The sequence below is a fragment of the Lycium ferocissimum genome, chromosome 2 (assembly GCF_029784015.1).
Source record: "Lycium ferocissimum isolate CSIRO_LF1 chromosome 2, AGI_CSIRO_Lferr_CH_V1, whole genome shotgun sequence".
NCBI lineage: Eukaryota > Viridiplantae > Streptophyta > Magnoliopsida > Solanales > Solanaceae > Lycium > Lycium ferocissimum.
The window spans coordinates 51,167,469-51,286,047 of NC_081343.1; the positions used below are offsets into that span (position 1 = coordinate 51,167,469).

Consider the following 118,579-nt stretch of genomic DNA (forward strand, 5'->3'; position numbering starts at 1 on the left):
TACAAGCAAGTTATATTCATGAAAACCATGGACAGCAAGTGCCACTTATTTTACATGTTCAAGTTTTTGGGAGTTGTTTTAATTACCAGGGAAGGCTTCGGATAACTGAAACTACGTAGCCACCGTAGGATGAGGATCGCTCCACCCATGTCCCGGAAGATCTCTCATAATGACTGGATCCTTTCATATTTTATTAAATCTCATGTTCCCTGGCAAGGACTGAGTGTTCTGCGGGCGTGACGCAAGCACCAGACCATGTATCGGTTATAAGTTATTGCTCTCCCTACTTATGATATTTTTACTCATGCTTTATATTATATATGTATTCATGTTCATACTCATAACCAGGTTTCAGTTTCACGTTCAGTTCTTATCTTTATTACTTTATGTCCCATGTTATTTCATTCAGTTGCTTTACATACCAGTACATTCAATGTCGACGTCCCCTTTATTGCCGGGGCTGCATTTCACGATGCGGTACGTATTTACGGGGACGCGGCATCTGCTCAGTAGGATTTGCTCGTATCAGCTCATTGGTGAGCCCCATCTCATTCGGGGTTTAGTCAGTTATCTTTATTTTACTAGTCATGCATTTAAAGGTATCTTTGGAGAGCCTTGTCCCGGCAAGTACGTTTTCCAGTCAAGATTCATGATTAGAGGTTTCATAGACTAGTCAGTTTAGTTATGTTAGACATGCAAGGTGTTTAGCCATCTTTGGCTCAACTCATGTTATTTCCGCATTTATGATTTAAACAAGTATTTCATTAAATTATTATGACATCTCATGTTTTATAAAGCTCATCACGTTCATGCTATATTTCCGCTCATGTATGCCTCATGATGATTCAGCAAGCCATGTGATTCGCTCGGTCACATGCAGTATGGCACCGAGTGCCGTGTTTCGCCCAGGCCATGGTTCGGGGCGTGACAATAATAACTTAATTACAAATCATACCAGATCTAAAAATTTAAAAGCCCATTTTCCCTTGACCTTTTCACAACCGCCACCCTACCATTGCCCTTTTCCTAGCTGTCACCCTTCCCTTCCCCTTCTCCCTCTTCTGCTCAACCTCTGCTTCAGATCTAAGAATTATAATAGGTGCCTATGTCCAGCTATGTTAGAACCTCCACAAAGATAATCGCAAGATGAAGGAAATATAGTTTTTAACTGGTATTCAACTGTGGAAGTGGCAGCAATAGAGTTTTGCAAAGAAGAATGTCTAATTATTACCGATAGCTGCTCTTTTTCGGATTCATTGATTGAATCTTCAACACCTATTATCTTCTTGACCCGTTTCATTCAATTACTCAAAAAATTGAGATTCTTTAACACCGAAGGTTCTTCCTTTTCTGCTGATATACAAATTTCTACACGACTAAAACGCCTCAGTGCAATTGCAGACAAGAGTATTATTATACAGAGGCATATCTTTCCTTTTTGGTGTGCTCCAATTTGAGTTCCCATCACAAGGATTTAGCTTAAAATCCCAATCTTTTTTCCCCAACTGATCAGCAATTTCTTGAAGAGCTTCAACTGCAATTAATCAAAGTAATGGGTATCAAGTATCAACTTTTTTTTTTTTTTTTAACATACATTACCTAAAAAATAGAAAAGTTAAAATCCTTTTACCTTCATCTTTAGGAAGTTGACCAGGTTGTGCTTTAATGTTGCTTGCAGTAAAACAAATGACTATGGTAAAGAAGATGAGAAACAAATTGGAGTATCTTGGCATGGTCTTTTAGACTTCAAAAGCTTGAAAATTTAGAGGAATAATCATATGAAAATGGTAAAAACAAAGAGATTTTATGGGTGCTTAGTTTTTTTTTTTTTTTTTTTTTTGTTTTTTGTTTTTTTTTGTTTGAGGAAATGAAGGTGCTCTGGAAAAATAAATATAAAAAAATGAAGAAGCTCGATTATAAATGAAGAAGACAAGTTGATGAATATGATTTGAAGTTGAGAAAAGGCCATAAATAGTCCCTATCTATAAGAGTAGGTCTAAAACGGTCCCTTAACTATACACTTATCGATTTTAGTCCTTTAACTATTCAAAAACTTATTAAATTTAGTCTCCATCTATTTTTTATACAAACAGCGTACAAACCCATAAACCTCCGTGAGATTAATGTTAAACCATTCCTCAAACTTGTCTCTCTCTCTCTCCCCGCTTCTTTTTCCTCAAGTTCATTCTTTAACCTCAACTTTTTTCCTCAAGTTCTCTTTCGCTTTTCGTAACTGACAGAGTCCGTCGATTTTGTAAAAAAAAAAAAAAAAAAAAATTGAAAAACCGACAGACTCCTGTCAATTTTTTTTTTTTTGAAAATTGAAGAATGAAATTCAGGAACTTGGAATCGAACCCGAGTATGTTCTTTGGCATTAAAGGGCTTTACCACTAGACTACTGATATTCTTTGTTCATATACTTACATTGATTTAATTTATACTTTTTTTTTGCTCTAAAAACCAACGGACTCAGTCGGTTTTTTTATAAAAAAAAATTAAAAATAAAAATAAAAGACCGACCGACTCCATCGATTTATTTTAGAAAATAATTATATTTTTTTGCGCATTTTTGTGCAAAAAATAACGGACGCAGTCCGTCAGTTTTCTTAAAAAAGAAGATTAAAAAAAATTATTGAAAAAACCGACGGAAACCGTTGGTTTTTCCGTCGGTTTTTGCCAGTTTTTTAGTAATGTTTGAAAAGAATGGTTACAGAAATTGTGTGCCTGAGTTTATTTTTTCAAATTTTAAAGACTCGAGAGCGACACCAGTGCCAGAATGCTCTTTTTTTATTTTTTATTTTTAACAAGAGGAACTTGAGGAAAAAAAAGCGGGGAGAGAGAGAGACAGGTTTGAGGAATGGTTTAACATTGATCTTGCGGAGGTTTATGGGTTTGTACGTTGTTTGTATAAAAAATAGATGGAGACCAAATTTGATAAGTTTTTAAATAGTTAAAGGATTAAAACCGTAAGTATATAATTAAGGGATCATTTTAGACCTACTCTCATAGATAAGAGACTATTTATGGCCTTTTCTCATTTGAAGTTATAGGGAAACGAATCAATGATGATGCTTTTTTATTATTGTCAGTGTTTGTTTGTTTGTGGCCTCATGTGGTAACGAAGACAACTTGGACAAGAAATTAAACGTCTACATAAACTGCATGAGTATGGGGTCCCCATTTCATATATATATATATATATATATATATATATATATATATATATATATATATATATATATATATATCTTTGCGCAATAGGCCGTCCAAACTCATGATAGAGAAATAATAATTTTAATTTAGAAAAAATATAGTTACTTGTGTCATATTTTTTTACTGCATAATTAATTTAATCTAATGGTAGATTAATCATTTCTTGTTGATAAGTTTTGTGGATAAAATTGTTCACAAAATCTTCTTTTGCAGTTTAAAAAATCAATTACATGAGAACTCACTGATTCAATACGAATAAAATATGACATCATACCATCACCAAAATTCAAGGTAGTTTGAACTTCTTCAAAGTGATTATTGAAATATATGTTTCTCTAATATTTCCCTCGTCTAATTTATGTGGCACCGTTTGACTTGGCACAAAATTTAAGAAATAAAGGAAGATTTTTGAAATTTATGGTCTAAAATAAATCTTAGATATTTATGTGTCAATAAATTATTTCATTTAGGGCAAAAGAAAAATTTTCAACTTAAGTTGTTTCTAATTATCAAAAGGTGACCTTTTTTAATAGACTAAAAAAAAAAAATACCACATAAATTGAAACAGATGGAGTAAGAGATAAGAAGAAATCCACAAAAAATTACACATCTTACAAAGGCCCACGTAAATTGTGTTAAGAAAATCAATGATAGAAAAATGAGAATACAAAAGAAAAGTAGCATCTACGTGGAGCAATTTTATAGGGTCAAATGGTATGTGAGGACGACAACTCTTTTGGATTAACGCTTATATATAATAGTAATATATATATATATATATATATATATATATATATATATATATTTTAAAGGGAAAATGCACTTTTCTTCTACATAAAGTTACTTTACTCCCTACTCAAATAATAAGGTTGCACATGGCAGATACTACTGCATGTGCATAGGGGCGGAGCCGAGTAGGGATAACTGATTTATCCGAACTTTCCTTGATTTTCTCGTGTGTTAATTTGAAACTCTCTTAGTGAAAATATTGATTTTGCCACTTATGTGCAGCAACTAAATTCTATGATAATGCACATATTAAGTTTATATTTTAGAAAGGAAAAAAAAAACAATCTCTATTAGGAGTTATGACTTGGGATAACATGTTCATCTATTTCCTCCCACGAGTATAATTCTAGTAGTTACTTGGAATGAAATCTATTGAGTTTTAACCATTGTTGAAAAATGTAAAGAAGTCCTTCTGATGCAAACTTAAAGGTGCACGTGGGTAACAGGAGTAAGAGCCCGTTTGGATTGGCTTATAAGTTACTGAAAACAGCTTATAAGCTGTTTTCGCTTTTTTTTTGAGTGTTTGGATAGCCAGCTTAAAGTCATTTTGTGTTTAAAATAAACTCAAAAAAATAATTGAGTCCGTTTGGCTTAGCTTATCTAAAGCAGCTTATAAGCTATTTTCAGCTTATAAGTTGCTTTTTTTAAGCCCATCCAAACAGGCTCTAAGTATTGTAATATGCATGAAGCAATTCTGACAATTGTATTCCAATAGGTCCAAACTCTGCAGTTTTCACACTATGCTTTTGCCATGGTCTTTGAATAATCTTTTAGACATCTCAAGGTACATTTTACTAAGGGGTGCTGCTATTTGGCACAACTCAAAATGGCATAACTTGGCACAACTCAATTAAAAAGTCTGTTGTGCCCTTAATGAAAAATTGACTCCATAGTTGATATTTCCCTCCAAATCTTTTTTCTCCAAGACAAAGCATTTATTACACTTAGCATGCTTAATCTTTTTATTCTTCCAATACTTAGAGATCATAAATTGATATTTTATAAATATTTTTTTATTTTTCCCTCTAAAATGTTTATACATACGAAAAATATATTTGGCTAAATATATTATATCAAGAGAAGAAGGGCAATACACGTCTTTGTACGTATACGACGTGGCACCAACCCCACTCTTTTGTTCTGTATTGTTTTTTCGATGGCTCAATTTTTCTGTGCTAGCAATCTTATACATATAGACATACACCTAATTTAGTTATGCAGTCAATCTATTTATACGGTCTAAAATACAAACTACGTGTTAATGTGCACTATAAATATCTTATAAACAATAGAAGAAAAAAATTAAATTAAATAAAAAACTTGTCTACTTCTTGACGAAATTTCATTTATTTTATAAGAAAAAATGATTGATTGAATCAAAACTTAGTAAAAAATTTTACTCAATTCGATATAATTTATTTAGCTATATTGAAATAATTTAATGTTTTAATTAAAGTCAATCATAACGTTGACTGCTTGTTTCATATATTGTTTGCCATTTTTAAAAAATTAATTAAATTAAATAAAAACTTGTTAATTGTTCCTCAATCATATATAATAGTACTTATCTGTATTTTTTTCTAAATTAAATATTTCATTCAAAGTCAAACATAATGTTGACTACTTGCTCCATCCGCTGTTTTTGTAAAGAAAAGCTGATTGAAGTAAATCAGAGCTTGTTAATTGTTACTCAATTATATCTAATACTTAGCTAATTGAGATAATTTAATGTTTAAATTAATGTCAATCATAGTATTGACTACTTGTTACATCTATATTTTTAAAAAAAAATAAAGATTGAATTAAATTTACTCTATCATGCATAATACTTAGGTAAATTGAAAGCAATTCAATTCAATTAAAATCGACCATAGTGTTGACTGCTTGGTACATCCGCTGTATTTTTTTGATTGATTGATTTAGATTTGAACATGCTTATTGTTACTCAATCATATCTAATACTTAGTTAAATTGAGATAATTCAATATTGCAATTAAAATCAACCATAGTGTTGACTACTTTTTATATACATTTTATCTTGAATTGAATCAAAACTTAGCAAACATTTTACTCAATCTTACATAATACTTAGCTAAATTGAAGCAATTCAATATTTCAATTAAAGTCAATCACAGTGTTGACTACTTGTTATCCACACTTTTTTTTTAAAATAAAAAAAAATGATTGAATTAAATCTAAACTCACTAATTGCTATTCAACTCTATCTAGTATTTAGTTACTTGTTACATCCACTGTAGTGTTGACTATTTGTTACGTCCACTGTTTTTGTTTAAATTGATTGGATTAGATATAAACTTGCTAATTATTACTCAATTCTATCTAATACATAGCTAATTGAGATAATTCAATGTTTCAATTAAAATCAACCATAGTATGACTACTTGTTACATCTTTTTTTTTTAATTGCTAATTGTTACTCAATCATATATAATACTTAGCTAAATTAAATAAATTTAATTAAAGTCAATCATAATGTTGACTACTTATTACATCCACTATTTTTAAAAAAATTGATTGAATTAGATCTAAACTTATTAATTGTTATCAATTCTATCTAATACGTAGCTAAATTGAGATAATTCAATGTTTCAATTAAAGTAAACCATAGTGTTGACTACTTGTTACATCCACATTTTTTTTAATTGATGAAATTGAACCAATAGTATCAATTTGTTTTACCCAATCTTTAATAAGTAATACTTAGTTAAATTGAACCATTTTGATATTTCAATTAAAGTCAACCATATTATTGAGTTGTTACATCCACTTATTTTTTCAAAAAACTGATTGACTTAAATTAAAATTTGTTAATTGTTACTCAATTATATCTAATGTTTAGCTAAATTGAGTTAATTTAATGTTTCAATTAAAGTCAAACATAAAGAAATAAATGAAAAAACAAAAGATGAAGAGAAAAGAGGGTAAATGAATGTTGGTCATCAATGTTAAATATGAACTCCGTTTCATCATAATCTTTAAAAAAAAAAAAAAAAAAAAAAAAAAAAACAATAAAAAGAAATAAAAGAAAAATATAAGCTTCTCCCGTCTCTGTGATGACCAATGAAAAAAATGAAGAATTTATATACATGTTAGTATGTACTTTTATAAATCTTTGTTAATAATTTTATTTTTATTTTTACTACAATATTTTTTTATGTAACCACATATATAGCCTTATATCAAAGAGTACAGGGGTATATAGATCCGAGGAATTGGAAGAAGATATGCCTTCCAAAGAAGATATTTTTGAATAGTATTTTTTTGAAAAAATAGGCATGCAAAAATTTGTCTATACTGTATAAGAAAAAAAGCAGGTTGTATACTAGGTTCTACTTTTTTTCTTACTATAGGTAATTGGTCTACACCTATTTGATGACCAATAAAACAACAAGAAATAAATAAATAAATTAAAAAAATAGGAATATACGTGTATATATATATATATATATATATATATATATATATATATAGGTTGTATAATAAGTTTTACTTTTTTTCTTACTATAGGTAATTGGTCAACACCTATTTGATAACCAATAAAACAACAATAAATAAATAAAACATAGGAATATACGTATATATATAGGTTGTATAATAAGTTCTACTTTTTTTTCTTACTATAGGTAATTGGTCAACACCTATTTGATGACCAATAAAACAACAAGGAATAAATAAATAAATAAATAGAAAATAGGATATACATATATATATATACTAGTTACGGAAGGCCCGTGCTAAGCCCGAGCCCAAACTCAAAATATAAAAATAATTTTTTTTATTAAATAAGATAATGTGTCACGTTTTTCTATCGCGTAATCAATTTAATGTATTTGCAGGTTAATGATATCTTATTGATAAGTTTCATAATTATTAAAGTTTCTTCGTCATACAATTAGATGAGTTTTAACAAAAAAATTATTTATGAGGAAGAAAGTTAAGTAGAAAAGTTAGTGAATATCAAAGGGACAAAAGTGATTCGATATGCTATAATAACGTGATAAAGTATGATAATTACAACATCCGAAGATCATAAATTGGAAAATATTTTCGTATTTTTGCGAATTTGTGAACTTGTGATTTTTATATAGATAAAAATAGATTTGTTTTGATATTTATTAACTTTTCACTTATTATTTTGTGTCAAGGATTTATGGTAGTTAAATGTGATTTTTAACCTTAGTTTTAAACGAAATTCAAGAAATAACCTATATTTATTAAAATGAACCTCAAGAATCGATAAAATTTAATTCTTCATATATACTTTATATTTAAAAATATTTTAGTTAACCAAACAAGAGATTTTAAAGATATCCCGATCTTAACTGATAACAATGTCTTCATTTTCAACAATATATGGCATCATTTAATAAATTTTACTTTCTATCTTTATAATAAATCATAGATATTTCAAAAGCGATATATAAAATTGTTTATAATTTTTTTTATTCAGTTAAAATTACATTCTTAAAATTTTAACTAAAAGGATAATTTAACTAAATTACCTTATGTACATTTTTTATTCTCAGTTGATATTAATCTGTCTTTCACCATATTAATCTCTCTCCATGTTTATAGAGTAAGGGTAAAGGCGGAAAAAACAATTAATTATATCTTGATTTTCTAAAATAACAAATATTTTAGATAAAATAGTCAAAAAGACTAAATAATTCTTTTAAAGTAAATCTTGAAATTGTCTTAATATAAATCTTTCCAAACACATATGAATCATTCAAGTATAAAAAAGTAAAAGAAATGCCTACATGCAAGTTAAAGAGTTTTCTTAATATATTTTCAGATTCCATAATACAAATATAAATTAAAAGAAATGCCTACGTGTCAAAATCTAAAAACAAACGAACCAAGAACATGAGAGAAAAAAATCAGAGAATAATAAGCAACAAATGAAAAAGGAGAAAACGAGAGAGCAACAAGAAGCCAAAATATCTAGCAAAGAAATAGTTGTCTTTTAGATTAATAGATAAGATCAGTAAAAGAAAGTAACATGGGAAATAACGTAAGAGGTCCTACAAATTTAGTAAAGTAGACATACGTAAGAACAAAAAATAAATTTAACTTTAAAAATAAATTTGGGACCTAGAAGTAATTAATTGAAAAGTTTGACATTAAATTGAAAATTTATGTGAGGACTACAAATACCCTTTTATTGTCCCTTATATATAGTAGTAATATATATATATAAGAAAAGTATACATTCAAAAAGAATGCACAGTTTTCTCTAGTGATTGTCATTGGGAAGAAAAATGTAATAATGATCTTGGGTGAAGAGAGTAAAATTTGAATGAATTTGAAATTTGCTTAAAAAAAATTCAGAAAGGGCATAAACGTAATAGACTATGATGGCATTTGTGCAATTTTTGTCAAAAGTCTACTTGAATTTACATTAATACTCCTAAAAAGGTGGAGTTGTGCCATTTGTGATTGTGTCAAATATATTTATCCTTTACTAAGATACACATGGCAGCTTATATCAATTGTCTACCGTAGTCAACTTTAATTGGCAGTGTTCTCTCATGGTTTTTAACGCCCCTCTGTGCCGACCAGCCGCGAGATCTCTCCCTTCTTTTTTTTACTTTAATTGATTTGTCTTTTTTTGATTTATTAAAGTTGCCTGTTTTGAAACCCTTGGCTATGATATTCAAGGGAACAATTTTTAGGACGACTTTAATTTTTAATGTACTAGAAGAATGAACGTGTACTATCTTTACAAATGAGGAAAGGTCACCATTAAACTCAAATTCATAAATGTTATAAAACTATATAATTGAAAATAAATAAGAGAAGCAAACTAATAGCTTTGTAGAGAGAAGGGAGAGATTATATTTCACTTGTTGATGGTATTTCAAATGAGAAGGCAAAGCTCATATTTATAGAAGTATTTTGCCTCTCAATCCACAACATACAACTTGTGCAAGTGGTCCTATACAACTTGCTACAACTAAAATACAATTAAGATACAACTTGCTACAATTAAGATACAACTTGCAAGTGCAAGTTGTATGTATCACTTAATGTGCAATTGGTATAATTTACACTTAATAATACATCCAAATATCAATCTTGTAAAATAGTTCATAATACTCCCCCTTGGATGTTTTATTAATAGATAATGTGTTTCATTAAAACCTTACTAGGAAAAAAACCCAGTAGGAAAAAATCCTAGTGAAGGAAAAAGAGTACACGTATCTAGTAATACACATTGCTAGCTGTCTCATTAAAAACCGTATCAGGAAAACCCAAATGGGACAAAACCTTATTTAAGGGAAAAAGAGTACAGCGCGTATTTACTCCCCATGATTAAAGCATCACATAATTCTTGAAGATGATGTACTCCGATCTTGTATACCAACTTATCATATCTTAAGGTTGACAGAGCATTTGTGATCACATCTGTCAAATGATCATTTGACTAACTGGTTGATGATCTGCATCTTCATTCCTTAGATAGACTTGCATCATCACCATATAATATTATTGGAATCACGCCAAGTACATTCTTGACTTGCTTAATAAATTGTTGTTATCCTTCTATGATTTGACTATCATGTAAAACAGCATGATACGACAGTAATCCTTCATGCAAATAGATAACATATCTGGATCGAACTCTTATATTGATGAGATGAATGCCCTATATATCCAAAACACTTGACAATATTTGTTAGGATAAAAACATTCATGTCAGGGCTTTCATTGACAATATGCAATTGATCTTATTTCAATATCTCTATGAAGGAGAGAAATTATATCATGCTCATAGTTATAGCAAGATAAATAAGTGCATCAATTGCACAAATATATGGTACGTCAGGACCAATATAATTTTCTCATTTCAACTTCTTTTAGCAGATAATCTACTACTTTTGGAAACTCTTCAAGAGCTCCAGAAATATTCAAGTCATCAACTTGTACAATAATATGAAAGGTTCTGATTATCATAAAGAGACAAGGGTAAACATGGTCATCTTTGTACCCTTCGTCAATGAATATTCACTAAGGTGATTAAAACACATTCACCTTACCTGATTTAATCCATATAACTATTATGAACAAGTTCCCTAAGAACTTGTATATGCTTCAGTCATTTGGATCATTCAGAAAATTTTGAATTTTATCAAGTAAGACATATAGATTGTGACAACATCCATTTAGTAGTTAAATAGCGTGACATCTTCTGATGTCTGGACTGCAGGTCCAATAAGCTTTACGCTTACCAAGATGTATCATATCACTTGGTTATTATTTCTATGTCGGCATGCTTTAAGAGACGTAGAACTCAGATCCTCAGTATGTTATACAATATTGCTCGCCATATTGTATCAAAGATATCATCGATGAGATATCATTTTGTATCGGTTCGCAATTCGACATAACTTACTAAGATCTCATCACTTCATTATTTTCAGGTACCTGAACCTCCCATAAGGTTTCATGAAGTGTTATGTCGTAGGCTCTTCAAGAGTACATTGTCTCCTTATTATGATCATTTTGATCATTTGCTTATCCCCCTTTTCAAGGATTATTACATTTGGAGCCGATTGGTCTACCATGCTTCATGCATCTTTTGTAGACTCTGTCCTTCAAGGACATTAGGAGCATTTTGCAGATGAAATATGAAATAGCTGGGTCAGCAAATGCCTCTAGCATTTGACTTGAATTATCTGAGGATCATACTGATGATAATTCACAACATATTTCTTAGCTGCATATTCTCTCCCCCTTATGTTACAAAAACCAACACATATCCTCATATTCTTTGGGAAATCCATTTGTGTGCATCATGGTATATCCATTAATTATATACCGCACACCAAAAGCTATAAGATGGAAATATCTAGTTCACGACCACGAACCAATTATGAGGGAGAATTTATCATAATTTATTGGTCTGAAGCATACATGCATCGTTGTATGCAATATATAATATCTCAAACTAACATCTGAAGCTCTGTTCTCATAAGCAACGGTTTAGTTATATTATGGAGGCATCCAATGCCAAACGAGCTTAGATTTAAACCAACATTATCATGATGAATTGTCTGATTACATATGCTGGAAATTGTGCTTCCAACTCAATTATTTTGAGCAAGCAACTTCATAAATGTCAAACTGTCAGTCGACAATAAACTTACACGTGACCGTCTCATAGATGCATCTATTTAAGACATCACATTGCAGGTGAAGGGACCCATATTCACCTTTTATATTTTTCAGAATTTTAGGTGATTCAGTCCCAACATTAGCTGGTGTAATCAACTTATCATGAGAACAAGCAACACAAACAAATTCTTGAAGAATCTTCTAGTTCTTCAATATATTTTGAATACTCAATTCGCACATCAGATTTAAATCAGGACAACCAAAATGGTATTGTCAATTGATAAAATTATCTATACCCATAAACTTTAAGTTTACCATGATGAGTGCTATTTATTTTATTAAACTTCTAGTTTACTATTGCATGAGATTTTATGTCATAAACTTTCGGTTTATTGTGACATGTGATCCATCATGCTCGGATAACGTTTCATATACATATTTCTTACCCGTAGTAACTTAAAGATATTCAATATTCCGATCATTTGTAGTCCCAATATGATAATCACTTTTATTGCTAGTAAACTTCAGGTTTAGTATAATCTGTGTTCTGATCGTAACGATTATGATCTAGGACAAATGATGCTATCATATATATCCTCTTCGAGAGACTTTAATTTATTTATCATAATCAGATACTATTTGGACACTGCTAGTGTCATGATACTTATAGACAAACAATTAGTTCTTCTGGAGCCCTTAATCATTAGTTTCCACAACCGAATATTTTTTAGATACTTCTGATATCACGAAAGAAGATTTGGTTAGACACTACTGGCGTCACAAAAGAAAACTGTAATCAAATGAAAATTTAAAGACAATTTAAACTATAAATTACGAAAAGTAAACGTTAAGCTCTAAACTTTAGTATTGCAAATATCTTCTTCAAGGAGATTAGCTATTAACATCTGAATGTTTTGTAAAGCAGCAACCATCTAGTAATCACATCCTTCAGCAAGAGATACATCAATGTTTATTTCCTTCAAGGAAATCAATAACAACTAACCATAATGTATTAATGTGGTTATAGCAGAAAGCATTCTACTCTGCTCCCTTTTGCCTTAAAATGATACTTTAATAAAATTATTCAAGAAGTTTCTACGTACGACAGGTACGAGTTGCAATGCATTAATTTCATACCACAAAAATAACATGAATATCCCTTGTTATTTTATATCTCCGGGAGTGGTATTTCTTCATTCACTTCAGGGAATGAAACTTGATAATTCAGATGTGCTTGAAATACGACGTTCATCACTAGCTCGTTATATTGCTCAAGCACAAGAAGACATTGCTTCGGAATAATTTTCAGATATTTACTAATTCTTTCTACTTCTGGAGTAAAGTTTCAGGATTTTACTACTTCAGGATTAAAGTTTAAAGTTTTACCACTTCGGGAGAAAAATTTAAAATATTTTACTACTTCGAGAGTAAATTTTAAAGTTTTACTACTTCAGGAGTAAATTCCATAATTCTACTACTTCGGGAGTAGAGTTTAGGGTATTAGTATTTCAAGAGTATATTTCAGAATGTTTACTACTTCAGGAGTAAATTTCAGAGTTCTACTACTTCGGGAGTAGATTTCAAAGTTCTACTACTTCGGGAGTAGAATTCAGAGTCATACTATTTCGGAAGTAGAGCTTGAAGCTCTACTACTTCGCGAGTTGAGTTCAAAGTTCTACTACCTCGGGAGTAGAGTTCAAAGATCTATTACTTCGGGAGTAGGGTCCAGAATTTTGCTACTTTGGGAGCAAAATTTTGGGTTTACTACTTCGAGAGTAAAACATAGAATATTCAGAATATTTCTTCTCAATTATTCTACCTCTTCTGGAGATGAGTCGTGATATTTTCAAACTAAATGCACGTTTATATTTATAGGCTTTACTACATACTATTACATTCACTTCAGGGAATGGATCTGTATTTGTATCATTTATCAAAAGTTCTCATTTTTCAGGAATGAGACATATCTAGATGTGCCTTAAGTATATCAAATTATGATATCTTACAACCTCTTCTAAGAAATTGCTACTTCAAGAGCAAATCAAGGCATATATATAGTGTAGAGAATCTTCCTCTAACATATCTTCGATTGTAGTCACAACGTAACAAGCCTACGACGAAAGTATTACCACTTCAGATAGGCATAAATGAATTTAATCATAATGGGACTTAAAAAATATCATCACTTCTGGTGATCATATATTTCTTGTAAACTGTTATTTTTAGCCATTAAAGGATATGAAATTAGTATCATAATCCCTCTTAACAATATTGTTCTTCAGGAATAACTTTGAGGCATAAATAATCAAATGAACCATTTAGGTTCCGTAAACCAAACGAATCCAACGTAATTAATATTATACTATTAGTAGCAAAAGACAAAGCCGGGCTACCAAAAAGAGTATGAACAATTGAACGTATGCCACATATTCGTGGGTCCCACCACTGTAAGCAATATTAGTAGAGAAAATTACTTACCGTAACACATCTGGAGGAATTTAGCATTAATTTAATTTCTTCCATCACCGTAAAAATAAAACAGCAAAAGAGAACTTCTCATTTGTTTCCATTAATGCAACGTGTGGTATCTTCAAGTCTCTGGTAGTGATTCAAACAAATTCCACCACAAATTTTGTTTTGACAAAGTGAATAATTATCAAGTAAGATATATACTTATCTTGCACTCGTGTCAAGCTCCATATGATATGCTTTCCCATATCTCTATTATGGTACTTGATCATATTCAGCAAATTGTCGAGATGAGTTTAATCTCGAAAATCTCTAAGAACTGTACTTGAAATAGAAAATTAAACTCAAAATGGCAGAGTCTCGTGCTAATAACGTGTTATAAAACTATATAATTGGAAATAAATAAGAGAAACAAACTAATAGCTTTGTAGAGAGAAGGGAGAGATTATATTTCACTTGTTGATGTTATTTCAAATGAGAAGGCAAAGCTCATATTTATAGAAGTATTTTGCCGCTCAATTCACAACATACAACTTGTGCAAGTGGTCCTATACAACTTGTGCAAGTGGCTACAACTAAAATACAACTAAGATACAACTTGCTACAACTAAGATACAACTTGCAAGTGCAAGTTGTATTTATCACTTAATGTGCAATTGGTATAATATACACTTAATAATACATCCAAATATCAATCTTGTAAAATAGTTCATAACAATAAAACTGTAGTTTGAATTGTGAATTGTGACTTTTTGAATTTCGGACTATCTCATCCAAGACCGTTGACTTTTCCTTGTACAATATAGGACATATCATCAAATATTTGCTTCAGTTGGTTGTCTTTTCTTTTAGGACAAAGTCGGCCCCCTAAACTTGTCCCCAAATTTCTTATAGCCACCTAAACTGACGTTTGTTCCAATTGAAATCCTGTATTCATAAAAATTTATACCCATTAAACACTTTTCTTGATGTGGCAAAGTGTGTGTAATACACACAAGAGAGGCACGTGAAAGACATTATTTACCCTATTTTTCATTTTTTTTTTTAGTTTCTTCTCCTCCTTCTTCACGTTTTCTCCTTACAGCCGCTGCTGATGTCGCCACCACCGGCGAACTCCAGTCCCTCCACCACGAACCACTGCTCCCTCATCCGCCCCTCTCTTCATTTTCTGTCATCTTCTCCGCCTTCACCGAAGAAGCCATCTCCGCAGAACCACAAGCAACCACGACACCAACACCATCGGCGAACTTGTCTTCCTGCTCAAACCTTCCCGCAACTAATTTCCCATCCCCCATTCCCCTCATCCTCTCTATCTCTACCATTCTTCTTCTTCTCTTTTTTTTAATTTTTTAATTTCTTCTTCTACAATTCTTCTTCTTCTTCTTCTTCTTCTTCTCTCTCCATCCCCCATTCTTCTTGCTTTGCCATCTCTCTCTATGTCGTCTTCCTTCTCTCTTTTTTAATTTTTAATCTCTACCATTTTTAATTTGTTTTTATTCATAATCAGATCTAGATATTAAAAATCCGGCAAAGCTTCATGTTTGGGAGTGGGAGCTGCACTGGTGCCGGCGCTGGTGGAGCGGGGAGTGGGCCCGATGGAGAAAAAGTCATATATAGATATATGCAATTCAATTTTAATTCTCCTACACAAATTTATTTCCTCCATGCACTTTAATTTGTTCATTTTTTACTTATCACATTCTTTGAGAATTAATAAATTGCACGTGGATATATGTCATAGTACTGAATATTTATTCTTTTCTCATGTATCCACGTTTGCACTTCTATTTTAATTCTCCGACACATATTTATTTCCTCCGTGCACTTTTACTTGTTCATTTTTTACTTTTCACGTTATTTAAGAATTAATAAATGAAGTACTCCTTCCGTCCCATATTACTTGGCCACATTACTATGCTTGACTTTTTACGTTCTTTAAGAATTAATAAACATGAAGTACTCTCTTCGTCCATATTACTTGGCCACATTACTAAAAATATATGTCTATTTTTCTATTCTATATTTATCTTCTTTTCTATTTCTATTACTCCCATTTTCTTTCTTTGTCAATACTTTAAACGTGAAGAGAGGACGAAGAATAGCAATGCAAATTTGCACCAAAAGTTATTTTAATGCTCCTACACATAACTTGTTCACTTTTGACTTTTCACGTTCTTTAAAAATTAATAAATTAAGTATATATTTTATCATAATATCCACATTTATTGGTATGTAGTCTCAATACCCTTAGAAAATTATTTGAAAAATGAATAATTAATGTGAAGGGTAAAATAAGAGGAAGAATTTTTTTTCCTTGATATTTTAACATCGACAAGTAAAAGTAAAGGGAGGGAGTGACATTTATCCCCGTTTTCCTTCATTGTCAATACTTTACTTATTTACTCTCTTTGCGATTCTACGATTATTGTTTCTTTACATTTATAAAATGTATTACTTTATATTTTCATTTCGTAATTAAAATTTGGTGATTAATGATATAACATATATCTTTCTAATTTTGATTTTTTTGTAACAATTAATATAAAAAATTATAATATTTTTTTAATTAATTTAATAAAAATATTTTAATCCAATATATATAACAAAATGATTTTTATGTTTGGATCTGAAGAGTTACTTAATTGAAATGGATATCAACCTGTCGGTATACATATAAAATATTAAAGAATTTAAAAGAAAAAATTTAGAATCAAAATATTAATTTTTTCTCATAGTCTTACTAATTTTCTTTTACATCAATGAATAACTTTCATTGTCATGATAATGATAAAAAAGTTCCGACTGTTTCCATCTAAAAAGACTTTTAATGTAATTGTACATGAAATATATTTTGTATATATAATAAATAAATATTACTACTGAATTCCCAAAATCAACGAAACTCCATTGAAAATCTTCCTCGCGTGTTCAACATACTCCTCTGTCTTGTCGAAATTCCATCCCATCGTATTACCCCTTGTTTGGATGGTGGTTTCCCATGGTTCATTAATGTATGGTTTTGTATGAAATCATGTTTGTTTCCATTATTCTTAAAATTATGTGGTATGGTATTATAAACCCGTGGTTCATCCCATAGTTATATAACCATGAAAAGTCCCACTTTTTGTAACCACGAATTTAGTGATTTTTCCGTGGTTACATATTTCATTTCCCCATTATACCCCACCCTCCACCATCCACCCCACCCACGCCCCCCGCCCACCCTACCACCCACCCCCACCTTATCCCCTGACCACCCATGTCACCCCCCTACCCCTCCGCTACCCATCGCCCCCCCCCCCCCCCCCCCCCCCCCCCCCCCTCCAACACCCTACCCCCCCTATCACCCACTACCCCCATCCTCATCCCTGACCACCCACCCCCACCCTCATCCCACCCGCCCCCACCACCACCCCACTCACTACCTACTTATTTTTTAAAGTTTCTATTTTATTCTCTACCTGAGTTTTATTAATATATATAAACTAATTTCTAATTAAGAGTTAAGAATATTTTAGTAAACTTACAAATTATTATACAGTACCATACAGTCAAATCAAATAATACAAATGTTATTAAACCACAACAAACCATACAATCTATCCAAACATTGTGTTAATTAATATAGTACAATACAATACAACACCATATTGTACCATACCATACTTTACATTAATGAACCATGGGAAACAACCATCCAAACAGAGGGTGGTTTTCCGGTAAGTTCCTCCGTCCACTCTTTTTAATTTTGGTATGAATATATGAACCCAAGTACAGATGTTGTTCTGATAGATTATTGTAGGATTCTGTTTTCTTTATTGGGTATATTATTCCACTACTTTTGATGGGTATATGATAGGCTTGGTAGTTTATTGTGGTATTTTGTACTTGTGTGTTCGTAATGGTTGATTGAAAATTAGTTTTCCATCTTCTTATTATTGGTTTTTCCCCTTCTTATTTTGCTTGACTCTACCCCTAATTGTTGGTATTTGCTTCATGTTAGGACTGAAGAACATCCAGACAGGCGCTTGAAATTTCAGCATATAATGTAACTTGCGATAAACTTGACCGTATGATTTTATTAGTATTTGTATTAAAGGTGGATCCAGCATAGCAGCAGTAATTGTACTTCAGACACTTTGTCGAGCTTGAACTATATATTTGTAGACAAAAAGCATATGTGTGTATCTAAAGAACGAATTTTGTGCTCTTTCAGAAGGTTAAGGATTTTGTAAACAGAGCTCAAAGATTGTGCAAAAAATTACATACAAACACAGCTCCTTCACACATTACTGTAGGAAGCTTAGAAGATCTAAGATGAATTTTGTGTCCTTATAACGTATTTGTATCTATGGCGGATCTAGCATAGAGGCATTGGTTGCACTTGTACACAAACACATAGTATTTAGACATATATCCATATATGTTTATCGGACTCTGCACTTACTGGTTTTATGGCACAAAATAATTGTCAAAATTACACGGATTCCTTTGTGTTTATTCCGCTCATATTCTTAACTACTGATTTCAGTATAACAACTAAGAAATTGTCATGTTAGTTTTCCTGGTCTTTCTTTATTTTAATTACAAATGTGTACGAAAACTTTATGCATAGGTTCACACACAGATGCACTATTACCGACATTGTCACGGTGAATTGTATCTAAACAAAAAGTTGCGTTGAGACTTTGATGCAGCCAAAGTGCATAGTTGTGAAATTTTTAAGAGTACATATCTTTTTTTTACATTTTAGTGGGATTAAATTGCGATGACGGACAAATCTCTGTCTGTTTTCATGACCATATACTGGTATTTGTTATATAATTCTAAAGCTCGGTTCCATTGTTTCGACTGCGTTGGCTGAAATTCTAAAGCTCGGTTCCATTGTTTTGACTCCCAAATACTTTCTTGATGTTTCACATCACTCACCTTACCTGTATGCTTGAAACTAAGCAGATCTTTGCTATTAACATGTCCTGTGAGAGTATAGGATTAGTACTCAGTTTCTTTAAACAGGGAGAGACTAGCTACTTTTTATCTTGGGATGTCATCCAAGCTTACTCCATTGTAAAGATATTGGATCTTTCGCCACTATGAGTAGAACCTAAGTTAGGAAATACCAGTCTTCTCATCGCTTTATTTCCCTTCTTTACTATCACGGTGATGGCTAATGTTAGTAATAGCAGCATTGTCAGTACTCACCTAGGAATATATTATCAGACATATTCAGTATTCAACAACTTCAGCAGATTCTCTTGCGAAATAGAACAGAACTTTTTGTACCCTTTGGGAAAACTGTTCCATGGAGGTAAGTCCGGACTTGAAAACGTGCCAATAGAAGCAGAAATCTAAGCTAATGCAGTATATTGACGTATTTATCTACATTCTAAATGAACCAAATAATCAGGACACCCGAAGTGCTCTGGTGCAAAACATGCTATTAAGTTATCCCATCTTCAGAATATTGGAGAAACACTTATCGAGAAAACTTGTTATCTCGACAAAAGCTGCAACTTCAGTAATACAATGAAAACCCAAGTGCTAGAAAGAAGAGGCACCGTAGGATATGATCAAGAAAACACATTGATTGATCACTGAACCAAAGATGTTTGACAACAAAATTGGAATTAAGGCAAGGGTCTGAGGAATCACCGATAATTATATTACTTACAGAAGTATCCAATAAACTAGAACAAACATATTGCACCAGCATAGGCTCACATTTATATAATAACAATTACTGACCAGAAAGTCAGAGTATGCTATTGAATTTTGTCAAAGGAAGGTTTTTCAGGTGAAGTTGTGACAACATGGCCTAAAGCTTTGTAACCCTCAGGTGGAATGGGCAGCCAAATATCGCCATGATTAGTACTATTTTTATTCTTGAATTTTGATGACTCACTATTCCAAATAAGTGTGTAATCAATTGGATTCTTTAGGATTTCACCAACATTGTCTTTAACCCTACAAGTACCCAACCAAAAAGTGGTTGATTGTTTGGTTGGCAATAAACAATTTCAATTTTAATATGCCTCCCACTCTTTTTTTTTTTTTTTTTTGCTTTCAAGTAATATGGGGATAGGCAACACTCCTTTGCTTGGGCCATCAAGTTTTGTACCATTCTTATCCATAGTTTCTCGGGAATATATAATTCTTAAGAGATTATCTGCTTATGTCCTTGAAAATTTAGATTATCTGCTTATGTCCTTGAAGATGTAATTCGATCTTAAGAGACTATTTGCTTATGTCCTTGAAACATTTCTTCTTTCTAATTTTCTTTTGTATTGGAAACAGGTGCGACTTGAACCAATTTTTTGTGTCTGAGAGTAGAAAAATGGGAGTGTTTGCAGGGTGTCTGCTTTGCGACTTCACAGACACTCATCAAATTTTACTTTTCGGAATTAGTAAAGAGAAAATTACATGTTGATTGGTGTAAATTCAGCTGACGTGGCTAACCAAGACATATTGGGATGATTCGGAAAGCATTTCAAGTAAGTGGCTCTTAATATGATTATGTCATGCTCTGCTTTGAATAGGTTCTAAATGTATAATAAGTTATTACACTGTGGCTTTGGTGTTAGTAATTTAGCACATTTACTATTCCGCACGTACAATTCATCTTGGCTATGGTGTGGTGAGTATATGCTACTGAAATTTGGAAGTCAGCTTTGTGAGTCGGGCTTTCATAGCACTGAGCAGAAGTGTTTGTCCTAAATATTGAGGCTATTTACCGGAAAACCAACTCATACTAGGGTAGCATTTTATATAAACAAAGAGTACAAAAATCTGCAGAGGGTTAAATCATGTTTTAAAAAGTGTATCTGTATCGATGTCCAGGAACCTTAACAAAACTCACTAATATGTTAATCATGAAATGGGAAATACTTTGCAGTGACCTCTTCTGCTTGGACAAGAGCGTGGTATTCTGCGTTTGACCAGAAGATGACGACAATTACTATTACTCATGGTGCTTCCACTTCTTGCACAGTTGCAGCCATTAATATGACCATCATCACAACAATGGAGGAGGATACACAAAGTTTATGAACTTAGCTGGCCATATGGAGTGTGTGTTCGTTTGGTTGTTTTGTCTTTGGGTATGTGGAGGGAAAGCATTTATATGTAGTCGTGTTTAATTTGTATATATAATAATGGTAAAGTTTTGTCTCCAGTAACGGGAGTGTCCCGCTTACAGGGGTTGAGAGTATTGATAAAAATCATAAAGAGAAGGAAAGAGAAAAGCCTGCCTTACTGGTTGAACTTGTCCTTAATGAAGACTACACGGTGAAAACTGGGCAGAGGTGGTTTCAGAAGTAGAATACATAGAGTCTGAGAATTTGAATGATGTAGAAGATGTTGACACAAGCCTCAAGGTAATGATTCCTGAAATAGTTTGATGTTGCATTGTAGTATTTTGTATATCTGTTTGCCTTCTTTATATTGGTTACACAAGTCTCATTATATGTCTTTGCCTCTGCTTTTTCATTTGTAGACGCTGTTGACTGGGCTAGAGTCAAAGGACTGGATTTTAGTGTGTGAGACTCTCAATGATAGATAGGAGCATGTCTTGAAAAATACTTGTGACCTGATTGTGCCTTTTGATCTTTGCACAGGTATTGATTTTTCTTCAACTAAAGCAAAAGCAGCAAGCAGAAGACATTGTAAATTAGGCTTGATGGAAAAAAATATTTTGGCATGCTGCTTCCATTTAAAGTTGAATTGCTATCAGTTGATTAATTTGACTACGCTTCCTTTTGTTTTGTGCTTGTATATATAATAATTTTCATTATATATAATTGCGGTGGGGTACAAACACAGCTGCCCCCACTTGTACAATGAGCTTCACAAATTGTACACGCAATGAGTGCTTGTACCATGAGCTATATAACTTGTACACTTTATGTAACTATTTTTATATCCCACGTAGACATGTCATAGTACTTAATATTTATTCCTTTCTCATATATAGACGTATGCACTTCAAATTTAATTCTCCGACACATTTATTTCCTTCGTGCACTTTTACTTGTTCACTTTTGACTTTTTGTAATTATTAAATCCCACGTGGATATATGCCATAGTACTGAATATTTATTCTCTTCTCATGTGTACACGTGTGCACTTCTATTTTAATTTTTCAACATATTTATTTCCTCCGTGCACTTTTACTTGTTCACTTTTGGCTTTTCACATTTTTGTTGAATATTTATTTTCTTCCCATGAGCTTCACAAATTGTACACGCAATGAATGCTTGTACCATGAGCTATATAACTTGTACACTTTATCCAACTATTTTTATATCCCAAGTAGACATATGTCATAATACTTAATATTTATTCCTTCATGTATAGACGTATGCACTTCAAATTTTAATTCTCCTACACAAATTTATTTCGTCCGTGCACTTTAATATGTTCACTTTTGACTTTTCACATTCTTTAAGAATTAATAAATTCCACATGGATATATGCCATCGTACTGAATATTTATTCTTTTCTCATGTATACACGTGTGCACTTCTAGTTTAATTCTTCGACACATAGTTATTTCGTTCGTGCACTTTTACTTGTTCACTTTTGACTTTTCACGTTTTTACTGAATATTTATTTTCTTCCCATGTTTCTAATATATATAAGTGACTTGGGGGTACGAACATTGCTGCCCAAACTTGTACCAAAAGCTTAACAAATTGTACACGCAATGAATGCTTGTACCATAAACTATATAGCTTGTACACTTTACACAACTATTTTTTAATCCCACGTGGACATTTCAAATATGTCATAGCACTTAATATTTATTCCATAGATGTATGCACTTCAATTTTAATTCTCCGACACATTTATTTTCTCTGTGCATTTTTACTTGTTCACTTTTGACTTTTCGCGTTCTTGAAAAATATAATGTGTGTGTCCAAATTACTTGTTCATTTATAAAATCAAAATAAAATTAATCCTTTCTAATAAATATTCTTGAAAATAGTCTATTGGAGAGAGACTATGACAAATGTCTAAGTGGATAAAAAAAGTAGTTGGTTAAAGTGTGCAATTTATATAACTTTTGATACAAATTTGCATTGCTATTGTTCGTCCTCTTTTCACGTTTAAAGTATTAAGAAAGAAGGAACTTTACTTATCTTACTCTCCTTTGCATTCTCTGATTATGGTTTCTTTAAATTTATAAAATGTATTACTTTATATTTTCATTTCGGAATTAAAATTTGGTGATTTACGATATAACATATCGCATTTCTAATATGTCATAATACTTAATATTTATTCCATAGCCGTATGCACTTCAATTTTAATCATTCGACACATTTATTTTCTCATATTTTTTAATTAATTTAATAAAAATATTTTATTAGTTTTGCTTTAAAAAAAAACAATATATACAATAATGGTTTTTATGTTTGGATCTGAACAGTTAATTGATTGAGATGGATATCAACTTGTCGGTATACATATAAGATATTAAACAATTTAAAAGAAAATCTAAAATCAAAATATTAATTTTTCCTCACCTTCTTACTAATTTTTTTTTTTCACATTGATGAATAACTTTCATTGTCATGATTATAATAAATTTTTAAAAATTATTTACAAAATACAAACCGTAAAGACAGGCTAATTAAAGTGAATAAATATATTCGGCCCGTGCATGTTTTATATATATATATATATATATATATATAAATGAGAGTTGGGTGGACGAACAATGCACAAATATATTGTACCAGAAGTATTATAGATTGTACGGTATTGTTGGGCCTCTCTTTTTATTCATCACACTTGGACCATCTCATTGCTCAACACGTGTATTGTACTGCATTCAAATTTCCTCTTTTCGACGACACGTTTTTACCCTTTTTATTTGAGTGGGCCAGTTGGCTTCCACTTAGCTTTTATTTCCATTTTCATCGTGCTTCTTCATTGCATGATTCTGAGACTTCCTCTATTGTTTGCTCTCAAGATGCTATGTTGAGGCTGAGCTCTCTATTCAGTACACTTGTGTGTTCATTTTCTTTTCCTCCTTCATCTGATGTTTTTGAAACTTATTTATTGCAGTAGATCATATTGTCGTGATCTTTCTTATTGAGTTTTCTCTGTTTGCCCGTTCCACCACCCTCTTTCCAAAAGGTTAGTGATGTTTTGTCTCTTCGGTTAATCATTTGGGTGTGTCTGTATTTATGTTTCTTGGTTTGTTTTATTTTATTTCTATAGGAGGTACTTCGTTGGGTATATGATAAAGAAAATATGCATCTTCTTTGGATTTTGAATAGGAACTCGAGTCCCGTTCTGGGTACCAGCAAGGCAGAGAAGCATTTTGGATCAATAAGTTGACAATTTCATGATTCAAACTTCTTTCTTCGTCCGCTACTGCTATTGCCTTTTTTATTTTCTTTTACCCTCTTCCATATGTCTCTGTTTGCTTATCCATGAAAAGCCTTTGCATAATTGCATTTCGCTTCTTTTTTCACAATAAGTTTTGCTTAAAACTTAGCGGCTAACAACAATTCAGAAACTTATGGATGAATGATCTATATAATGGAAATCGCTCTATTCCTTTTTTGCTATTGCTCTAAGCCCATTCTTTTAGAAGTACACTCTTTATTGATAATGAAATTATTCATCTCTAATCAACTGGAGGATTTGACTGGTTAAATGGTTTCCAATTATGCGTATTTAACAAGAAAATAAAAACAACACAAGAGCTTAGTTCTCAAATGGTTTCCAATACGAACATGTGCCTTTTAATTTATAAGAGAATAACTAAAGTGAACTCGATGTCCTGATTCTTTTTTCTGATTTCCGGCAATAGAATATAGTTCTTGGTGATGGAAGAAATTTGGATATGAATGAAAAGTGTGCCTATGAAAAACAAGTATGGATGAACACAAAAACTGATAGTTCATAATCTTTTGAATAAGTGGTAAGACTTTCTTACAGTATTTAGTAAGTGCAATTCATATGAGCAAATTAGTATTGTGTAACTGCTATCCTTTTGGTTCTACATTTGTAATATAGTTACTAAGCTTGGAGTTCTTAGTGAGCCCCATTATAGCCTCGGTGTACATATTTCTAACAAAAGAGCTTGCAGAACTAATTAAGAAAAAAGAGAGATACTTCATTTTAATATTTATTTGTATTTGCGATTTGCTATAGAGTAGAATCAATCCTTGCTGCTTCAGTTACGAGCTTGATATAGCACAGGATCATGTTTTTAATTGTTGTTGACTGACATTTATAATTTTAAGCTGTAACAGTTAATTTCGCTACGTTTTTCTTGAGGTGATTGATTAAAAATATACTAAGAAAAGCCAACGAAAGATATGGTCTTTTTTATTAGGACAACAACCGATAAAGGCCATTTATGCCAACTGCTTGATTTCTGGATTGAAAATTTGAAGCTCTTTAACAAGGCCAAAAAAGTTATTTAAAATTGCTAAGTCAAGATTACTCCTGTCTCAGGTCATACCGACTCTCTTTGTTTTTCCATCTCTATGTTCTTATTTGTTTTTCCATCTCTATATTCTTATTTGTATCTTCAAATCTATGTTTTCTTTAAAATGAATGAAAGGAAAATGACCGATAGTTGTCTACATTTCATCATGTTTCACCTAACACAATCACTTTTTTTAAAACTATGTCCCCCTTTTTTGATTCAATATCCTGATTACCCTTGGAAAACTAATGAAAGCACCATTTTTTACTTGAAGTATAGTGCTTAAAAAGGAAAATACACAAATTAGGATGTAGTGATCCTTCTCTTTGTCAAATTTTAGTTGTGAAGCTCATTTATCTTATAGTAGTACTTTTTGTTGGTGATGGAAATGAAAATATGTATCTTATTTCTACTATGAGATGGATAGCGGCAAAAGAAAAACAAGGAGAATCATATATAGCTGGAGAACCCTCTAACACCTACATTAGCATAGAGATCTTGAAACTTTAACTTCTTTTTTGGAATATTCTTCATTTTCAGCTTGCCTGCTTCTTGATGTTTCATTGTCACAAGTAAAACTGAGGGATAAAGGTTGTTTTATTTAATTTTCTCAAGATAATCCTACCACAGCACAGTAATTCAAGAAAGTCAGAGGGCTGATATTCATTTAGTGAATTCAAGCAGGAAACATGATCCATAGAATGTTACTACTGCTTCTCTAAGTTGGAATGCTTATGAAAATCAAATATTTTGCACTTTTTTTTTTTGGAATTTTGAAGTTGGAGTTCTGTTTGGCTGTAGTTTTTGCAAAGAATATTTGGTTGTTTGAATATATTGAAAGTGAAAAAAGTGAAAACTGAGTTTTAGGTGTTTTCCAAATACAACTTCAAGTTGTATATGGAATTTTCATGGCCAAACCTTGATTTCCAAATAAAGTGAAGAAAATTTCCGGAAAATAAGTGAAAAATTCTCATGGCCAAACGGGTATTAAGTACCTATAAAACTTAAGTTGAATTTAGTGGTCATACAGTTTGAGCATTTTCCTTCTTTGATATACTTGTGTGAATAGAATTGCGTCTTGCTTACAGAGTTTGAAGCAAACATTTTCTCCTTTGCTATAATCTCTTCTGTCTAAATGTTTTTTCGTTCCTGTACTAATGTGAAGAGAAGAAGCATCCAAGAGCACTACAAAAATAGGAACGTGGAAAAGTCAAAGCTGCATTACTGCTCACAATTGCTAGATGAGAGGCTACTAATATGTTAACATACATGTAATGAATTTTACAGTGGTTCTAGGTTGCCGCTGATTTGGAAGAGTCCTTAATTAACAGAAATTGGTAGCTTTGCCTTCGATCGTCTGAGCATGGGACTCTACCTGGTAGTGCAATAACTGAAGCTGAGTAGTGGAAGGGCCATGAAAACTGAAGCCTACCTCCACTAGCTACAAAAGCCAGGATACCCTTTGTGTGAGCCTTACATTGGTAGAGTTCAATACGTATTCGCCATTTGACTGTGCCAAAATTCAAAGCACTTTAGAAGTGGGTAATCTCTCACCTTAAAGTCGCGGGAAGCTATAATTTTCCTCCTTTGCCTAATGAAGGCACAATTTTTCTTTTGTTGCTCCCAATTGCGCTGCTATTGTGTCTTTGTGCTCAAATCTTGATTCCTTTTTTTTTTTGTGGGGGGGGGGGGTTTAGTTTGTCTTTTCAATTCTAGAGAGATTTCTTTACGGGTTCAGCTTATTTTGTAAAGATTTGTCTTCCATGTATTGAACTATTTTGCAGTTTGTGTTGTGAGTACTCTAAGCATATGCATTTTTGTATTCTTTACTCTTTCATATATATATATATATCAGAGTCGCTTCATGTACAACTTTTTTTAGGTGATATTATTATTCTACCTTCACTTGGTCCCTGTATACTGTAATTAAAAGTTATACATTCAAGCAACACTATCATGTAAACTAAAATTGTTGGGCCCGTGCAGCGCACGGGCAGCCCCTTCTAGTACTTTATAGAAATGACACTTGTGGTGTACGAACACCGCAATAAATCATTGTTCGAAAGGAAATGTAAATTGTACGAGACTTAGGAGGCCGAACACAGCAAAAACAAGTTGTACTCTGCTCATCCATGGTTGGACCTTTAAACCCCAAGTCCAAAATATCAGCTCTTCTCTTTATCATTCTGACAAGTGTACTTTTTGGTTGACACGTGTTTAGTACTTCTATTTGAGTGGGACAACTGCTTCCCACTTCTATTTCCTTTTCTATTTTCTATTCCTTTTTTCACATTTGTGATATTGATTTTCAGTTTCCACTCTCATGTGGACTGTTTCTATGGCCTGTCTGCCAAATGGTGTCTTAATTTTTTGGTATTTTAATTTTAGTTATCTAATCAAAATTTATGACTTATTAGCCATTCTTCTTTGTTTGTCATTTTTGTTGCAGATAGTGGTTCAAATGCTAATTCAGATTCACATGTAGATTTATATCCAGATGATTTTAGATTTGTAAGGAAGTCAAAATATGTTGATGAAGAAAGGGAAGAGAATTCGAAAAAGCTGAAGGAGAATAGCAGCTCAATATTAAAGAAGTTGATGAGTTCATATTGTCAACAACTGAGGTTTGCTTAATTTTGCTTCAAGTTCTTGGTCAGAGGTTTGGTTTGTCATCGGAAAAATTGTGAATGCTAACTATGCTTTTGTATTTTTAGGAGAACAATAAAATGAACCTTGAGTAGGGAAATAATATGATTGATAAAACATATCCCATTTTCTCGATCAAAGATGGTTTCATTTGAATTTTTATAGGTGCTTAGATAATTAGCATGTCTTATTGGATAGGAGTACTCTCTAACCAAGTTTTATTACGTGGTTCAAATAGTATATGTAAGAGGCTTGATTTGATCCTCCTCTTTCATTCTAGATGGGAGTTTGAGTGATTTTTGGAAGAAAATCCCATTTCTTCTCCTCTTCATTTGTGTGTAAAGCTTATAACGTTGATGATAGAATGCAACTGTTGGCATTCTAGAGTAGGAAGTCACAGTACTTCTAGATGCTCTATTACATTCACATATTTGATAGCTATATGAAATTGAGTTGACACATTACTTCATCTGTGTTTATCTTCAAGGTTGCAAAATGTGAATTATTTGTTTCATGACTTAACAAAATTCCACTCCATAATGGGAAGCTGATAGTGAGTGGAAGAGGGTTTTTGGTCAGTGTTGATTTGTGTTCTTAGTAGTAGATTGTGTACTTAACTTGCAATTCTTAGTTATGGGATCTTTTTATGGTTGTTGACAACTTTCATCAAATTATTAGACACATCACCAGATGCATTTTATAAATATTCTTTTCGCAGGATTCCTGTAAAATCATTAAACCTTTTCTTTAATTGTTGATGAGTTTGACTGATTGATAATTTCTCATAGGCAAAATATGAGGTGCATATGAATGTATCAGTTATGATAGGTACCTTACCCTTGAAAGGTTCTCAAAAGTGACAAGAGTGCGCAGTTCTTTCGTTATGGAGTGTATATATGTCATTGTACTGAAGTCGGAAGTCCATAGTTCTCTGTTTGTCTCTATGTCTGAAATTCAACTAATATCTTCTCAACGGAGGAACTATTACATCTGTTGATAAATGATAACGATGGTATCTTCGAATGAATTGAATCTGTCATCAAGCATTACTATATTATGAAGGTTAAAGATTTTTGTAAATGTGGGAAATTGAAGACTATGATGTGCGACTATTTGAATGTATGTAAAGGCAAGTTTCGAAAGAATCTGATGATCTTTTCTGAAACCTACTATACTTCACTTGACAAAATTATACTGGAATTGATATGCTGTCATTTCATTCGGTAGGATGATGAATAAGTTGACAACAATGAGAACTTGGAACTCTTGGAAAGATCTATAATCTGACATAGATGATGATGGAACAAATTAGGTACCATTTCCATCTCATAAATTGGCTATGACGTGTGAGCTGTCCTTTGCAGAATCCAAACTCAATTCCCCGTGTCGCAAGATATCTATAAAAGAATAGTTGCCTCTGAATTAGGTAAGTTTGTTGCTAATACATAGTTAAAAATTATTTGTGATTGCTTGAAAGTAATAACCTATATTTATTTTTGCTGGCACTTTGGACAAGGCAGGCCTAACCTTAAACTCAACTCTGCCTATGCTTGTAAAAAGCTATACTATTAACTGCAAATTTTTGCCTGCTGTATATATATAGCTAGGAACTAATAATTTAAGTAGAATAAAAAGCTACTACTACTACTTTAGGATGAAGTTGCTTTAAATCTATAAGTTGAATCAATAAGCACAATGATTAGTTACAAATCAGATATTTTTTAAACTAATTCATAGGCACTTAATCTCCTCTAGACAAAATGTTAGTGATTTTTAGTTGGAATGATTTCATTGAGGACTTAAACGTGACTTACAATACCTCAAATGCTTGCACAACCTTTAATACTCAATATCACAAATAAAAATACAGTACTTCAAAGGTTTGAAGAGCCTCTATATGTCAACATGGTATCTCCTTCAAAAGATCGAAAGGTAGTAAAATTTCTTATCTTTATTGGACCGGACACTTGCAGTTAGCCCGGGGAAATCAGATGGAAAGATGGGAAACATGTCTTATTGATCCGACAATTATCAATTGGTGTGATTTTGGTAATCCATAGCTTGGTGATTTGCCACAGAAGAAGGAAGAATGATTTGAAGCTCAAGAAGAGAGGTAAGGCTGGATATAAGTCACTACTTTGTCCCGACCCATTTGAGATTTAAATAGAAGTGAAGAACTGTCTTATTGGTATGGTTTTCGCAGCTTAAACACAATCCACTCAATTTCATTTTGGCAGGAAAATGGGGATACAACGACAATTTGAAGATGGATTACAACAGTGGTAGTTGAAGAATTTGAGATGCCAACGATCTATCTAACCATAACCAAAGCTACCAATAACTTTACAGTTACCAGAAAGATTGGAGACAGGGGCTTTGGTCCTGTTTACAAGACAACAACACTTCACCGAAAGCATAGATCAGATGAAGTCTAGATGACTTGTCAGAAGCTTCCTGGTCCACCGGCGTTAAACCTTCATCTTTAGTTTCAGTATACAAGTTGTATGATAAACACTGCCAGATAAAGCTTAACCTTGTAAAACCAGAGGAGACTTGGAAGGTAACATTGGGAAGAAGTGTGGGAATAGAGGAAAGAGCCTTTTGGTGCATGAACCTGTAGGTATGGTGAACTTCTGCAACAGCTTAACAGGTTCTACCGTTCTTATAATATAAGGATAATTAGCTGACTGATAGAAGGGACTATTTTAGTTTTAGTGTTTATACTTACATGGTGCCATTCAATATTATCAATTATGATGTATATCCAATTTGTCTCCATCAAAACTTCTTAGCCGAGGATATCAGGGAGTTCAAGTCAGATGTTGAAACCCCAATACTCTAATTCCAATGCAACTTCAATTGCTTCCAGGGAGAATTTAGGTACACGGGAGTTCTCAGTTGATGAAATTTGCCAAGCAAATGAAAATTTCTCTGCAGTACACAAGATTGGTGACGAGGGGTTTGGTACAGTGTACAATGGAAAGCTTATGGATAGATTTACTTGCATTAAGTTAGAATGTTGAAAATATATTTTCTTTAACTCTTTGTTTAATTATCACTCCAATGATGGTACTTAAAAAACCTTTCATATATGTTGCTATTTACAGTGCAATAAAGGTGTCAACCGGTTCGGGCTAACCGGTTTTAACAGGTAACCGGACCGGTTAAACCGGAACCGGAACCGGTAGAACCGGTTCCGGTTAACCGTATAATTGTTTACTGGTCCGGTTCCAATATTTTAGGAACCGGAACCGGTTAAACCGGTAAAACCGGAACCGGACCGGTTAAACCGGTGAAAATAAAAAAAAAAAAAAAAAAAAAAGGAAAGAAGCTCGCTGGGCCGTTAGTGTCCGTTAATGGACCGTTTGGCAACGGTCCATTTGTAAAAAATGGCCGTTGCCAAACGGCCATTTTGTTAATTTTTGGCCCCCAAATTTTTTTTTTTTTTTACACTTTAACCCATCCCCCACCCCTATATAAACCCTTCTTCATTTTCATTTTAATTCACACCAATTCACTCTTCTTCATCTTTCTCTCAAATCTCAATCTCTCAATTATAATTATTTTGCAATAACTAGCCACAAAGTCTTATTATAGTTTCAACTTTCAATTATTAATTTTGCAATTATAATATTGTTGGTGGAGTTGGTGATTTTGCAACAATCCGAAGTATTTTGGTGGATTTGCAATTTAGCCGCCTTGACTTTGTTGGAAATTAATCCGGCAATTTGGTACCTTCGTTCCAACTCTATCTTTATTTTTCGCAATTTAATTCTAGCAATTTAATTTACGCAATTTAATTTGTTGTAATTTATTTGATTGTGATTTAAATTAATTCTATTTAATAATGTCAAAGAGATTAAGACGTGGTGCGGTAGTAGTAGTCGTATTGTTAGGGGTGCGCTTAACGAGGAAACATTTGTGGAAGAAACACCTAATTTAGGTATTGATGTTGGTGGAAATAATCCATTTTTAGGTCGTGAGGCAATGCAACAACATTTTACCGACACTTTTAATGAAGACTTAAATGATGATGATGAAACACAACCCCCCGAAAATCCCATAGAGATACATGTCCCGCACAATCACATACACAAGACAAACCGCCTAGAACTCGTAAGCCATAGCTAAAATTTGGAAATTTATGACTAAGAATAGGGAAAACCAATCGTACTACATGTAACATATGTGGACAAGTATTTAGTTTTAAGCAAGGGCGGTAAGGATGGTGGAACGGGTACACTAAATGCTCGTACTTGAGAACCAAACATATGGATGCTTGGGGAGAGCAAACGGGTTCAAATGTGGGGGGGATTCAAATGACGATAAACCCACGAACCGGTAGAAATTTTAAGTATGACAAGAAAAAAAGAACGCGTAGAAATAGCTAAAATGGTAGCTTATGATTGTTTACCATTTTCCTTTCCCTCGGGTTTGGGGTTTGTTACTTACATTCAACGTTGTTATAATCCGTTATTTCGAGGGTATTCCTAGAAGTACTTGTAGAGCCGATGTTATAGATTTGTTTAAAAAATATAGATTTTATTTGCGCCACGTATTTAATTCTTTAAATTGTAATGTTTGTCTTACCGCTGATTTGGGTCTTAGTATTAACCATTTAGATTTTTTTGCTATTACATGTCATTGGGTTGATGACAACTGGGTTATGCAAAAAAGAATTATAGCTTTTTTATATGACGAAGGAAAAGGTCGTCACGATGGAAATTTTTTAGCCTATTCAATGTCTACTATTATGAGATTTTTAACATTTATAGAAAAACACTTTGTATTGCTTTAGATAATGCTTCTAATAATACAAAGGCAGTTGGTCTTTTAAAAAGAGAAATAAACCCTCCTCTAAAAAATATTTTTCATGTAAGATGTAGTTGTCACATTTTAAATTTAATTGTTAAAGATGGTCTTGTGCATTTTGATGATTCTCTTCTCAAAAAGTTAGAAATGTCCGTTGCGTTTTTTTTGTAATGCTAATAGGGGAAGAATTAGAGATTTTAAGAATGCTTGTGTGGAAAATAACCTTAGACCTAGGAAAATTCAAGTAGAAATTGAGACTAGGTGGAACTACACTTACATTATGCTACAACAAGCATATGAGTATAGGATTCCCATACAACAAGTTCACAACAAATATAATACTGATAGTCAGGATTGGTTAACTTTTATGCATGGGAAGATGTTAAAGAATGTATTGAACTCTTAGAAAATTTTTATAATGCAACTCTTGCTTTTTCTAGACAATTCTATCCCACGAGAATCGGAATTTTAGCCTACTTAGCGGAAATAGCTAGAGTTTTACAAGAGTATAAACATAAACCCGGTTATCAAGCGGCTATTTTTGAAATGATAATCAAATTTGAGAAGTATTTTTTTCCCATCCCAACTTTATTTATATTGGGTTCCCTTTTAAATCCTTGTTTAAAATCTGTTTTATACTAAAAATTTGGTTAGTCAAATTTATACATTTTTAGAAATTGAAAAGGGAGTTCAACCATCTTTATTTGAAGCCGAACTCGCTATTGATGAAGAGTTTAGAAAAGTTTTTACTCATTATTCTAGTTTGGAAGAACGTGCAACACCCGTTGCTCCACGCCCTACTACTTCTCAAAGTAGCAAAAAGGGCTTGTCGGGTTTAAAAGTTTTACATTCACAGCCAACTTCTTCTTCTACCGCAAACTTTGATGAATATAACTTTTATTTGATGCACCCAAATGTAGATATCAACCAACCTTGGATGAGGTGGACGTCTTAGCATGGTGGAAGAAGTACAAGGCAAGCTATCCCGGTACTTTCAAGAATGGCTCGAGATATCCTTACGGTTCAAGTATCAACCGTATTTCGGAGAGCGCATTTAGCCAAGGAAGACAGCAAATTGGAGACCATAGATATTCATTATCCGGCTTTAGCTTGCAAGTACTAGTGTGCATTCGAGATTGGATTAGATCGGAGCGACGCAACCAAAACTCAGAAGCGGAGGAAGGCGAAGAGGAAGAAATTGAAGATTTGATAGCTAGTGGACTGGACCAAATGGAAGACTTTGAAGATATTTTCATGACCGAATATGATGTGGGGGAAATTAACGAAATGGTTCAAAATTGGTGATTTTATTATTCTACTATTTTTGTACAACTCATGTATTATTTGCAAGTTAAAAAAAATACAACTTGCAAATAAATGTTATCCAAGAATGAATAAAAATATGGCTCATTGAGCTTACTTCTATTTACTTGTGTTCATATTTTTACTTTTATTAAGTTACTTATAGTATATAAGTAAGTATATATAGTATATATATTAAGTTATACATATATTTAGTATATATATTAAGTATATATAGTATATATGTATATATAGTATATATATTAAGTTATACCTATATATAAGTATATATATATATAGTACATATATATATAGTTATACACATATTTAGTATATATATTAAGTATATATATATATATATAGTATATATGTATATATATTAAGTTATACATATATTTAGTATATATATTGAGTTATACATATATATAGTATATATATTAAGTTATACATATATATAAGTATATATAGTATATAAGTATATATACTATATATATTAAGTTATACATATATATAAGTATATGTAAGTTATACATATATATGTATACGAAAAACACTATTCTCGTAGACATTGACTTGACACGTTAGGTCGTTAGTCAAAATATTTAAACTTTAATTATAAAGTTGTATAACATATGTAAAAATACCTACAATATACAAATAAATACTATAATATATATATATAATACAAAAAAAAAAAAAAATATATATTTAAACACTCCAAACCGGACCGGTTCCGGTTTGAGTTTAAAACCGTGAACCGAACCGGAACCGGTTAAGCGGTTCCGGTTTTTTAACCGGAACCGGTTAAGCGGTTTCGGTTTTTTAACCGGAACCGGCCGGTTACTTAACCGGTTCCATAACCGGTTCCGGTTGGAACCGGTTGCCACCTTTACTTGAGTGCAATAACAATTAATGTTAATAAAAGTTGTTTACAATCATTTACTGAAAAACTTTAGATAAATAAATAAAATGAATTATGTTGGGCCCGTGCATCGGACTGGCATGCTCTGCTAGTAGAATAAATATATTATAGAAAATTGACTGATTTCTCCTAGTTGAAGTAAACTTTTAATACTAACAAATAACAATAATACAAGTAATAATATGGATCAAGACATATTTTTAAATGTTAAGAAATAAGCGAGCGATGCAGCGGAACCGATCAGGATGCACAATAATAATGCAAGAAAGCAATAAACGTAACGAACACAAGATTTACGTGGAAACCCAAGACGGGAAAAATCACAAAAATCAACTATAAGGTGAGGAGTACAAAACGATCTCAACAGGGTGTCTAAGCACAACGAGATCAAAGGAAACGAAAGATTACAATCTCTCAATTAAACCTCTCTCTAACCTAAGTGTGGAATATAGTCTTGTGTGTAGTCTTGATAGTTGTTCTCTTTTTCTTGATGTTCTGGCCGAAAATCTCCTCTAAATAGGGGTTGAAGACGTTCAAAATCCCAGTTGGAATGAGACAAGCCAGTCGAATCCCAGTTGGAATGGGACAATTATCGAATCCCAGTTGAAATGGGACAATTTCAATAAACCCTTTCGGGACATATTCTAACAATCTCTACCTTGGATCAAAATACATCAACTTCAACACTCGTCACCCCATAAAGCCCCGAAGGGAAATTTAAGCATGAAGAACACCAACTAAGTCTAAGCAATGCTTAAACTTAGTAATAGCAAGCGGCTTGGTTAACATATCTGCGAGATTCTCTGACACGTGAACTTTCTTTACCACAATCTCCCCCGCAGCAATAGTATCTCTGATAAAGTGGTATTTAACGCTAATATGCTTGGTCTTCGAGCGATGAGAATCGGCCTTGGTAAGATGAATAGCACTTTGGCTATTAGAAAATACAACGGTAGTATCCTGTTGAACACCAAAATCAATAAGAAGACCTCGCAACCATGTAGCTTCTTTAACACTTTCAGTTGCAGCGATATACTCAACTTCGGAAGTAGAAAGGGCTGCAATAGACTGTAATTGTGCTTTCCAAGATATAGCACCAGAGCACAGTGAAAAAATGTAAGCAAAAATGTGCCTCCTACTATCGAGATCACCACCATAATCAGAATCAACGAACCCAACAACATCATAAGATGATTGATGCCTAGGCTCTATCAAATACCAAACCAATATCAACAGACCCTTTCCATAACAAAGAATCCACTTCACAGCATTCCAATGATCCTTTCCAGGATTATGCATGTATCGGCTCACCATGCTTACCTCAAAAGCTAAATCAGGTCTAGTGCAAACCATAGCATACATAAGGCTACCAACAGCACTAGCATACGGGATAGTAGACATCCTCTCAATGTCTTCCTCAGACTTAGGACAAGAGTCAGCAAACAGTTTGAAATGAGCAGCAAACGGAGTAGAAACAGGTTTACAATCAAACATATTAAACCTATCGAGGACTTTCTCAAAATACTTCCTCTGAGAAAGCTTTCCAGCTTTTCGATCCCTATGAATCTCCATACCTAGAGTCTTCTTAGCGGCACCAAGGTCCTTCATCTCAAACTTATAATTAAGTTGAGATTTTAACTTGTTGATCAAAGACTTATCTTTATAAGCAATCACCATATCATCAACATATAATAACAAGTAAATGAAGGAACCACCAGAAAACTATCGAAAATACACACAATTATCATACTTACTACGTGTGTAGTCTTGCCCAATCATAAAGGAATCAAACCTTTTGTACCACTGTCTTGGAGCTTGTTTAAGGCCATAAAGAGATCTTTTCAACAGACAAACAAATTGCTCCTTGCCAGGAACAACAAAACCCTCGGGTTGCTTCATATAAATTTCTCCTTCTAACTCTCCATGAAGAAACGCAGTTTTAACATCAAGTTGCTCCAACTCCAAGTTAAAAAGAGCAACAATAGCAAGTAACACTCTAATGGAGGTATGACGAATAACAGGAGAGAAAATTTCATTAAAGTCAATACCTTCCTTTTGGTGGCAACCGCGAACCACTAAGCAAGCTTTCCATCTTGTTTCTTCAACCCCGGGAATACCATCTTTTAGTTTGTAGATCCATTTTGCAGTCAATGCACGACGGCCTTTGGGCAGCTCACATAACTCCCATGTATTATTTTTGTACAAGCTTTCCTTGCATAGCCACTAACCAATTTGAGGAATTAGGACAAGAAATTACCTTAGAGTAAGTAGAAGGATTAACTCCTTCGGGAATTTCTTGTGCAACTGCAAGAGCATAAGCAATAAGCCCATCATCATCAGTGTCAGCATATCGAGCGAGCTTCTTTATAACTCGTCTCGGTCTATCACGAGCAATAACATGATAATCCTTCATCTGTGGCTCGACGGGACGTGTGGTACTAGCACTTGGCTCATCAACAGGAGCCTCCTCGCTGGCCTGAGGAACTGTAGAAGAAATATGGCCAACTTCGTGAGCTTCATGGCTCACTTATACCTCCACCTTCTCACTGGCATCTTTCATATCATCATTCCAGTAGAGGAAACAACAGACTCTTTCCCAGAAGATAACATAACAACCTCATTAAAAGTTACATCCCGACTCTAAATAATTTTCTTGGAGCTAGGACACCACAAACGATATCCTTTAGACTCAGAAGCATAACCAAGAAACATGCACTTAATAACCCTGGAGGCTAGCTTCCCATCATTAACATAAGCAAAAACAGTGCATCTAAAAACTCTAAGAATAGAGTAGTCAACGGGATTACCAGACCAAACTTCTTCAGGAATTTTAAAGTCAATAGATGAATGTGGATACAAATTGACAAGGTAACAAGCCTTAGAAACGGCTTCGGCCTAGAAATCATGATGGTGCCATAAACCAGCATTTGAGAGCATACAACGGGCTCTCTCAAGTAATATTCTATTTATACGTTCTGCAACTCCGTTCTGCTGGGCTTATGAATGAGAGCCTTATGTCTAGCAATATCATAAATAGCGCATAACTCATTAAACTCATTACTACAGAACTCCAAACTATTATCATTCCTGAGCTTCTTAATTTTTCGGCCAGTCTGGTTCTCAACAAGGGCTTTGAATTTCTTGAAATAGGAACGCTTCACTTTACTGTCTTAGGAAATAAACCCATACCTTACGAGAAAAATCCTCAATGAAAGTCAACATGTAGCGTTTTCCTCCAAGGGAAGGAACTTCGGAGGGACCCCGTAAATCCAAATGAATATAATCAAGAATGCCCTGTGTACAGTGTTTTGCTATGGAGAAACTAACTCTCTTCTGTTTCCCAAAAACGCAATGATCACAAAAGTCAAGTTTACCCATACCGGTTTTACCAAAAAGACCTCTTTTGCTCAGAATGGTCATACCTTTCTCACTCATATGGCCCAGACGCATATGCCATAAATGGGTGAGATCATCGTCAGATAATGAAGTAGAAACCGGTACAGAGCCCGTCACAATTGAACCCTGCAGGTAATAGAGAGTCCCACGTCTTGTTCCTTTCATCAAGGCCAGAGCACCGTTTGAAATCTTGAGAACTCCACCTTCAGCTGAATATTTACATCTAAGAGATTCAAGAGTACCCAGAGAAATAAGGTTTCGTTTCAAGTCAGGAACATGATGAACGTTGGTCAAGGTCCTGATAACACCATCATGGGTCCTAATTTTTACAGTACCAATCCCAACAACGTTGCATGGGGCATCATTCCCCATTAGGACAACACCACAAGCTTTCTCATATGTTGAAAACCGATCCTCCCATGAGGACACACGTGATATGTACATCCGTAATCAAAAACCCATTCAAGAATTTATCTTATCAACAAGAGACGCCCATCAAAACATCACCTTCGTAATCACTTTCAACAACTCCTCGCTTCGCCGGTTGTCATAAAGATTTTGTTATTTTCTTCTCTCTCTAGTTTATTCTTCAATTTATGACAATCACCAACTACGTGGTTAGTCTTCTTGCAGTATTTGCAGAATTTATCATTGTTGAATTTATCTCCTCTAGACTTGGACCTAAAATTCTTTCTATTACTCCCTCTATCATGAGATCTTCCTCTAACAGACAAACATTGTCCTTTGCCTTCAGAACGCACTTCAAAATCAAATTTTTCTTTGGACAACAAATTTGATTTGACATCCTCATAACTCAGTGTTTCATTACCACCATATAGCATGATTTCTTTAAAGTGCTTATACGTAGAGGGTAAGGAGACCACCAACAATATTGCTTCATCCTCATCTTCGACCTTAATGTCTAAATTTTCTAGGTCAAGAATAACAGAGTTAAACTCATCAAGATGATTTTGAATGGGGGTACCTTCAGCCATAGAGAATGTGTATAACCGTTTCTTCAGACGAATTTTATTTGCGAGACTTTTCGTCATGTATAGTGACTCTAACTTCAACTAAAGGCCTGCAACAGTAGAATTATGGATAACTCGCGAAGAATCGTCTTAGATAGACATAGTTGGATATTTGAAAGTGCCTTTTCATCCAATTCCTCCAATTGATCATCTGTCATAGACTCTGGTTTCCTGGATTTCCTAAGAAGAGCCTTCTTTAATCCGTTCTGGGTGAGAACGGTTTGCATCTGAACTTTCCAGATACCGAAGCCTATCTTGCTGTCAGACTTCTTGATATCGAACTTGGTTACGGTAGACATCTTGGATCTTGAACGCTCTGATGCCACTTGTTAAGAAATAAGCGAGCGATGCAGCGGAACCGATTAGGATGCATCATCACAAGAACAATAATGCAAGAAAGTAATAAACGTAATGAACACAAGATTTACGTGGAAACTCAAGACGGGAAAAACCACGGGGCGCGAAGCACAGAGAAATCAAATATAAGGTGAAGAGTACAAAACGATCTCAACAGGGTACAACAAGATCAAAGAAAACGAAAGGTTACAATCTCTCAATGAAACCTCTCTCTAACCTAAGTGTGGAATATAGTCTTGTGTGTAGTATTGATAGTTGTTCTCTTTTTCTTGATGTTCTGGCCGAAAATCTCCTTTAAATAGGGGTTAAAGACGTTCAAAATCTCAGTTGGAATGGGACAAGCCAGTCGAATCCTAGTTGGAATGGGATAATTTCTATAAACCCTTTTGGGACATATTCTAACACTAAATTTGAAGCTTTACAAAAAGAATATCCTGGGAACAAAAAGAGGTTTTGAAACTCTTAAGGAGAAAAAAATTTATCTATGAAATTTAAAATTATATACAATAAATTGCTTAAATTTTTAATTACTGAAAAAAAATGAACATATTATAATCTATACTAATTGAAGGATATTTTTACATTTTAAAAATATATGCAATGACTCGCTCATTTTTTACTGTTAATTTAATATCAAGGGGATATAGTTTCCCTTTCAAAAGGCGTTAGGGGTTTTGTTTCCAAAACTCAAAAGGTTGGGAAGGTTAACCGGAAACAATGATTGATAATACATTTCTCCAATTATTTATCATTCTTCATTTCTAATTTCTAGTTCCTATAATTTTGCAGATTTTGTAAATAGGATAATAATATGGATGTCCATAACTTCTAAGAGTTATTTCACCATTATGTGTAGTTATAACACATCTCCACTACTCCCTCATTCATCTCCCACAACTCCATATTCTTCCCCACCTTCTCAAGGGGTTAATGCCATATTTAAGATAATGTTGTAACCCCCTCTCTATGTGGTAGTATAAATAGGGGTATGATATGTAATGTACTACACACTTGAAAGAAAAGAATAAAATCATCTTTACATTGTTTTATTCTATATTGTTTTTCTTGTTCTAATATTTTATATTGTTATTTTGAGCTTGGTTTTGCAACATATTATCGGCACGAAGCTCTCTAATTCTATTTGCATCGTTAGTTCGAGTTTGGTTTTCTTTCAAGTGAAGTCCTATTTGTTTGTTAAGATTCGATAAATATTCAGTGGCAGATTTATTTGTTTTAAACATGCTTACATTTGGTTTGTGACCTTTCTGTGAATACAGACTAGATAGCATCATAGATTTTTATTTTTTTTAACTTGCTAATATAACTTCAAAACAGAATGTTAATTTAGAACTACCTGCTAGTTTCAATTTGATGCAAATTTGCTACTTAATGCCACTAACTTAAAAGTGTAAAGCTACTGTTTGAACTACGAATTTCTAAACATATGACAGTAACACTAATCACAAAAGGGTTGGATGGTAGTACCGTCCGTGATGTCATTTAGTTTACTCTGATACATGATATATTAACTGTACGAGTAATTTTTACATTTGTTCTGCATACTGTTTGTGAAAAAGAAAAAAAAAGTTATTGGTTTGTAGAAATAAAGATATTATTTTGAGATTATGTTATTTTGTTATTTCTAACTCAAATATTTTTATGATAGTTTTGATCATCATGTCGAAGCTTGAGTTTATGACACTTGATGTATCCGAAAAGAATTACCTATCATGGGTACTTAATGCTGAAATTCACCTAGACGCCAAAGGTCTTGGTGCCACTATTACTCAGGATAATACAACATCGAGTTAGGACAACGCGAAGGCAATGATTTTCCTTTGTCATAATCTGGATGAAGGATTGAAGGTTGAATACCCGACAGTGAAAGATCCACTTGAATTGTGGACTGGTTTGAAAGAAAGGTATGACCACATTAAGGTAACGGTATTACCCAGGGCTCGTTATCAGTGGATTCACTTACGGTTACAGGATTTTTCCATTTAAAGAAAAAAAAAACTAGTACAAATTCTGTCTTTGAAGAGAGGAGATTAAAGGGAGAATATGTTTCATATATGACAACACTTCTGCAAAGCTCACTTTAGAGTTAGCTGTGGCAGAAATTGTAACGTAAACTCCTTCCAAAGCATTACTATTTCTTCTTTCTGATTATTCTAAAGCATCAAAATTAGGGTGTCAATTAAACGAAAAAATGACAGAAGCATAGAACAGGCTATGACCAAATATTAACTTAGTGTAGAAAGCAATAATTAAAATATACATTGTGGTAGGATCAACATTTCCTTCTTCATCGTTTTTCCTCTTTTAGAATACAACATCGAGCAAAAAGAAAGACTTATTTAGAGGTAGATGTAGAAGGGAAGGTAGAAGAAGATCGATCAGTATCCTTTGTGTCAGTTGAATGAAAGGGTGATCGGTTTTCACTAGAATTAACTTGCGTCTCATCATATTTGTCTCTTAGTCCTTGAATATTAAATTCATCACTGTGGACGGTTGAATCTAAGTTAGACTCAATAACATCAAAACGACCTTCAAGCATGTTCACTACTGCAGACATGTTTGGCCTTAGTGCTGGAGATGGATTAGTACATAGTAAGGCCACTTTAATCATCCTCAATGCCTCCTTCTTGTTGTAATTGGAACCTAACCTTGGGTCCACTAGCTCCAAAAACTTTCCTTTTCTTTGTAAAACCAGGGCCTGAAAGAAGCACAATGATTGAAATGGAAAACTTACGAAAGATACTTTTTGGTCTATGCATTTTTTTTTTTTTGAAATACTACCAAGTCTACTTGATCAACACAACGCATTCGTTTATAATAAAATGAAGTTCTCATCAAGCAAACGAAGACGTGCTTTAAATGTTCACTATTCAGGGAACTGATATTATGAGATGCTGATTTCTTACCCAATCAAGAAGACAGATACAATTCTCATCACGATTATATTTCATGTTGTTCTTCCCAGCAACTAGTTCTAATACAACCACCCCAAAACTGTACAAGTCTGCTTTATGTGTTAAATAACCCCAGAGTGCATATTCAGGGGCCATATAACCTCTGCAAAACAAAGTAACAAGTTACTCATGCAAGCTTGACTGAACAGGAGTTTCTTAAAAGGCTTAAACTAATACTATTTACCTCAACACTAGGTAAAAATGGACAGCAGAAGTAATTGTTACTCCTTCCATTGTAAAATTGACTGCCGTAGTTCGACTTAGATGATTATGAAGAGAATAATGTAGATGATTGATTATGAAGAGAATAATGATTGACATCTACTAGCTTATCATAGTAGTAATATGATGGGACTTTGAAACAGTTCAGATCATGTTAATAAGAAGTTTGAACATGGATTTTCAAAAGACGAGTGGCTTTAAAGAAAAATGTAAAACGATAAATAACCTTTTTAATCTGTTGAACTCTTGGGATCAGTAAGGTGCTAGCCATAACCTTTTGGAATTATATAACGAGGAGTAAAGATTACATTCAGGAAAAAGTGAAGTAACTGATACGACCTAAAATGGAAGGATGACATTCAAAAGGGAGTATTTAGAACAATTAAAATTTGATTAATCAATTAGAGTAGTTTAGAAACTCACATAGTCCCAGCAACCCTGGTGGTGACGTGTGTTTTCTCCTCATCGTGAAGTTTGGCCAGACCAAAGTCCGAGATCTTTGGATTTAGGTCTTTGTCAAGAAGTACATTGGTTCCTTTGATGTCTCTATGAATCATCTTCAGAGGTGATTCTTCATGTAGGTAAGCCAAGCCTTTAGCTATGCCAACACAGATCTTTTGCCTAGTTGGCCAGTCAAATTTTGGTCGACAGTCATCAGGACCTGCAATTTACTGTGAAATTGAAACTAGGCCCATACTCACACGAATTCACACACACATATATATGCACATAGATGAAGATATAAACTTGAGAACATTATTGGTGGAGAATGGGATCACAAAACTTTTTTTGTTTGGCCCAGTGTCCTTTTTCACTTGTACCTAAGTAATCCATGAAAATACCACTTACCAAACAAAGCATGAGATAGGCTATTGTTCTCCATGTACTCATAAACAAGTAAAAGTTGGTTCCGTTCAACACAACATCCGTAGAGTCGGATGAGATTTGGGTGATGTAAACCTGACATCATGCCTATTTCATTTACAAATTCACGGTTCCCTTGTCTTGACTTGGATGAAAGCTGCTTGACCGCAATTATAGTACCATCTGCTAGTGTACCCTGAGCGTTAAAAAAATGCATGAAGTTCATAAATGTTTTGCGATAGCATCCATTAGGAATTCCACAGGAGGGGGGTAAGAAGGAAGAGTTATTAGAATTCCTATACATATTCACCTTGTAGACAGCACCAAATCCACCTTCACCAAGCTTGTTTGCAGAATCAAAGTTACTTGTGGCAGCTTTAATTTGTCTGAAAGTAAATATACCAGTTTGCAGATCTAGTCCTCTTAATTCTACAAAACAGTAAAAGAACAAGTTTAGGATGTTAGTTTCGCACAAGATAAATGAAAGAACATTTTGGCTTGAAAAGCATAAAAAAGGTTAATGGAAAGTTTGCACCTTCAAACCCATATCTATCATCCTTGTCTTCCCTAACCTCTAAGCTCTAACTAGTGAAATCATGAATTTGAATAGCATATAAGCATATACGTTTAATGTGGCAGGAAGTTTTCCAAAATAATAACTACACCTAGTATTGCATTTGTACAATGATTCACATCCACTTCAATTTGCAAAAAACCACTCTTTGTCACTCCATTTTGATACAACTCGAAGAACCACGTAGAATGCGACAGACAAAAGTTCTAATTACATTCTATTTGTCAGGCATAGACAAAAATTGAGGTTTAGAATCACCTGGTTCCATCAATTTCCTGTTTCTTCTTTTCCTCCAAGCAACAAAGAGAATCATCAGAATGAGAGCTAATGATGACATCAGCGCTGCAGCTACAATTCGAATCCTCTTTTTCTGATTAGAAGAGGTCTCTGGCCGAGGAGGGGGCTTGAAGTCTAGTTACAGAACAAAAAGTTCAAGAATGTTAGACGCCCTGGAATTTACTTGTATGCCAGAAATCATAGATATTATGCATAGCTTATTCAACGAGACAATATTTAATCAACATCTTCTAGAGCTTCAATTATATAATCCTAGTCTTGTACGGATTCCAACTCCGAAAAGGTCTTAACTTTTACATAAGATGCAAGGGTGAGTAACTTTTTTGAAAAAGACTGAGTCTCGCTATGTGACAAGAAGAAGAGAAGAGATGCTACATATAAGAAATGAAAGTGAAGACAGAGAGTATTACTAGCTTCCAGAGAGATGGCAGATACTAAAGGACCATAGCTTCCTCTGCTTGGGATTGCTGTAGTTCCTTTCCCAGCATACTGAAAGCGCACCTGTACAGTTTTATCTTTTACTGTTACATTAAACTTTTGTTGCAAAGCTTTATCAACTCCTCCGGCTATTCTTTCAATATCAAAATCTTTAAGCTTCAATTCGTCCTGCACCCAGTTAAACTAAATCAGCTGAAAGTTAATTGGATATTTTACCACATTCTAGTTCTCTGATATGTTGGTTCACCTGTATGTATACATCAAATATCCGTTTTCCAAGACTTTGGAAAGATCGGTTGTCTCTGTAAACAATTTCTGCGAAATGTAGTGTCAAACTGTAGCTTCCATTTGCTAAGCAACGTGCAAAGTAAGTCAAAGATAAAGGGGAGAGGTGAGCTGTCATGTAGAGCTGAGATTCGTCTCCCTTGATAGCAGATACATTATCTGCTTTGTAGTCATTCAAGGATATGTTACTACCCCAGAAGTGTCCTGTACTGCTGGCTCCCCAGTTCCCTTTCCAGTAAACAAATTTTGCAGCACCAGCTGAGTCTTCATCTGCTTCATAAGTAGTGTCTCCAATAGTTACTCTTCCTCCACCACAATTTATGTGCAACGAGTACTTGTCTGCGATATTCAAACCAGAGAAAGGTTACTGGAGATAATGAATATATTTCAGAAATATAAGACAATGACAAAACTGTTCAGTTCTTGTAGATTGTCGTAAAAACTATCTAGTGCGCCAATGTTTTCCATGATCTAACTAGTTTACCAAAGGAACCAAAATTATGCCTTGCTAGTTCTTCCTATTTATTGTCAACAAGAAGCTGATAAACTACTGCATAATGGAACAATATCAAACACAAGACATAAATAGAGAGGGTAGAATTCAAAGCTCTGCAAACAGTGAGTACTCACCCTCTGAACATGGTTTTATTGACAAGCACTTCCCGTTCTCTCTGAAGTAGTTGAAAGAGGTGTCAGAAAGGATAACTCCTTTTCAAGAGAATAATAGTCACCAGTTTATTTGAAGTTAAGCACTTACACAAAATTCTCGGCCTTAAAGCTTCTGAATAAGTTTCTGATAAGAAAAGAAAACCAGACATGGAATCATATGAACCGAATATACGTAAAAGAAGATAGGAGAAAAGCGTACGAAACACAAGGATCATACAGGTTGTCCCGACAGGTAGATGGTTCTGAGCTCTCATCGAACTTATTGTAGGAAAGGTCTATCACGCTGCATCAAAGGTGTCCGACATGGTTAAGAGTTCATCAAGTATTTTCAATCTAATGAGAGGGACCTTCACTTAGAGAAGACAGATTTAAATGTAATTAAATTAATGACAATTCAGCTAGTTAAATCTCAATATCTTTATTTATTGCCTATCCATGATCCAACTCATTTCACAAAAAACTTACGAAAGGCCAAGACTCAAGAACTCAAGTTCTGGACTAGAGAACTATGAATGACTTTTTAATCTGATTCTCTATGCGAGCAACCACATTTACTTGTGACATTTAATGCTTCCTTCTCTATCTGTCACCCTGTTATATAATCCTATGCTGAAGCTATACATGTCCTTTTCTAAATTGAGTTCAAAAGAATAACTAGTGTATATGCAAAAGCAAGACAAAGAATTATACTTACTATCTCATATCTCGAGTAATAAGCCACTTTGGAATTCGCCCAACAAAAGCATTGCCAGTCAGATACCTAGCATGCAGCAAATATTTGATTTTTAACTAGGAGATCTCAAATTTGAAATGCAATATCTGTATTACATGTTCAAGAATATGACCCCATCTATCAGCTAGACAAAAAAATGGAAAGAGATCTCCAGCCAAATGAACACTCATTTTGTATGCAGCTCATGGAGAGAGTACTACTGAGCTATAGACAAACCATCTAACATCAAAATCTCAAAACTTCGTGGGCAAAAAATAAGAAATATCATGTAAAGGCATTTGCCATCTAATAATGTTTTGGTCATTAAGGCTATTTTCTGCTTTCCTTCAAACAAAGAAAAGGGCTTGGGCATTTGGAAAGGATACAGAAAATTGATGGATGGACCATCAACACTCATATAGTAAGACTAGTATGATGAAACAAAGATGCAAAAGAAACATTTCCACATATAATTATAGGACTCTTCATGTTGTTCTGACTTACATGGCCTCCAATTTAGTCAGGCCTTCGAGATTTGCTATTCCTCCTTCAAGCTTGTTGAAACTCAGATCTCTGCCAAAGAACAATAAACAGAGTCAAAACCAAACCAATGCTCAATCCCATATGGCTGAGCCAAATATAGCACAATTGTTAAAAGCTTAATTAAGTCTGGATAAAGGATAGAGAGAACGATAGCTCCGATGACAGGTTTGTACAAGAAGATCATTTTATTTCAAGAAAGTAAGAAGAAAGTAAGAACATTGCTCCATATAGAGAAAGTGAGGTATATTGTTTGCATTTATTCAAGATTCAACAACCCTCTGCCTCTCCTATTCAAAAAGAGGAGGTGTAACGACCCGTTTGGTCGTTATTGCTTTTTCGATGCTTTTGACCATTTCCCGAGCTTTGTTAGCTCACATTTGACCCAAGGGGACCGTGGACATGCTTCCCGAGGTATTTGGATATGATTTGAGTGACTTTGTGGGAAATTTGGGCTTAAAACGAAAAAAAATTGACTCAAAGTTGACTTTTGGGTAAACGGACCTTTTTGGAGAATCCATCAATTCTGAGAAGTCCGGATGGTCATTTAGAACTTGTATGTATATTCGGTTCGGTTCCCAATGCACCCGGGTGCATTTTGGAATTTGGGTTGGGAAATTAGTTTTGAGGTATCAAGTTTTGACTCGGTCAACGAGACCTCCGTTAGGAATTCTAAGGCGACGAGTGCAATCGTAGCGTGTTTTAATGTATGTCTGCATATATGGTTTGTGAGCAGATGAGCTCGGGTGATAGTCGGGATTTCGGGTTGAATTAGTGAAAACTTGGGAGTTTCTAGTGTCTGGTGCCCGCTACGTGGCGGACCGCGGACCGCGGCCGTGACCGCTTAGCTTGTGTATTTTTAGCAGACCATGAAGCGGTCATGCGGGGCATGCGGAAGTGGTGCCGCTGAAGCGCTGGAGGGGCGCGGAAGAGGGTGACGGCAGTCAGATTCATTAAATGTGTGTTAAAAGCCCTAAGTCTTTCATTCATTACCATTCCGACTTTAGAGCTTGTTGGGAGCATTCAAGGCTATTCTTCATAGAAAATCATTGTGGTAAGTTCCTTCACCTTCCTTTCCATTCCTTGTTCCATTAATCACCTTAGGAATCCATTAATCATGCAAGTTTCATTAAGAGCTTGAGGATTAAAAGAGGGTTCAATGGATTCTTCATTCCAGGCTATTAAATCTTGATTTATTGATTGGTTTAGCTTTATTAAGCATGGAATTGATGATTAGAATCTATTATTGCATGATTCTTTCCTAATTAGAGGCTATTTTATGGAATTGGAAGTTAGGGTTTATACCCAAATTTGGGGATTTTGCCTAGAATTCGAATTTAAGTGATTTGTTAGTTCTTCTAGCTTATAATTGATAGGAATTGATCACCTAGAACATTAATTTCATTTTGAGACTTATAGATTCCTAACTTCATCTCTTTAGTTCATAAACCCTATTTGATAGGTTGGGATTTGAGTCTTGAATAGTAGTAAGGTTGAATGATGTTTCTTCTTGATTCTAATTTCATGATTCGGATACGATTAGACTTCAATTATCTCGAGGCTCAAAGGAAGGGAAAGACTAAGGTTTGACTATTGGGGACTTTGTTGTTCGGCTCTCCAGGTAGGTTACGGTTTACCTTATGGTAAGACTTCGATTAGCGAAGCGTATGTTTAGATGATATTGTCGGAGAATGCATGTAAATCTTCGGGTATGAAGTTGGGTTGGATATTATCTTAGGTTGGGCCTTGTTGTATGATTTGGGGCTAGCCACCCGTTGTGTTGTTGACTTATCTTGATCTATTTACTTATTGGCTCATTGTCACGTTGAGACGTTGTGTATTTGTGACTAGTGATATATCATGACTATGATATTGCGGTACTTAACTTGATTGATATTGGATGAGAATTGTGATTCCATTGTGGCATATTGTGTAGCCTTATTATTGATATTACTTGTGTGCCCTGTGTGGTATTGTTAGGGATGGAATTGGTTGTTAATATTACATCGCATCATATTCATACTCATTTCCATGATACATTGATATTGCATGGTTATGGTACTGATGATGATAAGTGAGAGAGTGTAGCCTCCGAGGTCTTTGCCGGAGAGCGTAAAAGAGAGATAAGAGTCCGTGATCGAGAGAGTGCTCGTCGCCGAGGTTGTTGCCGAGACGAGTGGTACATGGACTTCGCGGGTCCCCCATGGGTTGTGCTGCTGAGATGTGATGTTCCATTGTTGGAGTACATGTGTACGGTGCATATGGATTGCATTCATCATACATACATTATTGCATTGCATTGTACCTTTGGTTTCCTGTGATATTGTTGTGATATGGTTGTGATGTGCTGGTTCGGATTGGTTATACTGAGACTTGGCATTGTTGGGTTTAGATGCTATGACATAGGCGATGACCTGTACCGAGGATATGGATTTGTGTTGACTTGTACCTTGTTGTTTTACGTGTTTATCTTGCTTTGTTGTCTTTATATACGTTAGCCAGTCTTAGTCGGCCTATGATACCTACCAGTGCTTATTGTTTGTACTGACCTTCACTTGTTGCATTCTTTTATGAATGTAGAGTACCAGGTTGGATCCACTTCTACCCCTCATGGCTGATATTCGAGGATTGCTGATTCGAGTCTCTTCAGGGTGAGCATGAGGACGTTCGCTGTCGGAAGACTCCTCCTATTATTATGTATTGCTTTTTATTCTGAGACATGATTTTGAGACTATTTATGTATTATTATTTAGACTTATAGTATTTTGTTTAGATGCTCTTGTATGACCAGACCAGATACTGAGGTGGATTTCTTTTACTTCCGCACTTATTTATGTTATATTGTGAGACTTACGTTATTTTACTTTCTTCCGCTATTTTCTATTATTGTGAATGTTGAGTGAAGGGTTGGCCTACCGAGGTGGGAAAGATAGGTACCCGCACGACTTAGTTAAATTGGGTCTTGACAGGAGGCTTGCAGAAGGAAAGGAAGAAAACGAGAAAGTCCTGAGGAGGGTCAGACATGCACAAACGTCTGGTTTTAATGGATTGAACACAGCTTGTATAACAGGAAAAGGAAAAAAAAAAAAAAAAAAAAAAAAAAGAGATCATTAAGGAAAAAATTTAAAATAAATTCTAAAATACATTGAAAGTAGCAGACTTACAGATACCGTAATTTGCTCATTTCAGCTAGCAAATCAGGAATATTCCCTTGTATATTACAGCTTCTCAAAACGCTGCAATCAAAACAAAGTTTCAGAGAAATAACTTTCCTTTGATAAAGGAAGTGTTGGAATCTCCACTTGCAATCCTCAAATTATTAAGTACTCACAATTTAGTCATGCTAGTCATGTTTCTAAGTGGCGGAAATTCTGAAGCACCTCCCTTCAGGTCACTGATTCTTCTGTATATGCATCATCTGAGCGTTAATTATCTTGGTTTCAACTTAGCTTAATCATAAGAACATGGCAAAAAGCAAAGTAAAGTTTCAGAAAAAAACTTAAACTTACAGTTCATTCAAACTGGTCAAAACAGATACACTTGGGGGTATTGGTCCTTCAAATCCAGAACCTTCAATCTCTCTATTAAAAGAGCATATACTACAAATTAGTTTCTACCGAACATTTCTAACTTGTACAAATATTACCAAATGAAAATACTCACAGCATCTGTAGGTTTTTCCAGCTCTCAAAGTTAGGCAGTTTCCCAGCAAAGCTGTTACTGCTTATCCTACTGTCTTGATGCCAAAAGGGAAAGCCAAGAATTCAAATTAACATATGTGGAAAAAAAACTTAGAAATCTCATCTTAGATGCATATTCAAATGCACTTACAGGTCAATCAATTTTGTCAGATTATTGAGTTCCACTGGCCACTCTCCTGTGAAATTATTAGCACTGAGATGACTGCACCAATCAAAATTCATAGAATTAGAATGAAATCCAGCTCACACTTGATCTGCTCTTGTAGGAACACACTATAATTTAAAGGCAACCACTCCTTCATTTAAAGAGAATAAGCTATTGGAAAAGGTGTCCTTGCTAAGCATGGGTAAAGTAAAACAACTTTGAAGAAGCTGGGCTTCAATCAGTAACACGCAAAGCGATTTACGTGAGCAGCAGTGTGTTGTTTGAATTTGACTTTAAAAATGAAAAGGGGGAGACAAAAAGACCCTTCTGTTATTTGAGTACTTGGACTCCTCTCTTCATATGCTTAGTGATCTCTTCATTGTCTCTTTCTTCTTCTTCTTCTCGGGTTCACTATGACTCTTCTTCTACTCTGTTTTTCCTAGATTTGCTTCTTTCTTATGTTTCTTGTCCTTCTGTGTACACATTATCCTCCCCAGACCCCACTTGTGGGATTACACTGGGTATGTTGTTGTTGTTGTCGTCTTCTCCTTCTGTGTTGGTCTTCTTCTTTTCCACTTCTATATTTGCATTTTTTTCTACTCTTCTCTCTCATCCTGTCAAAACAATTTCTTTCTCCTTTTCTTGTTTGTCCTCTCTATTTCATTTTCTATTCTGACATCTTTATACATGTACATTAACCATGTTTAGTAAGAGTTGTTTGAATTAATTTAGTTATTGCTCAATATGATATTGAAAGTAGTAGTGTCAAATTGTCAATTGCAGTTTTGATATTACAAATACTAAATCTCCATATATTAGGTAATATATTGTTTCTTCCCTAAATTATATGCTTTACTTTGTGGAAGGTACACGGTATCTCGCTTCTCACTTAATGCTCTAAGAAGCAAGTCGATTTTTTGCATTTCTTGCTTAGACAAGCGAGATGTGTTTATCATCAAACATGACAAGCCCTCATTGACGACATAAGCTATGACCTAATAAGGTTTCCTCATGTCTTGATGGACGGTGACCAAGTATGGAAGCATAACTCTCTTCATCAAGAAAAACACCACTGCCTTTAGACCTTGCAAAGAACTGCATCCTACAAAGGTGCTTAGACTAGAATCTTAACCTCGCACAACTAAGAACCCCTTTCCACCTCAGAGGTGGTCCTTAGCATAAAAAGTGGCTCTCAGGTCTCCAGGCGACAATGGTTGGCTCTCAAAACATCTCATTTTGGATTGTCATAGTCTTCTCCCTCAACAACCATCTCCTTTCTATTTCTTAGCTTCATTTGAGTTTTAATTTACGATCACATCTTCCACAAAATACAAACAGTAAATTGACTTATTAAATTAGTTAGGAAAAAATAAGAGTAAGGAAGACTTACAGAACCTGTAAATTGACCAGATTCCCTACTTCTACTGGAAGCGATCCATTAAACAAGTTAGTTTCCAAAGACCTGAAAAATTATGATGACTTCAGGAAATTTCAAGTATTCATGTACAGTTGGTCCATCTGAGAAAAGTGGAAGCAAGGGAGCTTACATAATCGTAAGTGAGCTCATATTTCCTATGGAATTTAGGATTGGTCCAGATAGCCGATTATTAGAAATAGCCCTGAAAACATTCAATTCATGAGAGTTCAAATCAAACGTATACATTTCAATGCCTAATAAATAAATTGCCTCACATGAATTCCAGCTTGGTTGATGCCCATTCAGGGGGGATTGTACCACTTAAGTAGTTGCGGTTGAGATCACTGCAGAAAAGGTAAAACCAGAATGATTATAAAAAACGTAAAATTCGAACTGATTTTCTAACAATTGTTCTGGATGCTCTCAGTACATTTTCTTCAGAAACGGTAACTTCGCCAGAGATGCAGGGAGGACACCTGCAAGATCCTGTCCTTTGAGAAATCTGTTAAACGATTAGAGCAGCTGTTGTCAGAATTACTAGAGATATTAGAAATAAGCCTGTCCAGTTTACATGATCTCAATCAGTTTCATAATGCTAAGTGACTATTAAACAAATAATTCCACAAAAATATCCATGCTCATCAATGTGATATTTGAATATTCACATAAAAAAAATGACATTCTAACAATAACCTAATACCATCTTTTTATAAGCTTAAACGTAATACCATTTACCAAATTTTATTTAATCAGATATCAACCAAACCAGTAGAAATAATCCAAACTAATAAGGCCCTCAATTTCCTTTTCCCTGACTTGTGATCTTTGAAAAAGAAAATCCTGAGGATTTTCCCAATATACCTAAAATTTGGTCGTGCCAGTTTAATCTGGACATTTAAGACCAAACATAAGACAAGAATATTTTTGAGCTGCTTCAAAACAGAAAATTCAGTAAAAGGTCTAAACTGAAACAGCTTTAAAGTTGGCAGAACTCTACTATCACAGCAATTTCATAACTTCATCAGATTAACCATGAAAAAAAAATGTACTTCAATTTATTTGTTTTACTTTCCTTTTTAGTCTCTTTCCTTTTGTGGCAACTCTTTAATTTCAAATTTCCATATGACATGTTTAGGACTACAAGATTAAAGGTCATTTTGATACATTCTACATAGACCACAAGATTAAAAGTTTCTCCCTATTTTCTTAAAACTCCATGCCAAGTCATAACCAAACAAACAAATTGAAACGTTGGGAGTATCACTTAACAAAACACATTTATTTGAGATAGAGAAATGGAGACTTACATGCTTTCAACATGACAAATATTACCAGGGAAAGTGCAATTGCAGACAAGAGTATTATTATACTGAGGCATATCTTTCCTTTTTGGTGTGCTCCAATTTGAGTTCCCATCACAAGGATTTAGCTTAAAATCCCAATCTTTTTTCCCCAACTGATCAGCAATTTCTTTAAGAGCTTCAACTGCAATTAATCAAAGTAATGGGTATCAAGTATCAACTTTTTTTTTTTTAACATACATTACCTAAATAAAAAAAAAAAGTTAAAATCCTTTTACCTTCATCTTTAGGAAGTTGACCAGTTTGTGCTTTAATGTTGCTTGCAGTAAAACAAATGACTATGGTAAAGAAGATGAGAAACAAATTGGAGGATCTTGGCATGGTCTTTTAGACTTCAAAAGCTTGAAAATTTAGAGGAATAATCATATGAAAATGGTTAAAACAAAGAGATTTTCGGGCTCTTTTTTTTTTTTTTTTTTTTTTTGAGGAAATGAAGGTGCTCTGGAAAAATAAATGGAGAGGACAAAAGTTGATGAATATGATTTGAATTATGGGGAGAAGAATCAAGGATGATGCATTTTTATTATTATTAAGAGTTTGTTTGTTTGTGGCGTCAGCCGTCATGAAGACACCTTGGACAAGAAATTAAACGTCTACATAAACTGCATGGGTATGGGGTCCCCATTTCATGTATAGGAGAATTTTCTTCTACATAAAGTAATTTTACTCCCTACTCAAATAATAAGGTTGCAGTGGCAGATAGCACTGCGTGTGCGTGTTCATCCGAAATCTCTTCGACGGAAAATTAAATTGTTAAGATAATTTTTTAAGTATCTAGTAAATATTGAATCTCTTTGATTTTTTTGTATGTTAATATGAAACTCACTTAGTAGAAATACTGACTCCGCCACTCACAGGAGCGATCCTATGTGGTTTCAAGTGGGTTCATATGAACCCACTTCGTTAAAAAATAACACTGTATATACATGTATATTTAATCTGTTTTAAAAAACTATATATGTATATATAGTGTTATTTATATATTTCTTATATATTGAACCTCTTGGTAAAAATTCTAGGTCCGCCACTGCCGCTCATGTGCAGTGCAGCTACTAAATTCTATGACATTGCATGCACATATTAAGTTTATATTTTAGAAAGAAAGAAAAAAAAAAAAGAAAAAAAAAATCAGTCTCTATTAGGAGTTATGACTTGGGATAACATGTTCATCTATTTCCTCCCACGAGTATAATTCTAGTAGTAACTTGGAATGAAATCTATTGAGTTTTAACCTACGTTGAAAAATGTAAAGAAGTCATTCTAATACAAACTTAAAGGTGCACGTGGGTAACAGGAGTAAGTATGGTAATATGCATGAAGCGCATCTGAAAATTGTTCCAATTGGTCCAAACTCTGTAGTTTTCACACTATGCTTTTGCCATCTTTTACACGTAAAAACTTAATATATCTGAAGGTATATTTTACTAAGATACACATGGCAGCTTATATTAATTGTCTACCGTAGTCAACTTTAATTATTATCAACTTGTGTTCTCTCATGGTTTTTGACCCACCCCCACCCCCACCCCACACTCTGTGCCGACGGCTGCGAGATCTCTCCCTTCTTTTTTTACGTTAATTGATTTGTCTTTTTTTGATTTATTAAGTTGCCTGTTTTGAAGCTCTGACTATGATATTCAAGAGAACAATTTTTAGGATTACTTTAATTTTTAATGTACTAGAAGAATGAGTACTATCTTTACAAAAGAGGAAAGGTCGCCATTAAACTCAAATTCATAAAACTTTAGTTTGAATTGTGAATTGTGACTTTTTGAAATTCGGACGATCTCATCCAAGACCGTTCACTTTTCCTTGTACAATATGGAACATATCATCAAATATTTGCTTCAGTTGGTTGTCTTTAGTTTTATATCAACCAAATTATATGATTAAACAATTTGTATTTACGTTCGTCATTTTGTTTATACTGCAATCGAACCCAAGTTGGATATAGATTGCTTTTCTCCGCTTTAAAATCTTGAACATACAATATATCTTTCCAATAATTTTTTGGATGACAATTTTGCAGTTGCAATTTACAATTGAAAAGGCAAAATACATAAATAGTTTTTCAACTTGCCACCAAACCCTTGGTAGTGAGCACTCCTCCCGAATGGGATCCTACACGGCGTGAATCCGGATATAGTCGAGGTTAGACGCAACAATCTACCTAACCGAATGAAAAATAAGAAAGAAAAAAAAAAACTTGCCACCAACCAACGATACATATTAACTTTATTTGTAATTATTTTTACGTCTATCAAGTGTACCTCGTGGTCAATATATTCAAGCTATAGATTTTTCACATACTGGATGAAAATGTAACAGTTAGAATTGGTGAAGTCTCTAGTTTCATACTAGCACGTAACTATTAATGGCCAATGTACCGCAAGATGATTTGGTTGTTGTTGTACTATATTCATTGGTGGTTGTGATCATTGGTATAACTAGGACCAATTATTGAACCGCGTTAGTCTTAAAGAATTTTATAATCCAGTGGATGATCAATTTAATATGATGCGTGCTACTTGATTCATACATATCAGTATTAAGGAAAAGTATTGACCTGTATAGACTCCTCATTATTCAATACGGACTTAGCAATTAATATATCCGATTGTTCTCTCCTTCAAAAATATAAAGAAGGTCAAAAGAGAGATAAAATTAGTGAGTTCTCAACGCTGACTAATGACCATTGGATTTGGAGTCCCGACTTTTAAAGGTCTAATCAAAATATTTCATTTTCAAAAGATCTCCAAAATCAATTAGACTTCTAAATATGACATGAGAATAGAATAAATACGTTACGGAAAATTGACTAGTTGAAGTAAACTTTTAATACTAACAAATAACAAGATGGATCAAGACATTTTTAAATTTGCAGCTTTACAAAAAGAATATCCCGGGAACAAAAAGAGGTTTTGAAAATCAAAAGAAAATCTTAAGGAGAAAAAAATATCAAAAGTGGTTTTGAAAATCAAAGAAATCTTAAGGAGAAAAAATAGATGTATGAAATTTAAAATTATATACAATAAATTGCTTAAATTTTTAATTATTGAAAAAAAATGTACGTATTATAATCTATACTAATTGAAGGATATTTATTTACAAAAATACATGCAATGACTCGCCCATTTTTGACTGTTAATTTAATATCAAGGGGATACAGTTTGCCTTTCAAAAGGCGAAGGGGATTTTGTTTCCAAAACTCAAAAGGTTAAGAAGGTTAACCGGAAATCTTCGTTCAAATGATTGATAATACATTTCTCCAAAAATTTATCATTCGTCATTTCTAATTTCTCGTTAATATAATTTTGCAAAAACTGTTTAATTGGTTCGTTTCTAATGTTTTCTGCAGAGGGTCGGGGGGGGGGGGTGTCAGTACTTTATTTTTTTTACTCTAAATAAGAGTTTTTTTTGTTTGTTTTGTTTTTCAGTGGGTGTCTGATACCCGCATTGGAGCTCGATTATATTTGAATTCACGCCGCGTAAGGCCCATCTCTGGGGAAGCGCTACTTAGGATTTTTCTATACCGTAACTCGAACCCGAGACCTCTTGTTAAGGAAGGACCAACCCCATCTGCTGCACCACATCCTTTTGGTGGTTAGATGAGAGTTATAAAAGTTTAAAATGTACATAGCTTTCATATGATTTAAGGGTACGAGGAGAGGTTACTATGAAGCTTGTGATCCCTCAGGCAGTATTTAAATTTTATGATTGGGTAATTGCAAGTAATTTTCCCCTAGATAGATTAATGAAAGATACCTCATTCAAGTAACTGTTCAACTGTCCTTTGATTTTTCATGAAAACAAATAAAGGAACACGGATTTGCTTGTCACTTGTCGGCCCAATAATGTTGTTCTAACTTAATCTACACAGCAAAAGTCGGAATAAGTCAATTGAATGAAGCACTGGGGGCCTATAAGATTATGATTTTTCGAAAAATCCAAATCCGGAAATGTTTTAACCAAACATTTTATTTTTTGAAAACGCTATGTCTTCCATGTTTGTTCATGGCTTCTCGGAGAAATAAAAATACATTATACGGCATCTATATATTATTAAAAAGAGGATAGTTTGTCCTAGGATTTTGACAAGTGGCAGCGTAGGATAATGATACGTGGTAGTTTTAGGACAATAAATAGTTATTAGTTAATAATTAGTTATTAGTTATTGTTTTTTAATTTAAAAATAATTAAGACAATGCTAAAAAAGAATTTTAAAAAAGAAAACATTAACATTGAATATTTAGACAACGATGAATTTGAATTAAAAATCAGTTGTTTCGTTGTTAAGAGCTCAAGTAAAATTGCACCATTTTGTCTCCTATATATACGTATAGTTATCCCATCTTTTAAGCTTTTAAAATTTTTAAAATTATAAAAAACATGTTTTTTTTGGGTTCCTTCTTTATAGCAAATGTATTTCCAGAAAAATATAGGCAATAAATAACATGCACGTTCTGTGGCTCCTTCTTTGTAGGAACTAAAACACAAATTACTGTTTTTCCTTTTTACTTTATTTTTTAAATAATATGTACTAATCAAAATCAACTCAAAGCAGTTTTAATTTTTTAACTAGAAATTAATTATAATTGTTCTTAAAATTTATCATTCTCAAGATTTAACCTCTGTTATACCCCATTTAAACGGGCTAAATTCGAGTACAACATATTGGAGATTCCTCTTTGTTTTATTTTAAGGAGTCGCCACCTAATTAATCTTAAAGTGAATTAGGGCACCTAATTATTAACTAAGATAAAGCTAACTAAACCTCCGTTAATGGTCTGCTTAATTTTCAATTCTAGGTAAGGGTTCTAATTATCCTAAAGGGAAGGGGTCAGGCATCCTCTAGGATCCGTTAACTACGGTTTACCGGCCAAACTTAGGTTAATTAATTAAGACTAAATGTAGTGTTTAAATTTTAGAAAATGGCTTACAACTATTGCTAAAGTTTTAAAAGGAAAATGATGTTAGTCAAAATAAGATTTGCAGAAAGCATAACGATTTGTAAAAAAAAAGGACTTTAGTTGCAATTTTAAAATAAGACTTAAAAATGTTATTAAGGCTTTAAATGAAAGTAATAATGATGCTTTTTTAAAACAATACTTGTAGAAAATATAATGATTTGTGTAAAAGAAGATTTTAAATGCTATTTAAAATCTTGGACATATTGCTAGAGCCTTGAATGAAAAGTGTAGTAATGTTATTGAAAATAAGACTTGCAAAAAAATGTAACAACTCACCTATGAATAATAGCCTTTTAGCAAATGCGAACTTTAGATAAAATTTATATTATATCAATATGGTGATGTAAAAATACCTAGGCTTATTTTCTTAAAATGTGATAGAAATGTTGTGATTTTTCTTTCTCTTTTACTAACTTTATTTAACTATATTCAGCTTAAAAATATATATGATTAGATGAATCTTGGAAACAAAGTTTATAAAATACTTAAGTTACCATTTACATATTAGTGACGTTTCGAAATTTTAAGATAGTAATAACAAATCATGATTCCTTAGCTCGAAATATGTAGTCGTGCTTTTGAAAATCAATTATTCTAATGAAGACAAATACTATAAATAAAATAAAATGGATGAAACTTTGGAATTAATCGTTAATTTTCCTTAAATTAACTACTCGTTGTTAAAACTAATTCCCATACTAATCCCCCTATAATTCATCTAAGCTAAAATAAAACAACAATAAAAACAAAGTGTTAGTCAACGACATAAGATTAAATGCACAAGATAAAATGAAGGAGTAAATATAGTTAAATGGGCTCAGCCCATTTTAGGCTGCTATGATCAGATTGCTGTTGGGCTTCAGCCCAGTAATTTCCTTGTATTGCTATGGGGTATTGCTGCTATATGGGCCTAGGCCCATAATATTTCGTATATACTTGTTGCGGACGGGGAGAAGAAGGACAGAGAGATCATGTTGGGCTTTCGGCCCAACACAGAATGCAGGAGAAGAACGAGTCCCTCGGACTCGTATGCGATGGTCATGCATAAAATGAAAAGAAAAGGATTAGTATATAATAAAAGACTAAGGCCTAAATAAAGAAACTAAGTATATAGCTTGAATTAGCGCACAACCCAATAAAAGGACACTTAGAGAAAATATTCAAGCCCAAAAACGAGAGCTAGCAGCTGAAGCTAAAACATATGAAACAGATAAAATGGGCAGTGAGGTCCAAATACCCAACAAAACAGTCAAATAAAAATAGATGCAAGCCCAATTAAAATAATAGCAGTCACAAGGATGAGGCAGGCCCAAAAACATGTCAGAAATACAAAAGAGACAGTGAAGTAGGCCCAAAAACAGTAGGGCAGTTCCAGCTTTTCAAAATAAATGAGTTATGTATACATTACGTATATGTGTGTATACTTCACGTATGCACATTCATAGGGATGTTTAAATGGTTAGTATTGGAAAGCCTTTGCCCTGCTCGTCCTCCCGATGTTGCACAAGTTCCAAGGGATTTCATGAATCCCGTGCACGGCTAACACCGGGAGGGTTCGAAGCTTAATCCATAATGACCAATCAACCTCTCCACTAACGTGTTTCGGTAAAAGTATACTACCGATATACATAAATATATACTTAATCGGACATGGTATGTTTATAACGTAAATGTAAAAATTGACAAATTCGGAAAACATAATGCGCCTATAGAACTAAAATTTATTTCCGAATCACAACGTGAAATTAAATGGATCAACTAATGGTCATACGTCCAATGACAATACCCGAAATGGGGAGCTTAGACACTGCCAGTCATGGGAATTTTAAACAACAAGATAGTGATACTAAACATCCACACTAGATATCTTTGAACTTAGATAACGGAGGAACAAAGAGACTTGAATATAACAATCAAACACGGAAAAAAAAAAAAACCAGATTTGAATAAATAACTAGGATGGAGAACCGTACGATCGGAAAACTCATTCGTTTGATTACGGACCTCGTCATTTATGCTCGGACAAATCATAACGGGATTCTAGTTGCTTTAAAACATGTTTCATAAAAGTGCACAACTAAATAGGGACAAGTTCAAACGCCTAGGCTCTTAAAGGAAGGTCACTTCTAATTTTATACTCGTAGGACGGTGGAGTAAAATGACAATGTACGATGCCCAACACAAAGAGAAGAGGCTAAAATGCATTGAAACACCTGCTAATTTACATATAACTCAGAACCCCTTTTTAGCATGTAATGTCTTATGACTTCCATCCCTTTCCTCCTAATTGATCGGTTCTAACAAGACAACTTTATGGCACGCAAATGACCCACGCGGCAAAGAAAGGAAACTATTCATCAAATCAGAATCGGCACGTAAACAGACCCACATACATTAGACCAACACATGTAAGACCATTTGATTAAAACAACTTGAGTTAAATAGGAAGAGCACAACTCAACATCTGAACCAGTTAAGACCAAACTACCATACCTAACATATGTAATTGCGTGAGCAGATTAACATAACAACTAAATCCTACGGGATCGATTAAGCCCGAATTAATATCGACATGCCAACAATTTGTCCATTAAACTAAACCGTTTGAACTAATCGGATGTTTCAAAGCTTACACATCGATTACGAAAAAACATAAATAAAACAGAAATAAAAAGGGGAAGGGAGAATTACCTTCTTCGAGTACAGCGAAGTGAGGCTTCGAGTCTCCGATCTATCCTCGAACGCTCAACCACCGGATTTGCGCGCACTCGGATTCGAAACAGCGAAATGGGAATAAAATGCGTAGTATTTTGAATCAATATCAAAAGGACTTATGCCAACTAATATTTTAGAGGAATTTGGGCGGCTGACCAGATCTTAATTTCTATGGAATTTATGCGACTAAAAAAAAACTCTAACTTTAGGGATTTTCCCGGCGGCTAAAAGACTTTATACTTTGGGGGTTTCATGGCGACTGCTCCCTTTTTTTAGGGGAATTTCCAGGCGGCTTTTCTTTCTTTTTTTTTCACATCTGAAAACCATTATTTTATAGGGCTAAAATTAGGGTTTTGAGGTTCGAAATTGGGCGGGCTTTAAGATTCCAAATTTCAAATCGAAAACGTTGGGAATCCTTTTCTCTGTCATCGATCAGAAACACGCAGAAAGAAAACAAAAACCATTAAACACTTTTTACCCCGAAAGTGGAAAGGAACCAAAACAAAAAAAGGATCTGGGCTCATAACGAACAAAACTCATTAATTGTTTTCAGATACAAGCAGAAGGGAAAGGAGAAGGAAACAAAACCTTACCCTATTCAACGGCTGAAAACTGACGAGGAAAGGGACAAGCATTGATGATTTTTCCCAAAATGGCCATGCAAGATGGGGAAGGCGAAATAAGCACGTGATTTGGCCATTTTGGTCGAGCGTGTAAGAAGGAGAGGAAGAGAGAGAGAGGAGCGGAAGAGAGAGAGAACGAGGAGGGTGAGAAGGAGGCGGCTGAAGACGAAAAGAAACCTAAATCATTTGTTTTATGTTGGGCCGGGTCGGGTTTAACGGGTAATGGGCTGGGTGGATGAAAAATATGGACTGGGTATTAAATGTGGGCTAATCCGAAAATATGATGATTAATTGGGTTGATGAATTAAAAGATGGGCTAATATAGAGAAATAGCTTGGCTTCTAAATTTAAATAAAAGACTCATTTTAACTAATTATATGCTAACATGTGTTAAAATATTATCTCATATAAAAGTATGTATTTATTAGTACTCAGATAAAAATAAAATGACGTCGTCATAGCCGTGCGATAATATATTTGAAATTCAACAGTAAGTAAACATTATTATTTAATTGCGAGAAAATAAATGCGGTGCGTGTGCATAAGCTGTTAAAAATGCTGAAATGACAAACGCGGATTACCATATCTAGGTAATAATAAAATAGCAATGATGATGATAATAATAATAATAATAATAATAATAATAATAATAATAATAATAATAATAATAATAATAATAATAATAATAATAATAAACAATAATAATAATAATGATAATAATAATAATAGCGGTAGCGATATCGTAATAAAATAAAAGATAATAACAGTAGTGACTACAACAGGATAATAAAATGCCGGTATTAATAAAAATTAATAATTATAGTAAAGTATAAATAATTAAGTTTGCCCAAGAATGCTAGAAGCGTAAATCGTTATTTTGGAGGAAAGGCGGGACAAAATTGGGTGTCAACAACCTCAAATTTAGAATTTGGGTCTCCACGTTTTGATTTTACTCGCCTTCTATTTAAATTTGAATTGAGATATAAAAATTGAAATAACTTACAAACCACGTTTACCTTTACACGTACGGAACGCGGTTGTAGCGCATTATTGTAACACGAAATTTAGAAACCACCAACTACACTCCCACTTCCCCAATTCTCTCAAGCACTTGACACACCTATATATATATATATATATATATATATATATATATATATATATATCATATATTCAAGGATAAAGCACGTTTGTTTCATCAAAAAAAGAAAAAAGAAGATACAATACAATGAACAAGAAAAAGAGAAATACAGACATGGAAATACCCACACCAAGCACATATAAAAGAATCACTTGACAAAGCACAAGAAGTTCACCTGCACACACTCATAGCCCCTCACGCCATGTCGCCATAGCTTCGTCCAACAACACCATAAGTCGAGGTCGCTGCTCGAGGTTCATGATTAACGCTTTGGTACCAGTATTGGAAGTTATTTGATATATAAATTATTTACATAACCAGATAAAATTACTTTTGTTAATAGATTATAATTTCACTGAGTTTATTTTCATGTGAATAAGTTAAAATATGTTCTAATGTCCAATTTTTATGAAAACCGAATTTGAAAAAAAAAAAAAAAAAAAAAAAAAAAAGGAAAGTCAAACATCTCAAATTTTATTTTCTGTGTAAACTACATATTGTTTAGTGTTGGACAAAGGCTCGATCAATGCTGCTATTTTATTCGCAATAAGACAATTGTTCCAGACGTGTTAAGCTTTAGAACGTACATGGTTTATTTTCAGTGTTGAAGAAAAAGAAGATTGTATTGTTTAAATTGTTTGATTTCTGTGGCTGAATAATTAATCAACTCATTGAGTTTCATCGGGAGTTACGCCTTACGAGGATTTATTTGATGAATAAATGGTTGTCAAAATAATCATCAGTGACAAAAGACTTGTGGCTTTAGTAATTTAAAGACAAATTAATTATAGTTCAAGTAAATAACGGCGATTATTATAGTTTTCATATGCTTATATCTCAATATAGTCTTTTTGGTCATACAGGATCTTTACAATGGATGAAAAGATTATATGTCATGCACATCAAATTTCTCAGAATAATTGTCAAGGTATATTGTTCATGCTTAATTTTTTTTTTTTGTTTTATAATTACTTTTTAATAATATATAGACTGTTTACAATTAATATTACATTTATCTTTGTCACAGATATAATTAAGGAATCTAAAGTTTTCATAGATCGTATGTATACAATTATCTCACAAAAGCGAAAGGAATATTTGAAAAATCAACAAGCAAAATGGACAACTGAATTATATATAAAGGAGTTTTACTAGATCGATCATTCGTGTAAAGAATGATTGTGAATATTATGTATATATAAGACTCTTAGATGTGTCCACCGTGTGATATTAGATTTAGTATATATATACATGTATGTTTGTCCATGTATTTGAATTAATATTACATTTATCTTTTGCACAATAGTGCATTTTGCATGGTAATAGTAGATGGGCGTAGAATATTACAATGGAAGGAACCATATTTGTAGTATTTCTTAAGCTATGAAGTAATATGATCGGGTAACGCTACCAATATTTTTTATATCTATCTGAATTGATGTTTTATTTCCTTAAATAAATTGATGTAAGAAGTGTTAGAAGCATAAGAGTTTATGTAAGCAATTTTTTTTTTTAATATATATGTTAGCAGTTACCTACTCTAATGCTTCCATTCTATCTTCTTTGATGTGAGTCCTTTTTTCCGTATCCGAATCTTGCCAAAAAGGCACCATCTTTGTACTTCAGGATTCGCGTTTCTTTATTTTCTCTTTTACTCCTCACATAATATAATTTTTGGGTTCTTGCATACTTTGTTTTGTAGATGTTGGTGCATGAAGCAATCCACATTTATCCTAATTTTATTCGAAAAGCTTTATAATATATATGTATGCTAAAGATGTAACCATTGATAATATTAGTTGTGTTTGGGACCCAAATGCCGAATTTGCATAAGCAAACCATATTCGTGATGAGGGTTTATTCCCCGGCTCAAGGCCAAAGCCGCTAAGGCAATGGCTTTGGGCGCCCATTTTTTTGTTAAGTTTTATGGATAATTGTTAAAAAATTAATGTGATCTATAGTACTTTTATGTAGTTTTCAAATATGTAAATTATTTTTAAAAAAAAGTTACAGATTACATGTTCGAATTCACGATAAAACTAAGAAAGTTTTGACTCTCGAAATCCAAATTATGTCACATAAAGTGAGATAGAGGGAGTACACAATTTTTATATATTAAAAAAAGAAGACATTTTTTCAGTACATGATTGATTAGCTATATTGTCAATTGGCTTTTTTTTTTTAGAATAAATTGATTTGAAACAATTGCTAACAACTTTGCATTGTTTTTTACGATTATGAAAGAGTAAGTAATGACATCGCATCTAAAAAACTAGAAAAGTGGACTTTAGATAAAAATATATATCACGATCTTTCCCTTTTTAAAAAAAAAATTAGGCCCTCTTTCTGAAGTTTGACTTTAGGCTTCCAATCTTGTTGAGACGACCATGAGTTTATGGAGATGGAGTTTTATTGACTTTATTAACATGATAGAGCTCTATGTTTTATTTTAGAACAAACAAGTAGCAAAGTTTATGGTATTGCCCGATTGCTGAAAAATGTCTCTATAAGTGGAATTGTGTTGAACTTATATCAAATTCAGTTTGTTTATTTGATTATTATAAGTGTTCATGTGGATGCCATTTTGCAAAGATCTAAACACAAGCATAAACTCAAAATTACATAACTCAATTACGTTATTCGAGTCGCTTTACAAGTAGCTTTTACAACTTAGTGTGCAATATTTTGTGTACTAGAAAGTGTTATTAACGAGCTAATTGAATTGAACAATAAATGTGCTTCGCCAGAAGTTTTTTAATTTTATTAAAACTTATATGACAATATATACTGGTAAGTGCTAGCTTACGGGATCTCTTCTTTTAGGAACTCTTGATCTGTTACAAATTATTGATAGATTTTATGATAAAAAAATGATCTCCCTATAGATGTTTCACTATAATATATATAAAGAAAAGACTATTTGACTTTGACATGAAAGAAGAAATTTTTTTTGAACATGAATTGAGAGAATAAGTTTTTCTTACATTTTAACTAAAGATAATAAATTTTCACGGATAAAAACTATTTTCACTATATTAACCGATTACAGTAAAAAATTATGTCCTTTGTTGTTCATATTTCACACATATATATATATTTTAAAATAGGGGAATTGAGTATTAATTCGAATTTCAGCATAAATTTTAGAATTAGATTTACGCCATTGACGTCGCTAAAATTTTATTACATAAATAATTAATTTTCACATTTCATAATTTATTATTTTAAATATATTAAGCGGTATGATAAAAAATATTATTAGATTCAAATAAATTAATACAATAATCCGTTGCTTTGTAATCTTAACTGAATACTGTGAGTAAATTATGAACTCAACTCTTAAAAAATTATAACGATTCATCAATAAATTAAACCGCTAAATTTTATTGCACATAACATAAGATTACTATAATTTTAGATGGAGGAAGTAATTTTTTCCTTGCCTGTTAGCCTTCTTATCAAAGGTTGCGGATCGAATAGTTTAACATTATCAGCTAATCAAATAATAAAAATCAAATCGAAAAACTCTAGATATATTGTATCCGCTTTTGTGATTGCATTTTTGAACCTTTAAACATTTAATAATTTATTCAATATGCAAATTGATGAGTTATCGATTAGAAGAGAGAAAGTAATTTTGTCTAACAGGCAAGCAGGGCTACCTTTTCTTCATGGACATTGAGTTAATTCTCTTTTTTTTTTTCTTCTTCTTCTTCTTGTGTTATAAAAGTGAAATGTAGGAATAGGAATAAATATTGTTAAGGAGTACATACTAACTGTTTATATTATATTTAAGGAGTGATAGGCAAGGACATAAGTGAAAAACGAATAAACAATCGTATGATATAAATTACTTAAAAATGCAAACGCAATAAATATGAAACAAGAAAAATAAAAAGTATAAAAAATTATACTGTAGAAATATATATAGAAGGATAAGGCATATTTGAATTTGAGAAGGGAAGGTCTTTGATTTATGAGCAGAAATATCATACTCTATAGATAGGGCCACCGATTGAAATTTTAATAGATATTGAATAAAAATAAATACAATTTAAATTCATATTTAGGTAATATCAATAATTAAAACTAAAATTCAGTATCTCAAATTGAAAACTAAATATAAGTAATTCAAAATCATTATTTTAATTATAGGTAAAAACTAAATAAGAAATAATGAAAAATATTATAGTAAACAAATGCATACAAGAGGATAATACGGATTGTGTGAGGATATTTATGATTTTGATTAATTTATAAAATAAATAAAGTAAATAATTAAATAATGTTTAGAGTTATTATTAACAAATTTGAACAATAAACTAAGCTTATAAATTAGTTTGTTTTTCATAAGTATTAACTACTATAACCTGTCGAAGTGCTAAATATGCTAACATTCTCTCATATAAGCTTTATAGTATTACTTTATAACAAGGTGCATCTTCAAATTGTTCAATAAATCTGTATATTCATGATTACGTTTATCAACTCACCGCGCATCGCGCGGGTACGTATACTAGTATGCATTAAAAAATCACTATTCTCCCACTAAATTTCTCATTAAAAAATGTATAATGGCTATTCCGGAAAAACCTAAATAGTATTGCTTTTACACGTAAAAATTAGGAAGTTTTTCAGTGTTTCAAAGCGAACCAGTTACCCACTATGTGTTTCCTCAGTGAGCTAGTTCGGTGAGAATGAGGTGGGAAAATCATTGAGTTTTTCATTGAATGTCGGTGGGAAAAACTTCTATTTCTAGCAGTGATTACTCTCTCTTACTATATGAATAAAGACGGTTTTGTTGAAGGAAATAAGTTTAACATAGGTAAAATTAAAAGGGAAATAAATGTAATTTACTCTGAAAATTATGTTGATTCACTGTCATTATTGAATTTGAAATGGTAGAATCTATGGGTAAACGTCACTACTTGTTAAGTTCGTTCTTTTGCTCTCTTCAACAAATAATTCATTTTTACCTGGGAAGGAATAAAGAAATTCAGAGATTTTTTTCATTAAAAGGAGAAATATCAACGATGAGGTGAATATTATTAATATTGCGTTACTATCTCTATCTAAAGTTTTTTTTTTTTTTAATTAATTTATGGTAATACTTTCCTAAGCCATTAGAAAGTTCTGCATGGCGGACAGACCATTGTTACAAACATTTCATATTTCCTTTTCGAAAAAGATTAGCAATTGAATTTTCTCGATACTTGGAAGCTTGCATTTTCCTATTTTTTCTAACAACCAATAATTCAAAAAGCATATTATCTTGTCCTTCTTATGATTTTTTTTTTTCTTTTCAATTTCACATCAAGATCATGTTCATCAAAGACCTTTTTTATTTATTCATCAAAAGGTTATTATTATGATGAGACGTTTAGACACTGACCTCAACCTCTATATTAACTACCAAAAGGTAAATACATAAAGGATTTACAACAATGAGATGCCCTATATAGTACATGTAGGAGAGTGGTAGATAAAAATACATAAGAGTATACCCTTAGTAACAAGAAGTATACATCAAAGAGGTTTATACTACAATCATCTGTGTTGAGCTTGACTTATCCATCAAGTGGTTTCAATTCAACCTGTTTGGTTCTTTCCAACATTGTACAAAATTGTTTCCATTCATTAGTGACTGGAAGTGTATTGAAATGATTGCTCACCTGTAGTAGCATTCTTGACCGAATCTGGAAGAGTAGTCTCGGAATAGAAATCTTCTCTCCGCCATATCTTTGTGCACATCTTCTTTTCCAGATTTTCCAGTAAATAATGGTGGAGAGTGTTTACAATGTAAAAACATGTACCTCATTCTTAGACATAACCAGCCACCACCTCATAAGAGTTAATTTCAAACCTGCCAGTGCAGATAAAGGACCCTTTTCATTTTCTTATTGAACCAAATGCGAAGAGGCCATGTTTCTCTTCAATATCGAGGACACAAGCAATATTATTCAGTCCTTAAAACCAAGCATCTGCCAGCAGTATTGAGAAAGTAAAATAGAATTCCAAAGGATAGATCTGAATATTTAGTAGTGCACTTTAACTTTAGAGTGCATATTAGTTAAGTGAATTCAGTGTAACAAAAAGCTCTCATGTTTCAAAAGTCAGATATATGATCAATCATGCTACTCCTATAAGAAGGGAAAAAAGAATTGCAGCAGAAGAAGAAAGAGTGTTACATCCTTAGCCTCAAAACTGGAACATATATTTACATTATACAGCTGCAGCAAGCCTGCTATAAAAATTTGAACAAATTGCTTAATTACAAGTTTAAATACCCGTGGAGTGCTCTTGTACCTCAAGAACACAACAAGCTGGAACGAGCCAGGGTTGACATGAATGAAATGATATTATGTGTCCGTTTGATTTTGAAACTGAACTGTATCGAAGAGATTAGTAGTAGATGCAGAAGAAGAGCCTGTGTCAGTTCGTATTGTCATGGTGTTTTGAGTTTGGCTTCCAATTAACTTCTGATTTTTCCTCTCTTGATGAAAATCTTTCATCGCTTTAAACCTCAGGTCGTTGGAGTAAGTACTTGCCTCTGGAATTTCTTCTGGAATGGCAATTCGTCCTTCAAGCATAGCCACTGCCTCGGACATAATAGGTCTGAGTGAGGGAGTGGCACTAGTGCACAAGAGTGCCACTTTTACTATTTTTTCCACTTCTTGTTTGTTAATATCAGAACCCAGTCTCTGATCTATAAGCTCATCTATACTCCCACTTTGTTGCAAGCGACAGGCCTGTAATGGTGTAGCTTTTCAGGCACAGCTAGTAATTTCAATAAAGGAGTAAATTGACGAAGACAAAAAGTAGAATATCTTTATTTCACCATCAAACTTTCAAGCTGAGCCTTGTTAACAGAGAAACAGCAAGCAAACAGGGATTAGATGCATACCCAATCTAAGAGACAAATGCTATTGTCGCTCGGCATGTAGTTATTGTTATTCTTTCCACTAACAGTTTCCAAAAGTACAACTCCAAAGCTGTAAACATCTGCCTTGTTGGTCAAATAACCCCAGAGTGCGTATTCTGGTGCCATGTATCCTCTGCAGGTGGTTAAGATTAGAAGGTTTATCAACATAAATACACTTCAGATTTCTAGCTAGATATGAAGTGACCTTACAGCGTTCCAGCAACTCGAGTACTAATATGAGTCTTCTCTTCTTCAGTTAGTCTAGCTAGTCCAAAGTCGGAGATTTTGGGATTTAGCTGTCCATCCAGTAGCACATTGGTAGCTTTGATATCCCGGTGTACGATTTTTAGGCTTGATTCTTCGTGTAAAAAAGCTAGACCTCTTGCTATTCCGACACAGATCCTAAATCTTGTAGGCCAGTCCAATCTCAATCGGCTGTCCTCTGAACCTGAAAATTCACCACTGAGAATCTTAGCCAGAGGATAACTATATTTCTACATAAAGAGAAGGACATGAAAAGCTTACCAAACAAAACGCTGGCAAGGCTATTATTATCTAAATATTCATATACAAGCAGTAACTGGTCTGCTTCAATACAGCACCCATGAAGCTTAACAAGGTTGGGGTGTTGCAAACAAGAAATCGTGCTAATCTCATTCAAGAATTCACGGTTGCCTTGCTTTGATTGAGAGGAGAGCTTCTTCACTGCAACTAATGTACCATCAGGTAATTGACCCTACACCAGATCCGTTTGTTAGATTCCATGGGTTAAGAAGACAGAGCCAGCGCACAGTAGCTTAAGACAGATAAATTTTGAGCAACATATGTATGACCGTGCATAGACTGAGAAGGGTTGGGGTAATGTAATTTGAAGGTTTACATGCTTCTGGAAACAGCACCAAGTCTCGTAAGCAGAGGTACAACATGACATGGAGTCCAAATAAAAGAACAATCACCAGTCTTCCAATTATTAGCATACCTTGTAAACAGGACCAAAACCACCTTCTCCAATCTTGTTTGAAGCGTCAAAGTTTTTAGTGGCAGCTTTTATTTGTTTAAGAGTAAAACAAACCATCTGCAGCTCTACACCATTGAGATCTGTCCAAAAAATATATAGAAATGAGTTATTGATTTTTGTGTTCTCTTGTGATAAATAAATTCTTATCATTGCATTATATTTTTTTTTTGAAGAAGAAGAAGAAGTAAGAATATTATTAACAATAAGGGCATTAACTAGCCCGTATACAAGAACTATACCAAGAATTAGGAAATCCTACAAGAATTATCATTGCATTATATCTACATGGCTTTCTTCTCTGATATGGTAAACCCAACCCTCCTAAGACTGGGGGGGTAGGGGGTGGTTGAGTAGCCGTGGATTTTTCCAGCTTTTCCCCTTGATGACTCTAACTTTCGGACTAACAGTTGGAGGTGGGAGGGTCCCCCAACTACCAATCAACTCTTGTCCAGCATTGACAGTTTGACAAGGTTTATGAAACACAAAATGAAGGGATACATTAGAGTCATCAGACTAGTAATAATAACAAGGCATGATAACCTTGAAAGCTTATAGTTATGTTGATTGAAAGGTTTTGAAAAAGATCAAATATTTACTGACTGTAGATAAAAAAGGTACAATAATACATTTACCATTCTTAATATTCACGTACCAGTAAGATTCGGCACCGTGAAGATGTGGTTATAGCAGTAATTAAGGTGTTTCTAGATTTGATACAATAATGATGAATCTCCTAGGTTTTCATCCCAAAAAAAAAAAAAAAAAAAAAAACTGAATCTCCTAGGTCAATCAACGTGTTAAGCTATTACATTAAACAAGGTTTTTGATTTTAAGACCCTCAATATGAACATGTTTGTGTTTTGATCACCTTTGGATGTACAAAGAATTCCATCCACCGAGCAGATTAACTACTATTTAAAATTGCAACTTTAAAAACTTTTCATGCTCACCTCTTCTTTTCCTTTTTCTGCATAGGCAGCCTTTCCACCAAAGTATGGTCAATACGAAAAATGTGATACATGCAGCCAAAACTCCAACAATAATATAAATTATTGCGGTCTTTCTGTCCTTGTTTGAACATAATTTGAAATCTGTACCAAAACAAAATGAAAAAAGGGTAAATCAGTGCAGCTAAGGGAGCAGAACCACTAATGCAGGTCAGCATTCATTTAAAAGACTGAAGAAGCTGTATGCATTACAAAGTCCATCTTTCTACAGATTCATCCTCTAACTCAAGCATAGACCAGAACATAGATTCCAAGCTATGGCTCCATTTACAAGCCTTTAGGACATCTCCACTTGCCAAATGCTGTCAATTCATTTTTTCTCCACCTTTTAGAAATTTCATTGGTCCTAATTATTGCATCAAAATGATGAATAAGAATATATTTTTCCATTTGTATTTTACCATAATTTTGAGTGAAAAACAAATAATTGACAAGATAAGGAGGCCAGTCAGATAAAATGAGAAACATGCCAGGGAAACACCAAAATTCAGTTTCTTGTTCAAGAGAACAAGAAAGATTTACTCCTTCAGTTCAAATCCACCCAAAAATAAGAAAAAGTAAGTAGATACATACTTGAGTCAACCGAGATAGCTGATATGAGTGAACCATAATGTCCCCTAAGAGGAATGCGGGCAGTGCCCTTGCCAGCCCAATAAAATCGGATCTCCAAGACACTATCTGTTACAGTGGCATTAAAGTATCTGATCACAGGCCTTTGGACTCCACGAGCTTCCTCTTCAATATTAAAGTCCTTCCAAACTAGTTTCTCCTAAAACCAAAAGAAGATTAGTCGAGAATGTGAATCAGCTAATAGCTCTAAAAAGAACTTCATCATTCAGGATAAGCACCTGGATATATATATCAAAGACGCGCCTTCCGATACTGTTATATGTACTGTCATTTTTAAATATTATCTCAGCAAAGTGCAGACTAACATTGTAACTCCCATTCTCCAAGCAATAACGGAAATAAGTAAGTGAAAGTGGAGAAACCCGTGCTCTATTGTACAGTTCAGGCAGGTTAGTTGATGGTATAGTCTCAATAAAACGTGTATTTTGATCATTAGCATCATCCATGAAGTCTCCGGTGCTACTAAATCCCCAGTACTTATCACTGCGGAAATATCTTGCTGAACCACCTTCAACCTGAGCATCTCCGTCATAATCAATTAGTCTATTGTTTTCTTTAATAGAAACATCATTTCCTCCACAATTCACATGCAAGGAACAACCATCTGCCACGAAAGCAAATGGATTAGGATGGCTAGAGAGATATATCCGGAAAGTCTATGAAAAAAAAAACATAGACCCTTATTACAACACGAAGCAAAGACTGCCAAAATTGTGATGCTTAGAGATATATAAATGTCACTTATTGAAAATCTAATAACAAGAATTCAGTAGGGATACATGATCTCAAGAGTGTTGGTCCAAAAAATAGAAATATTTGTAACTGACAGCACATTCTTTGCTAACTTGCAGGCAGTATCTGTCAGGTATTCTTTTTAATCGGTTGATATGTTTTTCTGCACGTGTAGTAGGTAAGGAAAAACACTTTCAAATTAATTTATTTTCTTCTTTTGATAAATTATAGCAAACACTTCAATATCAAAAAAAAAAAAAAAAAAAAAAATTGTCAGTGAGGACAAATATACTTACATCCTGGACAAGTTAAATGCTCTGCACACGGAAGAACATTCTTACTGTAGAAGAAAGCACAAGAGAGATTGGCCTTAGATATATGCTCAGAAGGGAAGAAACAAATGTTAAAGTAAAGCATTCATTTCTCTATTTTAGAAGCTGTAAAAGCTAATATGAGAAACAAAAAGAATGAGAGGATCCATCTTACAGAGTCCCTGCTGCTGCAGAGCTCTTGTACAGGTTTATGTAATAATTCCTGTCATAGGAATAAGTATCAGAAACATATGATACATTGTCAATAAAAACATTAAAGAGATACGAACAGAAGGATTCACTGACGTGTTTTGCCGACAAGCTGCTTGGTCCGGGCCTTGCCAAGTAAAGTTATTGTAGGAAAGATCACTGTACATGCAATTAGAAATCTTAGATGTCAAAATCCGAAGTACTATAATGATAAGAATGCAATCCATTAGCATTTAAGAGGTGAAAAAGACAAAGAAGCTGTGGAACTATACACAGAAACACTAAATTAAATATAATAATTTCCATGATATTGCTATTTAACTATGTTTCTGCAAAATTCACACTCTGCATATATGATGCCATGAAATGTTTACACTTTCATCTCAAACCAATATGAGACACAAATATTTAATAAAAGAGAATAAAGACAGATATTACACGTACACATTTATTCCGTTCTTCAAGATTGAGGCAGGTATATTTCCAATGAGCATGTTACCAGATAAAAACCTATTGAAGCAGTAACACAGTAAAGTAACTATTAATGTAGGAAAATAGTGAATGTAACTTTTCATGCATTGGTAAAAAGAACAAAATATATTTTCACTTGATATAAAAATAATAGTAATACTGCCATCTTATGAGTACTTAAGAAAAACAAAATTTGGCATTGTACTCACACAAATTTAAGCATGCTTCTTGCACTTATGTCATCCGGAATTGTTCCCGCGAGCTTATTAAAACTAACATCCCTGCAGTAAGTTCAAACATAGAACACAAGAAATAAGAAGCTCTTTTCTCTGTCTGGAGTCTTATGAAGGGGCAAAGGAGGAGGCCCATTTATAAATCATAAAACCTTGCTGGAGTTACATGAATGTCATAGTACCTTAGTAACATTTAGATTAGAGAAGACGGTGTATTACTATACAGACAGAAGAAAGAGGATAAGAAACAAAGTTTAGACGATACTGAAGTTTTGGCTATGATGAACACTTCTTTTTTTTTTTTTTTTTTTTTTTAAGGATGGAACACTTTGTTTTTTGCTGTTGACAACACCTTCAATACGGATACTTACTCACCATGCTTCACACAGTTTATGGCTCGTAGATCACATCTATGATGATTGTTATATACATGATCCAACTTCTATTCCAGCTCCAGAATCTATAGCTATTAAAATCGGGTATATTCACAAACTGGCTGGAGAGGAAATTGTATTCAGCTGCTCAACCTTGCAGATTATGTTTAGGAATTTTCGTATGTGCAGCACTCTCATTTGCATTTTGCTTCTTATTATTATTCACCTATAATGAATTTGATGATTTTTAAATATCTGCCACTAGAAAATATTGAAAAAAATAGCTCTATGATGCCTTCTGGGATTTGTATATTTAACAGCCTTGACGATTGTTCCATCATTTTCAGACACAGGACATGAGAAATCAGAGATTAGCCAGAACAACACAGAATCTGATGATTTTTAAATCACTGCTACAAGAAAATATAAAGAAAATACATAGCTCTATGATGCCTTGTGAGTTCTGTATACTGAACAGCCTTGACTTGTTCCGTTCTTTTTTGAAGTCAGATATAAGCCAGAAGAAGACAGACTAACCAACTTATAAACTCTTACTCCTCTGTTTTGTGCCATTTAGATTTAAGTCCCAAGGGGTAAAAAGTGAAATCATAAACCAAATCCTTCAAGCTTAAATGTCATGTATTAAACCCCTTGGGCTATGCGAGCCACAGATGATATTGGTTGGCAGACAGTACTGTTCAAGGCTATTGCACATGGACACAAAGTTTAACATCAGACATTTAATGATGATGAATGTAATGCAGACAAAGGAATATTCATTTTTTGCACAATTGCATGTGAACTACTTACAATGTTTGTATCGTTTTCAATTGCCAAATGTATCCTGGAATTACTCCAGAAAGGTTGCAGTTTCTCAATACCCTGAATCCAATTAATAAACAGCATTAAGAAGAGATCCATCAAAATTTAGATGCCATCATGCCAATAATAATTGGAATAAACTACAAAGTAACTTACAGTATCACTAGGTCTGTCATGTTAATTAGAGGAGGAAATTCCTGCATTGGTCCTTTTATGTCGCTAACCCTCCTGAATAAGAGATTCAACATGAGAAGTCTTGATGCTGTAAAGAGATCCATAAACTAAAAGAAAGAACTAGATTAGGTCTCAATATTTCAGAGTTCTGCACTCACAGATCGGTTAACATATTGAGAAGAGATATGCTTGATGGAATGGGACCCTCTAAACCGGTGGCATGCAGCTCTCTTCATTGATTATCCAAAAAAGGTGTTAAATACTTGAGACTATGAAATTATTGTGCTATCAAAGATCTTTCAAGATTCTCTGGCATCAGAAGAGAAATTCTTACAATTTTGTAAGTTGTTTCCATTTCTCTATAAAATCTGGAATTGGCCCACTGAGATTGTTATCGCTTATCCTACTGCAAACAAAATATTGTTAAACATAGTTTTCAGATGATTAGCTAAAAGAATAACTGTAGAACTATGTGCTTACAAATCTGCTAAATTTACAAGTCCAGAGAGTGATATTGGCAGCTCTCCCTCCAGTTGGTTGGAAGACAATATCCTGAAATTAAAACCATCTTTCTCCATTGGATATTCAGGCATCTATTTATCACTCAGAATCACACTCGTGGACAGACCTCAAAGAGAAAGGAAAAAGAAGTTTCTTACAGTGCCTTTAAGTTTATCAACTTTCCTAGTTCATGAGGAATAACGCCTGAGAATTGGTTCCCTTCAAGGCTTCTGGTCAAAGATTGCTATATAGATTAGTGCACTGCTGATCTTTTTGGGAAGATAATTAAATAACCAGAATTGGAAATGAGATGATGCTTAGATTAATGAACAAAAGCATGTCCGATACTGCTTCAAAGAGAAAAACAAACTATAGCATAAAAGCTGTTAAGCATTGCACTAATTATACTTGAAAAGAAAACTTCAGTAATTTAAAATGGACAAAAACTTATTTCAAAAAATTTCTCCAAAAGCTGTCCAAACAGCTACATAATAAATGAAGATGAGAAATCAGATCAGAGAATCAAAATTTGATACATACATATAGGTTAGGCTGGTAATGTTTCCTAGTTCCTTCGGTATTTCCCCTGACAACCGGTTCACAAGAACAGAGCTGGATCAAAAAATTTGCAGTTACAATTGATGATTGACAACATTCATAACAGCTATTTTAACAATATATTAGATGGCGCTTACATGGAATTTAACTGGGTTGACGCCCATTCGGTTGGTATACTACCACTGAGGTAATTGTATGCAAAATCACTGAAAATTGAGAAAATGTGAATTCAGTTAATTATGCTTATCAAATTTGCACATTGAATAAGATTCCATGGGAAATAAAAGGAAATGTGACAATAGGCATTCAAAAGATTCTTACACTTTTTTAATGTAAGGAAGCTTTACCAGTTCAGGTGGAAGAACTCCAGAAAGACTTATACCCTTAAGAGTACTGCATAAGTAATTTCAAGAGTCAACAGTGTAATTTAATTTATCTAAGAATTTTGAAATAGATATCTTATTCTTATTTAGAAAATGAAACCAATAGTCAGAAAATATTGATAGGAACCACCCAACGATGGTGATGACTATAATGCACACAAAAGTGAAAACAGTCAATGATATCAACTTGCTCTTCACATCTCAGGAAGCCTAAGATTTCACAAAATATAAAATGCATTGTACACAGTCTCAAGCAATAAAGATAAAAGAGATCTTTGGAAAAGGCATAGCTTATACATTTGGCAAAACGGAACTCCCTTTTTTTTTTTTTTTTTTTTTTTTTTTAGCAATGGAAAATATTGTGATGTGTGACCAGGAGGTCACGGGTTCAAGCTGCAGAAACAACCTCTTGCATAAATGTAAAGTAAGGTTGCATACATAAGATCAATACTCCTCCAATATCTTTTTTCTTTTCTTTTAATTGTAAGAGGATTAATTTTAAGGTTGCTGCAAAGATGTAGGAAATGGAATGCTAATACAACTTAGTTAAGCATAGTTATGGGTCATCTAGCAGAAATGGCAAGGCGTCAGTAACTTAGAACTTAATAGCTACTTGCTCCAAATAATCTATGTTGGCTCTCCAAACATATGACGTGCTAGAGCCAAATCGAGCAAGATGATGAGAAATTACATAGCTACTATATGGCAGGCAGTATCATTTCCTATACTGCAGTTGCATTTAACATCAGTTTCGGACCAACTTGGTTGATCAGTTGTCACCCTGACTGCTCCAATCTGGCACGATTCACCATTGAACTTCCAGTCTGTTGCTCCCATTGTAACGGCGATTTGTTTGAGAATATTCACTGAGAAATGGCCAAAGCATATGCCAAATAACAGATCGTTAGCCCAATGATGCAAATCTTGCGAGATAGTTGCAAAACAATTCAAGGTAGAGATAACAGCAAGTCTAATTCAAGTGCAAGATGTAGAATCCTACATTTGCTGTCAGCCTTTTGTAGACTAGCACAAAGGATCAAAAGCTATGTCCTTGATCATGCAAGTTCCTCTAGTGTGGTAAACTACATATCAGTATCCAGAAATGAAGAATTTGGTAGCTCAATTTCACTCAACCTCGAAGCAGCATGGGTAGATGCATTAACCTGTCCTGGGATATAGCGAATATATAGGAGGGTGATGAATCCTTATGGCAGAGGTGACGAATAAGCTACTAATTCATATTATATTTAGCAATACTTTGAATCTCTACGCTTCAATTAGTGTCTAGGATGGAAATGAAACATAGGACTTAATGTACTTTCCAAGGGATGGAGAGAATTCCTCGTACTAATCTAAGATTGGAAATAAGTATATAGATTCAAGCAAAGATTCTGTCATAGATAAATAGACCAGTGCCAACATAAACTCCTAAAATAGTAAATATAACCAAACAAAATCGTGAATTTCAAATCCAAGCCCCACTCCCCTGCCCACATTTTGGGATCGATGATCAATTGGCCAGAAAACCATCAAATACCGTTTTTACTATATTCTCATCCTGTAATCATCCCCATTAGTTTCAACATTTTCGAGTTAGGCTACAAAGATGCAGCAAGTTCCCCCAGCTAACGTGCAGAACCCATGTGAAATTATGCATCATTTGAATACCTTCTTTCACCAGATTGCATTAGTTCCTCAACATAATACTAAAATTTCCAGTCTTTTGTTTTTGTAAGTCTAAACTTTCCAACCCTAAAGTAAGATTCCATCACAAGGAAGCTTTCTTAAGTATTGCAGTACACTTACTCAAGCAAGAACTTTAAATAGAGTCCCCATAGCACAGAATAATCCTTACAGAAAGAGAGAGTCATTTGAAGACTAGAATCACTTCACAGCAAAATTAACAGTGACACTGCCCAAACTAATTGCAATAGCCCAAAAAAAAAAAAAAAAGTTACTCCAACAAACCTAATCCCCCAAAATTCATGCAACAACTAGAGAACATGCTCCATTTTTCTACTAATACAAAAATTTTAACTGATCCTAGCCTTCTACTCTCTACTTTTCTCTTTTAGAGACTCAAGAATTAATCTTTTCTCAAGAAACTTTACTAAACAGGAGGAGAAAAAAGAAAACAGTTCAGAATTCTTGATTTCTTGCACAAATTTGACTTTGTAGTAAAATACATATACCCTTCATGCACCACTCACTCAATCCAACCACCAAAAATGAAAAAAGCTAGAATTTTTACCTTCTTCTTGAGCAACTCTTGACTCACCCAAATTTAACAACATGAAATAGTTCACTACAAGAATCCATGTAAGAACAGCTGTTTTTAGTGGCAACATTTCTTTCCTTCAAGCTCCAAACACGTGCTACAGTACTGTTGGACGTACAAAATGTACAACTAAAATTTTATCCAAGAAAATGATTGAGCCTGAATACTTGGTTTTTCTTTTTGGTTTATAATCTAAAAGGCTAAAGGTTCTATATGATTCAAAACAGTGTACCATAAATAAAAAATATGTGTGCAAACTGAGCTAGCTGTTTACCAACTAACTATAGTCTATACATAACAAGCTGTCTGTTTCATAGAAATTTCTAATGGGAAAAATGAAACTTTAGAGAACAGTCAGAGACACGTGGGCCACTGGCGATAGCCACTTGGTATTTTAATACTTGATGACTTATCTTACTCTCATCCTAATTTATGTGCCTCTATTGGATGAGATGCAGACATTCAGAATAAAATGTTAATTTGGTTTTAGATAGTATATTATAAATAGTACTCCGTATAATAGAAAATTGTGGAACTTATAATTAAAAAGGTGATAGGAAAAATATACATCAGAATTCCAATTTTTATTAGTCAAAAATAAATTTAAATTCTTGATATATTTAACTGTTATATGAATAGGACAACTAATAAGACAATACTTTTTTTATTTAATTTTCTATCCGATGTCCGGTATCCGCATTTAACCCAAACTATATCCAAATTCACGCCGCGTAGGGTCCTATTGGGGGGAAAGCGCTCCCTGCCAAGTATTTTTTCATATTCAGGGCTAGAATCCGAGACCTCTGGTTAAGGAAAAAGCAGCCTCATGTGCTGCACCACATCTTTTGTTGGTTAATAGGACAATTGTTGATATTCTTAATATATGTGGATTGGTGACAACGTAAGTAATTTTCGGACGATCCAGACAATGAACATCATCATATGAATAGGACAACTAATAAAACACCAAAAACAAGCACCACATCCCAATCTTGTCGCAGCATCTTTCATTTGATTCAGTATAAGTGGTCTTGTGGCTCTTTTGAGTAACTTTTAGTCTAACATGCATTAGGGATTTATTTATTTGCCTTTGAAAAAGATCAACATTTTTATTACTTAACAGATCTAACTCTTTATTATCAATTTCAATACTTGTATCTAAATATGTAATTGTTTATTTATAAATAAGTATAACACTTAAAACCATTTTTCAGCACTCAAAATTTTTCATCTATCTACAATCAATTAACCCAAACAAGACCATGATTTGCCTTTTTTATAAATGTGGATATAATATGTTTGTATATTTAGATACTACAAAAAAAGCTACACTATCCCTTAATTTCAAAGAAGAGAAATGAAAAAAAGATAATTATTGAGTTCGAGGAAAAGTGTTATTGCCTAAGGTCGTTTGACTAGAATGTTCTGTGGAAAATTATATGAGAATTTTTAAATGGCAATTTTATTGTGAAACTAGAATAGAAAATAAAGAAAGATAGCGAGTCTACAAGAGTAGTAATTATATGAGTAGTTGTTTTATGAATATATTGATTTCAGTTTCCATCTAATTAAACTTTGGCATTTGGGAGTAACATTATCTTAGCAATTTCAATCTTAGCCAAAATGTTATGCTTTTCCTCTAAATGTACGAATATGCATGAATATGAAATTCTGTGCGGCAAATTGTAATTTTGTTGGTATGTCATTATCAGTTTCAAACATTGTTTTCCAATCATCCAAATCCTTGTTCGGTAATCCTAAATTTTTCTTTCTGTATAATAATCTTATAAGTGCATTGAATTTCCCCATAGTTGTCTACCAGTCTAGCCGTCTAGGTGTGAAAACAAATTTTCCAAAATGATGTGGAAACGAAAGAATATTTGATTCCATTATCCATGAAAAGAATTTTTAAAACTATGCCCCTTTGCTCAACAAGTGATTTGAATACTGACGTTGCCTTTTAGAAATAAAATTATGTTGATTTAGAATATGTATATACGTAAATGTTGCCTTGACAAGCACTTGTTAGGAAGGTATGTGGCCAAACTCAACCAATTTGTTTCTGAAATCTTATTATATAGTTTTATTTGACTTTTAACTACAATTTTATTTTTTGTCTGAAATGATAAAAATACAAATAATTGAACTATCCATACCAACATTGGCTTAACTATATGAAATTATTGTGAAGGCCTCTGCAGGTTTTGGAAATTGACATACTTTGGAAATTTTTCTTACGCTGAAATCTGAATACGACTAATATCATAAATCATGTCATGAAAGTGACATAGTTTGGTTGCGTAGGAAAATCCCTGTCGATAATAATACTATGCATTAATAATGACGATATTTTCAGCTTTGTGGACACTTCATTCGTAAAGGTCTTCTCACTAATAAATATTGAAATATGGCAATGACAAGTTAGTAATTATAGGATATGGACATTTTATTTTCTATCAATGTAATGGGTGAGATACTGAGATGGGACGGTATAGGTTTACAATTACTACTAGAGAATATCATTAAATATAGACTTAATGCATATGTGGCCCCTTAAACTTGCATTAAGCCTTAAATGTGCCTTACCTAACATAAATTCAAGTAGTCAGATAGTGAACCAAATCATTGGACACGACTTATGGAGTACCTGGATCCAATTTATAAAAGGAGATAATAAACAAAAGCAGGACAGCACTCATATTCTCATACTTCAGAATTCAGATAATGATTTCACCATAATTATTTATGAATTAAAGGATGAGACCATTTTTAAAATAGGATGATGAGACCATTTTTAAAGTAGGATGATTACAGTTAGTCTCATCATTATTTAAACCTCATATAAAAGTCAAAAAAAAAAAACAAATAGTCTATTATTGACTTCGAAGCAATAAAATTTAGGTTAGGCACTAAGCCACGATCGACACCTTTTCGATAGAATATTCCAAATTGGTAACCAACTAACCCCCAACATCAGCACTTACTTTTTTTTCTTTTAAGAAATGGGTAGCCAGAAAATTACATAAATGAGATATTATAATGGGTGGTATTAACCGGCGCTTCGCGCGCTCCTTTTTTTTTTTTTTTTTTTTTTTTTCTTTTTTCTTTTAAGACATTCTGTTGATGTATAGAAGAGATAAAACTTTTGTACTACTAAAAATAATTTAACAAAGAAACAATTTGCATAAGGAAAAATAAAAAGTAAAAAGTATTGAGGGAAAATATATATGGAAAAAATAAAAGAAAAAAGCAACTCCAAATAGATAAAGCATTGCATGCCTTATGCATCAAGTTCTCGAAGAACCAACTCGGATTGAGAAGTTAACATTTATTTCAAAGGGAAAAGATTATATAGGTAAGATTCCTTGTTTTCTTTCCTATTTAAATGTTGTTCTTAAATAATACTATTAATCATGCAACAAGATTATGTAGATACAGATTTATAAGTATTTCTCATTAGTTAATGTCTTTGACAGGAATTTGATAAATTATCAATTCTTTTTTTTTTTTTAATAAATGGACAAATAATGAGTAAATTGCATTAAATGTTTATATGTGCTTCGAATTCATACTAAAAAGTCTCATTAGACTCATATTTTTCTATTTCATTTCCTCTTTGCAGAGAGAAAAGTATATAAGAGGCAAATCAAAATACTTTATATGTATTTAGTTAATTACATGAACATATTAATATTAATAATTAGAAGTCTGACCATGCGTGATTAATCTATTCTGGCTATATATGCAAAACAATGCATAAAGATATACAAAGTTATAAGTAGATCAATCATGGATGAAGGCATTGGTTTCTAGTGAGAAACGTTAAGAAAATTCTCAGAAAATCATTTTAATCGGAGGGAGCGTTGAGCGTGGGTTCTGCTTGGTTCCAAAGAACCTCTCATGATTGAGGAATCTTTGATCAGATTTAAATTTCAAGTTGAAAAATTTAGAGATTTGGGTATTCTAACATTTGATAACGTGAATTACAAAAAGAAGAAACAAACGATCAGTGAAGAAAGGGAACAAAACAGTGTATAACCCCGGTATTTCTGTTGTTGAAGCGTTTACAGAGAAATCATCAAAATCAACGATGAACAGACCAAATTTGCACTATTGCCATAACTAAAATATTTTTAAGTGACAAGGTTAATCAATCAGTAATCATGAATGGGGAGAGTAATTATGAATGGGGAGAAATTGATTGCTTCAGAAACATTAGATGCCTTTGGAATTGTTGGCATATGGGAGAAAGAAGAAGAAACTAAAGGATGTGACTTTTGTTATATATATATATATATATATATATATATATATATATATATATATATATATATATATATATATATATATATATATATATATGTATGTGTGTGTGTGTACACATATATTTTAAAAAAAAGATCAGTTTATAAATACTTGTTGCGTAAAACTTCTAATGTCCATTAGGATATCTAGTTATAACGTGCGCATGAATTATTTTTTGGAAACTTTTCAAAAATACACAGCAAGAGTTCGGAACATTTCAATAGCTAGGCTATCAATCTCAAGTGATCGACCACATGGTACAACGCTTTTTATCACGGATTATCACTATGGTTACATCCAATCTTTGCCATTGTGAAAATAAAGCGATTGGTGTAACTATATTGGTGATACATTCTAGTACAATTTTAATTTTCGCGTTATTCCTCGGGCTAATAACTCACTAGCAAGAAATGAAATAAAATTAGTGTCTTTGGTGAAAAAGATTTCTTAACCCACTAGTTAGATATAGCGTTCGGAAACAGCCTAATCTACAAATCTAATTAAACACTTCTTATTATAGTGTCCATAACTAAATCTCTTACCATATCCATTGAAGTACATTCTTCATTCTTGTAATATTATACGTAACTCAACCCTTTTTGTAAAGGATTTTGAGGCCAAAACTGTATAAGCAAAAGACATCATGATCATATTCTCTAATAAATTAATAATGATTTCACATGCTTCATAAATTACTATATTAAAGGACAAGGGCAAAGCTTCTTAATAAGGACGTACGATCCTAGATTAATCTCGTCAATTACCCTTTATTAGAAGTTAAATAATCTTTCATTAACTTGGAGTTAGAAAGTCAATAAGCAATGACCTGTACTTATATTGGTACGTACAGAACGCCCCATCTTTGAAATAACGATTGATTTAATTAATTTCTTTAAGCAAATTGAGCGATGAAGTGATGTATGAAACGGGAAACTTTTGGAGTTAAATATTCAAAACAAATAAAAGTCAAATAGACTCACTTCAAGCAACAATAAGCAATAATGTGAGAGCTAGTTATAAAATCGTTAAGTTGTTCATCCATCGGCGCGATTTCATGAATTTTTTAAATGAATCCTCTGGTTCCAAAGATGAACAAGATAACAAATCTAACAAATAATGAAAATGCTTGGTGCACCAGTCAAATAAAAATTAAATTGCAAATCCATTCTCTCACACTAAAATAAAACTACACCAAATAATTTATGAGTTTACCAATAAGGATTCAAAGGAAAATAATCACCAGAAAGAACTCAACTTAGGTTGAACACAAGCTACGTAATTTTTTATCTTTTTTTTTCGAGCACAAGTAACGTCGTTATCTCTTTAAGGCAATTGATGCACCATCCTGAGAACTTACAATATAATTTGTCATTACTGCCGTTATCTTCTATACTTAATAAGTCCCTCTTGTGTGTGGAAAAGGATCCAAAGGAACAGACTAGATATTAAAGAATTCGATTTTTCATATGAGATGGAATATAATTTTAACTCACTACTGGAAAAGTGTGTTACTTACATAAATTAACTGTGTTATGACTCAAATAACACTTCTCCAGTTTCACCAAAAATGATGTTTATTTCTTCAGCATATGCACTGTCCTCTTTGCCATACAACAGACACAAATCGATGGATGAATCTTTTTTTTGTCTACAGAAGGACATATAGTCTGTATTTCAGGTGTAGCGCAACGAGGCAGAAATTTATACAACTTTGAAATCTAGCTAGGAGGTGCAAAAATGCAGAGCTGGAGAAATATAGCTCCTCGCACTTTTTATTGGGAGATTAATTTATGTACATTTTATAGAAATCTTACTCTCAAAAGAATTGAACAAATAGTTACAACAATCGTACCTCGATGAGGGGCTTTGAACCAATGCATTCCCTCACGAACCATAAGACACAGCTACACCGGCAAGAGATTAAATAAGAATACACAATAAAGTGTCAGTCAGATCTTGATTCTGGATTGTATTCACATAGATCAGAGGCAGTTTGGACGCTTGCTAACTGAGCTTGATTACTTGACGCGCTTTGATTAATTTGCCTCTCTCGTTGAAAATCCGCCAAGGCTTTAAATCTTAAATCATCAGTATACATACTTGCTTCTGGGATATCATCAGGGACATCTCTTTTTCCTTCAAGCATGCCTACAGCCTCAGACATTATAGGCCTGAGTGATGGCGTCGCACTAGTGCATAATAATGCTACTTTTATGGTCCTTTCTGCTTCTGCTTTGCTGAAGTGAGAACCCAATTTATCGTCAATGAGCTCCTCTATTTTTCCATTTTGTAGCAAGTGACAGGCCTACAATAAAGTTTTATAAGCTAGCAACTTCAAGAGTTCATAGTTAAAAAGTTAAAAGGACTCTCAATGTTAAAAATAGTACACTGGTCTGGCTTTCTTGAAGTGCATTAGCAAAAAGGTACAAGAAAGATACCCAATCTAAAAGACAAATGAAATCATCAGAAGGCGCATAGTTATTGTTGTTCTTGCCGCTAACAATTTCCAGGAGGACAATTCCGAAGCTGTACACATCTGCTTTGTAGGTCAAATAACCCCATAGCGCATACTCAGGTGCCATGTATCCTCTGCAGTTATTAACATACAATTATGTTACAAATTTTACCTAACCATACTGCTGATAAGATAAAGGCAATAAAGAAATCTAGTTTAGATTTTACATCAGAACTTACATTGTTCCAGCGACTTGAGTGCTAATATGGGTATTATCATCTCCAGTTAGTCTAGCTAGCCCGAAGTCCGAAATTTTGGGATTTAGATCTCTATCTAGCAGTACATTAGTAGCTTTAATGTCTCTGTGTACAATTCTAAGGCTTGATTCCTCATGAAGGTAAGCCAGACCTTTAGCAATCCCAACACAAATCTTGACCCTTGTCGGCCAATCAAGTATCAATTGACTTTTCTCTGAATCTAAAGTTGTCCATACTAAAATGTTAATGGGCATTTCATAGAGATCGAACTGGTAATAGTTTAGAAACTTTTCTTAAAAGAGAAGGTGTAACTTACTAAATAATGCGCGAGCAAGGCTATTGTTTTCCAAGTATTCATATACGAGCAGTAATTCAGTCCCTTCAATGCAGCAGCCATGCAGATTAACAAGATTCGGGTGCTGCAAACAAGAAATCATGCCAATCTCATTTAAAAATTCACGATTTCCCTGTCTTGATGAATGCGAGAGCTGCTTCACTGCAACCGAAGTACCATCAGATAGCCGACCCTACATCAAATATTTGGTCAGAGTTCACAAACAATAATGATAAAGAAGATACTACATTACTATTGTTACCAGAATAATACCTTGAAAACTGCGCCAAAACCACCTTCCCCTATCTTGTTAGAAGCATCAAAGTTATTAGTGGCAGCCTTTATTTGGTTTAAAGTATAAGAAACGGTCTGCGGCTCCATGCCCTCTAAATCTGTCATGGAAATATAGACTTTACTGGTTAATCATCTATTTACAATTCACAACTTCTGGATATGGAGTTTCGTTGATTATCATTTCATTACAATGTGCTCTTTCATATCAGTAAAGCATGGATCATCAGCCTAGTCACAAAATTTGCTGGTTAAAGTTACTTCTTTCTAACACTCGTTCAATGATCACCTGTTCTCTGTTTCTTTTTGCATTGCAGATAGCCTTTCCACCAAAGTGCGCTCATTACCAACAGGAAAATGCATGCAGGCACTACTCCAACAATAATATAAGCAGTAACACTCTTCTTATCTTCCTCTGAACAAGATCCAAAAGCTGCACAGAAATGAAGACAAGATTATTAGTGTATGCAGTTTTACGTGTAATAGCAAAATGAGATTGAATCAGTTAAGAGTCAACCAGTTGATTAGAAAGAACTTCAACACGCATATGTCATTCATGGGAAAATAATAGCAAAGTCAATATGTGTGCGCTCATCTAAATAGATTTCCTCCGTTTCTAAACCATCAGCTTACAAACAACATCAATATAAATGGTGAACTTTTCCCCCTTGACATTACTACTAAAAATATACAGCCTCCATCCCTTTTAGGCAGAGATAATGGCAAACACAACTGCTGTACTTAAACAGTTCTAATATTAGTATCGAACTTGTCTGCTGCAAGCCCGGAACTTGCAAGGACCAATTAACTTGGCTTTTGATTGTTCATTCAAATGAATAGCTAATAAGAAATATAGTGCGTGTATATAAAAGAGAGGCAATTAATTTCAGAATTCCAGGGAAGTAAAAGCTACACTCATCAAGAATTACGAGAGCTTGTAGCATCATAGATCAGTAACATACTAATACTTATAGTTGGTACAGAACCACAAGCAGATCAAGCCAGGTACAATTTTAATAGCTTAATTCAAAGAAACATTTCCAATAATAAATTAGGAATGCTATTGAAAATTTACTGTTTCAATCATTCAAGCAGGCTAATTTAAAGTTCACAGATTGGCTTTTGATGCTGATAATGTTTTACTTGTCTCAAGATAAATGTCGCAACTCTGAAGAAACCAAAGCAAATCAACTGTTCAGAGAAATACCCCACCAGCTATCTTTTGCAATTTCAGAAGCCAACTGGTGTTCAAATAGCACGGTGAAGAATGGCAAGAATCAGAATTCCCCACATATTGACATGGATCATCTTAGATAGCAGACCAATTATATTCTACAACGGAAGTTTATAAACATTGTCAACCTCACAAATAGCCTAACAGAGCATGTAATCATGCACTCCATTGCAGTATTTCTTGTAGAAGCAATTAAATTATCATGTATGAACCTGGTCATATGATATGTACGATCTCTAGAATATCTCTGTGGGACTTCAAAATGATACATGTCTTTTTGTGTTAGTTTTTTACAGAGGCATGCATAAATACACAATATACTTGAAGGAAACCGAAGTGATAAGTGTAATAGTAGATACACTATGATATTCCCCTTAAAATGATGAAGGTTGAGGAACCTTACTTGGTTTGAGTGAAATAGCAGATATTAGCGGACCGTAATGCCCTCTAGATGGAATTCTGGTAGTTCCTTTGCCAGCCCAGTAAAATCGGATCTCCAAAGTATTATCTGTGACACTGGTGTTAAAATGCCTAACCACGGGCCTTTGAACTCCATCAGCCTCATTCACAATATTGAAGTCTTTCCAAACTAATTTCTCCTGAAGTAGAAAGAATATTGTGTAGGTATCTTGTTGAAAGTCAGGGGAATCAATTCAGTGAGATGTTATAATATATTCAGATTAATAGTATACGATATTCTTCCAATTCAAACATCTCAGTATAAAGGAAAGATAAAATTTTGTATTTTAGTATTATAAACTTCTATATAAAGAGACTCTACTTTCTATTTATTGATCTAATACCTTCCATCTAACGCTTCCGGCCAGACAAAGTTTTTCATTTTTTTTAATTTTATTTTTATTTTTTTTAATAATTTTACAAGGCTTTTCTCTTTGCAGGTCCAGCAGCACCACTCCTTTCCTCTCTCTTCCAGGCTTCAGCCATCTTTTGGGCAGCACGTGCCAAATATCAACAGTCCTATTATTTGTCCAGCTAGCTGATGTGTCACCATGCAGACAGCACAATCTCGCTTCCTAGAGAGTGTTTCTATTGCGACTAGTACAGAAACATGTTTCTAGTCAACATCGGGTCAGAGTCATGTGAATATTAATCATCACCAAGTCAAATACTGTTGATTGCCAGCTATCCAATCAAGCTGGTGCGGTGCTTGCTTCTCATTAACCATCTAGTTAAGCTGGCAACATGAATGTCCTCAAATTCAATCGTAACTCCTACTCGATTTTGTCTGAGTAGCAACCTGTCACTTTTCACTTTTGATTTGCAAACTCGAGTTGCTTTATCACCTTGAGTTTGGAAGGCTCGTTGAAGGAGAATTAATGCAGTGATGTGTTAAAATATATTCTAGGTTAATGGTAGAGAGCATTTTTTCTTAGTCTGTAGGGGTAACTTCCCATATGTAATAATCCTTATTTCATTTAGGTTAGCTTACCATATTTATAATTGTCTGAACTTCTATATGTGGAGGCATCTTGTATGTCATCCTACAACCAAATCCAATACAAGTTCTCTTTTTCTTTCCTCTATTTTCACACATCTAACGTAGTTTAACACTATAGAAAGGTTCATGTTGGTTGCAGAAATGTTTTCCAATTTTTAGTCATGGAAGAGAAAATCTTCTTTATTTGTGGGGTAAAATCTTTCGAGCTTATAGATTCCGGTGATGGGTGGTTTACGCTAATCGAAAGGGGGAAGAGAATTTCTTCAAAAATCAAAATAGACGAGGAAAACTTTCGGAGAGTGTGTGAAACTCTGAAACAAGCTTCGAAACGACCAGGGAATTTCTATAGAAGATGGGGATGGAAATCTCAAGCCTATTATTACAGAGTTTTCGCAAACTTTAATAGCTACGGTCGTTTTATTCGTGTGGAATCATGGATGGGGGACAGGATGAATGCAGTGATCATCCCAGAAATTGTTCACAACTCGGGATGGGGAGATATTGCAGACAAAATCCTCAAATTCTTGGGTATGCAAGGTTCGATCAGGTTCAGACACATCAATAAACATCAGATGAACACGTATGTTGACACAGCGAGGTTATCTCATTGGCCGGAGATTTCAAAACCCATCTCTTCTCACACAAAGGAGAGCGAACAGGGGACAGAAGTTGAAAGCCACCAATTCCTGTCAAGATGTCTAGTCGGAACCTTCAATGATCCTTTCAACTACAGCCCGAACAATGAAGTGATTCAAAAATGGTTCTTGAACAGGTGGAAAATTTGTGCCGGCATGAGAGTTATTGCAATGGGCCACAATCAATTTCTTTTTGAATTGCCATCGAGACAGGAAGCAACTAGGGTTCATGCGGGAGATTGGTTCTGGAATGGTCGACGTTTATCTTTGGAGTGGTGGTCTCCAGTCACTGGTACGGAATTAGCAACCCAGAGGTCAGACCAAAAGTGGATCAAGGCATTCGGAATCCCAATCAACGGGTGGAAGTTCAACACTTTCAAATCCATTGGAGATATTTGTGGTGGATTTATAGATGTTGACGAAGATACAAAGCACCGGAGCCACTATACTTGGGCCAGAATCTGTGTTAAAAATTCGCTGGTGGAACTCCCAGATAAATTGGATCTTGATGTGGAAAACTGGAGATATGAGATTTCGATTTTGAAGGATGTAGTAGCCACCCCGAGGCCAAGCCGAGAATCTGGGATCAAAGCTAGGCTCAAAATCCAGATTCCAGTCAACAGGAGACCGGCGATGAAGATGGGGGATAAAGTTGATGGAAAGGTCAAGTCAGACCACGTGCGTGGACAGTTGGACAAAAACAGCTTTAATTCAAATTCAAAAATTTCTGGGCCCATGCCTAGCCGATTCAGTGATAGGGTTTCTTTTCCTTCTTTTCATCTCAAGCCCAATGAAGCCAGCTGCTCTACTTCTTTTAATGAAGAAGTGTTGGGCCAACCTGAAAACTATTCTTATTATAACAGAAGCCCAAAAAGAAAAGCCCACAATAAATCAAAGCCTAATTTTTTAAAGACACATCAGTGGAGTCCAACAGGGAAAACTCTAGAAAGGAGAGTGCTAGAAGATACGCTCCTCTCTCCAGAACAGTCCCAGCACAACAACAACACAATCATCTCTCTCCCACATGCAGAATTTTTGGAGACTATTTCAGAGGCAGATGACGAAGCAGATGAAGCAAAAGTGTTCATCAACAATCTCAGGTTTCTCTCTCAAAGATTGGATTGGCCAGAGGCGACCTCTTCTGCCTTGGTTTGTTCTGATACAGATTCTCACAACGAATCACTCCATCCCTATTGGCGCCAAAATGATCAACTGGAGACAATAATCCAAGAACCAAAATTAGTGGACACTTCAAAATGGTCAAAGCTAGTTATGGGGAAGGTATGCAAGGCCTTTGGGATCCATGCAAATGGGTTCAAACATGAAATTTTTGATTTAATCATGAGAATGGATGAAAATAGACAAGCTCAAGCACAAAGAAAGAGTTCAAATGACACGCCTATCAAGAAGAAACAGGGGAAGAAGAAAGGGGAGATTGAAGTCCAAAATCTAATATGTGGGATCAATTATGAAGGGAGCAACATGAAAAACAGGGGCAGGAACCACCAAAACTATTCCAGATGAAAGTGAAGATTTTAAGCTGGAACATCAGGGTCTTAACGAGATGGATAAAAGAAGTACCATCTCATCACTAGTAAAAAAATGGAAAGCAGACATTGTGTGTATCCAAGAAACCAAAATGGAAGGTTTGAGCACTAACTTGATACACCAAATCTGGGGGAATAGATGGGCTGATTGGCAAGAGCTGAAAGCCAGTGGCACCAGGGGATATCATAATTATGTGGGACAAAAGATTGTGGAAATGCATTGATTCCCATGAAGGATGCTTTTCTATTACTTGCTTTCTTAGAGAGCCTCACAGAGGATTTCAGATGGGGATTTACAGGAGTCTACGGTCCTCACACAAACATTGAGAGGGAGGAATTATGGCATGAATTGGGCGGAGTCAGAGGTCTATGGGCTGAAAATTGGGTTGTTGGAGGAGACTTCAATGTGTGTAGATATGTGACCGAAAGATTGAATTGCTCCAGAAGATCCAAGGCTATGAGGTGTTTCTCAGAGACAATTGAAGATCTTCAGCTTATAGATTTACCACTTCAGGGGCTCACACTTGGTCTAGAGGGATACTTTGCTACAAGCCTCCAGAATCGACAGATTCTTAGTCTCTTCAGAATGGAATGAAAGCTTCAAAGTCATCAAACAAATAGTGTTACCAAGAGTTATCTCTGACCACAATCCCTTACTGCTAGAGAATGGGGAATGGGATTCACCACCTTCTTACTTCAAATTTCAAAATATGTGGTTTCAACATGAAGGTTTCATTGACTTGATGAGAGGATGGTGGCAGAATTATACAGTCAGTGGCAGTCCAGACTTTGTGCTTACCCAGAAAATGAGGAACTTGAAGAAAGATCTTTCCAATTGGAACAAGGAAGTGTATGGCAGGTTTGAATCTAAAAGAAGCAAGGCCCTAGAGGAACTGACTCTCCTAGAACAGGCAACAGAGACCAGGCTCCCAACTCAGGCAGAAAAGCAGAAGTTCACAAATTTGAAACTTGAGTTGGAACAATTAGCCAAAGTTGAAGAAATTTCTTGGAGGCAGAAATCAAGATGTTTATGGTTGAAAGAGGGGGACAGGAATACCAAATATTTTCAGTCTTTGGCCAATTCACATAGGAGATACAACTCAATTGATAAGCTCATAATTGACAATGTTATTTCAGAAGACAAAGACCTGATCAAGGGGGAAATTCTGAACTATTATCAAAATCTCTTCACAGAAACTGAAGATTGGAGGCCAACCTCCAACTTTGAGGGAGTGGCCAGTTTATCAGTGGAAGACAGTGAGGGGCTAGAAGTGGCTTTTGGGGAAGAAGAAGTTTACGCAATCATCCAATCTTGTGCACCTGATAAAGCCCCTGGATCAGATGGTTTTACAATGGCTTTCTTCCAAAAGTCATGGGAGTTCATAAAACAAGACTTCATGGGGGCAATGAACCACTTTCACCAACATTGCTATATGGTGAGATCCTGTAATGCCACTTTCATTTCCCTGATCCCTAAGAAGTCAGGGGGCAATGGAAATGAGAGACTTTAGACCGATAAGTCTCATTGGAAGTGTTTATAAGATAGTGGCCAAACTCTTAGCTGAAAGGTTGAAGAAAGTAATTGGTAAACTGGTCTCTAGTCATCAAAATGCATTCATCAAAGGAAGACAGATAACGGATGCATCCTTAATTGCTAATGAGGTTCTAGATTGGAGAATGAAATCAGGAGCCCCTGGAATCATGTGTGTAAGCTTGACTTAGAAAAGGCTTTTGACAAGTTAAATTGGTCTTACCTAATCTCTCTCATGAAGAGAATGGGTTTTGGGGCCAAATGGCTTAAATGGATGTATTGTATGACCACAGTTAAATACTCTATCTTGATAAATAGAGGACCAGTGGGGTTTTTCTCTCCACAAAAAGGAATTAGACAAGGGGACCCTCTCTCCCCTTTTTTGTTCATCTTGGCTATGGAAGGACTAAGCAAGATGCTGGAAAAGGCAAGACAGTTGCAATGGATTCAGGGATTTAGTGTGGGCTCAAACTCAGGAAACATTTTGACAATATCCCACTTACTCTATGCTGATGACACGTTAGTTTTTTGTGATGCAGACAAGTCCCAAGTTCTATACCTGAATCTTACTCTGAAGCTTTTTGAAGCTTTATCAGGATTACACATCAATATGTTGAAGAGTATTATCTATCCTGTCAATGATGCTAACAACACAGAGGAGCTGGCAGAAATCCTGGGATGCAACATTGGATCACTTCCTAGCACTTATTTGGGCCTCCCCCTGGGTGCCAAGTTCAAGTGTTGTGATATTTGGAATGGGGTGGTGGAGAAATTTGAGAAGAGACTGTCCACTTGGCAACTCCAATACCTATCTTTGGGTGGAAGACTCACTTTGATCAGCAGTGTTCTTGACAGTATTCCAACATATTTTATGTCCCTTTTTCCCATCCCAAAGAAGGTGCTAGAAAGGCTGGATAAGATCAGGAGAAACTTCTTATGGGAAGGAAACAGCAGCACTCATAAGGTCCATCTGATAAAATGGGACAAAGTTTTGCTCCCAAAATGCAATGGGGGTCTTGGGGTCAAAGAGCAATCCATAACAAATCTCTACTTATGAAATGGTTATGGAGATTTGGTTCTGAAAATGGTAGCCTCTGGAAAGATGTGGTCATAGCAAAACATGGAAAGAAAGACAACTGGAGCTCTAACACTGTGAATCTACCCTATGGAGTTGGTCCTTGGAAATTTATCAGTAAGCTAGGCTCTGAATTTTCTCATGGAATACACTTCAAACCCGGGGCTGGTGAGTATATCAAGTTTTGGAAAGATAGATGGCTTACTCTCATGGTGGATTATCCCAATATCTTTAACATAGCTATGGATAAGGACTCCACAATTGCTCAAAACAGGACTAATAACCATTGGGATGTGCATTTCAGAAGGTTTGTGCAAGACTGGGAACTTGGGAGTTTGATGGAAATGTTGGCAAAGGTGGAAGCTCACAATAATGATGAAAGTGAAGCAGACAGGCTCAGGTGGGGAAGCAAAGGCATTTTCACAGTGAAAGAATGCTATAGACAACTCTGCTCACAAAGTCAAGTACCTGATAGATGGCCATGGAAGCTAGTATGGAAGACCAATCTGCCTATGAGGATCAAATGCTTCAGTTGGATTACACTAAACAATGCTTGTCTTACTTTAGACAATCTAAATAGGAGAGGATTAGAGTTGGACAACACCAGATGCTTTTTTTGCAACACAACTCCAGAGACAGTCGACCACCTTTTTCTTCAGTGCCCAGTAGCATATGACCTCTGGAACATGTTCTTGTGTTTTTTCAGTTTAAGTTGGGTGATGCCGCAAAGATTAAGGGAAGCTCAAATTTCTTGGAGTCTTCAGTTAGTTGATAAGACCATCAGAAAGATCTGGAATATGATTCCTGCTGTAATTTTTTGGTGTATTTGGATCGAGAGGAATAGAAGATGTTTTGATGGTTCCTCAACTACCACTCCCATTCATGCACTTAAAGCGAAATGTCTAGTAAACCTTTATTGCTGGACAATGTTGTCCCCAGTGACTAGTACAGATCAGTTTTTGGATTTTATTAGCACCCTAGTTTTAGAGGGAGCCAATGTATAGGGGCTTATAATTCTCTTTTGCTTTTGTCTATCTGTAATTAGCCCCTATGCATCTGCTTGATGCCTTTTCTCAATGAAACAACTTACTTCATCAAAAAAAAAAAAAAGAAAGGTTTTTTCTAAAAAAAAAAAAAAAAAAATACCAACCTGGATGTATATATCAAACACACGCCTTCCAAGACTGGTATAGGTGCTATCATTTGTAAAAGCTATCTCAGCAAAGTGCAAGCTGACATTGTAACTCCCATTTGCCAAGCAATAACGGATGTAAGTGAGTGAGAGGGGAGACATCCGTGCATTATTGTATAATTCAGAGAGGCCTTTTGATGGTGTACTTTCAATAAAACGTGCATTTTGATCATTATTATCATCCATAAAGTCCCCAGTGCTACTCAATCCCCAATAATTGGTGTAAGTACTGAAAAATCTAGCAGAACCACCATCAACTCCTGCATCTCCTTCATAATCAACTTCTCTATCGCTCTCCTTTACAGTAAAATCATTTCCACCACTATTAACATGCAACGAACACCCATCTGCCAAGGAAAATAATAGAATTAGATGCTCAAAACATTTGTCACAAGTCGGAAAACGACCTAACAGAAAATATTTCCAATGATTAGGTTGTGAATACTCAAATCACCTAAAAACTGTAGATACACGACTTTAGGAGTCCGTTTGGATTGGCTTATAAGTTGTTGAAAACAGCTTATAAGCTATTTTCAGCTTTTTTGAGTGTTTGGCTGGCCAACTTAAAGTCATTTTGTGCTTAAAATAAGCCCAAAAAAATAATTGGGCCTGTTTGGCTTAGCTTATCTAAAGCAGCTTATAAGCTGTTTTCAGCTTATAAGCTGCTTTTTTTAAGCCCATCCAAACAGGCTCTAGGACTGAAACCAACCTTAAATGTCTCTGCGTTTAATATCAAAAAAGAAACTACTTTGCTACAGTCTCTTGCATAGTTGAGCAATTTTGCTATTCGAGTGAAGAAGAGGAAGGCCAAGTGGCTAAAGATATATTGTCAGATTCTTGCTACTGTTGGATTTCATATTCCATATGAAATTGAACAACTTTCCAGAGAAGTAAAGAACATACTTACACCGAGGACAAGTGAAATCCTTTGTACATGGAAGAATTCTCTTTCTGTAGAAGTTAAAGCACAAAAGCAGTTAGACTCAACTCTGAATCAGATAGGAAAGCAACCACTTCTAAAGCTCAGTTTCATCAGAAATCAGAATTTTAAGTTTTCAGAATAATAAGGAGAATCATCTTACAAGGAGCTTACTGCTGCAGAGCTCTTGTACAAGTTCAAATACAGATTCCTGTAGAAGGAATAATTATCAGAACCAAAGATGCTTATGATTATCCAATAAATAACTTGAGAGCATGAATTAACAAAAATGGACCTTTCCTTACATGTTTTGCTGACAAGCATTTTGGTCAGGTCCTTGCCAGGTAAAATTATTGTAGGAAAGATCACTGCATGCAACGGATGTTGTTAGATGGCTTCTTCCCGATTATGAACCAGGCAGTTGTGAGATTCACATGAAGACAAAAATGTGGAAAAAATAATGCCAACATGAACGAGTCAAAATTCTTTTCGCATGCCACGGCACGATCACTATGTTTATGAATAAAAACTGTGACATGTTCCGCAAGGACTGAGCCCATCATACACCAGCAGAGATTGTTATGAAATTAAAATATTAATAAATGTACACTTACACATTTATTCCATTCTTCAGTATTGAGTCTGGTATATCTCCACTGAACATGTTGCCAGTAAGAAACCTATGCAGAGAACATCAAGCAGTTAGGCAAGAGCAAATCTGGAAGTACAAGAGTGTGTTATACACTTCATACTCTAATTTTCTTATAGAAACATAAAAAGGACGTCACTTTTGAGAGAATCCACTCTTTGTAATTCAACTTACACAAACTTTAGCATACTTCTAGAACTAAAATTGTTTGGGATTTCTCCAACTAACTTGTTGAAGGTAACGTCTCTGCAGAAAATTAAACAGAAAATCATGATTATAAAGTACTTATCAGAAGGAGGAAATAAAGATATGAATCTGTGCCCACAAACTCTTACAACTGCCACATGTATATTGTAGGAGCAAAATATGTAAGAGTCAACTCTATATGTTAGACTAGAGAATGTACTGGAGAGATACAAGAAGTGGAAGGATGAGACGTTTAATGAAAAGCAAAGAGCAGCATAAAACCTCTTGATATCAGGGTGTCATATATTAATTAAGAAGCAGCTGCCTTGTTTCCCTATCAGCCTCAATTATCTTTAAGAACTCGAAATGCTAAACATTTTCAAGTCACACAGAGCAAACTAGCTGTGATAAATTTCAACCTTCCATATAAAGAAATTAAAAGGGGCTTTATATTTCCAATGATTTCCCAATTATTTTTGACTGGAGAATGTAGTGTTAACTGAAAGAGGAACCAATAAAGGACAGTAAATAGTGTGACCTCAGAGCATCCAATGGTTACAGACAGCGGGGGAAGACAGGAAACCATGTAAAAGCTTTCTCTCAATTTGATACCATGTATTTTTAATGCAGCTGAAGAAGTTTGAATATGGCAGAAAAATAATTACGTGTCGCATACCACCAAAATTTCATTTTGCCAAACAGTAAGTCCATAACTTACAATGTTCGCAGCTCCTTCATCGCCCAAATATATACAGGAAGCTCTCCCGAAAGGCTGCAGTTTCGCAATACCCTGTATCCATTTTTAATTAGCTTAACGAAAGATAGGATGCTTAATAGCACACTCTAACTGTACAATGGTTTCCACATATCGGTATAATTTGACCTACAACGTTTGAATGCCCACGATATCACTCAGTGAAGGAAATGTCTGAGCTGGTCCACCTATGTCACTGATCCTCCTGTATTTTGACCATGAGAGAACCAGCAGAGAGTAAATGCTCTACAAGAACCTAATGAAAAATAGCTAAGTAATGTCAAAAAGTTCTATACTTACAAATCTGTTAACTTATTCAGAAGAGATATGTTTGATGGAATGGGACCCTCTAGTCCGGTGGCATGCATCTCCCTTCATATATCGTCAAGAAAAAGTTTAGAAACTCTGCCAATTTTCTTTTTTGAAATTCGGGAGGTATTTCCAAAGATCTTACAGTTTGGTAAGTTGTTTCCAGTTCTGTATGAAATCTGGAATCTGTCCACTGAAATTGTTATCATTTATCCTACTGTTTAGAAAAATTATACTGTGAGATATTCTATTCCGCGAAAAATATAGGAGCTAAAAGAATCTGGGCTAGAATGTATGTCTTACAAATCTGTTAAATTTACGAGTTCAGAAAATGAAGTTGGCACCTCTCCCACCAATTGGTTGGAGGATAAAAACCTGAAATTAGAAAAAGGAATAATCACCCACTCATCTATGCATCAATCATTCACGTGCCAAATGCCAATTATTCTTCAGTAGGAGAAGATAACAAAGTGGATGAGAAAAGAGAGGTCTAGGTCTTACAGAGTTTGCAAGTAGATCAGTTTCCCTAGTTCAGAAGGAACATTGCCTGAAAACTGGTTCCCCTCGAGATTCCTGATTGAAAAAAGTTCAATCACCAAAATTATATTTGGGAAACATGACCACTACACTTCTTTTGCTATATATACCAATAATATAATAAAATTTTATGGTCTTCATCTAGTTAAGAGAATCCAATATCCAGACCGATATCACAGAAGTAAGTTCGACTAGAAATTCGATACATACAGGTACAAAAGGCTGCTGATGTTTCCCAACTCCTTTGGGATTTCCCCGGACAACCGATTTACAAGAACAGAGCTGGATCAAAAAGTATGCAATTACAATTTGCAAGTGAAGACATGACAAAACTGATCAACCGGAAAGAAACTGGTATTACATGTTAATCAGCTGTGTCGTGGCCCATTCAACTGGTATGCTACCACTGAGATAGTTGTATGCAAAATCACTATAAACGGGGCAAGATAGAAAAAGGAAAAAGATTGAGTGAGTGATGTTGATATTGGCATGAAAAAAAAAAGGCTAGTGAAATCAATTAGGAAAAGTTCAATTGTGAAAATGGTCGAGAGTAGCTCTTACATTTCTCGGATGTAGGGAAGCTTTACCAACTCAGGTGGGAGTTCTCCTGGAAGATTTAAACCCTTTAATGCACTGCATAAGTGAAAATAATATACAGACATCAATTATGGAACCAATTGCAATGAAATAAAAAAAGATGTGGACGTACACAAATGAAGAGAAGTACAGAATGACTGCTTGTGATAAAAGAAATCAGATAATAAGTGGTATATTTAGTCAATTTTAGAAAGAAGAGTTAGTATGAAGTCACTAGAAGGAAACTTCTGTTTTGATATGGATTTTCCAGAACCCGATAAAAGCATAGCCTATAATGTTTCTCTTTACAAGCTCCAGGAAAACATTAGTTTGAATAAACCTTTTAAGTAACCATATATATTGGTCAGGGGGAAAGTTAAGTTCATGAAAATCTGAAACCTCCTCACTGCAAAATTCCTTGAATTTGTTCATTCAATCTTATTTCTGACAAACATCAAGTGGGATTGTCCCCAAGCTGGCTCTGGGGTAACACTGATAATCACGTAGATATTGGTCACACTCTATCACTATTGTAGCACTAGAAATAAAGCATGCATGACAAACTAGAAGGTTAGAAACAATTTTATCAATCTTGATTTAGTAATAAGGCATAAATGCCTCACATTTTTGTGATGTGGTAGACTTCACTTCCATTTTCACGATCACATTCAACAATATTCTCAGACCATCCACGTGGCTTAACTGTGACCTTAACCTCTTCAATTCTGCATGTATCTGCATCGAAACTCAAATATGTAGCACCCATTGTTTTGGCGATTTGTTGGAGGACATCCACTGAAAAACAATCAGTAAAGTTCAAATCAACTATTATAGATTGCACTATGCAGTCCTACCCAAGGTACTGGAGTATTTGACAACTACAACTGATAATAACCAAGAAGTTCATCAGCTAAAAACCTAAATTTCATTTGAGGAAGTTCAGAAAAATTGATTTCTATGTAGTGCTTCCATCAAATTGAAAAGAACTATATAAACTACTGAACACTTTCTATCTGTAAAGAAAGCAGAAAGATTCAAGATTAGGCTGCTCAAAAGAATGTTTCATCCCTTAATCTGACACCTAGATGCCATGATTGTGAACTAATAAGCGTTCTCTGACAATTAACACCTATAAAAGGGACCTAGATGCACTCCATCAGAAGAACTACTGAGATACACCAAGTCTATCAAGAGAATATCGACGTGTAGTACACTTCACGCAAAAGTAATCATATAAGAAAGAATTATCCACTTCATGCACTTGATGCTAGTAAAGGGCTTATGAGGAGACTTGCCATTTATATAATGGTATTGTCAGAGCCAACTTGCATACACCTCGGCTATTCCACCAGGTACCTGACACTCCCACCAGTTCAGTGTGCCGAATAAATTTAATTCTCTGGATATCAACTTTTACTTGTAGTTCTAGGATAGAAATGACTTATAAAATAATGCAACTCTAGATATAGAGTATAAGTGCTCAGCCTTAGAGGGGGCTTTACACACTATCTTCACTAGAAGTTTGCACCGAACCTGATTTCTATCAAATTATTCGATCAGACTATACCCAAGCCATGGCCATGATACTACCTTAAAATGCCTAATAACGCTACTACAAACCATTTGGGCTAGTACAGTCTACATTTGATAATACATGAAGACACTGGAGAAACTGCAGCCTTATATTAACATCAAGAGAAATTGCAGGCTTAAAACATTATTCCACCGAAAAAAGTGACTTACAGAACTACAAAATTGAATAAATTTGGACAATAAGACCAAACTTTCAGCAATGAAAGGAAAAGCATAATAAAGTTTCATTTTTAGTCTTTCTAGATATTAGCAAAATTCAAGAAATAATACAATTATGAACTGACCCAAAGTCAAAGCCAAACTTCCATGGCAAAACAAGCAAATAAAAATATCTCCTAGATTGGAATATCCCAACCACTAGACTTGGCACTAATTTCAGGAATTTAGTAACTAACTTTAATAATCCATGATTTATCTATTTGAAAACAGTAAAGATCACACCTTTTCACTATAAATTCACTAAATTGAAGTAATTCCACCCATTTCTTGTCTTCTTTAAACTCAAAACTCCTCATCCTCTTGAAATTATAATAGAAAGATAGCTGCACCCAAGAATTATAGTATTTCTTAATCTGCTACAGTACCCCCCACCCCTAGAGTCCAAAAATATCCATTAAAGCAAGAGAAAAGAGCAGCAGCATACCTTCTTCTTGAGGCACTTTGCACTCTGCAAATATCAAGAACAAGAAGCAGCACTGTAATCTCAGAATCCAAATTGTTGTGCTCTTTCCATATGGGTACATTTTTTATTTTATTTTTCAAGATTCAAAAATGTGTAACAAAGAAAAGCCAAAAAGTGCAACTTCACTAGGATGAATATATGTAAAGAGCAAAAAGAAAGTGCGGTTAAAGTTGGGAATGATTGGAGCAGGCAACTATAGTACTCATCCGTTTGTTCAGACAAAGCAGACGTTATATTTTATTCTTTTTTTTAAAAAAGAAAAATGGTTGACAGGGAACTTTGGAGGCATGCATATGTTTCTTTTTATATAGTGCCATTATCCTACTTTAATTCTAGTTATAAATTTCCTAGAATGGTCTAAGAACCTCCTCGAGCTTTGATTTTTTCATATTAGGGCCCCGTTTGGACATAGTTTGAAACCATGTTTAGACATACAATTTGGATATTTTAAGGAGTATTTTCTCTTATAGACATAAAAACCTCACAAGTTGTAAAAACTATCAAAACATTCTCAATTCTTATACAATCTTACCAAATGAACAAGTCATAGTTCATAACAAAATTAATACGCTAATTCATAACAACCAGCTCAAAATTAATACTAGAAGACCTTTCTAATCAATTGATCAAATTTTAGTTCAATAAATAAAATTAAATTATGGGTCTTTTTTTACAAAATTAAAAGGTTCGTAGACATAAATAAAATTTGGTGGAAGTTAATGAGATTGATAAATTATTGATGGGGATAATTGTTAAAAATATCTAAGAACTTATGGGTCTTTTTTTACAAAATATAAACTTATGGGTTAAATTTCATATTTAAAAAAGTAAAAACCATGGTTTCAAACCATTGTTTCAAACGCACGTTAAATTTTTTAAACTACGATTTCAAAACCACGTATTACCAAACGCCTACTACGTATATGTTTTGCGATCTACTGTTGTACCAACTACCTATCAATATATAGTATAATGTTTTGTACTCCGTTCGTTTTAATTGTGAATTTATTTCCTTATTAATTCGTGTCGAAAAGAATGATCTTTTTTTATATTTGAGAACAATTTACATTTATCTGATGATAGCCACACAAAATATGTCAATTATTTAACACTATAAATTTAAAAATCCTCTCTTCTTTCTTAAATTTGGTGTTAATCAAATAAGTTCATACAAATAAAAACAGGGGACTATATCCCTTACGAAAATTCAAATTTTTCATATAAAAAGAATATTATTTCAGTAATAACCTAATCGTTGAGGAGTGAAGACTAATCAAACTCAACGCATGTGTCATCTGGTCAAATTTCCACCAAAGAACAGTAATATGCCACGTGGCACTTCGCTAACGATTTCTTTTCTTTTGTTTTGGTCATGGATAACGAAATTATTTGATAACGTTCTGAAATAGTTCATCTTGTTCTCTTTTATTTATTGACACGACCAATTTAAGTAACATAATCATAAAATTTCAAGAAATTCACCATTCCGCTTATAACGGACCTCCTCCCAAAAAACACTAATTACTAATTTGATAATAGGTTTAAAATGAATTGTCTAGTGTTATTATTCAACAATTAGTTACAAACAGTAATTTTTTGGTTGGTTAACTTCGATTTCGGCATTAATCGTATTTTTAAAGTTTATATTGTTCAGAATGTCAAAAAAAAAAAAAAAATTACATTTACAATCTCTCATTACACTAGTTCATCTAAGATGAAGTAGATGAAACAGGGTATAATCTTTATCTTTGGAAAGAGGAAAAAAAAAGCTTTCAAATAACATGATAATTTGGTAGCTAATTAGATATGTAAATATTTAACTGCAACGAGTATTTACACTTTCAAATCAATGTAAATTATTAAGAAAAAATATGCATTAATTAATTATAATTAAATAAGAAAAGTATCTATCTATATTTATCTACATTATTTTAAAAGCACGAAACAGAATATCGGCCGACCAAAATATCTTTCAAATATCAACGACTTTACGCCTCTTTACTATTACTACTAACGTTACTAATTACTAATCATATTTTTAATGAACTACCTAACAGAACATCTATTATTGCTAACCAACGTCTATTACTACAACAAATCTAACGTTAGTAACTAACTATTACTAGTTAATTCTATTTTTATGGCACTGCCTAAACATCTATTACTACTAATAATAACAATAACGTCATCTACTACTAACTTACTATCTAATCCTATTTCTGTTGAACTCCTTTTCGCTTTCTATATGAATTGTACTCCCACTCTAATTAGATATGGGAGCACACTTCTATAAAAAAATTAAAAAAAAAAATTAAAAAAAAAAAAAAAACATTCATTGTTTCACACAGTCCATCCTAAGCGTTGGTATTGCCACTTCAGAAAGAAAATAACAAAATTCGGCAAATTTCTCGAAAAGATTTTATGTTTTTATGTAGCTTTTGCTGGCAAAGATTATTGAAATGAATGTTTAATTTAAAATCTAGATTAAAGATTAACAATTGAATTTATAAAATAAGGTCACACACAAGTGAATTATCTAACTTTATTTAACCACTAGACAGTGGTTCCTACGTGTGTCACATATTTATTTATTTGGTTTGTAAATATTTACCCCAAAAAAGCTATATGGCGATCATTTCAAGTTTGAGATTTTTCCGCTGCTCTTATTGGTGTTATCCAAAGTCCAAAAGTCATATTTCAATGGTCAAAGAACGTGGGGGCAGCAGACACCACATAATCGAGAAAGATCTATGTGAAACAAGTTACCGCTTTATTATTACTAATAAACTTTTATATGGTAGTGACACATCTCTCTGTCACCTGATAAGAAACTCACGGCAATACTCTTTGATATTTCCAAAGTTGAAAAAGAATGAAATTTTTGGTAGTTGCATATCCTTGATATTTCCACGGATTGAAAATTGAAAATTGAAAATTGAAAATTGAAATTTGCTTAGGAGTTAGGACCATTCCTTTGATACTTTAAGATGATAAAAATCTGTTGATACTTGCTTAAGTACATTTATACACTCTACGCAAATATAGTACTCTCTCCGTTTCAATTTATGTAGACCCATTTGACTGAGCATAGAGTTTAAGAAAGAAGAGAAACTTTTAAACTTATGTTAAATGAGCTAGTCACATATAATTTGTGTTGCTATAAATTATTGCATAAAGGTAAATTATTTCTAAATATAAAAAGAAGTCATTCTTTTTTGCACGGATTAATAAGGAAATAAGTTCACATAAATTGAAACAGAGGGGGTAGCATTGAGTATAGTTCGTAAAAATATGAAAAAGATTCTTCAAATATTAGAACAAAACACTTCAAAATTCATAGAAATTATACTTCCTCGGTTTAAATTTTAATTTACTATAACACATAGAAACAAGTTTTTCTCAAGATGACCCCTAATTCTTATAGTAATCAGATCATCACCAATCGTTCGGTGTTATAACTTATATCTTGTCCTTTAAGGATACACATTTGCTCAAGTTATAAGCTAATCAAATTTGGCTATAATTAATACGTACGAAAGGCCTTTATCACCTCAAAACCAATAGCCAGTACGAGGAACATTCAAGGAAAACAAGACATAACGTTTATAGTTGGAAATCTCATACATACAAATAAACGCTTAATAAAAAAGACCTGTCAAATTAAATATGAAAACGATAATAAAGGTTGAATATAAGAAAAGTTAGGTAGGATTAATAATAGATTATATTTTACATAAGATACATATATGCATTGCATGTATTTATTACATTGGCAGTGCTGTCGTTTCTAACCAAAAAGATATTGTTAGTAGTACTAACTACTAAACATCCCATTGTTGACTTTGTTTCCAAGAGAGCTCTTTATACAAGACATCTTTTTGTCCTGAATCAGTGTGATTAACCACATAATCATGTTTCGTAATAAGAATGTAAGATTTTGGAGTTTACAATGAGTGTTAACTGGTAACGCTGCTATTATTCCATCTGCTCTTTTTCTTCTTAAGTTGTGATAGCTTGAAAGTTTGATTATATACCGACTACCTGAATAAACAAGTGAAAAGAGTTAACTACAATTTAAAAAGACCTCAGAGTTTATCTTTTGACTTAGACCGGCCAGATGAGTTGAATGTAATGCAAGATAGAAAAATTAATAATCAAACTGACTCTTCTCTTTTCAAAAGTGGAATGAACGTTCAACCCGTAATCCGATGACCCAATTACAAGAGGAGTTATATCTCCCAAGCCAAGTAAGGCATGCATATCAAGTAGTCAAAAAAGTACCTTGAAAAATATGAAAATGGATTTATCTTTATCAACAATTGATCATAATATGAAAGAAATTAAATAATTGAGGTTCTGGAGTAATTGCCCCAAGCAGCGCTAAAGTAGCTAAAGTATTTTTTGAGGTCTTGGTGTAATTGATTTGTCTGGGAGGTAATTATGAAATTATGTGATTGGGTCTTCCTAACTATTGGATTAAAATAATAGTACATATATAATGGCAGGACTCCTTCCCATTTCTCGTTCGTGCTAAAATAATTGTAGCATGTATATGAGAATAATGCCGACTGATGTTTCATGCGTGGAACATTCAAAATAGATAGGCTTAATTAAGACTTTGTCTGCTTTCTTGCTTCGGGAGATTTATTGATTTTGAATTAACGAATTGATGAAGCTGAGAAAGGTGGCAGAGCTAGCGAAGTGAGCCAATGTTGACAGTTCGCTCCCTCTCTCTCATTTAAGGAAAATCGTTACATGTATGAAACACTTCTAGCTACTAATAAATAAATAATTAAGGAGGTTATTGTTCAGTAATTACACTATGAACATGAATTTTGTTAGTCTGTTCTATGAATAATCCTTCTTTTGTTGGAATATTACCTACATGATTAATAAAAAGCTAGGTGTCTCGTAACACAGTCACGAATGTTAGGCTTGACTCAATATCGAACTAGGAGCCCCAGTACTCTAGGTTGTTTTCCAGGCTAAGATTTTGACTTGTAAATTCATTGACTATAGTTTAAAACAAGTTGTCATTCAATATGATCTTGTTTCTCGGGGAAGGTTCCAAAAAAGCACTCATGAAGCATCCCACATTTAATTGACTTATTTATTTTATTTTTACATATGGAAGAAAACAATTTATGGCCGATAACCCTGGATTTGAGATAACTTTTTAAGATAACTAGTTGGATTTGCCAGCCTAAGCCGAAGAAGATTGTTCGGCCTCCTCTGATCGACCCTAACTTTCAATATTGAGCATATAGCTTTTTTATGATATGATATGATATGATCGGCTAGTTGTAACCGAGTCAATATTCGAATTCCAAGTGTTACGATGCTCTAGTAGTGTTTTTTTTTTATAATTATTAATTTCAATATAATTTATTTTAAAATCTATGTGACCTTCCTTCCATCTTTGTCCAGCTAACTAGCTCATAACACAATGTTAGATCTATCTGGGCAATTTGCACGATTGCCCTTATTCTGGGGTGGTCTTTAATTTTTGGCCTTCGCTAAAACCCCTTTGGATTCCGATTCAAACCCTCGTCTACCAAAAATTAAAAAAAAAAAAAAAAATCCGCAAGGTAGAGTTTCGTAGCAAAGTTAGGCCTATTTGGGCCAAAATTAGGCCTTCAGGCAGAGTTTTGAAACTCTCCCTGATCAGGCAGAGTTTGACTTAAAACTCTCCCTGATGTGCAGAGTTTGACTTAAAACTCTGATCAGGTAGAGTTTGACTGCAAACTTTACATTAAGGTAGAGGGTAGAGGTTTGCATTAAGGCAAAAAAAAAAAAAAAATTAGGTTGGAATTTTGCAAAACTTTGCCTTGCGATTTTTTTTTTTTTTTACTGAGCCGGGGTTCGATCATCAAACCTCATGGTATTAGGCGAAGAGCAAAAATTAAGGACCATCAATTTGAGGGACAAAAATTAAAGACCGGTTCATTTGAAGGGGAATCCGCACAAAAAAATGGATCTATCTCAGGCCAAACGCAAACAACTGAATTGCGTTTGGCCCATAATCTTTTTACGGCTTTTAACACATTTGGTTGCTCGGCCAAAAATAATTACAACCGCTAGCCAATATATATAGAAAATACACATTAATTATCTAGAAAAATATATAATACATACTTTGTATATGATAATCAATATATAAATATACATATTTGCTGGCTATTATTTCGATAGGTGGCTATACAGTGTAAAAACTCCATCATTTTTTGTTGTGGATTATGGGCTGAAACTAGCCTGCGTAATGTAGATTATGGGCCAGAGGAGAAATACCCATCTGGTTATTACGGAACATGTCAGATGAGACTTGCGAACTTTTTGCATGTTTTTTTTTTGTGCGGAATGGCCTTCAAAGGCACTGGTCTTTAATTATTGGCCCTCAAATAGGTGGTCTTTAATTTTTAGCCTTCACTAAAAATCTCTTGATATCCGGTTCAAAATCCTACTCAGTCAAAAATTAAAAAAAAAAATTGCAAGGTAGAGTTTGGATTTGTAAGGTTTGCCTTAAGGTAAATGAAGAAAAAAAGAAAATAATTACTTAGCTAGAATTTTACAAATCTTTGCCTTAAGGCCTAACTTTTACCCCAATAGACCTAATTTTGGGCAAAAGTTAGGCCTTAAGGCAGAGGTTTCCTTAAGACCTAATTTTGGGTAAAGGTTTGCCTTAAGGTCTAATTTTTGTCCGAATTGGCCTAATTTTTCTATAATCGCTGCCTTGCGATTTTTTTTTTTTAACTGAGCTTGGGTTCTAACCTAGGACCTCAGGATATTAAGCGAAGGACAAAAATTAAATATCACCAATTTGAGGGACAAAGATTAAAGACCAATGCCTTTAAAGGGCAATTGTGCAAATGAGGGCCAATTTAGGACCCGTTTGGCCATAAGAATTATTCCCTTTTTTCTAGAATTTTTTTCACTTTTTTCAAAAATTAGTGTTTGCCCATGAAAATTCCAAATGCAACTTCAAGTTGTATTTGGAATTTGAAAAACAAGAAAACTTTTTTCACAACAACAAGTACATTTCAAAAAAATACAATTTCAAAAACTATGACCAAACACAACTCCAGCTCAAACTCCAACTCCAAAATTCCAAAAAAAGTGAAAAAGTTTTTGGTTTCTAAAGCCTACTTAGCCTTCAAAGTTTCGAGATTAAGGGTTCTCCTGCAAATTCTTCTACTAAATCCTTCAAAATGGATCGCAAGTTCTAACATAAGTAATTATATTCATTTTTGTGTGTGGAGTGTCCTTCAAATGCACTGGTCTTTAATTTTTGTCCCTCAAATTGGTGGTCTTTGAATTTTGCCCCTTTAGCCTAATACAATGAGGTTTGGAGTTCGAACTCCGGCTCAGTAACAACAACAATAACAACAACAACAACAACCTAGTGAAATCCCACACCGTGGGTTCTGGGGAGGGTAAAGTGTACGCAGACCTGACTCCTACCAAGGTAGGACGGCTGTTTCCGAACTCCGGCTCAGTAAAAAAAAAAAAAAAAAGACAATTTCGCATGGCGTATTTAATTTTGTAGCAAAGTTAGACCTGTTCAGGCCAAAGCTTTACCTTAAGGTAGAGTTTTTGCCACTCTGCCTGAAGGTAGCAAAATTCTGCCTGAGGCAGAGTTTTGTAGGCAAATATCTGCCCTGCAAATCTCTGCCTGAGTCAGAGTTTTGCTAGCACATCTCTGCCTGAAGTCAGAGTTTTGCAGGCAAATCTCTGCCTTGTGAATCCAAACTCTACCTTGCGATTTTTTTAATTTTTGACTGAGTGGGGATTCGAACCAGAAACCAAAGGGTTCTAACGAAGGGCAAAAATTAAAGACCACCAATTTAATGGGCAAAAATTAAAGACCACCCCAAAATAAGGGCATTCTTGCGAATTGCCCTATCATATTTTTGCACGGATTGCCCTTCTTTTGGGGTGGTCTTTAAATTTTGCCCCTCATATTTGCGGTCTTTAAATTTTGTCTCTCATATTTGTGGTCTTTAATTTTTCCCCTTCGCTTGAAAAGGTGGGCGAATACCCGAGGTTCTGGGTTCGAATCCCCACTCAGGCATAAAATACAAAATAATTTCGCAAGGCAAGGCTGGGAGGCGTGTATGCCGGATCCGGCATACATTCCTTAAGGAAAAACTAAAGTTATGCCGGATCCGACATAACTAAAAGTTTGCCTTATAAGGCAAAGTCTATGCCTTAAGGAAAAGTTCTGCCTTATGGGACAGACTTTTAGTTATGCCTTAAGGAAAAGTTCTGCCTTATGGGACAGACTTTACTTATGTCTTATGGGACACACTTTTACTTATGTCTTATGGGACACACTTTTAGTTAAGGCATAACTAAAAGTCTGCCCCCAGAAGGCGAAACTCTTCCTTAAGGCATAACTAAAAGTTTGCCTTGAAAAGTTAAAAAAAAAAAAATTATATATATATACACTATATATGCCTCATAAAAGTCCGCTTTCGTGCGTACTCTTTAGTTAAGCATAACAAAAAGTCCGTTTGAGAAGGAACGAAATTCAAACTCGCTTTTACATTTTTTTAAAAAAAATTTGATCGACTGGAGTGTTCGAACCCTAACTCCATGGGTTTTTAAGGCAAAAATTAAAGACCAGCAATTTGAGGGGCAAAATTTAAAGACCAACCCAAAAGAAGGGCAATTCTGCGAATTTATTGTATACTTTTACGCTAAAACAATTTTATATAGTATAAAAACATATATGGCCACCACTCATCATGAATTTGTCAATATATATAGAAAAACCTAGGATATTATTTGCAATTTGTAGAAACATCTTCGTAAGATATTCTAGGGCACCCAACTTTAGAGAAAATGAACTTTGATATCATGACACTCCTGGAAAATACTAACAAGAGTAAGCTCCACTTAGGTTTTTCAAGTTCCAGACCCGACCGCTCAACAAATAAGGAAAAAGGGGGAAAAAGAAATGGACTTTTGGAATTTTTCTTTGTAGATGTAATAGAGGAAATAAAATCTCTTGGCCTCTTACAATTTCAATAGAAGAAGATGTCTTTTTTAGATCTCTTATGTGTTTTTTTAGATCTTTTAGGTATAAAAAATAATATCTCTTGTAAAAAGGACATAAAACTAAAAAAATAAATTGTAAAGGACCAAAAATTCGTTTCTCCAATGCATCATAGGTCTTGACAAAAAATAAATAGTGTAAATAAGTTGGAGACTAAGCAAATTTTCCAGCCACATGTCGACTCATGCCTGTTTGCCATGCAATAACTTTTATTTTCAACTAGAGAAAAGGATTCAAATTACATAAGTTGGAGTATTCTTTATTGACTAATAGTTACAGTTATTATAAGTTGGAGAATAATAATTATTATATTATAATTTGGAGAATAATAGTAATTCTTTATTGACTTGAGATTTTTACTTTAGTACTACTATATTTTATTTTTAACTATATATAAGAGTGAGTCCGCCACTTTTCGTCGTCGTCCATCTGCGAATATTTTAATATAATAATAATAATTGTGGGCACTTTGGTCTTCTTAACCTTTTGCTTATCAATTACTCCTATACACTCTTTCCTACCCAATAACTTTGTCGTTTTCATGTGAGCCTTATCATTCTCGCTTCTGCATATCTCAATCAGCTCTTATTTCACAAGCAAACTTCTATAATAGTATAATATATATGAATTATGTGATAACTATATATAAGAGTGAGTGGCGGACTCACTCTTATATATAGTTAAAAAATAATAATAATTGTGGGCACTTTGGTCTTCTTAACCTTTTGCTTATCAATTACTCCTATACACTCTTTCCTACCCAATAAATTTGTACTTTTTCACGTGAGCCTTATCAAACCATTCTCACCTCTGCATATTTCAATCAGCTCTTATTTCACAAGCAAATTTCTATAGTAGTATAATATATATGAATTATGTGATTAATTTTTTAAAACTATGTAAATTAATTTATTTATTTCTTCTATTAGTGAATTTTTTTCATCTGTTTAAAGTATCAAAAAAGGCCAGATGCCTTTTCCATTGTGGTGGTATTAAATTTTATGAATTTAAAAAATACTTTAAAATATAATTAACTACTAATCTAAAACATACTCAAGAACATTGTCTTGCACACTATCCAATCTCAACCATGTAAAATAAGATTTAATAATATTAAGACTTTGTTCAAGATCTTAATAATTAAGAATTATTCAGACCAAACAAGAGCCTATATCATAATGTAAACAAAAGCACTAATGGCCGAAAGAGTGAACCATTCAGATTCAAACTCCCATTAAGCACAAACAAATAAGGTCTAAGAAAAAGCTGACAAGGAGCGCTTTATTAATTTTCCAATTTCAAATAATTATTCATCTAATTTTATTTTAAAGTCAATTTGATTACCTTTTTTTTTAAAAAATCAATTTGTTCAATTTGTAGAGCGAATGACAAATCGCTTTACTTTTAAATGGCCCAATAAAATAGCTTGCAAACCTAAAGCCTTATAAACTATACAACATAGGGCAATTTAAACGATTTCCCTTGTTCGGTGGTGGTTTTTAATTTTTGTCTCTTAAATTGGTGGTCTTTAATTTTTTCCCTTGCATAATATCATGAGGTTTGGGGTTCGAACCCCATCTCAGTCAAAAAAAAATTTAAAAATCGCAAGATAGAGTTTCGTAGTAAAGTTAGGTGTTACATCCTGTATTCTCGTGCGTTAAGTTGCATCATAGGTTAGTCACATAAGCTCAAAGGACAGGATTATGTTTGAAGTTATAAGTGTTTATGTTATGTTCAACAAGTGATAAGTAAGTGTCGCGAAGGTTGGAGGTTAAACGAATCGGAAAAAAATAAAATAAGTTTTGCTAAGTTTGGGATGTTGAATAAGTTATACAGATCATATGGAGTTTTGGACATATCCAAGTATGCAAATAAAGAGATCGGTGTATAAAAGTTTTAGGTTTCAAAATAATTTTCGCGGATGAACAAGATCTTGCACAAGAAGGCGGTGAACAGTACTGCTACAGTGACTTTGGAGCAACTATATAAAGGGGTTTAACCCCTCATTTTCAGCCAAGAAACCAGCCCAAAAATTTCCCAAAAATTCTAGAGAGTTCTCCAACCTTCCCTCCATTAAATTTCAACACGAGTTAAGTAAAAATCTCCGATTCGGGTTCCGCCGGCGTATAGCTATGATTATAATATTGTGTTGCGGTGAATTTGTGGCTTGGGAGTAAGGCAAGTATCGGAAATATCGCGGTATTAGCGGAAGTAAGGTATGAATCTTTCTCTTTTGGTATCATTTAAGGCTTATTTATGGAGATAAATTTATGGAATAATTATGTAGCGAATTCGTTTGTGGAGGAGTTGGAGAAAATATCATGTGGAGTATTTGATGGAATATTTTGGTAGTAATGAGGTTGTTGTTTTTTTATTGTTGTTATTGGTTGTTGATTGTTGGAATTGAGAATTCGGACTTGGCATATAAATAGGGGAAATCGTCCGAATTTCAATGCATCTTAAAAGGAATTTATTTAGAGACTTAAGATAAGAGTGTGACAATGAGCCTAATGATAATACGAATGGTTGCCTATGTAGATTATGAGATGACGAACGATCCTAAATAAATCGCGCGACAGGAAGCAAGTTGGAAAATCGGAGAGTAAGCTCCAAAGGTATGTTAAGGCTAGTCTCTTTCTTCTAAAGGCATGATTCCTTTCTTATGAATCTAATAGGTGTTTTCCAAATGTCCCATGATCCCTTTATGTGAATCCATAAATGTTTTCCAAGAATATTCTTATTCTCAAGAGCTAGAAATTCATGATTCATAGAGTTCATGATTCAAAGGCATGACTTTTTTCTTGATAATCCATAAATATTTTTCAAAATGTCCCTATTTTTAGAGTCAAAGATTTATGATTCTATAAGCTTTTATGACAACAACAACGGACATGTTTTTACAATATGAATGACGATTTTAAAGATGAGAATGTTTCTATGATGATTATGATGATTATGATTTTAAATTCTAGAAATTCCAAAGCTTATGATGTTAATACTATTATGAGATTATTGAGATTATTTCATGGTTTTCTCGATTTTATTCATTGTTATTGATCTCACCTTATAATAATTATTCCTTCAAGGTGAGATATAGCGATGATGATAATTCCATAATGAAAAATCGGAGGCTACCGACCTTACATCACTCCGAAGTATTTATAACTTTTATTTGGCTCTCATGCATGCTTTATATATATATATATATATATATATATATATATATATATATATATATATATATATATATATGTATATATTTTACTACACCGAGCCGCGCTATAGTCGGCCGGTGCACGGCACCTATTGTGCAACCACTAATTAGTTGGTATTACACACACCGAGTCCCGAAAAGGTCGGGTACGTTACACACCGAGTCCCGAAAGGGCCGGGTTACACGTTACACACCGAGTCCCGAAAAGGCCGAGTACATTATGATGATGATATTATATATATGTATGTAAGAAAAGTTTTTTTTTTAAAGCCGAGTACGCATGACATCCGCCTTATGAGGCATCCAGATGTACAGGTTATCTCTCTTATTTCATGTTACCTTCCATATCTATATTATGTTGTTGTTTATGCCTTACATACTTAGTACATTATTCGTACTGACGTCTCTTCTTGTGGACGCTGCGTTTCATGCCACGCAGGTGCATACAGATGAGTAGAGCATATTAGTAGAAGATGTTTCAGCTGGATTGGCGAGCTCCATTTCCTTCCGGAGTGTTGCCGAGTCAGAGTATCTATGTTATGGTATCTTGATTTATGTTAGAGACTTTGCGACGCAGTCACGTATATAACATGTCGGTCTTGTAAGCGGCTCGTAAGCCGATGTATCATTATGCATTATGATACAAATTTCATATGATTACGTATTTTACTTGATTTGAGAAAGACGAAAAGCATGTTTTTGAAAAGCTTTCATTATGCATTCATTTCATGATTTAAGAATCCAGTAAGATTATGAGTATAACGAGAACCAGCGGGTTCGCTCGGCCCTAAGTAAGGGTCGGGTGCCCATCATGCCCTATTAAAAGTTGGGGTGTGACATTAGGCCCGTGCATTTGAAGGGCAATCCACACAAAAAAGAAAAAGAAAAAGAAAGTACAAGATATATATCCGATCTGAAAGCTAGACATTTTTTTATTCAACAATTTGTGAAAAATATAATGAATTAGGCCCATAATAGTAATATGAAATATCGAAATGATTAGTACCCCTCTGTACCTATTTATATGACACTCTTTTCTTTTTTGTCAATCCTTAAAAAAAGACATCTTTCTATATTTAGTAACAACTTAACTTTAAAATACTCATTTTATCCTTAATGAAATTATTTACAGCCACACAAATATATATAGCTCATTTTAGACCACAAGTTTCAAAAAATTTAGTTTCTTTCTTAAAATCTGTGCTCAAACACCTTCATATAAATTGGGACGGAGGAAGTAGCATTTTTCAATATTGGGATCAAATAATACAATGTGATTTCTTGCGCAAATTAATGTAATTGTTATTGGCATGGACTTTTCTACAACGACGGGATACATCAATTCTATTACGATAATTTTCTTAATTTGTAGTAATAGATAAATTCCTTAATAAAATAAAAGAGAAGAAACAGTTACAAGAATTTTTTTAAGACATTCAAATCATGATAATAAGTTGACAAAATGGTAAAGCTACGCTTAGAGAAAATTTATAAAAGAAAAATTAGGAGAAAAATAAAAATTTAAAGTGAATGAAAAAATAGTAATAGAAGATACTTCAAATCTTTCCACTGGAGAACCAAACTTTCAATACAAGGGAGAGGCAAGCTAACTAAAATAATATACTGATATTTTGAATTAATTGAATTATAATTATCTTTCTGTAATAAAAATTCACTACAAATGTATTCAGTTTTTGTTCGACCCGTGCTAGCATGGGCCCAACACAAAAAATAGTACCACACTTTTCTTTTTAGTCTGTCTTAAAAAAATGATATAATTTTTTGATTATAAATCATTTAACTTGAAACTTCCCCTTTTACCTTTAATAAATGATTTAAATAAATATTGCTATTTTTTGGTCTCAAAGAGGGGAACATAGTTTCCTTTTAAACAGGTCTTCTCTTTTAAAAAGTATTAATACATTTTTGCAAATTTTGTATTCGTAGCAAACATTAATATAATAAAGTTTTGGATACGGAGCACGAACTACAGTGTTGTATTAATCGTGTTTTGAACATACAACTTATTAGTAATATAAGTAAAAAGATTCAAGCGAATTTTTATTTAAAAAGCTGACAAAATAATGAATAAAATAATTACAATTTGACAAATTTTATAACCAATTAACATTAATAAGAACAAATTTTGAAATAAAAGAAAAATATATGGGTCAAAAAATTAATTTGATGTGTAACTATATAACATAAACTTTAGTAAATTTTAAAGAAAATACATTTATGATGTGATACTACACGATAATATTTCCACTAAATTGATATAAATGATAAAAGTACTTATTAACAATATATCATTGTAATTATGAAATAAGAACAAAAGCAAATATTGTATCATGCTAACAACTTTTCTGCTATTTGTCGAGATAAATTACGCATTTGAATTATCCGCTCAACTTTCTAATTTTTATTTGTGAATGAAAAATAAGAAATGATTGATCTTCAGGAGAATAATGTATAATGACTCACAGTTATTGTATAAAATACAATTCAATCTAAGAAGCAAATATATATCTTTGTAAACCTAATAAATTTATAGCATTAAGCGATAGTAAAAGCGAGATAGAATATTAGATTTTTTGTGCTTTACAACTTAAGAAATGAATGTTCTCATAATTAAAAAATAATAAGTTATATTACTTTATTAAATTTTAGTTTTTATTAGGACCAATAAAATGTAAAGATTTCAATGGAACAAAAACTTTGAGATGAAATGAAATCAAATAATTTTCAGTACATACTTATTCGAACGAAAATGTAATACTAATATTATGTTTATCGTTAGTCCATATTAAGTTTATTGGGCCCGTGCGAAGCACAGGCATCAACATCTAGTATAAGATAGAGTTTCAGGTGGTTGCCGACCAAAGGGCAATCTGGGATTTTGCATATTTAAGGCAAAGGCAACCAGCTTAGAATGGTGGACAGCACATATTATTTGACCAAAAGACTTATTTTTTCATCAACCGCCTTATTTTTAAAA

At 33.8% G+C, this 118,579-nt stretch overlaps 2 protein-coding genes and 2 long non-coding RNA genes across 10 annotated transcripts; 2 read left to right on the forward strand and 2 right to left on the reverse strand.

The window, feature by feature from the left end:
• The first annotated feature begins 19,970 nt into the window (after positions 1-19,970).
• Positions 19,971-22,323, forward strand: LOC132043511 (uncharacterized). 3 transcript variants are annotated; one of them, XR_009411825.1, is made up of 4 exons: positions 19,971-21,101; positions 21,448-21,707; positions 21,783-21,983; positions 22,103-22,323. It is a non-coding gene; the product is annotated as an uncharacterized LOC132043511 (long non-coding RNA). The 3 variants fall into 3 exon arrangements; XR_009411823.1 differs by having other exon boundaries at positions 21,503-21,707; XR_009411826.1 differs by having other exon boundaries at positions 21,599-21,707.
• A 2,268-nt stretch (positions 22,324-24,591) lies between these two features.
• Positions 24,592-31,811, forward strand: LOC132043524 (uncharacterized). Of its 4 annotated transcripts, XR_009411830.1 has the most exons (6): positions 25,232-26,082; positions 27,222-27,594; positions 28,506-28,680; positions 29,930-30,128; positions 30,676-30,815; positions 30,940-31,811. It is a non-coding gene; the product is annotated as an uncharacterized LOC132043524 (long non-coding RNA). The 4 variants fall into 4 exon arrangements; XR_009411831.1 differs by lacking the exons at positions 25,232-26,082; positions 27,222-27,594 and adding an exon at positions 24,592-24,750; XR_009411829.1 differs by having other exon boundaries at positions 25,240-27,598.
• A 10,934-nt stretch (positions 31,812-42,745) lies between these two features.
• On the reverse strand, positions 42,746-55,261 carry LOC132043492 (probable LRR receptor-like serine/threonine-protein kinase At1g07650). 2 transcript variants are annotated; one of them, XM_059433966.1, is made up of 24 exons: positions 54,938-55,259; positions 54,666-54,843; positions 53,789-53,860; positions 53,634-53,702; positions 53,489-53,560; positions 53,332-53,403; positions 51,927-51,998; positions 51,759-51,827; positions 51,605-51,676; positions 51,427-51,498; positions 51,260-51,331; positions 48,060-48,128; positions 47,538-47,603; positions 47,061-47,126; positions 46,932-46,967; positions 46,805-46,845; positions 46,137-46,513; positions 45,862-46,057; positions 45,413-45,565; positions 44,891-45,009; positions 44,566-44,776; positions 44,140-44,377; positions 43,447-43,597; positions 42,746-43,238 (listed from the first exon to the last, which is right to left on the reverse strand). In XM_059433966.1, exons 1-24 carry the CDS (start codon positions 55,038-55,040, stop codon positions 42,876-42,878), a joined length of 3,009 nt encoding a protein of 1,002 aa, XP_059289949.1. In that variant the 5' UTR covers positions 55,041-55,259; the 3' UTR covers positions 42,746-42,875. The 2 variants fall into 2 exon arrangements, with proteins under 2 accessions (XP_059289949.1, XP_059289957.1); XM_059433974.1 differs by lacking the exon at positions 43,447-43,597 and having other exon boundaries at positions 42,974-43,238; positions 54,938-55,261.
• A 14,904-nt stretch (positions 55,262-70,165) lies between these two features.
• LOC132047708 (uncharacterized) lies at positions 70,166-103,449 on the reverse strand. The gene is made up of 48 exons (XM_059438714.1): positions 103,274-103,449; positions 101,661-101,832; positions 101,023-101,094; positions 100,823-100,891; positions 100,672-100,743; positions 100,426-100,497; positions 100,228-100,299; positions 100,070-100,141; positions 99,916-99,987; positions 99,749-99,820; positions 99,580-99,651; positions 98,850-98,921; positions 98,641-98,706; positions 98,332-98,424; positions 98,190-98,237; positions 98,015-98,058; positions 97,066-97,454; positions 90,072-90,267; positions 88,724-88,867; positions 88,417-88,535; positions 88,126-88,336; positions 87,792-88,029; positions 87,536-87,686; positions 87,044-87,402; positions 80,766-80,869; positions 79,206-79,380; positions 78,453-78,524; positions 78,269-78,337; positions 78,114-78,185; positions 77,732-77,803; positions 77,553-77,624; positions 77,407-77,478; positions 77,231-77,302; positions 77,055-77,126; positions 76,887-76,958; positions 75,679-75,750; positions 75,443-75,508; positions 75,095-75,157; positions 74,964-75,011; positions 74,774-74,817; positions 73,964-74,349; positions 73,689-73,884; positions 73,059-73,199; positions 72,070-72,188; positions 71,616-71,826; positions 71,301-71,538; positions 71,073-71,223; positions 70,166-70,917 (listed from the first exon to the last, which is right to left on the reverse strand). Exons 1-48 carry the CDS (start codon positions 103,371-103,373, stop codon positions 70,528-70,530), a joined length of 6,096 nt encoding a protein of 2,031 aa, XP_059294697.1. The 5' UTR covers positions 103,374-103,449; the 3' UTR covers positions 70,166-70,527.
• Positions 103,450-118,579: the final 15,130 nt, after the last annotated feature.

Coding starts and splice junctions, on each gene's coding strand:
- LOC132043492 (XM_059433966.1), bottom strand. CDS start 55,040: ATGCCAAGATCCTCCAATTTGTTTCTCATCTTCTTTACCATAGTCATT. Junction 53,861..54,665: donor ATTTGTCATGTTGAAAGCAT/GTAAGTCTCCAT, acceptor ATCGTTTAACAG/ATTTCTCAAAGGACAGGATC. Junction 51,677..51,758: donor TGGAAAAACCTACAGATGCT/GTGAGTATTTTC, acceptor CTCTTTTAATAG/AGAGATTGAAGGTTCTGGAT.
- LOC132047708 (XM_059438714.1), bottom strand. CDS start 103,373: ATGTACCCATATGGAAAGAGCACAACAATTTGGATTCTGAGATTACAG. Junction 75,012..75,094: donor GCAGCTTGTCGGCAAAACAC/GTCAGTGAATCC, acceptor TTCCTATGACAG/GAATTATTACATAAACCTGT. Junction 74,350..74,773: donor GCATTTAACTTGTCCAGGAT/GTAAGTATATTT, acceptor CTTTCGTGGCAG/ATGGTTGTTCCTTGCATGTG.